Source organism: Ictidomys tridecemlineatus, chromosome 5, assembly GCF_052094955.1.
Source record: "Ictidomys tridecemlineatus isolate mIctTri1 chromosome 5, mIctTri1.hap1, whole genome shotgun sequence".
Lineage (NCBI taxonomy): Eukaryota > Metazoa > Chordata > Mammalia > Rodentia > Sciuridae > Ictidomys > Ictidomys tridecemlineatus.
Window position 1 is genome coordinate 108,847,684 of NC_135481.1, and position 144,179 is coordinate 108,991,862.

Below are 144,179 nucleotides of genomic sequence, written 5' to 3' on the forward strand. Positions count from 1 at the left end.
AACCTGTAAGCGGAGAAAGACTAAGAGACTGGGTAACTATTTTATATACTGCCTTTTATTTTATTTTTTTTTCCTATTTCAGAGTCAGTTTTTAATTTGATTCCAGTCAAATTAACTTTCTGCCAAAAAAATAATTCTTTAGAGATGCATAACAGAATAATGGTATCTACTACATATTATTTACAATATCCAGAGTAAACAATCACCATGTTTACACAGAAATAGGAAAATGTGATCCATGCTAAGAAATGAATAAATCAGTGGGAATGACTTAGATATAGAGATGTGTAGAACAGGGGTAAAGCCAAGAAACAAATGAAAAGAAACAAATAAAATCTCTAGGTAAAAGATGTGCATATATATATAACATATATGTACATATATATACACAGTACATGAAATAAGTCACTGGATGAATTTTTAAATCGTATAATATGAGCACATGTAGTTATATACTGCCTTTTAAAACCTTAATATTATTATATTATGAGCATTTTCCCCTCTCATTAAATGTTCTTTGCAAGCATGATTTTTTTAAAAGGATCAACTTTATGATATGGGTATGCATAATGTCTCTACATATCCCAATCTCATTAACATTTAATTTCCAATTTCTTACTACCACAAAAAGCCCAGTAATTAACATCCTATGCACATATATGTGTACCCTTTTATATTTTTAAACAGATAATAATAGATGATATAGGTAAACGTGGAACACATAAAAACAAAATGTATCATTTTATATATTACCTGTCACATATAAATATTTTCATGTATATGCATTTACTAATGTGATAGGCCCCCAGCTGACTTCTCATTATTTAATTTAATTAACCTATACATTTTTATGACACTTCATACGAATTAGAGCCACTCAGTTCCCAAACAGTTTTCATCAGAACAATCTGGTGGACTCAGTCATTGCTTGAGAATGGCATCAAAGATGGATTCCAGAAAACTGCTAAAAAGTCCATTTTCTGTGGACTACCCAGGCTTTCCAGGGTCCTGACAGGTGGAATCATTTTACATGCACACACCAGGTTGCCGTGCTCTTAGGGGTATCCCCCTTCCCGGAAATACTCCCTGCAATAAAAGCAGCTTCACTTAGCCATGGGCTCCCATCTTATCTGTTTCTCTGGGTTCTCAGCAGGAAAGACAGCTTGGGTTTTGATCATAGTGCAGAACTAGCCCTTCCCTGGTCCAAGTCCAGCAAAACTCCCAGAGGCATCCAGACGAGCATCCCAGAAGGTTCCACATCCCTCCACTCAGGAGAGTTCCGAGGAGCTAGATGAGACCCCAGTGAACTGTGAACTGTTGACCTGAGCCACTTCTTCCACATCCTACACATTCCCCACCTGTTTAAATTGGACATGAGTGGCTTCACAGGGCTAACAGTACTTTATAGGATTAAATGAGCCCACAGTTATAGCATGGTGGAAGCACAGGTTGCAAACACAAGTGTCTACTCCTCTTCCTCCCTTGCTGGGAGGAACTGCTGTCCGCCTTGACATGTGTTTCCCTTTCCCGGGAACTAAGCAGGGCAATGCAGAAAGAGAACCTCCAAGTCCCCTCCACCTGACCCCATAAAGCTTGAGTCAGGTTTGTGTAGCTGTCCTAGCATCCTTTCCCTCGGGACCCCCATCCCCACCCCCACTGGGGCTGGTTCTCCAAGACACAAGCTCCAGTCGTCCAACCCCAAACACCTCAGCTACAAAGCCCCCACCAGAGCTGGAAGTAAATAGAGTTCTCCAAATCTATAACCCCTTAATCCCCCTACAAAAGATATTCACCACTGCAGTGTATGTGAAAACAGAGGCTACCAAAACAACCGGAAAAAGGACTGTTAGATTATGATCCAAAAAATAAAGCACAAAAATAAACATTCTTAAAAGGTTAAAAAAAATTATGGTCCACAAACTCAGCCAAATGTTAGATGCCCACCAGAAATTACAATTATGGAGACCATGTAAAATTAATTACAGGAGCTGAGGATGTAGTTCAGTGGTCGAGCATTTACCCAACATGTGCAGGGCTCTGTGTTCAATCCACAGCATCACACACACACAAACACACACACACACACACACACACACACACAAAGTTAAAGTTAAAATATCTATAGAATAATGCTATCTAAGTACACAAATTACAGTGATATCAAAATGCACCTACATATTGATCAAGGACTAAAAGGGGAAAATAGAAGTTGTATTAGTTCATCAGAATTAGGATGGATTATTTTTTACTTCCTTTATATCATTATAATAGTTGTTATGACAAATAAAATTCAGCTTAACAGGCAGATAGAGCATAAGTTATCTATTTAAAATGTTCACCTCAAATGGTTAAAATAAATGTAACTTTTGACCCTAAAAATAAAAATGCTGAGTTAAATCCTACAAGCTTATAAATAATAGCTATCATTTACTGAGTATTTAGTACCTGCCAGAATAAAGCTAAGTACTTAGTATGCATTATCTTCTTTTACCTGAATAATAGTACTCAGAGGATTAATTAGCCTACACACTTTTACAAACACTGAAGGAACCCACAGCCCAGGGAAGTTAAGCGATTTGTCCAACATCAGAGAGTTAACAAGAGACAAAGCTGAGGGTGGTGGGGAGGTGGAGTGTCTGTTTGGCCTTCAATGCCCTTGGGAGAATTTTGACATAGACTATATAGAATTCATTCCTATCGCAGTCAAGCACATGAGTGGTACCAGTAGCATAAAAGTTTGGTACAATTTTCTATATCCTTCAGTAGGGCAAGCAGGCCCATACTTCATTTGGATGATTTTATGTTAGTGGAAAAGACTTAAAACCAAATTCTGCTTTTCACTCTGCCTGTCTCTAAAATGTATGTAATAGGCTACAGGTAAACTATGTGATACTTATTAAAATGGACTTTTACTACATCCTAAGTAGTTGTGATAGCTTTGTTGTGAATTTTAAATTTGTGCTGTATTTATTTTACTCTGGAAATCAATTTATATGATTCCTCCCTAATATATGCCTGATCCTATTAGTATTTGATGGCTCACTGGTGCTCTGTGGGAGATGCATCTTAATGATGCTATCTACCTACCACAGTGGGCCAGGGAAGGGAAGGGGTGATGTTGATTCCCCAAAGAGTACTGGGGGTATTACAAGATTGAGTCACTGCTCCAAAGCCACAGAAGACCTCAAGAAAATGACGTACAAGTTTCGCCATTTGTCTCTTCAGAACTTTGCATGAAAATACAATTTATCTGACACAACTGGTATCCTAGCAGTTCTAGGTGAACCAAGTTGCTTTTATTGAATTTTTTCAATGCCCTGAGTGAAAATCCCATTGGCAGGTGCCAACATCCCAAGCCAATGCAGAAACTTACACCCTCGCCTTTGACACCTCTTTGCCAAAATTAAGAGTGCCTTAGGGGGCGATGGAAAGTTGTCTCGCAGTGACAATTGGAGAGGAACATGAAAGTGAAGGAACAATCCAGATTATTTGCCTTGTTGAGAGAGGAGGCAGTTGTGGCTCGGTTATATTTATAGGTCTTGGGCATTTATATTTTACCAAGAGTTAATGGAACCTCCAAAATTGTTGCTCTTATCACCAAGCGGCTTACAATCTATGTAAGATTGGCTGTGATTCCCATTTCTCCCCCTACCCCAATCAGAGGTTTAACACAAAGGCACTAAACCCCTTTTATTAAAATTTTGTTCTGAGACAGGGTCTTGCTAAGTTGCTTAGGGCCTCACTAAGTTGCTGAGGCTGGTCTTGAACTTGTGATCCTCTTGCCTCAGGCTCCTGAATCGCTGTAATTACAGATGTGCACCACTGTGTCTGGCTCCTAATTCTCATCAGTCATCCACAATATGTCAGTGGGTTCACATCTTTCCAGCACCTCTGCTTCAGAATCCTGCTTCTGCTGAGTTTCCTGTTTCTGGATTACCTCATTGCAACCCTGTTTTGCACTGCAGCAACTGTCCTGAGGAACTTCAGTTCTTCCATCTACAAACCATTCTCCTTGTTTCTTTCTGTCTCATTTTCTCTGTGGGTTTCCCTTTCTCACACACATACATGCACAGATACACACACATTCACACGTCCATGCAAACATCCATGCACATATGCACTCACACACACCACTTACAGGTGTGTATTTTTGTGCAGAGAGGAAGAAGGGAATTTAACTAACGATTTAACATTTAACTAAAGACTTTTAAAAACCAGAGCTACATCAGTAAAATGCAGCCACTTCAAATTGAGCATCTGTCCTCTCTGTGCACAACATTCCTTTGCCCTACTTGCCACCAACAGAGGCACTGGCCGCCACTCTAGTTCCTTTCTTTCCTCATTCCGGAGCCTCCACATCCTATGCATAGCAATTTTGAAACTCCTTTGGTTGTCTTAACTCCTGAAAGTCCTCAGCGCTCCCTGCTCCATCCCCAAATGATCTGTTAAGATAATTTCCTAAAATAGCTGCCTTCTCGGAAGCAGATGTTAAAATAATACATTCCTCTACCACCGACTTCTTCGTGACTTTGATACCTGGTAGCCAGGACAATAAAGAAATGCCGTATCCTGAATTTGATAAGTCCCAGGAACAAAAATAATCGTTAAATGATTTTAAGACCATTCCATCTTTATGGGTAACACAGTAGTATCAAGGACTTTGCTGGCCAGAACTATGTTAAGCACAGGGGTCCTGTATATTCCTTGGCTTAAAACCCAACCCGTTGAGAGGCCCCATAGATTCTGTGGCTCTCAGCTCCATTCAGGGACAGCTGGTCGTCCACCAACCACAAGATCTGAAGCTTAGAGGACAGCTGTTCAATAACACGAGAAGAGTGCCGGCGGGAAGGTGCCAAGTGCATGATTCCATGTCACAACAGAGGCTTGCTGAAGATTCTGCTTAGCAGGAACTGAAGGAAGCCTTGCCAAGCAGGCGGGATTTCAAGATAATTCAGTAGGAGTGGGCACAGAGGGGACAGCTGGAGCATCACTTTCAAACCTCAGTCTGCCATGCCAAACACCCAAATTGAACAGAGTAGGAAAAAAATAGAACAAAGTTGTCAGCTAAGCAAGCTCAGAGTGCCAGGTGTCATTTTTACAGGGCCAAAACAGGGGAGAGGAAGAAGGGGACCGATTTCTTGGATCTGTGACCTTAAACACTGGGCTGATCCTGGGGTACAGAGAGTAAAGATGAGCCCAGGGAGGCCCCTGCCACTCCACTGCCGTTGTCTGCTTTGGTCAGCTCGCCTTGCCTCCACCCACCTCCTGCTTCCTCCACATTTGCCCGTAAGCATACGCAGCACTCCCTCACTTGTCAAGGACCAGCCCTGCTGCTTCTGCCTCCATGTGAAAGCCAGACTGCTTCCTATACTTCTCAGGGTAGCTGAGTTTTCACCCCACAAGAGGGGAAATGCTAACTTGATGAGATTTCAGAATCCCATCCATCTTGCCCCAGGGAACAGGAAAAAGGGGCAGTGGGTGAAGGGAGCCAGTGTGCAGGTCTGTGATGTGCCTGTATTTTTATTAGAAGATTTTCCTATTGGTCCCAGAAATCATTCTCTAACTCTGTTGGTGTCATCTTTACAAAGGGAGAAGGCAGCAGCTTAGCCAAGGATCATGAGCAATTTGGAAGGTATGATTTCCCTGCCAAGTCATGAAGGAAATGTAACTTATCTAGTGACAACAAGATGTGGAAGGAGTGACGGCCTGGGAGCTCTCCGAAAGCGGCAGCAGAGGACAGTAGGGGAAGATGAAATGCACATTCCCAAAGGAAACTCCGAGGGCACTCCTGCTTAGCTCTCACGTCCACAGGCTGTATGGGTGAGCTGTGCGAGTTTGAGCACATAAGGGGACTGGTCTGGCACTGCGTACTGATTGGGCTGTGCGACACAAATGTGCCTCTTGCTCTCCCATGCAGCACCTGAGATGGGTGTGGCTTGCCAGGATGTCAATCAATCTGCTGACCACAAGACCTCCCTCAGCAAGACTCCACCCTTTGAAACCCTACCCCTTGCCTTATTTGGGTGGAATATTCTATCGAATATCTTCTCCCCAATAAATAAGGGGGGTTTCAGGTGTGCTTGCACTATTGCTCTTTCCAGCGCTGCCCAGCATGGAGCTGACCCCTGAGGTCTCAGAGCCATCCCAACCCCTACATTTTGTGTTTGTTGTGGTCTTTTCGTTGCCAGCCCAATTCACACGGGATAACCCTGATTCCATTGCCCACACGGGACATGAGTGACACTCTCAGCTCTAGCTGCTCATCACGGAAAGCCCAGAGTGTAGGGAGATGGCGGTGTTCTCAGCCCTCATCCGGTCACCCCACCAGCAGCACTGGACACCACACACCCTCTTCCCTGACCCTGTTCTCTCTTGCCTCTGTCCTAACATCCTGGTCATTTGTGTCCATGGTGACTGCCTCCTCTCCATACCCTCCAAACACTGGAGCATACCAGGGCTCAGTGCATGGAGTCAGTTCTGACTCATGGGCTGATCTTGTCCATTCCTCAACAACTATCCACACATATATCAATGTCCCTCGTATTTGTGGCATAGGCTCTCACTTAATCTCAGATCAGTGTATCTGATCTCAAATTTAACAAGAGCTAAATAGAATTCTTGGTCTTCTGCCTTAAATCTGCTCCCTTCACTATTGATAGTGTCAATAGATGGAAAGGTCATTCTTCTAGCTACAGCTTAAATCTGAGTCATCCTTGAACTTTGCTCTTCCTCCTATGCCTGATAGCTGGACCATCGGCAAAGCTCATTGGTTCTACCTTCTAAATCTATCTAGGGTGCAACCACTTCTTACTACCTCATTCATCACTGCCATCCTGGCACCCGTCACCTTCCTAGGTCTCTGGACCACTACAGTCACCTCCCAACTTTTGAGTTCTCATGCCTTCTGCCCTGTGCTTCTTTGGCAGCCACATCTCCTGGGAATTGAATCAAATCATTTCTTCTCAACCGGGCCTCAACCCTGGCCTGCCTTCTAACCCGTGGAGCCCAATTTTAGCAAGAATCCTACTAAGCCAGTTTAGTAAGAATCCCCTCACCTTTGATCTCCCACCCTTGAGGTCTAAGTCTTTGATCTGCCTTTAGCAAAAATTCTGTTAGGTGAGTTTAGCAAGCATCTCCCTTTCCTCCATACCTAATTAGGTTCTGCTTAGTCATTTTTCCTTCCCTAGGCCCCTCGGACTGCTCTATTCATAGCTAAGTGGTTCTATGCTGAAGTCCCTCTCTCCTACTACAGAAACTTAAATAAAATCTGTCTTGTGGGTTTTAACAAGGGTCCAATGCAAACGTTTTCTCTTATGCCATGCAGGCACAGGTGGCCATGGCTGCTCTAGCGCTACAAGAGTTGAGTAGTTGCAGCAGAGCCGGTACAGCCTGCAAAGCCATTTACAGAAAGAGATCGCCAATCCCTTCTAGAATGCTAACGCCATGAAAACAGGAACCCTGCAGATGTTCAAGGGGGACACCTCATACCTAAACCATTACAGTGACCCAGCCTCCCAGCAGGCTCCCGTGAGAATACACCTCTAGGCTATTTACAAACGTTCCACAGAAGCTGATGCACGGTGGTCTCCCTCGTGATGTAAACGGAGAATGGTCTTATGTTCCCCAATAACTGCCCTGTGCCACATAATCTAGTATGCAAACTCCTCCCAGCTGGAGAGAGGGTATTTTTGTAATATTTTGTAAGAGCCAGTTCCATCAAGCCTTGGTCACTTTCAATAAGGAAAGTAGCATAATAGCATCATGACAGTTCTTAAAGGCCTGTCTTCATTTTAACTCACCCTGTAAGGCAGATAAACTTGGGCCCTCATACTCCTACGCAGCCTCTCTGCCTGTCTTCACATTTCCTACTACTACAGTATTGGGGCAGAAGGATGGAGAGAAGTGGTCCAAGTGCCCACCTGGAGAGTGGCTGGTGGCCAAGCTGCCTGCCATTTTCTGTTGGTTGCCTGTTTCTCTGTCTACCCTGCCGAAACATGAGTCCCTTTATGTAATAGGATTAAGAATGGACTCTTAGGAATACATTTGTGGATTCTTGTGAAGAGTGTGATCTTCAGAGACTCCTGGCTGCACAGTTCCAATCATAGAAATCCTGCTTGGTTTGACCTTTCCTACTTCCTCAAGGTTCCCTGGAGGGGACTTCAGGGATCCCTTTTCCAGTAAGCAACTCCGTATAGGGCATCGACTGGAATCACAGGATGCTGTGGCCTTACCACTCCCATGCTTCACTAGGGGGTCTTTGGGCTTCAACTTCTCTCTTTATTTCCTGTCTCCACACTTCAGAAGCATCAGATCTTGGGTAGAGGAGACAACATATGACCATCAACTAGTTCCCAAACAGGTGGAGAGAGGAATGGTTCAGACACCCTTTATGGATTTGGGAGCCTCCCCTTCCCCAAAGAGGTTGTTTCTCTCCATCAGCCCTCTTCTATCCTTGGAGAATTGATTCAGCAGAATCAGGGTGTGTCTCATAAAGCCATACAGAGAGGGGCCAGTCACCAAGTGCTAACAGTTCTCTGAAATCAGAGACGAGGTGCTAACTACTTTTTTTTTTTTTAAAGTTTTTTAAAGAGAGAGAGAGAGGAGAGAGAGAGAGAGAGAGAGAGAGAGAGAGAGAGAGAGAGAGAGAGAATTTTTAATATTTTATTTTTTAGTTCTCGGCGGACACAACATCTTTGTTTGTATGTGGTGCTGAGGATCGAACCTGGGCCGCACGCATGCCAGGCGAGCGCGCTACCGCTTGAGCCACATCCCCAGCCCAATGCTAACTACTTTTGAGTGTCAGTTATGGGACTTTGCAGGCAATTCTAGGAGCAGATGATCCCACCACATCTGTTACATCATTTTAACAGCTCCAAACTAAAATGGGTGAGATCATCAAAATTTTTAAATTTTGCATTGAAAGGGGTTGGTAAAGTCCATGGGTCACTCTGCCTGTGGCTGAAGTTCTCAAAGTTCTGTGACATCTCAGTAAAAGAGAACTACTTGGATCTATCAATAGCTGAACCACACACTCACTACTATAGAATAAATTCCCCTCATCTCCAAACTCCATTCTTTAATCCTGCCCCTGTGATAGCATTGGGAGGTACAGCCTCTGGGAGGTGCCCCATGATGGGATTAGCACTGTTATAAGAGAGAAGCCAGAGAGCTGCCTGCCTCTCTCCACCTTGTGAAGACAACAAGAAGGTGGCATTCCCTAAGCCAGGAAGAGATTTCTCTTCGGACACAAGATCTGCCTGCACCCTGAATTTGGACTTCCAGCCTCCAGAACTGTGAGAAATAAATATCTGTTGTTTAAGCTGCCTAGGCTATAGTATTTTGTGACAGCAGCTCAAATTGACTAAGACACTAACAAATCAAGAAGCTAATGTCAGAGATACCAGACACAAGGGACCTTGTCTCCCTGTCCTCTGTACCAGCCATGCCAGATATTCAATACTTATCAAGTCCCAAAGTAGAGTAGGTATTTAGGATCAGGTATGGATAGCACCCTACTCCTCCCCGCTAGGTGACTGTTAGTTTAAGGAGGAGATGGATCTGAAAACAAGCCCTCACACCATAGCAGAATGAACAGCAACAGCAAGCAAATTTCTTGAGAAAACCAGGAAACTCAAAGGCTTAATACTTGCCCTGCTTTTGAAGAGTAACTAGGGGAAGGTGAAAAGAAAGTTTTTCAAACAACATCAGTTTTTCAAACAACACTATCAAGCAAATGAGTTTATTTCTCTGGACACCCCAGCACCTAAGGACTCCTAACATACCCTATCAGAGGTCATACATAAGTGCCACTCCTGAAATGGTCCATGAAAGTGGTCTTTATCTATGTGAAGGGCTGAGAAATAGGAAAAGGGTTGGGTGTTCTCATAGTTAATTCTGATCTAGAACTAGACTTAGCTGGCTGAAGTTCATGAAAGGCAGATTTGTGCCAGGTGTGCTGGCGCATACTTGTGATCCTAGTGACTTGGGAGGCTGAGGTGGGAGGATTACAAAATTTCGAGGCCAGCCTAAGCAACCTAGAGAGAGCCCGCTTCAAATTTTAAAAAAATTAAAAATAGGGCTAAGGATACAATTCAGTGGTAGAAGACCCATAGGTTCGATTTCCAGTTTTGAAATTAATTAATTAATTAATAAAGGCAGATTTGTGGGCATTAAAAAAAAAATCACATCTAATTATGATAACTCTCCTACAATGAAGACATGTCTATGCATGAACAGGGGCACCTGTCTCTAGAAGATTCAGGTGGGAACAAAACCATCACTAGTGAGAGCTGCAGAAAAAGCAACTTCCTAATAACTCAAAGATATACTGATTCTAATCTGAAGAAGACACCACTCATTTGCATGCCTCATTTTCAAGATATTTCATAAATAATGATGTCGATAAAGTCCACAGATCATCAAAAGAAGATATGTCTGTCAAAGAAGACTGTGTCTGGAAAAAGCCAAATCAATGATTTGTTGTTTGGATCTACAGACAAAGGACTGAAGATCTTGCTTTGGAGCTCTGGAGATGGAGGAAAGAGAATTGCTTTAAAAAAAAATTAAAATTAAAAGCTTCTTATTTTTTTGTCCAGGAGGAGTATTTCTCCCTTCAGAACTCCTTATTTAATGTTCAGCTGTGGTTGCCATGGTGATTGAAGCTGGAGCCTGACTCCTGCTGGGAGCCCCGGCTCCCTGCTGGTGCACAGTGAGTGTCCAAGCTTGGCTAACAGTTTCAGCTTCCCTCAGGGACCTGGGAGCCAGTCTGCCAGTAGTGGGCTGAGGCTTACTCTATCAGAATCATAAAAGGAGGGAACTTAAATCCTGCCCCCCCCCTTTTTTAAAGTAAGTTTTCCTTAAAACATGACATGGAGCATTATAAACATGCATTTATACATACACAAATACAGTATAGTGCAAAACAAAGTAAACACTCTGGCAAATTCTGTTGTTGCCTTTACCATTGATGTGTACAAGCTAAACAAGAGGTATTGTATTGATTCGTTTAACTCTCAAAAAAAAAAAAAAACAGCCAAGTAAGTTATCTGTTATTATTCCTATTTTAGTGTTTTATCTGTATTTTACAAATACCAAAAAGGATGCATGGGAAGATTTAGTCCCAAGATTTCTCAGTAAGTGGTAGAATTGAGATTCAAATCCAGGTACTCTTGTTCGAAAGCCTGTCACTGCACTTAGTTCCACGTGGTGCCAAATGCCAGTCTTTCAAAGGCAGTATGGTGCTCTGTGGTGTCAATGTAATCCCATTCATTTATTCAGTCCCTTTTGATGGACAGTTCAATCGCTTGCAATGCTTTGCAATTACAAGCAACACTCTGACAGCCATGCTTGGAGATACTACTTGTTAATCTCAAGAGGCTATCTCCTTACTTGCAGACACTCCTTGCAATAGGATTGGTAAACAGAGGGTTTTCTCAGCCCTTTACAAAGGTTATCTGACTTCACGCTAGTGTGAAAGTGCTGCATCTCCCACATCTTTGACAATACCACACTTGTTATTAGCAATTTCAGCTTTTCCCTTTTACGGACCTTTTGATTTTCTTCTTATGCGTTGCTTCATTGTTTGCCTGTTTTTTAAACTAAGGTGCGCATCTTTGCCTGGTTCACTTTTCAGAGCTCTCCTTATGTACATGACAGTATGCATAATTATGGGCAGTAGATTGTGCTTCTTTCAGGAACTGCTCTAATCTTTTCCTGATCCAAGAAAGCCAAACACATTTTCCAGACTCTCTTGCAGCTAAGAATCCAAATGTGATACTGGACATACTGGCAGGGAGCAGTGAAAAAGGAAAGGAATGAGCCCATGAATCACAGGCACTGGGGTGGCTCTGGAGTCAGCAGGCTTAGTGAGGCTCATAATTCTAGTCACAAGTTCCTAATCCTTGCATTACAGCTGTGACCATGTGATACAGTGGCCAGCAATAAGACAGCAGCTTTCTCAGCAGCCTCCTGGGCAGAAGAGAGTTCCAGATACCTTGGCAGGCTAGCTCTGGAAGCTCTTCTCTTGACCCTTCCAGTAATTTAGAAGCACCTATACCTTACATTAAATCCCTCCCTGATTCAAGAGCCAGAGTGCATTCTATATCTGTTAACTGAGGTCTAACCAGCAAACGTTAAACCATGCCAAGCGCATCCTAGGGATATTTTCCCAAGTTTGTCATTTGTCTTTTGGTACTGTTTTTGGTGCTCCCCTGACATTTTAATAAAATTTTATTTGTGGTCATATTTGAAAACTCTTTCTTTATGGTTCCTACTTTATGGCATGCCTAGGGGAAAAAAAAAACTTGTTCTTCACAAGTTTACAAAAGCTATATCTTATCTTATGACTATTACTTATCATTTGTGACTTGTATGTGTGGCAGAATAAGACAAGTGGCATCATCAATAGACCCACTGATTTGTAAATGCCCTCCACAGCCTCTTGAATGTAGACTTCATTCTACGCTGGGGATTGGCAAACATTTGTGAAGGACCAGAATGTAAATATTTTTGGCTTTGCCAGCCAGAGGATCCCTACTGTGACTACTCAGTTCTGCTGTGGTAGCATGAAACTGGCCCTAGATGACACATAAATTTGCAGGTGGCTGTAATATTTGTCCTGCTCACCTTATTTCCTGTTCTATGCCCTCTGATATGGTTTAGATATTATGTGTCCCCAAAAGCTCATGTGTGAGACAACACGAGGTTTAGAGGTGAGGTGATTGGAATCTGAGAGGCTTAACCTAATCAGACAAAGAGGGTAGAGCATTATTCAATAACTATTTACCAATTAGGTCCAACCTACTCCCCCCAAATTAGCCACATATTGTTAACTAAATTAACAGGTCATTGTTTCTTCATTTTTTTTGTAAGCCTAATTAACTTATTTTTCATGCTAGATAGCTTGTCAACTAGTCAGGCTTTTAAAATTCCTTATACTTAATCTATGAGTAATTTTATTCATATCATATGATAATCCATGGCAAGCCCCCAACCTTCAGCTTCCCTCATAACTCAGGAAGGAGTCTCAACACTCACTATTTGTATCTTTGGGCATGTTTTCAAATCTTAGTTTCAAATATTATCTCATGGGGTTGTTACGAGGATAAAATGAGATAATTCATGACGAGTGCTTAACACTATGTCTGCCACCTCATAAACACTACATTTACTCAACCAACAGCTATTTATTATTTGCGTTATATATGAAGCATCAGGGGCTATGCTAAGCACTACAGATATAGTGGTTCATGAAGTCAAACTTCATCCCGACTTCCATGGAGCTTACAAACTAATGCTCAAGAAATGCCACTGTTATTATTTCAAGATTATAAGAAAGGGAATGATTCATTTGTTGCTAAAAATAAATAGTGTGAGTGGTACGCCAAGAATTTGCAAGGTTTCACTTGTACATGGGGATTGACAAATGGCAGGTTATTTGTACAGTTAGGTTTCAAGAAAAGAAATAATATAATGTAGCAATGAAGGGATGGATAAACTTCTTCGACTAAACTTGAAAGATTCAGGATATATACACATACACACACACACATATGTATATGTGTGCATATATACATGTGTGTGTGTGTGTGTGTGTGTGTGTGTGTGTGTAGTGAGTAGATAACAGCCTGAACTGACCATACCCCTGCTCCTAGAAAGTCCTCCCAGTGCATCAACAAAGATCAATGCCCACCCTAAATAACACTTTTTGATAATTATAAATGTGCTGTTGGTGGGTTTTGTTTAGATTTTTGCAATGTTTTTTGTTTTGTTTTGTGTAGTACTGGGGACTCAGGGTCTTGTGCAAGCTAGTCAAGCACTCTACCACAGAACTACATCCTTACCCCTATATATGTATTGTTTATTCCCTAAAAACAATGATACCTCAGCTCAGCTTTAATGAAAAAAAAATTACTATGCAAAATGCCCTTCCACCAATTGAAATTTTAAATAATATTAACAAAAATAGGTACTCTGTGGCAAAGGTTGCTAGTCACCTACTCCAATATCCATTTCGTCTTCCTACTTAGTAACTGATTCCTAGTTGTTGTTTTTTTTTTTTTTTAAGTGCTCATACATCTAGCTGAAAAGCTGTGTTTCCTAGTCTCCCCTGTGACTCCCTGACAAGAATTTTGCTATCTTTTGGTCAATGACATATAAATTGGCCATTCCAGCCCATTTCCTTCAAGGGAAAGGGTCAAGTCCTTTCTTTCCCTAATGCAAAGCAATAAACAAAAGATATTGAAAAATACCAAAGAAGAAACATACCAAAGAAGAATTTTAGAAAGCTAATATTTAAAGATATTTTTTGTTAAATATATATCACCATTACCCAGGGAGCCATAAAATTTTCAAGGGTTCTTACACTTTTTACCCCTCTAGTGAAAAAATGCCATCATAGTTAGACTACAAGGAAGCCTCACATTGAAAAAATGTTTATGATCAGTGAAGATTTCCCATGTATTCTTCTAACCTATATAAAAAATGAACAAAAATTCCTATACTCTAAAAAAATATACTTTATTAAAAAATGTAATGCAGTATTCCAAATATAAGAACTGTCTACCTGCATCTAAGGATTTAAGATGCACTTCTTGGTTAAAGGGATCTGTACTCATCAGGGTTATATCCACAGAAATAGAACCAATAGGGTCTCTGTGTGATGTGTGTACAGAAGGAGATAGAGGAGGAGGGTGAATGAGGGGAGAGAGAGAGAGAGGGAGAGGGAAGAGGCAGGAGAGGGGAAGATTGACTGATTTACTTTAAGGATTTGGCTTAGCAACTGTGGAGTTGTGGTAAGACCATACTCTGCAGGGTAGGCCAACAGCAAGGATCTCCAGTGACCATCTGTTTTCTTCAGCTTATTCATCACTATAATTAAAAGATCTAATAAGAACAATTTTAGAGGAGGAAATGTTTATTTGGCGCTCATGGTTTCAAAGGTCACAATCCATAGATGGCTCACTCCGTTGCTTTAAGTCTGAGGTCAGGCAAAACATTATGGTGGAAGGGTAGGTAGGAAGAAAACAGCTCAGGACATAGCCATCAGGAAGCCGAGAAAAATCTCTATTCACCAGGGAAAAAAATATAAACCCCAAAGGTACAACCCCAGTGACCTTGCTCCTCTAGCCACACTCTACCTGTCTATAGTTACCACTTAATCCACATCAGTGGATTAATGCACAGATTAGGTGAAGACTCTCATAACCCAATGATTTCACCTCTGAATGTTCTTGCATTGTCTCACACATTAGTTTTTGAGGACACCCCACATCCAAACACTATCCAAAGACTGAATGCATAATTCTTTCTTACCTGGAGAGGTTGCTTTTTTTCTATTAAAGTCTTCAAGGGATTAGATAGGCCAACCCTCATATGCAAAGTCTACTGATTTAAATGTTAATCTCATCTAAACAAACACCTTCAAAAAACCTCTAGAAAAACGTGTGGCCAAATAGATGTGTACCATGACCTAGCCAAGTTGACATATAAAATTAACTACCACAGCCTCTTTTATTTGAAAACTTTAATCATTTGCAAAGATAATCGCCATCTCTATAAATCTGTGCCAGAGTGAATATAAAAAGATTTCTAGAAGGTGTGCAGCCTGGGCCTATAAGGGGTTTGTGGGGATGGCTACCCCTGAGAAACTACCTTGAACTCACTCAGTCTTATAGCAAATTCTTGAATTATTCTGGAATTGTTAGCAGTTACATCTAGAGAAGAGGCCTGCACGTAGATGGAGTCTCCAGAGCAATTGGAAGGAGGCAGGATGGGACATACACCCCAAAGCTTCCCATTTGAAAGCTTCTGACCATGTTCCCACCCCATCAGATTGTAGCACAAGCAGCAAAGAACCCTTGTGAGTCTACAGATCCAGCAACTATGCACCGCTACCTGGAATAGAGCTCTGAGTGGCCCTCATTGAGGAGCTAACAATACAGAGGTGAATTATGGCAGCATTTATATACATAAAAGGGCTTCACTGTCTGCTTGTGTCTAAGAGGGTCTCCAGTTGAATGGCTGAAAGCCTGTTTACCAGAGTAGTAAATTCCCTGCAGCAAAGTAATTGATGCCAAAGTCTATGCCAATGCCCAAAGCACATGAGACCACATATAAAGTCTTCAGCATGAAGTTAACACTACCCACATTGTGTTAAATATATATCACACAATTCAAAAGCATTAATTAGTACAAACTGTTAAGCAGATGCAAAAAGGAATAAACTCTTCAGTATAAATTTCCAAATCGCTTAATTCTACAATGCCCACCCAACAGCAAATATGAAAACTATAAATATACTGTTGAAAAAAAAAAAGGTCACTTTAAATTTCTTGTTCAACAATCCTCCACAATCTGGCAAATTATTTGCATTTTCCTAGATGAATAGCAATTATCAATTCTAAGCACCATCAAGTTTGATTTTATTGAAGAAGGAAGGAGAGGACAGAGGAGGAGGAAAAGAAGGAATAGGAAAAGATGGAGGAGAAGGAAGCATTTTAGAACAATTTCAAATTACCCATGGACTTAAAATAGGCAGGGAAGCTGTTTTCAGAATAATATGATCAAATTAGAATACTTCTATCATACAAAGAAAACTGGCTGTCTTTCAAGTGAGTGAAAAATATTAACTCAAGATAAAAGAAAACTAAAGGGTTAGAAGAACCCACCTACGAAAAAATACATACATACATACATACATACATAAACTGTAATGTCTTCTTCCTCTTTTTCTCCCTAAGTTTTAGTAAATACACTTCACATAAAATCTTCCATTTTACCCATTCTTAAGTATACAGGTTCAGTAGTGTTAAGTATGCACTATCAACTCTAGAACATTTTGGTCTTAGAAAACTGAAACTATAAATTCATTAAATACTAATTGTCCAACTCCATTTGAACCCCATCCCTAACAACCTAGAAATATACCAAGTGTCCATGGACAAATAAACAAATGTTTAGCAGGATAATAGGTCTAGAAGGAAATCCCAACATGTTACTGTACGAATGAAACCTTCTACCTCTTGATTCCAGTCTACCATATCACAATGGTTGAACCCCATAATAGTTTAAAATATCACCAGTAGATCTGTGAGAGTGATAAAAGAGAGTTCTTTTTAAGCAGGTCACATATCTAGAAAAAATGGAATCTTCCATAAGGCATAACAATATTACCATAAAATAAAATCCATTTGCAAAATGATTTTATGTGATGAAGCCATTGTGCTAGGATGAAATGCTATAAGGCAATTTACGATCATCTGTGGGAAGAAGAAACAATAAGTGACAGACCTCATTGATTTAAAAAGGTGAGGGGCAAAGCTGGAGGTATAGCTTAGTGGTACGGCACTTGCCTAGCACGCACATGCAAGGCCCTGGGTTCATTCAGCACAAAAAAAAAATTAATTAATCAATCAATCAATTAATTAAACTAAATTTAAAAAATACCTCTTCAGGCAAGCAACACTGACCTAAGGATTTGGATGAAATGCAAATATAAAAGTCACTGTATTTGCATATTAGCCTTACAGAGTTAGAGGTGGAAGGTGTCTCAGTGATCATCTAGCATAATTTCTTTGTTTTCTAGAAGTAGCAGCTTCAATCTGGAGCTTCAGTGATTCAACTAAAGTCAGATAAATAAGTAGTGAAGCCAGTATTCAATCCATATCTTAGGACCCAAGTTCAAAACTCACATCACGGTGCTTGTGCAGGTGTTATTTATTATTAGATGATCTCCAAAAGAAGAGAGATGGAGGAGGTGATTCCTTTCATCCTCAGTTTCTATCTGGGGGAATTTATTAGATCCCAACACAGGAAGGTAAAATTCAGAGTTTAAGGATATTATAACACTGTGCAGATAAAAATCACCATTCAAGAAGATTTAAGGAGCTTGAAACTTGCCATGCAAAGCACCTGAGAGAGGAAGCTATGCAGAAAAAGATCCAGAAATCTCCAAGGGATGCTATTTGCCTTTGGGGTTCTAGAGTAAGCTACTTATTCATATTGTGAAACCCTGTGAACCAACAAAAGAATGACCAGGAGAAGAACAGGTAATGGGGACCTAATAGCTGAATTACTACCATAATTCTCACAGGGCTGGAAGATGTTCAAAATCTAAACAACTGGAGTAGAGAAGACTCATTGACTCCCAGGGAATCCCATGCCTTAAGAACAAGCTATAGAGCTAGACTTCCACCAAAGAGTCAACCCATCAGACTAAAAGGGAAAACAGAATACACAAGAGTTTTTGTACATTTTTATTTGTTTGGCTATGTTTCTGTTTGTAAACTGCCCAGGCCAGCCTTGATCTTGAAAGCCTCCTGTTTTGGCCTCCCGAATAGCTTGGATTACAGGTGTGTACCACAGTGCCTTGCAATTCTAATAGCTTTTTATCAGTAATTGATAGAACAAGTAGACAGAATACCAGTAAGTATAGAGAAGTCTTTACAACACTGTCAAACAATGTGACCTAATTTATATTTGTAAAACTCACAGCCAATCACTGAAGAAAGCTAACTATTTTAAAGGTATGTCAACTAAGATAAATTGGGTCATTGAAGAAATCTAACTACATATAAAATAGCTAAAATGAAACAGCATATTCTCTGATCACAACACAATTAATGACAAAAAGATATCTGAAAAATCTTCAAATATTTGGGAATTCTCACACTTCTAATTAACACAAAGGTCAAAAAATTATAAAAGAAATTAGAAAGCATTTTGAATGGAATAAACATTAAACATTAATATAAAACATATAAAGTAAAAGAGATCAGAAGAATTTTTATTAAATGCTTATATTAAAAATTTAAAAGATTCAATGATTGAAGACCTAAGCTCATACCTTAAAGAGCTAGAAGAAGAGTGAACTTTATCCAAAAGTAGAATAAGTATAAAGTTATAAGCAGCATTTGATGAAATAGCAAACAAAGAAGCAAAATAGAAAAATCTAAGAAACCAAAAGCTGGTTCCTTAGAAAATAAATAAAATTGATAAAACACAAACTAGACCAATCAAGATAAAAAGAAAGAAAGGACAAATTGGCTATATTAGGAATACATTAAATATTAAAATGACAAAAAAATAAACAACTTTAATACAATAAATTAAACAATTTAGATGAAATGGACAAATTCCTTGAAAAGACACAAACTTCCAAAACTGACTTAAAACTGCCCTGGTTTTAAGGCTGCTCAGCCTCAATCCACTGTTTTTGACCTGCTTTCTGATCCTGGAGCTGGGTCTATAAACATGGCACACTTGACCTTTGTCAATACAGGTCACTGGAGGGACACTGCAGGGGAAGGAGCTGATCTTCCTTGCCCTAGTGTGCTTTTTCCTTCTTGCTCCTGTGACAAACAGTGTGGCTGCCAGCAGATACCCAGTGAGCCAGCCCTTCCAGGGAGAGCTGGGACAACCAGAGGCACTTACCCTCCAGGGATTGTCACCAACACTCTGCATGTGTTTCCCAGAAACTTCCATCAGAACCTAAACAGTAGCTTCCTAATGAGTGTCAACAACACCACAGGAGTCAACCTCTCAGAGTCTCAAACACACCCCAGAAAGCAGTTTCCTGCTTGCCAGCCACAGCATGAAGCATCTCAGCAAACTTCTAGGCCATCCCAGGGTCACAGCTAATCGAATGAAATCAAACCTCAACCTTGACCTCTTCCAAATTTGTCCCTTTTTACTCTACCCCAACCAAGGAAGTAGCAGTTACTACAGTTGCTATTCCTGCCTTCTTTAGAGCTCTTTTTAATCCTTAGAAGTAAATCCCCAGTTATTAGTTACCATTCTTTATACTGAATCCTTCCTGGTGTGGTTTCTGTCTCCTGACTAGATCCTGACTGATAATGATGAAGTCCAAGATTTAAAAACCTCACAAACTCTTTCAAAAAATACAGCAAAAAGGAATATTTCCAAACTGTTGGAAGACCAAAGACGTTACAAGAATATAAAACTAGACCAATATTCCACATGGGTATAGACACAAACACTCTCAGCCAGATACTGGCAAATGGAATTCACCAATCTATAAACAGAAATAAACCCCACTTGGACAGGAGTGTAAAGTTTCTTTAACATTTGGAAATCAAACAATATGATATAACACATTAATAGAATAAAGGAAAAAAATCAACTTTCTCATTAAATGTAGAAAATGCTCTAACATATTCAATGCCTATTCATAATAAAAATCTTAGCAAACTGCAAAGAGAAGGAAATTTTTGCTAGGCAAAGTACAGCTCTCAAAAAACTAAAAACCTAGAACATCACATTTAGTGATGAAAGACACTCTTCCTAAGATCAGGAACAAAGCAAGGACACAGATGCCCACCCTTCTCAGCATTGTATCTAAAGTCCTAGCTAGTGCCAAGGCAAAGACATCAGAATAGAGCAGGCATACTGCAAAGTAAAAGTAAAGCCATCTGTATTCACAGAAGACATATAGCGTGGAAAATCCAAGAGTGTATGGAAAAAATAAAAGCAAAATCTAGAACTATTAGTAAACTTAGCAACGCAGCAAGAATATATGTAGGTCAATATACAAAAAATTGGCTGTATTTCTAAAGATGAGCAAATAAAGAACTGAAAAAAGGAAATATAAACACGTTTACAACAGCATCAAAAACAAAATTTTTGAAGATAAATTTAAGACCTGTACACTGGTAACTACTCAAATTGCTGAAATTACAGAAACCTAAATGCATGAAGAGATATAACTGCTCAGGATGAAAGGTTGCATATTTTTCATATAACAGTTTTCCCCAAGTTGACCTATAATTTAAGTGAACTTAATAAGTTTCATCAGGCTCTTTGCAGAAAGAAAAAATAATTTGCAATATACTGATTTAAAAAATTTGCCTCTAGAATATAGAAAAGGCTCTTAAAACTCTTCAAATGAGCAAACTATTTGGACAGATATTTCATAAAACAAAATATACAAATGGCCAATAAGCCCATGAAAAGACGCTCTATATCTTTAGTCATCAGAAAAAAAAAATGTGCAAACTACTCATCCAAAATTAAGTTCAATCAAAAAGAATGACAGATAACATGAAGCACTGATAAGAATTATGGAATAATGAGAACTCCCAAACGTTAATAGGAATGCAAAATCGCACAATCATTTTAAAAATTAGTTTGGTAGATTCTTACAAAATTAAGCATATTTAATATAAGATCCATTAGGAAAACTACCTTATTCAAAATAGCCTCAAAAAAGATAAAATACTTGGGAATCAATCTAACAAAAGAAGTGAAAGTCCTCCACAATGAAAGCTACAAAACACTAAAGAAAGAAATTGAAAAAGACCTTAGAAGATGGAAAGATCTCCCATCTTGGATAGGCAAAATTAATATTGTCAAAATGGTCATACTACCAAAACTGTTATATAGATTTAATGCAATTCCTATTAAAATCTCAATGACATTCTTCATAGACCTAGAAAAAGCAATCATGAAATTCATTCGAAAAAACAAGAGACCCAGAATAGCCAAAGCAATCCTTAGCAAGAAAAATGAAGCAGGAGGCATCACAATATCAGACCTTAAACCATACTACAGAGCAACAGTAACAAAAACGGCATGGTATTGGCACCAAAACAGACATGTAGACTAATGGTACAAAATAGAAGACACAGACACAAACCCACATAAATACAGTTATCTCATACTAGACAAAGGTACCAAAAACATATGTTGGAAAAAAGCCTCTTCAACAAATGGTGCTGGGAAAAAAAAAATTGGAAAGCCATATGCAGCAAAATGAAATTAAACCCATATCTCTCACCTCGCACAAAACTCAACTCAAAGTGGATCAAGGACCTAGGAATTAGACCAGAGTCCCTTTGCCTAATAGAAGAAAAAGTAGGCCCAAATCTTCATCATGTTGGATTAGTCCCCAACTTCCTTAACAAGATTCCTAAAGCACAAGAAAGGCCAAATGTTTTCTCTAATATGCAGATACTAATTCACAATAAGGTGGGGGGAGGGGCACTGGGGAAAAATAGCATTACTTTAGATTAGGTACCTTAGTGATGGGAGGGAAGGAGAGGGGATGTGGGGATAAGAAAGATAGTAGAGTGAAACAGACATTATCACTGTGTGTATATATGTGACTGCATGACCAATATGATTCTGCAATACATACAGTCAGAAAAATGAGAAATTATATCCCATCTATGTATGATATATCAAAGTGCATAAATGCATTCTACTGTCATGTATAACTAATTAAAACAAATTTTAAAATTTTTCAAAAAGAACCAATAAATAGGATGGATTCAAACTAAAAAGCTTCTTCTCAGCAAAAGAAACAATCAGTGATGTGAAGGAAGAGCCTACAGAGTGGGAGAATATCTTTATCACATGCACATCAGATAGAGCACTAATCTCCAGGATATATAAAGAACTCAAAAAACTTAATACCAAAGAAACAAACAACCCAATAAATAAATGGACTATGGAACTGAACAGATACTTCTCAGAAGAAGATATACAAGTGATCAACAAATATTTAAAAAAAATGTTCAACATCTCTAGTAATTAGAGAAATTTTATCTCATGCCAGTCAGAATGGCAGTCATCAAGAATACAAGGAATAATAAGTGTTGGCAAGGATGTGGGGGGAAAGGTACACTCCTACATTGCTGATGGGACTGCAAATTGGTGTAATCACTTTGGAAAGCAGTATAGAGATTCCTTAGAAAACTTAGAATGGAACTTTGACTCAGATAACCCACACCCCTCTATACCCAAAGGACTTAAAAATAAGCATATTACAGTTATGCAGCCACATCAATGTTTATAGCAGCTCAATTCACAATAGCTAAACTGTGGAAACAAACTAGATAAAGAAACTGTGGTATATATACATAATGGAATATTACTCAGAATTAAAAGAGAATAAAATTATGGCATTTGCAGGTAAATAGATGGAATTGGCAAATATCATGCTAAGCAAAGTAAGCCAATCCCAAAAAAACAGAGGCAGAATGTTTTCTCTTCTCTGATTAGTGGATGCAGATCCATAATGGGCGGGGAGGGGATGAGAAGAATGGAGAAACTTTGGATTGGGCAAAGAGGAGTGAAGGGAGGGTAGGAGCATGGGGTAGGAAAGACAGCAGAAAGAGATGGGTACATATATGACTGCAAGAATGGTGCAACTCTACTTTGTATAAAACTAGAGAATTGAAATGTTGTGTTCTATTTGTATACAATGAATTGAAATGCATTCTGCTATCATGTATAACTAAGTAGAACAAATATTTTTTAAAAGTATCATAAATAAATTTAAATGGCAGTAATTAATAAGCATCTCTTTATAATAGTACTTAATATAAATAGTCTGAAAAAATATGAGACCCATCAATTTTACTCTTCAGTATTCACACAGAAGAAATAAAAACATATGTCCACACAAAGACTTGTATGTAAATACTGATGGAATTTTATCTTTATAATGGAAACTGGGAGGAGAAAACAAATGTAGCAATCCATATGATGGAATACTCTTCAGATGGAGCCAATCACTGAAATGCCATATGGAAAAGTCTCTATATACTGACTGAAAGAAATCAATCACAAGAGTACACAGCACACGATGCCACTTTCAGGTTTTAGAGTAAAGAAATCTAATTAATAGTAACAGAAGTCACATCATGGTTGCTTGAAATTGGGAGTGAGGGGAATGGAGAACTTTCTGAGGTGATGGCAACATTCAACAGCTTGACTGGAGTACCCGTTACATGGGTAGATCCACTTATCAAAACTCATTGAACCATACACTTAGAATGGGACCATTCTATCATTCATAAAGTATACCTATATATATTAGTTTGTTAAAAAATATTTAGAAATTTGAACTAGAAGTCATTTAGACTTTGTTTTAATTTTAAATTTTTCTCTAATCTGATTTATTCTAGTAATTAGCTTCTTGTCATCAAAAGTAATACAAAATTTTATTGTGGCTTGGCCTATGTTAGACCATTAAAAATGTTTAAATAGTAGAATCAGTTCAATGAGTAATTCTTTTCTTAGAAAGAATTCCAGAACTTACTTTGCCCTCATAATAACTGATTTGCTTCTAAGAACTATACTAATGCTTAGATATACATCATACTAATGAGAAACATGCTCAGCTATACTTACATATAAATGCACTGGGACTTTTAAAAAAAAGAAAAAGTGATCTAACCATCCACATCATTAGGAGATGACCCAATTCTGTGAGATAGTAAAAGTCTCCTTTCACACAAGAGGAGATGAATCATTCAAGGCTCTTTTGGTCAGTTCCCAAAGACTCACATGAGAGCAGGTCACAAAAGGCACAATGAAATGACACATAGGAAAACAAGGACAACTCGTTCTCTAGGCCCACTTACAGCACATGCTATCTTGGGTCTTCTCTCTTTTTCCAGACACCTGGGAAAATGTACACCAAGAGGCAAGAGGGTTATAAGACTACAAGTTAAAATCGGAAGAATTAAAAAATGCAAACAAAGCAGTTAATCTGCTAATATTTATTACTGCAGAAATAGATTTAGAGGTAGTTTAATAATGAGGCATTTTTCAAATCATTCCATTCATCATATCCTGCAATTCAGAAGCATCATTTTAAAAAAGAAGATGTAAAAAAGTACTTGTTAGAGTGTAAGAATAACACGTTGAAGTGGTTTTCAAAGAGCAGCACTTCTATATTCTTGGACTTCCTATTGTGGCATCATCATCTCACCAGGAGGACATCAGCTCACTTAGACACACTATGGCACTCCTAAACACATCTCAGTGATGATCAATTCACAGCCACCTGCATCATCACTTGCAAATAAGATTCAGGTTTCAAGGCCTGAACCACCCTAACCACTCCTGATTACAGGACCAATGAACGGTTTGAATTTTAAGAGACATGCCAGCTAATATTAAAGATTCATTTATCTTTCCTTTGGGATTAGTTCTAAGAAAATCTTCCAACAGGATCAAGCAAAAATATATCTTTCTTCTAGTTACTCTTCATTATTGTTAGCCTCCAAAGGCTCATGTACTGGTCCATCAAAATAAGAATTGGCTCTGAACCAAAACTAAAATGAAAGAAAATCTAGACAGGCTTCATGATGTGCTTGAGCTTCTATGATCTTGTGGCTTCTACATGAAAGTTGTCAAATTGTGCAAATTCAAAGGAGTGTGTTCCAATCGCAGCCCAGCCATTCTTTGGATACTTCACATGGATGTTTGTCCACAGCGGCTTGCCATTCAACAAGCCAGAGGACAAAGAACCCTGGAGTGGAGAGAAATGCATCCTTTGAAAACATAGAAATCATCTCTGAAGTTTGTTTCTTAATAAAATAGAGCCCACATACTTAGTGAAGCAAATGTTTTTCTCAATATTAACCACTGCAAAACACAATTCCTAGAATTTAAACAGAAGTTTGAAGTATGAGGAAAAATTTCTGGAATAACTAATAGAAATTACCTATTTAAATAGTTACCAAGGCACATGGAATATCTCAGTATTTCCTTGAACTCCACTCAAAGGTAAAAACAGAAATGTAATCCTTTTCATAACATTCTAATAAAGCTTTAGCAAAACTTTTGTTATTTACAATAGTTTCAAATGCAAATGTCATGGCTAACAGCTGCAGTTCTTCAGGTATGACTGTGCTGCAGCCAAAACATCTGTCCCTACCTCATTATGGTCTTCATTAGGGACCTTTCACCCAACCAGAAGAGTTTTATTGCTTTGTCCCCATGTATAGCACATCACTAGAAGCCATAGGGAACTGGGTACCCTTAAGGTAGAAAAACCATGAGTTAAAGTGATGATAGGGCAGGGTGTGGGGTACAATCAGGTAAGTGCCCATGAGGTGTGATTTACTGGTCACTGACAGAGAAGGAAAAAAAAAATGTGTTTTCCTCATGATGTTGCCTTTCTACTCAGGTCAGTGCTTGGATACCATGAACAATAAATGATAGGCTTTATTGTCATGATTGTGGCACATTCTGAACCTATATCACAGCATTCCAACCTTAGCCAAACATTTAAAACCAGCTACTCTCAAAAGGTAATGAGCTGGATATCTAAAGCACTAGGCCCAAAACCAAAATATGTTTTTTGTCTTTTTTTTTTTTTCTTTTTCAGTGCTGAGAATTGAACCCAGGGCCTTGTACAGGTTTATCAGCAGAGCTGGGACTTGAATCCAAGTCATCCAACTCCAAATTCAGAGCCACACTCCTATTACTACACACCTGTGTAGTTATCTTCAGCTCTAAAAGGGCTAACTAAACATCTTATGCCACTTACATGGCAGTGAATACCGAAAAACATTTTAACAGGTAAACAATTTGACAGTATCAACTTTTAAAACTTATTCATCAAAAATATCATAAGCAAAATTCAAATACACATAACAAAAGAGAAGAATACATCTGACCAATAGATAATAGGTTACTATCAAAAATTTATAATAAATTCATACAAATCCATCAAAAAAGATAAAAATAAATGAGTAAAGGATGTGGTCAAGCAGCTTCAGAGAAAAGAAGATACAAATAGTCTATAAACATAATAAGATGTGCAATCTCCCTAATGATTGAAGAAATGCAGATTAGTTTGGAAAAAATGTTTAAAATCATATTATAGTTGCTCCAAACTTGGTATAGTATAACTAGCAATATGGCAATAGCTATGAAAACCTACAATGTAATTCTACTTCTAAATATCTGACTAAACAGTACCATATGTGTACCTCAAGAAAGCACATTTAGGATCCCCCCCATAAAGGTAAAAATCAAGCCCATAAATAAATTATACTGCATTCAAACCAGATCTTTAACACGTATTGTTAGTGCTTGAAAAACTGTCATTTTCAGTGATTGGTGGGAAGAGAGAACAAACTTATTCAAAACTTATTTGAATCTCATAATTAATTTCTATCACAGTCTAAACAAGATTATGAGAGGTCTACTGTGGGAGAGAACAGCATGTTATACAAAGGAATTTCTTTATACAGTTTCTCTTGGGAACACTGTCAATCAGCAACTCATTATCAGCCAGTGATTTTTGATGACTATTTTTAGATGTCCTTTGTAATACTCTGGAATCTTCTCTAACAAAAATCCATGGAAACCAACTTCTACAAAACTGTGCTTATAGTTGAAAAACAAATTATTCTAAACCATCAAAAATAAATTTATATGACTTTGCTTATACCTATAAGTTCCAATTAGAGTCTTGGTTCAAGTAAACTGGAAGAATAATTCAATTATTGACTTTAACAATTAGAATTTAAGAAGTAGAAAAAAATTTTTAAAAAAATTTTTAACTAGTGGTCTGATAGAGTCAGTTGCTGTAGTCATTTTGTGGTCACACTGACATCATTTTCATACCACAGATGAGTGGTTTACTGCTTCCATGACTCTTCAAAACTTAACATACTTTCTGCCACTTGTTTTACAACAGAAAATTCTAGAAAGGTATGAGGTCATTTTACTTAATTAAAATCAGCAATCCTTACCTTAATTATTAATGTGAGTGTATACCACACTTTTGCTGTAACTTCAACACTTCCTGCGGTATATGTTATCCATCCAGCTGTGATGCAAAAAGATTATCTTAATTGATACATTTTTAAAATCTAAATCACAGAATCATATAATGCAGTGGCATCTACATGGCACTAAGGCCAGCCATAATACAGAACTATGACCTTTCATTTCTAGCTCTACAACTGATTTAAAACAAAACATCTGCATTTTGCCATATGTTCCATAAGCATGTATGAGATCCTGTTATGGGCCATAAGCTATGTGTTTAAATTGCTCACAACCAAACTAGTGAGACAAACTTAGAAGCCAAAGGTTGGATAATGAATTAGCTTCTAATTCAAGTGTACATTCATAATTGATTAGACTGAATACAGAGGATAAGAGGGAGTAGTCCTAGATGACCCTAAGATTCCCACTGGTGGAAGTGCTCATCTGGTAATAGCATTCACTTAGAATTAATATGGAGAAAAGAAAGAGTTAATTTGGGGATTTATCACATTTGAATGACTAAGAAAAAGCCAGGATGAGACCTCAAACAGGCAGTTTAAAACACAGAACAGTGGGTACTGAAGATTCAAAGTTCAATTCCTAATTCCAGTTCTATCACTAACTATTTTTTGAGACTTCAGAAAAATCAATTCAACTTTCTGGCTCTCTGTTCTAGAAAATCAGTGAGATATCTTTCAGCTCAGGCGTGCTGTAATTCAACAGTCCCTACTGCACCTAGTCAGGGTTAAATGATGTGCCCTGCAGGACCAGTGCTCTGTGAAGAAGAATGAGAAAAGTCACACTGTTTTCAAGTAGTAACTAAATTAGGAAGTAGGATTTGTTAGTTTTAAGCAGATCAATTCCTTTCCTTAATTTCTACAAAGCACAATAGCAACATTTCAAAGTCTTGTTTTTGGGAACGGGATGTCCTCAGCATTCTCTCCCGCCCCTCACTACCTCACCCAAGTTTACACAAATCCTACCATCACAGCCCAGCTCACTCTATACCCTAAAAACCTTTGCATGCTTATTTTTTCATTTATTGAGCTACTCATCTACACAAATTCAATAACTACATCTCTGAACTGTTGGCTGTTGTTACATGTGTGGTCAATCTCTTCCCAATCAGAGGCACCAGCACCTTGCAGTGGAGCTCTTTATTGCTCCCACAAATAACAAGCAGATACTCAAAGTAACATCACAAAGCAAGTCACGCTATTAAAAAAAAAAAAAAAAAAAAAGTCACCTACCTAGGTCACCAGTAACTCTGAAAGATCCATTTGAAAAAATCCAGAAGAAAACTCCTCTGGCACTTCTGATCAAAATACCACCTTTATTTACTCTTCCTGCAATAAATGCACCTCCCCTATTAAGGGTTTCTAGGTAAACGTCACACTGTATCGTCAGATCGCTCCTGTAGAATGAAAATGTTGATTAGTAGGCTTAATCATGCCTTTCCTAATGCAGTACAAATATTCCATTTTACATCAAATGCTTCCAAACTTCTAAGTGAAGCAAAAAATGACTTGCTACATCTGAGTTTGTAGCTTGGATAGGCTTCAAGAATCTTCACTGATAATCGTTTTAAGTGTTACAAAACTTAAGTTATTTCATAGCTTCTATTAATGGGTTACTGGACAATAATATTTACAATTCTTGAGCTCTTTGGGATCGTATTTCTTATTATGTCATTTGCTGGTAAACAGAACTGTAGAACATTATGCTGAGCAAAATAAGTCAGATTCAGAAAGTCAAATGTTTTCTCTTAAATTTGGAAGTTAGGGAGAAATAGGAATTATAAAAAGGCGAGGTGGGGGATCTCATGAAAATGAGAGAGAAGATGGCAAAAAGGAGAAAAAGCAGAATGAAACTGACCAGACTAGGCCATGTGCATGTATGAACATATCCCAATGAATTCCACTTTTCTATACAACTATAATGTACCAATTTAAAAATAAATTTAAAAGATCACATTTTTGTCAATAATAAAACAACTTGCCATTCTTATAATAGTGAAATAAGCCGTTTTTCTATGAATACTAAGTAACAGTTTCTACAAAATCAAACAAAAGGTTTATTCAAATTTCCATCAGCAAAGAGAAGCAATGAGAGCAATGCTGGGAGCCTCTGGGAGGAACATAAGCTACTTTGTGGCCAATTTCCATATTTACACCTAAGAAGAATTAAAAGCTCCTAAAGAAAGATCTGAAATTCTTTCTCTGCAAAGATGGAATCAACTCTGTTGCCTCTGCTGCTGGGCTTCTCAAACTTGAGCGGTGTTGGAAGACCAATTACACTCAGCCCCTTGGCCCCACTGCCATAGCATCTGATTCACTAAGTGTGAGGTAGGCCCTCTGAATGTGCATGAATGTGCATGACTTCCCAGGGGAGGCTGTTGCTGGTCCGGGAATCCCACAGCAATCCCACTACCATTTTTACCCTACAGAGCATCTGCTCCTATAGAGGCAATTATACCCTGATTCCAGGCTCACTCTTTACCAAGAGTATATCAAAGAAGGGGAAAGATGCAGCCAGCCAAGGACTACCTGAGCGGTGACAATGAGCTCTCCTCCAGGTTTCTTTGTAAACACTCTCCTTTAGGAGCAATACAACCACTCCAAACCAACATAATCTCTGGAAAAAAATTATTTCCTACTCAGTATCTAATTGCAAATGGAAAGGGGAAAAAAATTGCATGCAACCAAGAAAGAAAGCTAACAATACAAAGTAAGACTAGGAACACCAGGAAATCTATTTGAGAATGAGGGGGGTGGATCTAGAATTACCTGGTTTTTATATTCCTCAGAGTTTCTTAAGAGAATTTTGCACTGTGGAGTTTTACTACATAAAGGAAAATATATTTAAAAGGAAGTGTGTACAATGGGAATACAATCAGGAAGACCCACAGTTAATTATCTGGAGTGCTTTACAGGAAGATCAGTCGCTAAGTAACTCGAGCCCCATCTCATATATGCTGATACTAGAAGAAGCTTTCCTGCCATAGATTGTCACCAGCATGAAACCTCTGAGGATGGGCACTCTCATGTACATCCCCAACTTCTTTTCTGGCTTATGAGAAGTTTGCAAGTATAACAGATACTGTCAGTTTCATAAACTTATTCTATTTAGAGATGGAATGAGAGAAAATGAAACTTTTTTCTTTTTTTCCACATCATATTCTAGGATAAGTGATTCTTTCATCAGAACTTGCCAGCTACTTTTGTATATAATGAATGAAATAGAATAAAGGTGAAGTTTACTCTTCCACAGCCACAGTCTCTAGGTTGTGCTGAAGGGGGAAAAAATACCAATATATTAAACAAGTTTGATCAAAGGAATGAATAGTTTACAAGCAAGGTAATTTTGTGATTGTCTTGAGATCCCAGTGACAGCTTACTAAAGACAGAAAAGTCTTAAGTAGCTTTAGAAGAGCCTCCCCTTTGTCAAATTGTTGTGCTGGTATTTAACAAAATCTGTAAGAGAAAGTTCTACTGAAAAACACAATTTAAGAACTGTCAGCACTGAGCACCTGAGAACTAGAACTGATTTACTAAAACAGCTCTACAAAAAACTAAACTCATCTCCCCTCCCACTCTCAGGGAGAAGACACTGATTACAGGAGGCTGTGAGGTAAAGGTAACAGAACTGAACAGAACCTCCAGGCCTGGGTCTGTCTTAGTAAATCTCATTCCAGGACCTCAGGTCCTCAATTCATAAGGCAAGAGGATGACATCCCTGCCATAGGTAGTTGTGGGAAGTTCACTAAAGTGCCTGATATTGAGCAGTTTTCATTCCCTCCTTTCTTTAGTCAGTAGACCCAGGACAGACAGGAACATAGGATCAGCGTACATCTCCAAGCCCATCTGGCTGCCTCAAACAGAAGACAGAATATTGGGGAAAACACAATAAACAGAAGAGACAAATGACAAAAGATCTTGGAATTCAGGAACAGAAGTATGGAGGTGATGTGAGAGCAGAGTTGTGAGGCAGAGTTGCTGTGCGTTCCCAAGCGGTGGAGAAACCTGTTGAAAATAGGGGTTGAGAAGGATGGAAACAGTCCTTTCCTGATACAAATAACTGCTATTCATTATTTCCTTTTCTTTCAGATTTTGTAACTCTTTCCCCATCTCCATACTCTCCTCCACCTATCTCTTCCCTACTGCCTTATCCACTATAATAGATCATAGCAGAGATTATTACCACTTGGTATTAAATCTTTAAATAGATGAGATTTTTGTTGTTGTCATCATCTTTGGATAGTAAATCTCATCATTCTACTACAAGTGGCCTCTCAATTTTTCTGGAGACTCTCCCAGAAATGATAGGTTGAGTTTAGAGAGAGGTCTCTATAAGGAACAGTAGTACAAAGAAAAGTTAAAGTTTCCTAGATAGCTTACTTCCAACCTGATGATCAAAACAATGGGTCATGCCTTTTACACTTAAACCCACTGTTATGCTCTAGATATGAGGTATCCTCAAAAAGCTCCTGTTAATACAGGAATACTCAGAGATCAGATGGTTGGATTATGAGGACTATAACCTAATCAGTCCATCCTAGTTTAGACAGACAGACTGGGTGGTAACTGAAGCCAGGTGGGGTGTGGCTGGAGGAGGTAAGTCCCCAGGGGTGTGCCTGGAAGGGTACATCTTCCCTGTGGCCCCTTCCCTTTCCACCCTCCCCAATTCCTCTGCTTTTTGCCCCTGGGCCCTTCCCCCATGAAGTATTATCTTCCATGGGCAGCTCTTGAGAATATGGAGTCAGCCACCTCTGGACTGTGACCTCTGAAACTGTGGGCCACAAATAAACTTTTCCTCCTCTTAGTTGTTCTTGTCAGGTGTTTTGATCCCAGCAACACAAAAGCTAAACCCACCCACCTGTGTCATAAGACCATAGTCACAAATGAGAAAGTAACAAACCCCAAGGACATGTTCAGAAAATCCAGTTAAAAGTTTCTACCTCAGAGACAATGTGATAAATAGTATGTTAAATAAGAGGAAAAGCCACCAAAGTTATCCTAAATTAGGGAAGAATTCTACCTACTTTCCACAGCGTTGTAAGATTCTGGGGACTAGATAACTAAAAGTTTCATAGACTTACGTCAGAGCTTGGTTCTAGAATAGGGATTTATAACTGGGAGTGACACAATACAAATGGGATAAAGACTTTTTGTAGCATTCTGTCGATAAGCAACTCAAGAAATTTTCAGAGTCTTCTTTTCCCTGACCAATTTCCAGTTTCATGGCTTGGCATTACCATTTATTATGTTTAAACCTGGAATGCATGCGTTCATGTGCATACACACATGCAGGCATATTTGTTTTTCCACAAAAGAATTTACTAGAAATAGGAAAAAAACAGAAAAGAACCACCTAAAGCAGGTAATTAGACTTTCCACAAAGGCTAAGAAAGTGTAAGTATACTATTGATCCAGCAGGTGGCAACACCAGATCAACAAATCAACTCCAGCAAAACAAAACCACAAAGTCTATATAAGTAAATATTAATTACAATTGGGTCCAAATTTTTTACTTTTTATATTAAAACCAAATTTCTCCTGAAATAATCAGTATTAAATTGGGCTAATATGAAGGAGGAACATAAAGACACCAAAACAATTTGCTGATCAGTGGGTGCCATGATATTCAAAAATTATTACACATCTGTTGTGATCTTGTGCAGGGAGGACTATTGAAAACTCTTTGACATCCTCAATGTAGATCTGGCTGAAATGACCTTGTAATGCTCGATCCATTCTGAAGCATCTCACATACCAATGGTAATCTCCTATAATGCTGATTGTGTTGGCAGCATCAGCCGTCCACGTGATAGGTCGCTGATTAAGAACTTGGCGCAGCGTGTAGCGATGTTCTCCTTTGTCTTCAATATTCGTATAGTACTCAAATACACCAGTCTGATCAGCAAAGTTTGGAGGTTCACTAAAAAATGGGTAATCTGTTCAAAACACAATAAATTCTATTTAGTATCAAAACTTTATAGAATCTGATGGTACCTTTTGAAACACTGTTGAAAATTTCTAAAAAATAATACAGATAACCAAAATTTGGCATTCAGATATAACAAAGAGATTGACTTTTACATCATTCAACTTTTACCCATTTTTATCGTATTCAAGTAGTTTAGCAGACTGCAGTACAGTCCAAAGGTCTTATTATGTCAGTTGGCTAAAGATCACACAGACAGGGTAACAAGGAGGGCTAGTGAGTGGTAGAAGTCTCCAAATGGTGGAACAAGCATTCCTGAAGCCAACAAGAATTTTAAATTCTCTTTAAAAATGCTAATACCCTCCCTCTTACTCTCACATAGGTACAAAATTTTTAGAACAGATTACAGAGCCACCTGACTTTGTCTATGAGGCCAATAATCCTGTATAACACCACTTATTAGTTAACAAAATTTTGTTGCTTACTGAGTGATCTAGGAATATAATCACAATAACCATTTCTCTTACTATTTTTTTTCAAATGGTTCTCCTAATATACCTATAATCCGAAACTTTTCTGATGGTTTTAAGACAGATCTTCCCAAACACCAGCTATAATATACAACTCCCAGACACAACTAAAGGGTTTACGATGATGTGGAATACTCATCATCAAGAACAGTTAACTGCCCCCTGCAGCACTCAGTTCACAAGCACCATGAAAAGACGGGCATTCGTATGTCCTAACTGCCACACAAGAGACTAATGGTCAAGGGAGCAGTGGCAGAGTTAAAAATCTTAAGTTCCACTAAAAACAACTTAGAATTATAACTTTCATTCTGACAGTAACCTCTCTGGCACTGAAAAAATCCAGATAAGATTTGCCTTGCAGGAACATAGAACTTAGGTCTCCTTTCACCACACAGAGCTTGATAAATATGATTGTGATAGTCATTCCATGATGCATGTAGTTTAACAGACAGAAACTGACCTAGTCCTGCTAAAGACAGAGGCCAAGGAAATTTTTAGTGAAGAATACTTACCAACATTGAAATCATCCTTATAAGAGAGTGGGAAGGACTGGGATTTGGGAGGCAGTGGGTGGCTGCCTTTTCGGCCTGTGGTGAGAGTGGTGAGTGTAAACAGCTCATCCTCTTGCAGGTCCAAGGTGAAACGGCCACCACTGTCATCGAGCTGAAAAACATGTTGCTGGGTCAATGCCAGGGGCAATGGCTCATCTCTGGGACAAAACAGCTTTTTAAAAACCAAGTTTAAGGAAGAGCCCAATTCATTTCTGCTAGAACTTCCTAAACATGTGTGAAAGACACATTAATACCAAGGTCCTTGGGATCCTTTTTTCTCAAGTATTTTAGAAGACTTTATAATATTAATTATAATTTATAGAAAGAAAAATTAAAGCATTTTACTTCGTGGAGGGAAGAAGGATTAGATGATTCCCAAATCAATTCTATAGGCCTATTATTTTTCATCACACTATAAGCTTTTTATAGTATGTGCATATTTAATACATGCAGTTAAGAGGCCTGTTTATTTCTTTTAGGATTTTACTAAGAGAGAAAAATCTATAAAATATTACTGTTGACTCAACTATTAATCCCAGAAAGTCTTTAACAATTAAAAAAGAAAATTTATGCCCAATATATTCAAGTTTAAGTTCATGTCACATTTATGATCTTGACAACTTAATCTCTATATTTTTCCCCCTCACCTTCAAAATGAAGGGGGAAAACTACATACTTCACAGAGATATTTTGAGGACTAAACCAGATGATGTTTATAAAGTACTTAGCTTAGTGTGTGACCAACAGCAAACACTCCCTATGTCATAGCTGTCCTGCGTTAAATGCAGACCTCTGAAGACATTAGAATCCCTTGCACAATTAATGTAAGCATTAAATTTATGCCCATTTTATGAGACTTTGTAGAGTTTTGGGGGTTTTTTCCTATTTGGAATTAAAGAAGTTTAAATATCTTTGCTTTAACAATAAACTGATGGTCAGATCTATAAAATATCTAATGCTATATTCTGGCTCAGAAATAATATTCTTTTTCCCCTGGGAAAAAAATCAGATTTGTTATGTTCTTTCTAGCAATTTGTTATACAGAAAGTAGAGACTGTTCCGTTTTAGATTTTTTTATGTAATGGATGTTTCATCATTAATAGTGACAAGCTAATTATCAGAACATTAAGAATGATCAGAAAGAGAAGCAAGATTTGTGTCAATTAGGTGAAGTAATGTGCTTGCTTGAGCCAATTCACTTGTTGAAAACTTTCCTGAGAAACCTCCAGGCCCCTGGGCTGAATCGAAGTAAAGCAGTCTCCCAATCCTCGGGCGTCTACTGTAATGGGGAAACTGTTAAACTGGGCAGCATACAGGCCAAATGGCTATTCACTAAGACTGGTAGAGAAAAGTTTCAGGGGAAGTAACACTTGAGCTGAGTCTTGAAAGATGACAAAGATCTGAAGAGAATCCTTCCAGAAGAAGAAAAGAACAGGTGCAAAGCACAGAGGGTAGGTAAATGGGTGTGCCATGCTCTGAAAAATGGAAGAGGCCTCATCTGTGAAGAGAGACCAGGTACGAGGGTCATGCACTATGCTAAGGGATATGAACTGACAAAAAGAAAGTGCTGGGGCATTCTAAACACAGTGCTGCCAAAAACCAGACCTGCACTGCAAACACAGCACGGGCGCAGGTGATGGCTGGTGAGAGTCATACTGGAGGATGGGAAAACAGGAGGTAGTTTATGAAATCCAGGAGAGTGATAATGAGGAACTGAAACAGGCAGCAGCAGAAGTAGAGAATAAGAAATGAGGAGCAAAAACACGTGGATAAGAGAATGGTCCACAGTTGATCACCAGTGGGATACAGAGGGTGAGTGGGAAAGACAGCCTCACGTGAGACTTGAATTTCTTACTGGGGCAGCCGGGTGGGTAATGGCACCAGCCACCAAATCAAACCAGTATCTAAGAACAAAACAGTCCCATAAATATACAAAATTTCTATAATACTTTAGAGGATTTCTATTTTAAAAATCAGGATGCAAATATATCTCCATTATGCTTCAGCTATAAAATCAATGATCAATTAAAAACTCTTTTTCATCAACTTTCTGTTCCCTTTTACTGCTTTACTGTTGCAATACCCAAAATATAGGAATTTATTTTAAAACTACCCATAGAGAATCCAGTTGTTTAAAAAGAGTTCTCTCCAATGGTTTTGCAAGTTTGGTATACCACACTTGTAGCTCTGGTATGTCACTCTGGGGAGAAAACACAAGAAAGCATGGTTCAGTGATCCATCCCACACTCTGGGAGAATTTCCAAATCAGTACCAGTAAGAACAGAGCAATGATGATGTACACTGTTTCTCTCTATCAAAAGAACTATCTCAAATTCTAAACAATAAAGTTTTGTTTTGTTTTTTGTTTTTTTTTTTTTTAAGAGAGAGAGAGAGAATTTTTTTAATATTTATTTTTTAGTTTCCGGTGGACACAGCATCTTTATTTTATTTTTATGTGGTGCTGAGGATCGAGCCCAGCGCCCCGTGCATGCCAGGCGAGCGCACTAACGCTTGAGCAACACCCCCAGCCCCAACAATAATGTTTTTAAAAACAGGAAAACATTGTTTACACAAATACTTTATTTCCTTAAATACTAAAGAATTTTGGTCAATGTTTTAAAAGATTTTAGTGCCTTTGCTTAAAAAATGCTCATTATTTTACCTGTGTAAAAATCTCAAAGAGAGTACTGCATTTTCTCAATTCAAAATAAGAGGTAGAAATAGCAAAAATCTGGTTTCTTATTTGTTTGGTTTTGCTTATTTGTATTTAATATACTCAATGCTTAAACGTTTCTCAGACCATACAATCACTCTCAGATCACCAAGAACAATTTTCTTGAAAGTGACTTCTGTTAAGTGTTCCTCAAAACCACAGAAAGCTTTACCTCCTGTTTGATTAAAAGGAGTCAGGAGAAAGAAGATACCAGAGCAGTTATATATTTATATGCAAATTGTTAGTAGTTCATAATGTAAGACTTCACTAAAGAACTGCTGGTCTGTGATAGAATATATCCATTCTCAAATCAAAATCAAAGTGAAAGTCACATTTATGTACTTACAAAAGATCCCTTAAGAGTAAAGGTAGCCAATTGATGTGACACATTATAATATGGAAGAAATGGCCGTATACATGTAGAATGTTTATGACTCTGAGGGAATAAAAAAAATGTAAGTTATCCAAATGATATACAAGCTATTTAAGGTAGAGTTATTTACTGCCCCAAGATTTTAAAAAAAATAGCATACACAATTTATTTCATACTTTAAAATATTTTTTCTATTGTAACCTTAATGAATGTGCATTATGTGTATACAATCAAAACAAATATCAATGAGATATCAACTAAATCAAACTCTAAATTCATAGCTAAATTCCAGAGACTAAAATTGGTTTTTTGTTATAAATATTTTCCAAATAAAATACACCAAATAAAAATCAAAAGTTTGGATGTTTTTACTAAAAAGACATCACATATAAATACAAAGTAAAATCAGCTAAATATATATGACACACAGTTCTCACACTGCTGTCCTCATGTACTAAAGAGTTACTACTATGAATTGGGATCAAAAATGTACAATACACAATTCCTGCTTTAGAGAATTCAACAATTATAACGCACTTACAGTACCAGAGTCTGTCCCAGCCTTTGTAGATAATTAAAAAAAAATTATAACTATAATTAGACATTGTAATACCTACGCTCAGTAATTGATATATGACCAGAGAGAAAATCAGTACAACTACTGGAGAAATGAACAACACTATCAGGTAACTTCCAGATTAACATCTATAGACCATTCCATCCAACAAAAGCAAAATGGATATTCTGTTCAAGTGCACACAGAACACTGACCAAGGTACACCATATTCCTACCTACAAAAGAAGTCTCAATATATTTAAAAAGATTTAAGTCACACAAAGTACATTTTGTGACCATAGCAGAATTAAATCACAAATAAACAAGAAAAAAAACCCTCTGGAAAATTCTAAAATATTTAAAAACTAAATAACAAATTTCTTCAAGGGCCAAATAAAAAATAAAAATACTCAAAATGAAAACTTTCTAAATCTGACTAAAAATTAGTTTACTTATCTAAGAACTTCAACAAACTCCAAGAGTAAATACAAAGAGATCCATACACAGATGCATCTTAGGAAAACTTTGACTGCTGAAAGTCAAAGAAAAAAAAAAATCTTGGAAGCAGCAAGAAAAAATGGCTCGATTTACAAGGGAAGCTCAATAAGATTAACGATTACCATTGATACAGTGAAGGACATGTTCAAAGTGCTCAAGGACAAATAAAGTGTCAACCAAGAATCCTATATCCACAAAAACTATCTCCCCAAAAAAATTATAAAGGCAAAATAATGACATTCTCAAGTAAGCAAAAATTGAAAGACTGATGCAAGCAGATGCAGCCTTTACAAAACTCGACAAGAAATGCTTCAAGCTGAAAGCAAGGGACTCCAAAACAGTATTTCAAATCCACAAACAAATGTACTAGTAATCACGATTATTTTAAAGACAGTAAAAATGCATATTACCTATCCTTTCTTCTCATAACTGATTTTAAAGTTACTTTATGAGACAATATATTTAATTTTATTAGTGGGATTGCAATAAAAAGAAATGTTTAATTGCCACTAACAACACAAAGGAGCCAGTGGACAAAAAGCTAGAATGACACCAGATGGCAACTCAAACACACAGAAACAGATGAAAAGAACCCAAATAATAAATTAAAAACTAAATATAGCAAAAGCCATAAACATATGCTTGTTCACCTTTCTCTCTTAGTTTATTAAAAATATGAAGTAAAATTTATAATGTCTTCCCAAGTTTCTAACATGTAAGTAACGATACAATAAAAATCAAGCAAAGGAGGAGGGAAGAGAACAACCTATGAATAATATTTCTTTATCTCACTGGATCAATTAATTTAAATTTGAAGTGATTCTGATAAGATGTATATAGTACACTAGAACTATCACTAAATAAATAACACAAAAATATAGTGAAAAAAATCATTAAAGGAATTTAAATGTTACATCCAAAAATATTCATTTGATACAAATATGTTTGTGTGTGTGCGTGTGTGTGTATGTGTTTAGTAAAGGAGAAATCAAGGAACCAAAAATGAGATATATAGAATCACAACATTAACATTAAATGTGAATGGCCAACACAATCCAATGGAAAGTCCAGACTAGATAGAAAAAATGAGAGATCCAAGTATGTTCTGTTGAAAGGAGACAGACTTTGGATTCAAAGAAACAAGTAGATTGAAAATAAAAAGAGAGGGAAACTATATTAACAAACTACAAGAAAGTCAAAATGATAACAGCTAGAATGATAGCAGACAAAACAGATTGTTTAAAAAAAGAAAACTGTAACTAGGGATAGAGTATGACAGAAAGGTCAATACATTGGATAAATGGAGCAATTAGAAACATACTTGCACCTAAGAAGAAAGTCTCCAAATAACATGAAACAATAACTGACAGACTAGGGGAAGGAAGACAGACAATACAACAACTACAGTTGAGGATTTTAATTAGTAACTATTAATAACAGAGCAGGTAAAATAGAAGAATTAAATAATGCCATAAACTAACCAGACCTATGAAACATCTACATAGAACTCCACACAAGACTGAACATACAATCTTCCCAAGTCTACATTCTTCAGGATACACCAAATGACAGGCAATGAAACAAGAAATAAGTATATTTGTTCTTCAATCACAATAAAGTGAAATGAAAAATCAATAATAAAAAAAACTGGCAAAACTCACAGAAATGTGAAAATGAAACAATACCTTCCTAAATACCTTCCTAAACAATGGGCTGAGGAAGAAATCACAAGGAAAATTAGAAAAATACTTTGAAATGAGTAAAATGTAAATAGACCATAAAACTTCAGAATACACTAATATAATAAGAATATACTAAAGTACTGCTTATAGAGAAAGAAATAATTACAAATGCCTATATTAAAAAAAAAACTCAAAGCATTAACCTTCCTTCCACCTCAAGAAATACAAAATTTTTTAACTCACTAGAACTCAGTTTAAATCAGAAGTCATTAAACAGTATGCCATGGTTTGGATGTGAGGTGCCCTCCAAAAGACAATGCAAGAAGGTTCAGAGAAGAGATGATTGGGTTACAGAAGCCAGAACCCGATCAGTGAGCTAATCTCCTAATGAGATTAACTGAATGGTAACTGGAGGCATGGGTGTGGCTGGAGGAGGTGGGCAGTGGGTCTGTGGCTTTGGGGTATATATTTGTATCTGGTGAATAGCGTCACTCTCTCTCTACTTTCTGATCTTCTTGTGAGCTGCTTCCCTCTGCCACACTCTTCTGCCATGTTGTTCTGCCTCACTTCCAGCCTGGAGGAATGGAGCCTGCCATCTGTGGATTGGAGACCTCTGAAACTCTGAGCCCTCAAATAAACTTTTCCTCCTCTACAGTTGTTCTGGTCGGGTCCTTTTGTCACAGAAACAAACAAACAAAAAACTAACTAAAACTCAGTGTTTAAACTGTTTCCTGTGAACAAGCCAAATCCATAGGAAACTGAAGGGAAGAAATATTAAACACTAGAGTACAAATTACTGAAATAAGGAAAACAACAGTGAAAAATCAATAAAAGCAAAGTTGTTTCTTTGAAAAGAAGAACAAAATTAAACCCTTCAGAGAAAAATCAATAAAAGCAAAAATTGTTTCTTGGAAAATAAAGAACAACAACATTAAACCTTTAGGTAGACTAAGCAAGAAGAAAGGGAGAAGACTCAGGTTAGTGAGACCAGGAATGGAAAAGGGAATTTTTATTTTTACCAACCAAACTACAATTTTAAAAAGGGAATATTATGCACAATTACTTGCAAGTAAATTAAGTAACATAGATTAAAGAGACAAATATAAAAACAAAATCTATCTAATCTACTGAAGAAATAATATAAGATCTGGATAGACCATAACAAGAAAAAGAGACTGAAATAATAAACTAAAACTTTTGTGAAAGAAAGTCCCAGGGCCAGATGCATTACAGAGGGTTCCTTTGAAACACTTAAATAATTAATAGCAATCCTTCACAAATTCTTCAAAACAGAACATTTTACACTTCATCCTATGAGGTCAGTATTATCCTGATACCAAAACCAAAGACATCGTAATAAAACTGTGAGCCAATCTCAATTAAGAATAGAGACACAAAGTCCTCAATGAAATACTAACAAACCAAATCCAGCAACAAATAAAAAAAGAGTTATACATAATGACAAAATAGAATTTGTCTGGGGAATGTATGGGTGGTGCCACATTCAAAAATCAGTCAAAATAACATAACATACTATGAGAATAAGGGCAAAAATGACATGATTGTCCCAAAAGCCACACACAGCATAACAGAGACAATTAGACAAGCAAAAGAAATAAAAGGCAAATTAGATTAGAAAGGAAGAAGTAAAACTCTCTTCATTTACAGGCAGCATACTCAGAAAATCCTCTAGTAACCTACTTAAAAATTTTTAGAACTGGAGATCCAACATGGCGGCGGGCGCAGAGAGATCAAGTCTCTGACCTCTTCAGCTGCGCGGGCATAGGGAGTCGTAAACTGTCTAAATGCTGTTTGCTCAGGATCACTAGGCAATGCTGAGCTGACGTGGATCTGGGGTGAACAGTCTGGGCCTCTCAGAACACACACCGAGCCCAGATGGGCTGTATTCAAGCTCCCGTTTGCCTACTTCTCGAAGCCAAACCGCTGTGACTCAGCACTAACTATCCCGCCGAAACAACTGGTCGGCCCTTCTGATCCTACGGAGGTAAATGCCAACCGAGCCTTCATAGGCAGTGGCCACAGGATTGAAACGGGGCTTGGGAGAGACAGTCAGGACCCACCCGTTGCATTGGTCACCCGGCAAAGGGAACGAACTGTCACCATTTGATTGGGATACGACCATGGCAGAGAACTGACATCACCAAAATGCAGCAGAGGAGATAAATTCATTGAAACCAGAGGCAACAGGTGTGTAATCCCCTAGCCAATCCCTCTCCACACAGCAGGGAAAACTTAAGGGCCCCTTGCAGCTCTCCCGTGAGCGCGACAGCCAGACCGAGGGAATCAGGAGTGGCGTGGGACTCGTGGCGCAGAACTCCCGGCTACCGCTCCAACCAGTGCTGACAACTGAGGTCCCTGGCACCAACTACCAGGGGCGTGGCTACCGGAGGGCAAGCAAATTCGCTGGGGGTTCTCAGCCCCAAGCTCTACAAATTTAGGGTCTGAGGGAATGGCAAACAGGGAGAGTGTGCCCAAGCATTCATGAAAACAGAGTTCCCAGGAGCAGCAGACCAATATAGCCAGTACTGAGGTGAGCGTCACCGGTGAGCAGGGCCTGGCTTGATAAAAAGTGGGGAAGTGACTAGACACAAGAGAAGGCCCTAGGCACTCAGGATTGGAGACCCGCCCAGTCTGGGAGGAAGAGCTGCTGCACAGTGATTGGTTCCCGCCTATTGAGAGGAGAAGCTTGGCCCAGTGGGCACAGTTCCACCTATGGAAGAGAAGTTAATCAAACTCTAAGACTGCATTTATTAATTTTTTTTGTTTTTTTTTTAATTTGGGTTTTTTTTGTTTTTTGTTTTTTTATTTTCATTTTTTGTTGTTTTTAAATTTTTTTAATTTTTGTAATTTTTTTAAATTTTTTTATTTTATTTTTAAAATTTTTAATTTTAATTTTTATTATTATTTTTTTTCCAAATTTTTTTTTCTTTTTTTATTTTCTGTTCTTTTTTCTTTTGTCTTTTCATTTCTTTTCAATTCTCTTATTCGCCCTTCCTTGAATTCTACCTGCTTACTCTCATTCTCTTTAGTAACTTCTTCCCTTCCCTTCTAATACCTTTCCTCCCAAGCATCAAATAAATTTATAGGAGTAAACAGTAACTCAGCAGTCAAACAGAATGAGAAGTAACATGAGCAGCAAGAAAAAGCAAGGAAGAAAAGGAGTACAAACAATGCAGGAAAGCCTAAATATTCAGGAGGACCTAGATTCATCAGAAAAAATGGTCATATAAGGAACTCAAGGAATACCTTAGACAGATGGAATGGAACCTTAAAGAGGATATGAGACAGCAAATTCAAACAGTGAAAGAACACATTGAAAATGAATTACATAAACAGATAAAAGAAGAAGTTAAGCACCTTTATCAGGAGATAGAGATTATAAAAAAATCAAACAATAATTCTAAAAATGAAAGAAACTATAAACCAAATTAAAAACTCAAATGAGAGTATCACTAACAGAATGGAGCAAGTAGAAGCCAGAATGTCAGATAATGAAGACAAAATATATCATCTTGAAAAGAGTCTAGCCAACTCAGAAAGGCTGGTTAAAAATCACGAGAAAAACATCCAAGAGATATGGGATAACATAAAAAACACAAATTTAAGAGTCATTGGGATAGAGAAAGGTAGAGATTCAAACCAAGGGAATGAGTAACCTGCTGAATGAAATAATTACAGAAAACTTTCCAGAAATAAAAAAGGAAACGGATATACAAATTGTAGATGCATACAGGACACCGAGCACACAAAATCACAGTAGACCAGTGCCAAGACACATTGTTATGAAGATAGCCAATATACAAAACAAAGAGAAAATATTAAAAGCTACAAGAGAAAGGAGGCAGATTACATTCAGGGAAAAACCAATAAGGTTAACAACGGATTTTTCATCACAGACGCTGAAAGCAAGAAGATCCTGGAACGTATTTCAAACACTGAAAGACAATGGATGCCAACCAAGAATTCTGTATCCAGCAAAATTAAGCTTCAGGTACGACAATGAAATAAAAATCTTTCATGATAAACAAAAGCTAAAAGAATTTGCAGCCAGAAAACCAGCACTGCAAAGCGTCTTGAGCAAAACACTACACGAGGAAGAAATGATAAACAATAACCAAAACCATCAGTGGGAAGTGCCTCAGTAATGACAGAGGGCAGGGAGAAAGCTAATCATGGAGAAACAAACTAAATTAAAAAAAAAAAAGATAAATAATCAAACATGGCAGGAAGTACAAACCATATATCAATAGTAACTTTAAACGTTAATGGCTTAAACTCTCCAATAAAGCGACATAAGCTGGTAACATGAATTAAAAAAAACAAATCCAACAATATGCTGCCTCCAGGAGACACATCTGATTGGAAAAGACATACACAGGCTGAAGGTGAAAGGTTGGGAAAAAATATACCACGCACACCATCCTCGTAAGCAAGCAGGGGTGGCCATCCTCATATTGAATAAAATCGACTTCAAGACTGAGTTAATCAAAATGAATAAAGAAGGACATTATATACTGTTAAAAGGAACCATTCACCAACAAGACATAACAATTATCAATATTTATGCACCAAACAATGGTGCTGCAATGTTCATAAAACAAATTCTCCTCAAGTTCAAGAATCATATAGACCACAACACAATAATTATGGGTGACTTCAACACACCTCTCTTACCATTGGACAGATCCTATAAACAAAAGTTGAATAAAGAAACTACAGAACTCAATATCACAATCAATAACCTAGACTTAATTGACATATATAGAATGTATCAACCATCATCAAGTGGATATACTTTTTTCTCAGCAGCACATTGTTCCTTCTCAAAAACAGACCATATATTATGCCATAGGGCAACCCTCAGTAAATATAAAGGGGTGGAGATAATACCATGCATTTTATCTGATGATAATGGAATGAAACTGGAAATCAATGATAAAAGAAGGAAGGAAAAATCCTACCTCACATGGAAAATGAACAATATGTTACTGAATGATCAATGGGTTACAGAAGACATAAAGGAGGAAATCAAAAAATTATTAGAGATAAATGAAAATACAGACACAACATATCGGAATCTATGGGACACAATGAAAGCATTTTTAAGAGGGAAATTCATCGCCTGGAGGTCATTCCTCAAAAAAAGGAAAAACCAACAAATAAATGAGCTCACACTTCATCTCAAAGCCCTAGAAAAGAAAGAGCAAAACAACAGCAAATGTAGCATAAGACAGAAATAATTAAAATCAGAGTGGAAATCAACGAAATTGAAACAAAAGAAACTATTGAAAAAATTAACAAAACTAAAAGTTGGTTCTTCGAAAAAATAAATAAGATCAACAGACCTTTGGCCATGCTAACGAAGAGAAGAAGAGAGAGAACTCAAATTACTAACATACGGGATGAAAAAGGCAATATCACAACAGATGCTACAGAAAAACAGAAGACAATTAGAAATTATTTTGAAAACCTATATTCCAATAAAATAAAGATAGTGAAGACATCGATAAATTTCTTAAGTCATATGATTTGCCCAGACTGAGTCAGGAGGATACTCACAATTTGAACAGACCAATATCAAAGGATGAAATAGAAGAAGCAATCAAAAGACTACCAACCAAGAAAAGCCCAGGACCGGATGGGTATACAGCGGAGTTTTACAAAACCTTTAAAGAAGAATTAATACCAATACTTTTCAAGTTACTTCAGGAAATAGAAAAAGAGGGAGCTCTGCCAAATTCATTTTATGAGGCCAACATCACCCTGATTCCGAAACCAGACAAAGACACTTCAAAGAAAGAAAACTACAGACCAATATCTCTGATGAACCTAGATGCAAAAATCCTTAATAAAATTCTGGCGAATCGGATACAAAGTCACATCAAAAAAATTGTGCACCATGATCAAGTGGGATTCATCCCTGGGATGCAAGGATGGTTCAATTTACGGAAATCAATAAATGTTATTCACCACATCAATAGACTTAAAGACAAGAACCATATGATCATCTTGATAGATGCAGAAAAAGCATTCGACAAAGTACAGCATCCCTTTATGTTCAAAACATTAGAAAAACTAGGGATAACAGGAACTTACCTTGACATTGTAAAAGCTATCTATGCTAAGTCTCAGGCTAGCATCATTCTGAATGGAGAAAAACTGAAGGCATTCCCTCTAAAATCTGGAACAAGACAGGGATGCCCTCTATCACCACTTCTATTCAATATAGTTCTCGAAACACTGGCCAGAGCAATTAGACAGACGAAAGAAATTAAAGGCATAAAAATAGGAAAAGAAGAACTTAAATTATCACTATTTGCAGGTCACATGATTCTATACCTAGAAGACCCAAAAGGGTCTACAAAAAACTACTAGAACTAATAAATGAATTCAGCAAAGTGGCAAGATATAAAATCAACACACATAAATCAAAGGCATTTCTGTATATCAGCGACAAAACTTCTGAAACGGAAATGAGAAAAAACACTCCATTCAAAATATCCTCAAAAAAAAAATAAAATACTTGGGACTCAACCTAACAAAAGAGGTGAAAGATCTATACAATGAAAACCACAGAACCCTAAAGAGAGAAGTAGAAGATCTTAGAAGATGGAAAAATATACCCTGTTCATGGATAGGCAGAACTAACATCATCAAAATGGCGATATTACCAAAAGTTCTCTATAGGTTTAATGGAATGCCAATCAAAATCCCAACGGCATTTCTTGTAGAAATAGATAAAGCAATCATGAAATTCATATGGAAAAATAAAAGACCAAGAATAGCAAAAGCAATTCTAAGCAGGAAGTATGAATCAGGCGGTATAGCGATACCAGATTTCAAACTATATTACAGAGCAAAAGTAACAAAAACAGCATGGTACTGGTACCAAAACAGGCGGGTGGATCAATGGTACAGACTAGAGGACACAGAGACTAATCCAAAGTTACAACTATCTTATATTTGATAAAGGGGCTAAAAGCATGAAATGGAGGAAGGATAGCATCTTCAACAAATGGTGTTAGGAAAACTGGAAATCCATATGCAACAAAATGAAACTGAATCCTCTCCTCTCGCCATGCACAAAAGTTAACTCAAAGTGGATCAAGGAGCTTGATATCAAATCAGAAACTCTGCATCTGATAGAAGAAAAAGCTGGCTCCGATCTACATATGGTGGGGTCGGGCTCCAAATTCCTTAATAGGACACCCATAGCACAAGAGTTAATAACAAGAATCAACAAATGGGACTTACTCAAACTAAAAAGTTTTTTCTCAGCAAGAGAAACAATAAGAGAGGTAAATAGGGAGCCTACATCATGGAAACAAATTTTTACTCCTCACACTTCAGATAGAGCCCTAATATCCAGAGTATACAAAGAACTCAAAAAATTAGACAATAAGATAACAAATAACCCAATCAACAAATGGGCCAAGGATCTGAACAGACACTTCTCAGAGGAGGACATACAATCAATCAACAAGTACATGAAAAAATGCTCACCATCTCTAGCAGTCAGAGAAATGCAAATCAAAACCACCCTAAAATACCATCTCACTCCAGTAAGATTGGCAGCCATTATGAAGTCAAACAACAACAAGTGCTGGCGAGGATGTGGGGAAAAGGGTACACTTGTACACTGCTGGTGGGACTGCAAATTGGTGCGGCCAATTTGGAAAGCAGTATGGAGATTCCTGGGGAAGCTGGGAATGGAACCACCATTTGACCCAGCTATTGCCCTTCTCGGTCTATTGCCTGAAGACCTTAAAAGAGCGTACTACAGGGATACTGCCACATCAATGTTCATAGCAGCACAATTCACAATAGCTAGACTGTGGAACCAACCCAGATGCCCTTCAATAGATGAATGGATAAAAAATTGTGGCATTTATATACCATGGAGTATTACGCACCAGTAAAAAATGACAAAATCATGGAATTTGCAGGGAAATGGATGGCTCTAGAGCAGATAATGCTTAGTGAAGCTAGCCAATCTCTAAAAAACAAATACCAAATGTCTTCTTTGATATAATGAGAGCAACTAAGAACAGAGCAGGGAGGAAGAGTAGGAGGAAAAGATTAACATTAAACAGAGACATGAGGTCGGAGGGAAAGGGAGAGAAAAGGGAAATTGCATGGAAATGGAGGGAGACCCTCATTGCTATACAAAATTACATATAAGAGGTTGTGAGGGGAATGGGAAAATAAACAAGGAGAGAAATGAATTACAGTAGATGGGGTAGAGAGAGAAGATGGGAGGGGAGGGGAGGGGGGATAGTAGAGGATAGGAAAGGTAGCAGAATACAACAGTTACTAATAGGGCATTATGTAAAATTGTGGATGTGTAACCTATGTGATTCTGCAATCTGTATTTGGGGTAAAAATGGGAGTTCATAACCCACTTGAATCTAATGTATGAAATATGATATGTCAAGAGCTTTGTAATGTTTTGAACAACCAATTAAAAAAAAGAAAATTTTTAGAACTAATAAATGAGTACAGCAAACCTGTGGAACACAAGACTAATATTTTTAAAAAATTCAATTATGTTTCCCTATACACTAGCAATGAAAAATATGAAAATGAAATTAAGACAATTTATTTGTAGTAGTATAAAAAATACTCAGGAATAACAACTTTAACCAAAAAAAAAAAAGCATAAGATGTATACACTGAAGCCTCAACACATCCTAGAAATTAGATAAGACATAATGAATAGAAAGATCTTCATGGACTACCATGTCACAATGGCAACACTCCCCAAGTTAATCTACAGATGAAGCAAAATCCCCAACAAAAGTCTAGGTAGCCTCAAATTGACAAGCGCTGATCCTAAAATTTACTTTGAAATGCAAGGGAGCTAGAATAGCCAGACAATCCTGAAAGAGAACAAAGTTGGGGAACTCATTCTTTCTGATTCTAAAACTTACCAAAGAACTACACTAATTAAGAAGTACGGTGCCCACCCAAGGATAGATATAGGAAAATGAAATATCATTGAGATTTCAGAAATAAACTCTCAAATTTATGGTCAACTGGTTTTCAACAAGGGTGCCAAAGACAGACAACTCAAAACATGAACAACAGTCTTTTTAACAAATGGTACTGGGACAACTGGATGTGCATAGACAAAAAAAAAAATGAAATTAGATAAATATGTAAAATGCCACATTAAGAAATAAAATGGATCAAAGACTTAAATGTAATATTTCAAAACTAGAACAATCTTATAATATAACATGGATGTAAATCTTACATATTCATAACCTTGGATTATGCACTGATTTCTTAGCTATGCCACCAAAAGCAAAAGAAACAAAAGGAAAAATTGGATTTCACTTCAATTTAAAATATTTTTTCTTCAAAAGTCAACATTTAGAAAGGGAAAGACAACTTACAGAATGGGAGAAAATATTTGCATATTATGCACCTGTTAAGGGAATTCTAGAAACAGAACTCCTACAGCTAAAGAATAAAATCACAGATACCCAAATTAAAAATGGGCAATGGGCTTTAAATAGACATTTCTCCAAAGATATACAAAAGCCAACAGGCACATCAAAATATATCCAACATCATTAGTCACAAAGAAAATACAAATCAAAAGCAATAACATGTCACTGCCTAGCCACTAGGATGGATATTACCAAAAAGATGGACAATGATGATTCATGAAGATACGGAAAAATCCTATGGCTCATATACCAGCTGGTGGCAATGTAAAATGGTGTGTTGACATTGGAAAATAATCTGGTAGTTTCTTAGAATGTTAAACAGAGTATCATTCAACCTAGCAATTCCAGTCCTTTATATACACACAAGAAAACTAAAACATGTGTCCACAGAAAAACTTCTATACAAATGTTAATTGCAGCATTCTTCGTAATAGGAATAATGGAGTTCAGTAAAAGTTATGCCAAAATACTTCTTTTATTGGTGCATTATAATTATACTCAATAGTGAGGTTCATTATGACATATTCATACATGCATAAAACATAATTTGGTCAATTTATTCCCCAATACCTCCCTTTTCCCTCTCCTCCCTCTCCCTAATCCACTTCCACTATTCTATGGTTTCCCTTCTATCTTCATCAGATTCCCCATCCCTTTTTCTCCCTTAAAATCTCTGATTTCCACATGAGAGAAAACATATGACCCGTGACTTTCTGAGTTTGACTTATTTCACTTAACAAAATGTTCTCAAATTTCATCTATTTTCTGTAAATGATAATTTTATTCTTCTTCATGGCTGAATAAAACTCCACTGTGCATATATACCAAATTTATTTTATTCATCCACCTGTTCATGGACACTTAGGGTGGTTCCATGATTTTGCTACTGTGAATCATGCTGCTATAAACTTGAGCATCAATACAGTATGCTGACTTTAATTCTTTTGGAAATTTACCAAGGAGTAGTATAGCTGGGTCATACGGTGGCTCCATTCCCAGTCTTTTGAAGAACCTCAATCTCCATAGAGGTTGGACAAATTCACAATCAAATCAACAGTGTATAAGTTGATTGATTTTTTTCCCTCAAATAATCACTATTTAAACTATTTTTTAGAGTTGTTTGTTTGTTTTGGTACTGGGGATTGAATCCAGGAGTGCTTAACCACTGAACCACATCCCCAGTCTTTTTTATTTTATATATTCAGACAGGGTCTTGCTATGTTGCTCAGGACCTTGCTAAGTTTAAGTTGAGAATGTTAGTTTTGGACTTATGATTCTTCTGCCTCAGCTTCCTGAGATGCTGGGGTTACAGGTGTGTGCATTGTACCCAGCTGTTGTTTGTTGGTTTTGGTTTTGATTTCTTTTGGGTGGTACTAGGGATTAAATTCAGGGCACTTGGCCACTGAGCCACATCCCCAGCCCTATTTTATATTTTATTTAGAGACAGGTTCTCATTGAGTCGCTTAGTGCCTAGCTTTTGCTGAAACTGACTTTGAACTCGTGATCCTCCTGCCTCAACCTCCTGAGCTGCTGGGATTACAGATGTGTACCACCCGCCCAGCTATTATTTGTATTCTTGATGATTGCTGCTCTAACTGGAGTGAGATGCAACCCTCAGTGTAGTGGTGATGTGCACTTCCCCAGTTACTAAATATGTTGACCATTTTTTCACGTATTTGTTGGCCACATGTATTTCTTCTTTTGAGAAGTGTCTGTTTAGTTCATTTGCCCATTTATTAATTGGGATATTTAGGGGTTTTTTTCCAGATATGAAACTCCTGTCAGAAAAGTAGCAAAGATTTTTCTCCCATTCTGTTGGCTATTTCTTCATGTTCTCTATCGTTTCCTTTTTTGTGCAAAGCTTTTTAATTTAACGCCATCCCATTTATTAATTATTAATATTATTTCCGGAGCTTTAGGAGTCCTATTGAGAAAGTAAGTGCCTGCCCCTATATTTTCTTCCAGCAGTGCAAAGTCTCTAGTCTAACCCCAAGGATTTTTTTTTATTCATTCTGAATAGACTTTTGTGCAGGGTGAGGGATTTGGATCTAGTTACATTCTTCTACATATGGATATTGAACTTTCCCAGGACCACTGGTTTAAAAGGCTGTCCTTCCTCCATGTGATGTTGCTGGTTCCCTTGTCAAAAATCAAATGACTGGACTATGTGGGTTTCCCTGTGTCCTCTAGTCCATTGGCCTAAAATCTGTTTTTAATGTCAATATCCTACTGGTTTAGTACTATACTTCTATAGTATAATTAGAAATTAGGCATGGTGATGTCTTGAGTATTGCTCTTACTGCTCAGAATTGTTTTACTTTTCCTGGGTTTACATTCTTTCTATGAATTTAGGGCATTTTTATATTTCTGTGAGGAATTTGCTGGGTTTTTTGATGGGGTTTGTGTTGAATTTTTAGATCACTTTTGGAAATATGACCATTTAAACAACATTAATTCTGCCCATCCATGAACATGGGAGGAATTTCCATTTTCTAGTGCCTGCTTCAATTTCAGTGTTTGGTAATTTTCATTGTAGAGGTCTTTCTCTTGGTTAGGTTTAGGTTTATTTCAAGAAATCTTTATTTTTCTTTTTTGAGAATGTAATCAATGAAATTTTTTTATTTTTTTTACAGCTGATTCATCATTCTTATATATAAAAGCTATTGAGTTTTGTATGTTTATTTTGTGTCCTGCTACTTTGCTGAAATAATTACTAGCTCGAGAAGTCTTCTCATGGATCTCTTTGGATCTTTTAAGATAGGATCATACCATATATGACTTCTTCCATTTCCATTTATATCCTTTTCATTTTCTTCTTCTGAATAAATGCTCTGACTAAAATTTCAAGAAGTACACTAAATGTAAGTGGTAAGAGTGGGATCCTTTTCTTGTTGTTGATATTAGAGAAAATACTTTCAGTTTTTTCTTGTCCACTATGATGCTGGCTTTGGGAGTGTTGTATGTAGCCTTTATGATACTGAAATAAGTTCCTTCTGTCCCTAATTCCTTCACTGTTTTCATAATGAATGGGTGCTGAATTTTGTTGAAGAAGTTTTCTTCATCTATGAATATAATTATATGCATTTTTTCCTTATGCTATTTATGTAGTGAATTATATTTGTTGGTATATCTATATTGAACCATCTTCATATCCCTGGAATGAGATCCTATTACCTATAATGTATAATCTTCCTAAAATCTTGTTAAATATGATTTGCTAATAACCTATTAAGAATTTTTACATCTAGGCTCACTTGGGATATTGGTCTCTAGTTTGGGTTTCTAATATGTCATCTGGCTTTGGTATCAGTGTGACACTGGCTTCACAACATGGTTTTGGAAGTATTTCTGGACTTTCTATTTCATGGAATAATTTGAGGAGTGTTGACTTAGTTCTTCTTTAAAGATATTGTAGAATCCAGCTAAAATCAATCTAGTCTTGGACCTCTCTTTGTTGGAAAGCTTTTAACACTATGTCAATCCCATTGATTGCTATTTACCTCTTTAGGTTTTCCACACACTCTTGATTCAATTTTAGTAGGTCATATGTGTCTAGAAATTTATTCTTTTCTTCTGATGTTCCAGTTTATTGAAATGTAAGTTTTCAAAATAGTCCATAATGATCTTCTAGATCTCAGTGATATCTGTGGTGATATCTCCTTTTTTCATCTTTAATTTATTAATTTGATCAATTTGGGTCTACTATTTCTTGGCTAAAGTGATTATAACTCTCATTATCGTTTCAAAGAACCAACTCTTCATTATACTGATCCTTCTTGGTTTTTTAACTCCCTCTTCACTAATTTTGGCTCTGATCTTAATTATTTCCTTCCTTCTACTAGTTTTGAAGTTAGTTTGGTCTTGTTTTCTCAGGACCTAGAGATGCATCATTAAATTGTTTATTTGGGATCATTATTTTATGTATGCCTTCACAGTTATAAAGTTGTTTCTTAGAACCACCTTTACACTGTCCCAGAGATTCTGGCATCTTATCTCTCTATACTCACTTGGTTCTAAGAATTTTTTAATTTCTCCCCTGATGTCTTCAATGGCCATTCAAAGAGTAGTGTTAAATCTCCACATGTTTACATAGCTGCCATAGTTTTTTCTTATTGTTGATTTTCTAATTGCATTCTATATGATTTGATAAGATGCAAGAAATTATATGAATCTTTTTGTGTTTACTAAGACTTGCTTTGTGGTCTAAAATACAGTCTATTTTGGATAAAGTTCCAGTAGCAGTTGAGAAGAAAGTTTATTTAGCTGTTTTGGGATAAAATATTCCATTTGATTTATAGTATTTATTAGGTTTGAGGTATCCTTGCTGATTTTATGTCTAGAGGACCTACTTATTGATGGGTGTGTTGAAACCACCTTGTACTATTTTATTAAGATCTACCTGAACTTTTATATTGAGGTGTGTTTATGTCATTAGGTCTGGTCTACTAATGTTTGAGGCACAAATATTTACTACTACTATACCTTTCTGTTGGATTATTCCCTTTACCAATATGAAGTGAGCTTGTCTCTTTTGATTAATTTTGGATTGAAATATCTCTTGTTGGTTATAATAGTAGCTACTCCTGCTTCTAACAGGCTCCATTTGCATAGAATATCGTTTTTAATCCTTTCACTTTTAGCCTATGGATGTCTTTGCCTAAGAAGTGTATCTCTTGCAGGCAACACATAGATGAGTCTTGTTTTGTAACCCAACCTACCAGTCTATGTCTTTTAATTGAAGAGTTGAGACCATTTACATTCAGTGTTATTGTAGCAAAATGTGTATTTTCTGATATACTGATTAATTTCTAATGTATAATTTGATCTTAATTCTCATTTGCTTAACTATTTTTGTCCTGTCCTGAACTGTGCTATTTTTCTTTCTCTTATTAAAAGATTTCTTTACATATCTTTTGCAGCACTGGCTTAGTAGTCATAAATTTGTTTAGTTTATACTTATCTTGGAAGATTTTTATCTCATTTTCAATTCTGAAGGATGGCTTTGCTGGATATAGCAGTTTCATTTGTAGCATTTGTATTTCTGGGCATGAACTCGTCATTCCCAAGACTATCTAAATTTTAGGGTCTCTTTTAGGAAATCCGATGTTATTTTGATTGGTTTACTATTAAATGTGATCTTACATTTCTCTCCTGAGGCTTTTAAAATTTCTATCCTTATAGTTGGCATTTTAATTATAATGTGTGATAGAAAGGATCTTTCTTGAACTTGTCTATTCAGGGTTCTAAATGTCTCCTTTTATCTATGTCCATCTCATTCCCAAAGTTTAGAAAAATTTATGATATTGTTTTCACTGAAAATATTATCTATGCCATTAGCCTGTATTTCTCTTCCATTCTTGATGAGCGTGATTCTTAAGTTTGATCTCTTAATATTTTCCCAGAGTTCTAGTATATTCTGACCATAATTTTCTTATTTTTTAAATTATGTCTGAATATTCAAAGCTGGCCAATTTGTTTTCAAGCTCGTAAGATTCTTTCAACTGATTAAAAAAAATTAGTTGAAAATCAGACTTTCAACTGATTTTTTAAATTTGATCCATTATGTATTTCATATCCAAGATTTTTCTTTGGTCCTTTTTCATTATCTACTGATTGAATTTTTCATTCATATCCTGTAATGATTTCCTTAAATTTATACAGTTATTTTTCTGTATTTTTTGTAACTCATTGATTTTTTAATATTCATTTTTCTGAATTCTTTAACTTTATTTATTTATTTTTTTGATTTATTCATTTATTTTTGCATTATAATTCTTACTACACCATTATATCATAATTTATCATATTTCTGATTATATATAAGGTATGTTGACACCAAATTCATATCTTCATACGTGTATTTTGTATAATGATGAGGGTCTCCTTTCACCATCCATGCTATTCCCTTTCTCCCTCCTTTTCTCTCTCACCCATATTCCCTATCAAGAGGTAATCTTCCTCCCTTGCTCTCCCTCCCAACCCCATTTTGAGTCACCCCCTTATATCAGAGAAGACATTCGGCATTTGTTTTTTTGGGGATTGACTAACTTCACTTAGCATAATCTTCTCTAATGTCATCCATTTCCCTGCAAATGCCATGATCTTATTCTTTTTTATTGCTGAGTAATATTCCATTGTGTATAAATGCCACTGTTTTTAATCCATTTGTCCACTGAAAGACATCTAGGTTGGCTCCACAGTTTAGCTATTGTGAATTGTGCTGCTATAAACATTGATGTGGGTGTGTCCCTGTAATATGCTGTTTTTAGATCCTTTGGGTATAGTCCGAGAAGAGGAATAGCTGCATGGTAGTTCCATGCACTGGAGAAAGGATAGCATCTTCACAAATGGTGCTGGGAAAACTGCAAATCCATATGCAACAAAATGAAATTAAATCCCTATCTCTCACCATGCACAAAAGTTAACTCAAAATGGATCAAGGATGTAGGGATTAAACCAGAGACTCTGCATCTAATAGAAGAAATAGTAAGCCCTAATCTCCATCACGTGAGGCTAGGCCCCAACTTCCTAATAAGATGACGATAGCACAAGAATTAAAACCAAGAATCAACAAATGGGATGGATTCAAACTAAAAAGTTTTTTCTCAGCAAAAGAAATAATATGTGAGGTGAATAGAGAGCCTACATCCTGGGAACAAATTTTTACCCCTCACACATCAGATAGAGCTCTAATTTCTAGGGTATATAAAGAGCTCAAAAAGATAAGCACCAAAAAAACCCAAATAATCCAATCAATAAATGGACCTAGGAACTGAACAGACACTCCTCAGAAGAGGATATACAATCAATCAACAAATATACAAAAAAATGCTCATCATCTCTAGCAATCAGAGAAATGCAAATTAAAACTACTCTAAGACACCACCTCACTCCAGTAAGAGTGGCAGCCATTATGAAGACAAACAACAACAAGTGCTGGCAAGGATGCAGGAAAAAAGGTACACTCACATACACTGCTAGTGGGACTGCAAATTGGTGCAGCCAATTTGGAAAGCAGTATGGAGATTCCTTGGAAAACTGAATTCTTTATCTTATATTTCATCCCTTCAATATCTTTGAAGTCAGTTTCTAGTGAATTATGAACCCTAGGAGGCATCATATTACCTTGTTTATTCATGTCTCATATATTCCCAAGTTATGATTTGTGCATGTTAGGATGAATTTCCCTTCTACTTTTATGTGGGGGTCTTTTTCAGAAACAGCCTTCTCTTGGTCAAGTATTCAGAGATGACTGCTGTGAATTACTGAATATAACTGGGCTCCTTCTAGTAAGTCAAACAACAGTGTTGTATACAGCAGGGACCATGAGGGACACCCTCTGTGACTGTGCTCCTAGACTTGTCAACTCTATATGTTTTCAGTCTATATTGAGGCCCCTTGTCAGTAGAGTGTCCTCAATCTTTGTGTTATTTCTCTCTGCTGTTACTGTCGGACCACAGTAACAGTGGAACCTAAGAGACTCCTAGTCATTCCTACCTGGGGTCTGGTCATCACTTGGATTTATCATCTCCTCTATTCTTTATGGTACAGTGTGGCTGAAGTTTGAGTGAAGTTTTATTGTATGAAGAGCAAGGTATGCTCTCTCTTAAATGGTTTGGGGTACAGCTCAGTAGCATAGAATTTACTATCACTATCTGTGATAGTGTCACACCAGATTACTAGCATTTCACAGACACGGGGGGAATAAATGATAGCAAAAACAGCAGGCAATAACATATAGTATTAAAGTAAATACCATCAACATCTACAACACATTAATAATCACAAAAATGGTGGGAGTCAAAAATTAATAACAGCAAAAAACGACAATTAGACTAGATATAGCACTGAAGCAAACATCAGCTGTCAAGAACATATGCACAATGCTAATAATCTCAACAACATGAATAGTGGGGGCAGAAATTACTAGATACTTTTAATTGATGGTAAAAATACAGTTCATTAAAAGAAAATGGGATAGAATGGCCAAAGAAAGATTAAAATATTCAAAAGGTAAAAAGAGAGAAAACAGAACAAAGTTAGTAAGTGAAAGCCAAAAAAGAAAGAAGTGGGGGAAAGAAACTAATGGAGAAAGAGCAAAAGAGATAAAGAAAAGAGAATTTATTAGAGGGAGAAAAAAGTAGAAAAACACTAACAGAAGAATAACAAATGGAAAAATTATTTAAGAAGAAAATATGAGTGTATTTATATGAGAACAAACAAAAAATTCTTAATAAAAAATGAAAAGAATTATCTCCACTGGTCAAAACAGTGGTAAAGAATGGATATTCCCTACCTTTGTTAAATTAACCTTTTTACTATTTCTTCTTGGGCTATTCACCCCCATAGAAGAAGCAGTATGGATTATTCAACCTTTCCTTTTGCATTGCCTGCCAATCTGCTGACTGAAATGATTCTCAACTTCCTTGTTCACCAGTACAAGGTCAGATGGAATGGAATGGGAAGTACTATATATTGGAGTTTTGTCCAGAGACACAATCAATGCATTCCTGGGGCAGAGCTAATGCTGAGTTCTAGATAGGAATTCTCTTGATTGGGGTCTAACTCTGATCAGAATTTTAGAACTTTGTCAGGTAGTATCTATGCCGAAGAGATTAGATCATCAGATTAGACCCCCAAGGGCCAGGGAGATGCTCATCTATGCTAGGCAACTGGACCTCAAGTACCTGTCATGAATTTTACTCATAAGGCAGAATAATCAACACAGCGGGTCTCATGCACTAAAGCACCCATGACTACAGCCTTCTAAGACATAGTCCCTAAATATAATCACATTCACCTGTTTGATTTCACAACCCTCTAGAGCTGGTTGGAGCCACCAGACCCAAAGGGAAAGTAAATTACACTTTCCCCCATACCTATGACCTGAATCCTCCTGGATACAATTCTGTGCCTTTTTCAGTCATGTTCTGCCAGGTGCACCCTAGGCCACATGGTAGGTGTTGACCTGAACAGGCTAACAATATTTGCTATGATATACCTACTTCTTACAGTAGCAAGCTCCAGTGTGACTTCACAAGATGGCTTCCCACATCAGCTCCCCCCTGACAAGGTGAGAAACCTAGAACACTTTTTAGTACTCCGGACTGCACTGCAGCCTCTGAATCAGCTAAATTCACAGTGTCCTTATATTCTAGAGGTGTTTCCAAGTTAAATTTGCCACGGTTTCTCTTTCCCCTTGTGTTACCTCTTTCCTCTACAGTGACCTGGCAACACTGTCACCACTGGCGTGGCTCCATATACTCCTTTGTTATCCTCTCTTTGAAGTACCAAACTTTCTGGGTCTCTGAAACTGATTGTCTAATATGGAATTTCAATGAATTCCCTCAGTCAGGCGCCTTGCTGAGAAGCAGTATGCCTGCCGCTTCAATTCCAGGCCATGGGGCAACAGGAGCATGCAGTCTTACCCTACCATGCTATTTTTTTCAGTCCCAAAACATTTTAGGGGAAACAATTTGAGAAAATAGCAGAAGCAAGAAGGTTACTCTCTGACTTTCCCCTGCTTTTCTCCCTTGAAGCAGGTCATAAGAGCCTCATTTGACAAGTTCCAGAGGAAAAGAACTTCCTTAGCTATGAAGACAAAATTTCTGGTGAAGAGAATGAGATGCCCACTGGTTCTAGAGCCTGCATAGGAGATCCTGGGACAACTGACCAAAAAAAAAAATCTAGCAAAAAGGTAAGAATTCTTGCCAAGGCCTGCTCTCCTGGATTTCCTTATAGCATACCAGGGTAAGAGGAAAGTTTAAAAAAAACAAAACAAAACAAAAAAAAACACTTTTTGTCCTCTCCTTTCCAAATTCAGCTTAGCAGGAGAAAAACATTTGTTTAATCTATTACTCTTGTGTAAGTTTGGTTTGGGGTCCCTTCCAGTTACAGATCCTTCTCCTCTCAGGGATAACTATACTGCTTTTTTGTTTGTCTCAACTTATGCCCCAAGATCAGATTGCAGCCTGACTTTCTGCCTGTCTGTGGCATCTTGAGTTTTCAGTTTTGTTTGTGCAGGCACCCAACTTCATGTTACGAGCCCCCAAAATATGGCTGACTCAAAATATGTGTTAGACCCCATTTGCAGTTAGCATACTGAGTGCTGCCAGCTCTGGTGGGGAGGATACCTGTGTCTTTCATTTGGCTCTCTGGGAATGGCTCCATATCTAGGGAGAGCTGCATCTTTCTGTTGGGAAGTCCTTTTTGTTCCACAGTAAATGCTGAAACGTTCATTGTTTTGATTTCAAAGCACTTGGTAGCTTTGGGATAAAAAAGATCAATAGTACCAGGAATATTTACTATTTGTCCTGGCTGAAACCTGACAATATAATACTTGAAAAAAATTTTCTAATTTTTTTAAGAGCAGGGTAGGCTGACATTCAGAAATCGATAGGAGACATATATATTTTTAAGGCCTATCTCAATAGGATCCTGGTTCTCCCATGGGTCGACTTTAAGCCTCTTCAAACCCCTGTGGACTATACACTACATCAACACTCTATCCATGTCCTTAAGCCTAAGCTCCCAAACTGGCACTAATAAGACCTCTACTTTCCATTTTCCCCTGCTCCCCCTTCCTCCTTTTGCCACTTTGTCTTCCATTCAGGTCCCTGAGTCCTTGGATTTGTCCCACTTCCAGTTCCTGCTTTCTCCATTCCTCTGTTCACCACGGCCAGACCTTTCTCCTTCCCACTACAGCCATTTGAAATCTAGGCCCCTTTCTCTCAATGGACTCAATATCCCCAAAAGCACCTTCCTGAGACTGAAAATGGAAAAAAGCCACAACCTCTGTGAGATTACATATCAGGGCAAGGGAAGGTGTTGAAGTCCTCCCCAACAAATACTGGTGGACGGTAACCCAGAACCCCACGGCCAGAAAGACAAGCTCCAACTACCAACTACACAGACCAGTGAGTTACGTTGCCTTTTCTTAACTCACTTGTGGCCAGAATTTAAAGCTCTAAGACCTCGGCATCTGTCTACATGTTTATGTATACGCATGCAGAAAACTAAAAACTAAGGGTGTATAGTTTTGCATTATCCTATTTTTCCAAAAGTAAAAAAGTGAGTTAATCCAGTATCAATAAGGAAAAATTACCATAGTTTCAACGATGATGGTGAGGTTACCCAAGCCGTCAGTCAGAGCTACATAGCTTCCTCCTTTCTCTAAATGTCCAACTGTCTTCAGGTAATACCAACCTGGCTGAGTAAACTGAGTGGTATGAGCTGCAGAAAAGCAGAAAAAAAGTAAAAATGAGATGAAAATGGTCATGATGAGGCTTCTTTTAACAAGTCTGCCTACCAATTTGAGTCTGATTGATTCTAACCAGCTACATTCTATTTTAAAGGAAACTACATTCCAAGTTTTAAATATTTCAAGTTTTAAATGAGTAATTCAGTTAAATGGTGTAGCTGCAAGAAGATTCATGGAACAACTGGTAAAAATAAAAGAACTTGTCAATTCAAGAATATTTATTAGTTTGGGTTTTTTTCCCAAAAGCAAAGTTAAGTCAATCCTCCCAAACTTTGTTCATCTCTATTTAACCCATCCTAACTACAAAAAGAAGGGGGCAGTCATTAAGAAAATTAAGGTACTTCAAAAACTGTATGGTTTCAAACAAATTTGTTTCCACAACATATGTATTTACTGGTCACTTCCAAACCTGGTTCTGAAAATGAATTAAGCAAGCAATATTCCAAGTCCACAGTTAAAAAAAAAAAAGTCTCAAATTAATAAGGGCATATCAGTCTCCTAAGTAGGTTCAAGAATTTAAACATGTAAGAAGCTTGCCAACTAAGATTTCTAAGTCTGAAAATTCAACTTAATTTTTCTGTAGTTTTCAAAGAACAAGTTAAGGAGTTTAGAATGATGTCATGATGACATGATTAATTTCCTAATTACAGATCTGCCTGAGGAAAGCACATCAACAAAACAGAAAATCACCAAAATACAAGTTTAAAATTAAAACAAGTTTACTTTGAATTCATATTTTTCCTCTGAAAGCATCTTATCTATGACTGTGGCTATGATTTTAAAACAAAATGGTTATAAGTGTTTAATATTTTTCAAAAAAGTTTGGAAAAAACAAATTTATTATGAGCCGGGTGTGGTGGCGCACACTTGTAATTCCAGTGGCTCAGGAGGTGGAGGCAAGTGGATTGCAAGTTCAAAGTCAGCCTCAGCAATTTAACAAGGCCCTGAGCAACTCAGAGAGACCTTGTCTCTAATAAAATACAAAATAAGGCTGGGGATGTGGCTGCGTGGTCGAGTGCCCCTAAGTTCAATCTCCAGTACCCCAAAAAATAAATAAACTCAATATGAATCAAATGGACTTTCTCATTTTGTTTGAACTACATTCATAATTAATAGGCTTATATCCCTTCATGAAAAAGTGAAACCATGCCATCCCTTGTCTGCATGATGTCAACTTTACTTGTGACTAATGAATGAAACTATAGAAAAAGCTTTGTTTCAGTGGGAATGGATCAATCTATAGCCCTGTCTTTGAGCTAATATAAATCGTGTCCTGTGTGGGACAGATTTAATTGATGTCCTCCTGGCTTGGAAAAACTCAACTTGTCTCCATCTACAATTCATCTCAAATTCCTTTATTCCATAAAAATTTGTAATTGTTGACTTTTCCTTTAAACTGGTTCTAACATCTATCATTAGAGTAACATAAAATCTTCAGCATGTGCTCTTTTTTTGTCTATGAGAATTATGATTGCATTTTTTCTGAAAATGAGCTTTTAATAAAACCCACCAGTAGATTTAAGGAACCATCTAAAGCCATGATATTTCATACAATGTTTATATTTACTTACTCATTTAATGACTCAATAAATACAGCCCTTGTTAACCAACTTGTTATTTAACCAACTTTTTTATTTATCACCTTCAATTTTGTTACCATACTATTCTAATCAAAATAATTTATGTAAAAAGAAAAACTGTCTCCTAGACTAATTCTAAGACTTTGAGATGCTCTGAATTGGAATGAATCTGAACAAACATATCATCTTATTAGCAATTATCATAACATGATTTTAGACTCAGGTGATTATTTGTCTTCACCACCACACTTCCTTCTTCCCTTTCCCTACCTCACACCATCTTCTCCTTCTCCTTCTTCTTCTCCTCCCCCGACCTTCCTTTCTCTTCCTTTCTTTCTCTTCTCCCACTCTTTTTTTCTAAGGGTCTGGTTTTAGAATAATTATCTATGAAATATAGGAAGTGTCTCATTACAAAAATTATTCTTATAAAACACTGGCTAATCTCACTTAAAATAGAAATACACACTTAAGACATGGACAAGCACACAGTTTATATAATCTCCTCTAGGTGTTTAGATAGTGAGAAATACCAAACCATACCTGTCACCCAGATAGGAGATTCTACCACATAGTGTCCACTCCATGGCTCCTGGGCAGTCATCAATCCACATCGCCCATACGGCAACTGTTCATAGTAACTAGCCACCAAATTCCAAGCGATTGTGCTAAAGGATTTGTTTGATAAAAAAGAAATAACAAAATAAACTGTGAGAAAATGTGTCTATGAACCTCAAGTAAAAACTTTTTATCATGATTATATATGTATGACCATAATAAAATGACCACCCCAAAACCTATAAGTTGCCTAAATGCACTAACATTTTGAAAAATCCACTGTTATATGCATGTAAACATTTCTAATGGAGAATCACACATAATAAAAAACATACAAATGTTTATGAGATATACAAGCTCTTTACTAAACAGTGGTGTAGTCATATAGCTTTTTATTGAATTTTCTTTTTCTTTTTTACACTGTGGTACTGGGGTTTGAACTCAGAGGCACTCTGCCACTAGGCTACCTTCCTAGCCCTTTTTATTTTCTATTTTGAGACAGGATCTCACTAAGTTGCTGAGGTTGGCCTTGAATTTGAGATCCTCCTGCCTCAGCTCTCCTATCCCAGGTCACTGGGATTATACATGTGTACAAATACCATTTCAGCTTGTATAAAGCTATTAATTAGAATAGAAACTTCCATTTCTGGGAAAAGGGAAATATTCAATGAGGTATATTTTCTACATTGGTGTTTCCCAATTTTGCAGAATCACCTGTGGCACTGAATAGAAGGGACAGAGTCCTAGAGCCTTCCTTTTAGCATCTGCTTTGGTTAAATATGTGCAGCTGCCTAGCCGTCAGTAAAATTCCTTTACTCCATAAAGGAGTGCTCACCAGGTGCTTATAAAGACAAGGCAAGTTTGGGAAATACTGCTTTCTGTAACAGAATATATATAGGCATGCAAAATAAAATAGAAATATACTTAAATATCAAAGGAAATTCATAGTGGCATGTTAAGTGAAAAGTATATCACCTAATAGATTACACAGTAAGGTCTCAAATTTGTATTAAAAATATATTTGTGTAAATAAAATACACAAGGACATATACCAATATTTTTAAGGACAGTTACTTCTGGATGGTTAGATCATAGGTGATTTGTATATATCTTCAGTTTCTAAATTCTCTGACAGAAACTTGTTTTATCTTAATACCAAGCAGGCCATGATAAGCATTATTTTTTTCAAAAAGATATCCAAAAAATGCAAATGTATGCCAACAAAAATATATAAGTTGGTTTGCCCTTGTTCTATTTTTCATGGTCTTAGAAGGCTAATTTGAATCTAATTATAATTAAAGTATCAAGCAATTAAGAAATGCTCCCTTTAGGAATAAGTAAAGCTATGTTCTCCCTTAAGAACCTCTTGCGAGTATTGCAAATGAACAGTTCCCAAGTTAAGATGTCCCATGAGGAATCAACCATGCAGACTGTAAGCAGTTAGTCTTATAAAAGTCTTATAAAAAAATGCCCTGTTTTTTTTTTTTTAAGATGACTATTTTAAAAAAATGGTGAAAGAGACAACTACTGTAGATTAAGAGAGACTTTAGGGTCACAGCTTCTACATGGAAAGCATGGTGCTTAATTAGATCTTCCTTTAAGAAAACAGAAAGTGATAAATGACATTTTAGATAATAGTGAAGAAAATCTGAATGTAGACTGGGTATTGGAAATATTTTCAAATGCTTATATGCATGAAAATTACATTCTAATCACGTAAAGAATATCCTTATGCTTTGGAGACAATTAAGTATTTAGGAGTATGGTGTCATGATAATGATATATAATCTATTTCATAACTGTTAATTTAAAATATATGTTGCTTATCAAAAATCACAGAACTGCATGAATCCTACTATATATGTTATACCTCAATTAACACAACTTTACTTAACATATACTATATTCAAATATGGAAAAACAGGTACAGATTAGATGTAAATCAGTTGTAGGTACAGGTATAGATGAAGCCAATAACACAAATGGTAAAATCACTGAATCTACGTTGTGAAAGCCCATCATCCTTCTTTTCTACTTACTATCTAAATTTGCTGTAACAGAAACCCTAAAAGGCTTTTAATAACTTACGAAGTCATGTAGCCGTTGATATAATTTTGATTTAATATGCGACCCCAACAGCCAGCACCCACATCACTGTTTAAAGTGCTAAAATCTTCAGAAGACCAAAGCTTCTTCTGAGTCAGCTGTGCATTTCGAACTGTATGGGTCCCAGGATAATGAGCCCTAGAAAGGAAAAGGCAAAAGTGGGTAAAGGTCAGAATCTGGCATTTAAAAATATTTCTGAGTGAATTAAACACAAGTTTTCTCCAAGGCTCCCTATTTTTAAAAATTGGGCAGCTTCTTTCAGATAGATGACAGAAGCATCTGCTTCCCACATTTCTGTCCCAAGATATTCTTACAATGATAGCAAAAAAGAAAAAGGGGTGGGGATAAACCTACAGTCACACATATGACAGAAAGAAAACGCATTAATGGGTGAGAAAATTCTGGAAACCATAAAATAGAAGGATATGTTGATAGATGGAGATGGAAGAGGACACGGCCTAGAGTGCTCCAAGAAGAGAATGAGGTAAAGATGGGATTCAAACTTTCCAGAGGAAGCTAGAGAGCTTGGGGACAGTAGGAGGGAATAGGCAAGGAGGAGGCCAATAATAAGACTAATGAGTCCATTATATAAAGTAGCACCCTCTTCCTTACTGCTGCCCCTAGCGTCTAGAAAGGAGGACAGCATGCCATTTATTCCCAAGCAAAATACAAAAACAAACAAAACCCTATAGTTAATTCTTTCTCAAATAAAAATAATAAACTATATTTTCAAAGTTAGAAGTTACTATCTCAGAGCTGTTGCAGTTCTCAGCCTGGGTAATTTTGTTCCTGAAGTGGATATTTGTCAAAATCTAAGACATTTTTTCAACTGTCCCACCTGGGCAGGGGAGATTTGCTATACAAGCACTCAATGAATTGGGCCAAAAATGCTACAGAGCATATAAAATGCATAGGACAGACCTCCACAACAAGGAATGTCGAGTGCAAATATCCATAGTGTAGAGAATGAGAAACTGCCAAGAAAATGAAACCCTCCCTCACTCCAGCATTTGAAGGGAGTCAATCTGGTGCAGTATAAATGCATACTTCTTATTGCAGGAGTAAAATACTGCCATACTGATGACTGTGGAAGCAACTGATGACATGAATAAAAATAAGTAAGAAACAGTAATGAAAACAGAAAACCGACTGCCAATCAATAAGAGTGCACGTTAGTTAAATAACTGGAAATAAGAGTGTATACTTTTCAGGTCAACAATTATTTATAAAAAAAATTAACACCATTATAAGCAGAATAAGAAAGATTAGATTATATCAGAATTCCAATCTTTATAGTATGGCATAGCAGTATTCATAACATCAAAAGAATGATCGTGAAGACATGTTTTAGAAATTATGTCCTTGCATAATTATGTTAAATTTCAGAAATCAAAATACTAATACAAACTAGAGATATTTGGCATGTACCAGCTGCTTCTGAGGTTGACTCAAACCAACTGTACGTGGTTGCATGAGGAGGTAGCCAGGTGCGGTCATTGAGCATGCCTGTAATCCTGGCAGCTCGGGAGGTTGAGGCAAGAGGATCTCAAGTTCAAAGCCAGACTCAGCGATAGCGAGCCACTAAGCAACTCAATGAGACCCTGTCTCTAAATAAAATACAAAACAGGGATGGGGATGTGGCTCAGTGTTCAAGTGGCCCTGAGTTCAATCCCTGGTACCCCCACCAAAAAAATAAAATCCCTAGGAATAAATCTAACCAAGATAGTGAAAGACAACTACAACTCAAGTTACAGTACACTGCAGAAAGACATTGAAGAAGACATTATAAGATGGAAATATCTCCCATGTTCATAGATGGGTATAAATAATATTGTCAAATGGTCTTATTTCTGAAAGTGATATTCAAATTCAATGCAACCTTTCAAAACACCAGAGGTATTCTTCATAGAACTAGAAAAATTAGTCCTAAAATTTCTATGAAAAAAAAAATAACTACAGTTGTGCTTGCCTAGCACATGCAAGGCCCTGGGTTTGATCCTAAGCACCACATAACAACAAATAAATAAAATAATGGTATTGTGTCCAACTACAACTAAAAAAATTTTTTTTAAAAGATAACCAAAGCAATGTTAAGCAAAAAGAACAATGTTGGGGGTATCACAATATCTAATTTCAAAATACACTAACCACTGTAAACAGCATGGTACAGGCTTTAAAAACAGACAAGTATATCAATGAAATAGAAGATACAGATATTTACCCACATGGCTACAGCCACCTGATTCTTAATAAAGGTGCCAAAAACATTTCTTAGAGAAAGACAATCTCGGGCTAGGGATGTGGCTCAAGCGGTAGCGCGCTCGCCTGGCATGCGTGCGGCCTGGGTTCGATCCTCAGCACCACATACCAACAAAGATGTTGTGTCCACCGAGAACTAAAAAATAAATATTAAAAAAAATTCTCTCTCTCTCTCCTCTCTCACTCTCTCTTTAAAAAAAAAAATATTTAAAAAAAAAAAGAGAAAGACAATCTCTTTAACAAACAGTGCTGGGGAAATTCAAATATTCTTATGTAAAAGAATGAAACTTAATCCCTACCACCCTGTACAAAATCCAACTCAAAATGGATCAAATACCTAGGAATAACATCTGAAACTGCTAGAAAGAAACAAGAGTTAACATTTTAAGATAAAGTCACAGGCAAACTAGAGACATCTGGCATGTACCAGCTGCTTCTGAGGTTGACTCAAACCAACAGATATGTGGTTACATAAGGAGGTAGCCAGGTGCGATTAGCTCAGAAATAGTAGCAAGAACTGACAAATATCAAATTAAAAATCATCTTCACTGTAAAGGAAACAAAGGCGTACAAACGACTTATGGAATGGGAGAAAAATATTGGCCAACTATTCTTCCAACAGAGAATAAATACCCAGAATATATAATGAACTCAAAAACTAAACACACAAACACGAATCCACGTGCGCGCACACACACATCCAGTCAATAAATGGGCAAATGAACTAAATAGACACTTTTCAAAAGAAGTACAAATATTCAATAACTAGATGAAAAAATGTTCAATATCTTTAGCCATAAGGAAAATACAGAACAAAATTACAATGAGATTCCACTTCACCCTGGTCAGAAGAGCAATCATCAAAAATGCAAATAACAATAAATGCTGGTGAGGATGCAGGGGGAAAGGAACTCTTATACAAACTGCTGGCTGGAATGTAAATTAGTGCAGCCACTATGGAAATCAGTATGGAGGTTCCTCAAAACACTAAAACTAGAACTACCATAAGATATAGGTATACTACCCCTGGATATATACCCAAAGGAATTAAAGTAAGCATGTTATAGAGATATCTGTACACCCCAGTTTATTGTGGTACAAGTCACAATAGCTAAGTCATAGAATCACCCTAGGTATCCAACAATAGATGAATAAATAGAAAATGTGGCAGATGTACACAATGGAATATTATTCAATCATAAAAAAAGAATAAAATCATGTCCTTTGCATAAAACAGGATGAAACATGTTAAATGTAATAAGCCAAACTCAAAAAGTATCATATTTTCTCTCATAATCTGGAGTGGGAGGGACAACATGAGTGTAGTGTGACGCTATTAGAGAAAAAAGGAAAAGGAGGAGGGGTGAGAGGGAAAGGATGAGTAATGGGCAGGTGCACATCATCAAAATATGTATAACATATGTACAATAAAGAGACAATGAAACCCACTATTCTGTATAATTAATATGAAATAATAAACTGCTCTTCAACTTTTTAAAAAATATAACTTAAATAAATTTTCACACTTCTGACTTATTCTTTTATCCCACAACTTCATTCTATGATCATGATATTCAGCTTTGCCTCCTCAGCCAAATATTTAGCTAGTTTTCTATTTAATATTTTTAACTATATTTAATATAATTTAGTTATATTTGAGAAAATGCATCCCTGATGAATCTGATCAAAATATACTTGCATATATTTTTTTAAATCTTAAAAGTATAAGCTATCATGTTTCCTATGACCAATAGATGTTGGGATCGTGAGTGAATTTTAATTCTATTTACAGTTTTCTACATTTTCCAATTTGCTATTTAAAAAAAAAAAAAAAACATGCATAGGAGGGGCTGGGGTTATCACTCAGAGGACGAGCGCTTGCCTAGCATGAGCAAGGCCCTGGGTTCAATCCTCAGCACCACATAAAAATGAATTAATTAATTAAAGATATTGTATCCAACTGCAACTAAAAAATAAATATTAAAAAAACATGCACAGGAATGAGTGACACATACTGCATTCATAAAATAATAAAATTGTTACTACAGTCAAAACCTGAGCAATTTATTAAATGATCTAAATAAATAAGGACAAAATTGATACTAAAATTTGATCCTTTCCCAATGTCCAGATCTATTGCTAGTTCAACAAAATTAGAAGGCTCTTTAAAAATACAGTTTTTAAATATAATACCATCAAGTAAAATTTCCCAATCATTCCACAGCATGATTTTTTCAAACTTTGAATGACAAATACAAGATCCCTCACAATGAACTGACTTTATAGTTTGCCAAGACAGAGCAATGTACCTACACTGAATTGAAAGAAAATTAGAACTTCTGGACAAGGCAGAGCTTGGTGTTAGCCCAGTTTCTGAAACTCCCTAGCACGCCTCCTGAAACCAAACAGACCAACCAGGTGTATTAATAAAGAAGATACCCAGGGCTGGGGCTGGGGCTCAGTAGTAGAGTGCTTGCCTAGCATGTGTGAGAAACTAGGTTCAATTCTCAGCGCCACATGTAAATAAACAAAAATAAAGGTCCATCAACAACTAAAAAAAAAAATTAAAAAACAAGATATTCATAAAGACAAAACATTTGTGAATATCTATACATCAAATAACAAAGCAGCAACTTTCATGAAGTTCAAACTGCATAGGATGAAAAGGAAAAACAGAATTCCTCTAACAAGAGGATTCACTCCTGGTAGCCCTGGATAGCTTAAGAGTACAATGTAATTAAGACACAGAATATCTAAACAGTATAATCAACTGGGTGGGTTATATGTTCAATGTTATATGTATCCTGATACAAACTGTATACTAAGTCGAAAAGAATCTCTTGAGAAAAAATATTTTTCAGTCAAGTAAATTATTTGATATTAAATGACCAGAATGCAATAAAGTTAGGGCTTATTGATAACAAAACAGACTAATATGATAAAGCTAAAGCTCAGAGGAAAATTTACTGCATTAAAATGCCTATATCGTGGATAGAAAAAGAACTCAAATTAGTACTATTAGCTGATATGATTCTATACCTAGAACACCCAAAAAGTTCCACCAGAAAACTTCTAGAACTAGTAAATGAATTCATCAAAGTAGCAGGATATAAAATCAACACCCATAAACTAAAGGCATTTCTGTACATCAGTGACAAATCCTGAGAGGGAAGTGAGAAAAACTACAATTTACAATAGCCTCAAAAAAAAAAAAAAAAAAAAAAACTTGGGAATCAACTTAACTAAGGAGGTGAAAAACCTATGCAATGAAAACTACAGAACCCTAAAGAGAGAAATCAGAAAAGACCTTAGAAGACGGAAAGATCTACCTTGCTCTTGGATAGGAAGAATTAACATTATCAAAATGACCACACTACCAAAACCACTATATAGATTTAATGTAATTCCAAGCAAAATCCCAATGGCATTCCTCATAGAAATAGAAAAAGCAGGGTTGGGGTTGTGGCTCAGCGGTAGAGCACTCACCTAGCATGTGCAAGGCCCTAGGTTCTATCCTCAGCATCACATAAAAATAATAAACAAAATAAAAGTATTGTGTACAACTAAAAAATAAATATTAAAAAAAAGAAAATAGAAAAAGTAATCATGAAATTCATCTGGAAAAATAAGAGACCCAGAATAGCTAAAGCAATCCTTAGCAAGAAGAGTAAAACAAGTGGCATCACTATACCAGACCTTAAACTATACTGCAGAGCAATAGTAACAAAAACAGCATGGTATTGGCACCAAAATAGACTGGTAGACCAATGGTACAGAATAGAGGATACTGAGACTAACCCACAAAATTACAATTATCTTATATTAGACAAAGGTGCCAAAAACATACATTGGAGAAAAGAGAGCCTCTTCAACAAGCTGGGAAAACTGGAAATCCATATGCAACAAAATGAAATTAAACCCCCATCTATCATCATGCACAAAACTCAACTCAAAATGGATCAAGGACCTAGGAATTAAACCAGATACCTTGTGTCTAATAGAAGAAAAAGTAGGCCCAAATCTCCATCATATTAGGTTAGTCCCTCCTTAATAAGATTTCTATAGTGCAGGAATTAAAATTAAGAATTAATAAATGGTATGAATTCAAACTAAAAAGTTTCTTTTCAGCAAAAGAAACAATCAGTGAGGTGAATAGAGAGCCTACATCTTGGCAGCAAATTTTTATCCCTCACATTTCAGATAGAGCACTAATGTCTAGGGTATATAAAAAAAGCAAAAAGCTAAACACCGAAAAACAAATAACCCAATCAATAAATGGGCCAAGGATCTGAACAGACACTTCTCAGAAGATGATATACAAACAATCAACAAATATATGAAAAAAATGTTCATCATCTCTAGCAATTAGAGAAATGCAAATCAAAACCACTCTAAGATTTCATGTCACTCCAGTCAGAATGGCAGCTATTATGCATACAAACAACAATAAGTGTTGGTGAGGATGCGGAGGGGGGGGGTACACTCATACACTGCTGGTGGGACTTCAAATTGGTGCAGCCAATATGGAAAGCAGTGTGGAGATTCCTTGGAAAACTGGGAATGGAACCACCATTTGACCCAGGTATCCCTCTCCTTGACCTATACCCAAAGGACTTAAAAAAGCATACTACAGGGACACAGCCACATCTATGTTTATAGCAGCACAATTCACAATAGCTAAATTGTAGAACCAACCTAGATGCCCTTCAGGAGATGAATGGATAAAAAAATGTGGTATATATACACAATAGAATATTACAATAAATGAGATAAAATCATGGCATTTGCAGATAAATGGATGGAGCTGGAGAATATAATGCTAAGTGAAGTTAATCAATCCCCCAAAAAACAAATGCCAAATGTTTTCTCCGATATATGAAGGCTGATTCATAGTGGGATAGGGAGGGGAGCACGGGAGGAATAGACGAACTCTGGATAGGACAACGGGTTGGGAGGGGAAGGGAGAGAGCATGGGGTTAGAAATGATGGTGGAATAAGATGGACATCATTAGCCAAAGTACATGTATGAAGACATGAATGGTGTGAATATACTCTGTATACAACCAGAGATATGAAAAATTGCGCTGTATATGTGTAATATGAATTGTAATACATTCCACTATCACATATAACAAATTAGAATAATTTTTTTAAATGCCTGTATCAATAAAATCAAAATAAATCAGACATCCAATTTCATTATACAGTGAAACCTATATTTTAAATATTTTTCCTAACCAAATATATTCCAGATCAGTATAACTTTGTTTCCCCTTAAGACTTGAGCTATTATGAAAGTAATAACAATAAAGGCACACTAAACCATTTACATTTATTCTAATTTCAGTGTATAAAATGTTTAAATACATTGCTTCTCTTGTAACCCCCCCAAAATTAATCCTAAATCTAATCTAATTATATCTCTACCAATTTCCAATAAGAAACAGGTTACAGGGCTGGGGATGTGGCTCAAGCGGTAGCGCGCTCGCCTGGCATGCGTGCGGCCCGGGTTCGATCCTCAGCACCACATACCAACAAAGATGTTGTGTCTGCTGAGAACTAAAAAAAAAAATAAATATTAAAAAGAAATTCTCTCTCTCTCTCTCTCTCTGTCCTCTCTCACTCGCTCTTAAAAAAAAAAAAAACAGGTTACATAAGCATGTTAAATTAAACTACAAGGATATAATCAATAAAATCTAGACAGTGAGAAACTTAACAATATAGTTTCTTCAACAAATAAATTAAAAGAAAAAAATCCCTAAAGATTAAAAGAGGCTTAAATATCAACAAATCGCAATGTATGAATCTTAAATTAATCCAGTTTCAACCAAACAAAACAGTAAAGAAATGATAACAGGCATCTGGTAATATCATTAAGCTTTAATTTTTATGTAATAATCATATTTTTATAAAAGAATTTATATCTTTAGAAATACATGGTAAATTTTTTATGGAAAAAATAATATAAAATGTCTGAGATTTGTTTCAAAATAATGTGAGGAGGAAGAAGAAAGGAGTAAGTATGGGTGGAGAACTAGTCAGCAGTTCTTAGTTTTTCAGGCTCAGTGACAGAAGCATAAATATTCATTATTCTGCTATCTTTGTGTACTTTCAAAATTCTCCACAGAAGAAAGGAAAAAAGCAAATGTAGAGATCAAACAGATTTCAGAATAGAACATGTTCCACACATATACATATTCAATTTTTCAAATGTTTATAAGAATCTAATGGTGAATAAAATGTAAATTCACTGGAGAATCCAGTCCTGACCTCTCAGGGCCCACAGTTGAAGCAGAGATGAATTAAGGAATAGGATCAAAGCTATGCTACTAAGGACATATGACAAAAGTTAGTTGGTGAACACACCAAACCATTTACAAGTGTTCGTGCAAAAACTCCCAGCCACAGAAACCTGACTTAGGAACTAATTTCACAACACTGTCTTTAAAATTTACAAAATTAAACACTACTCTGCCGTTATCTACATAAAGCCCTGTTTCATTACTCCAAATAACGACACATATTTAAATATTACCAAACATTTCTTTGTCATAGAAAGATCCCTGAGTACATACACTTCAAAGGGAAAGCTATGAACCATGAGTTTCCTTCTGAGAAAGAAATGAAGCAGGGACGAGAAGACAAAAACAAAGACACAGTCCATACCCAGATCAAGAAGAAAGAAAATGCCAGTTTTCGAAGTAAAGTGTGCCTTACCCTATCACATCAATCACCTTCCAGAGCGCAGAGTCCAGCAGCATGGAAGTAGAAATAGGCTCCCAGAGATTATCACTTGCTATGATTTTGACTTTCTGGAGACCCTGAGCGTTCAGCATCCGTCTCAACACCTTTTGAGAGAGAAACAGAGAGAGCACAGGAATTAATAACTGTTACAAATGAGTTTTCTGCTATTGAATTATGACCAAAATAGCTAAAATATCTTCAAAACAGCATTCTGGATGATGATTTCAATATATATTATTTCTCAAAAGAAATGTGCCTTTTGAGGCAAAATGTTTTACAGGGTTTTCCCTCTGACTTTAAAATTATGTTTAATCAGAGAACTTAGAGGGTAGAAGGTGGGGAATAAAAGCAAAAATAATCTAAAATATAATACTACCCAGAAACAGCCATTATTATTTTGGTATACTTTCTTACAGGAATTTTCCTGTGCAGACTTAGTAATAAAATTGAGATCATATTATACATATCATTTAGAAAAATGCTTTAACCTCATCTTATTTTAAGTTTTTCTCAATGTCTTTAAATATTCTGCCATTATTAGAAATATTACAGTTTCTAATATTTTGAACCATATTAGAGGAACTAAGGAATATTCCATTCCTACTATTGTCTTTCACATTTATAAACAGGACAGAAAATTTTAAAATCTACTTAAATTTAAACATATGAAATTTAAAAGAAAGTAGCTAAAGTTTAACAGGAAATAAACCCACAAAGCACAAATTGAGTGCTTTCACTGGTGCTTAGAACCATCCATGGGCCCATGAGGACTCCCAAGGCAGCACAAGATGGAGCCCCTACCTGCAGGTGCAGACACACTCAACAGGACACCAAAACGACCACAGTGAACTAGAACATCAAAAAGCAGGTACATAACAAAATATATGGATAGTCTACAGGTATGACAGGAGCAGAGATGACACCATTTTACCCAGGATCAGAAGAATCTGATTTAACAGCAGATCCTCGGGCTGGGGATGTAGCCCAGTTAGTAAAGTGCTTGCCTCGCATGTACAAGACCCTGAGTTCAATCTCCAGCATAAAAAAAAAAAAAAAAAAAAAATCTTCGTTCTTTCCAGGAGTCATCTTAATGTATACTATATGGAATTCATTAGGGTTACTAGAACATCAAAAAGCAGGTACATAACAAAATATATGGATAGTCTACAGGTATGACAGGAGCAGAGATGACACCATTTTACCCAGGATCAGAAGAATCTGATTTAACAGCAGATCCTCGGGCTGGGGATGTAGCCCAGTTAGTAAAGTGCTTGCCTCGCATGTACAAGACCCTGAGTTCAATCTCCAGCATAAAAAAAAAAAAAAAAAAAAAATCTTCGTTCTTTCCAGGAGTCATCTTAATGTATACTATATGGAATTCATTAGGGTTATCAAACCTGAGCATTACATTCATTTGTCTTTATTGAACTATAGGCAATAGTTCCAATAGAAATAGATTCCAATAGAAATCTGTAGATTCCAATAGAATCCTACTGAAAAAAAAAAACTGACAAGCACAAGCTAAAAGTTTCTATATTCTGAGACATTTTCCTTCAGATAATCTAATAAAAGAAAAAGAAATGAAGTCTAAACTGTTCATAACACTGATGATGAGTCTGAGACCAATAATTAGTCTCCCAAATCAAGTGAGTTCAATTGGAATACAGTGGTGTTAAAACAGTAAAAACTAATTATAATTATTATAGCAATAAGTAAAAAAATAATAACAACAAAATAGCTACTTCAGTCCCAAATCATTGATTTAAAAGAAAAAGGAAACCAGATTCTAATACTTCTAATATTTCTCACAAATGAAATAAAAACTAGAGAGACACATGTATAATCACAATAAAAGAAAGCAAGATTTGAAAAGTCAAATGTGGTTAGATGCAAAGCTCAGCGCTTTGCACTGTTATGATACAGTAGCAATCCTGTCCACCTGTTTGGGAGACATTATGCTACATATGGGATAATGGCTTCTGCTCTGTGCTCTTGCTTTCATCAAGCTCTGCACTCAGCAGTCAGGACATTCAACTAACAAGCCTTGTACTTCAATGGCACCTCCACTGCCCTATCTCCCACACCCAACCTACTCACTCCCACAACCCTACTGGTAATGCTGGTATCCTGGAGTTGACTGAGTTAACTGGCTCTGGCTGCAATGGCTATTATCAAACTTAGTCCTCTCTCCCACCCTATATCTATAGAATAGTTAAAATGTGCCATCAATTTAGTGAACACATGAGCGTACTGATTGGGCTCAGTGCCTTGCTTCTCCTTTCTTATTTAATTCATCTTTCAAGACTTGCTCCTTCCCCACATTCTTTTGTTTCAGACTTTGTCTCCTTGCAAATGTGTGCCCCACCTTCAACTTGAGCAGTCCCTAAAATCTTAAAAGATTCTAACTATATATCACCTCCTTATTAGACTTCCCTAATTAACTCAGGGAAGGGTGTCATCTCTGGGTGCCCCTTGAGAATCCTGTATTGCACTGTTCTGTTAAAGAAGTTAAGACTGATATTTTAGTTGTCTCTATCTGACTGTCTATCCACTGCCCAGACTTCCTTTGGGCAGAATTGATATTCCCTACCCTGTGTTCCAGGCAGGTCAGTGCCTGACAAACTGGGTATTAAATGTTTGCTAACTCAAGGATTGAATGATAAACAAAATAAACATATTGAAATTATTTGCTTAAAAATATTAAATACCCAAATTAAATAAAAAATTTAAGAATTAAAATAAAATATTACCACAAAATTGTATTTCTTAAGGAAAAGTGACATAGACAAGACAAATAAATCCGAAAAATAACCTAAGACTCGCTCAACCTGAAAAGTGAAACTACCTTTTATGCAAACGGCAGGAGTTATTATTATGACAAGAATTATTATTTTCAGTTTTTTCTTTCCTGAAAAATAAAAATGATAGTATGCCTCGCAGGGGGCTTAGAAAAATTAAATTGGAATAAATAATTTTTAAAAGTTGCTCAAAAATATAACAGTTTGCAAATTTTAGGTGCTACCTCTTTGCTAATCACAAATGGAAACATACTATATATAATACACTCTAATATAACAGGCATTTCAAAGAAAAGAAGAATGACAATATATGCTACATATTATGTAACAATAATAAAAAGAAAAAATTTCTTAAGTCCTTAAGGTCTAAAATGACATAATTATTTTAATAATGTTTGTCATAGGTCTAAAACTAATCTATTTTTTTTGTTGTGTATTGTTTTGCGTTAATCCTGAAGATTGTGCATGTAAATATGCACTCTAGTCTGAGCTATGCCCCCAACCCCACAAAACTAATAAAATTTAAAATAGGAAAATCCCACCCAACTCTTCAGATAAAGACAATTCAGAGATTACAGAGAATTACATATACTTTAATATCAAGATTGTATACTTAAGATTCTACTTTAATTTTATGTCACAATTAGCAAAATAAAAAACGTGCTGAAATAAATATGTGTTTCTACTATAAATTTCCTACTAATTTCTAGGTATATGGAACCACTGAAATTCACAAATAACTTAAAGATCAAAAGATATTAAAGTTGTACATACCTTGATATAATTGCTATCAAATGATCTTTCATTCCAAATCTATAAAACAAAAAGCCAATAAGTTTAAATTGAAAGTTTTCAAGTATCAGAAAGTAGATGCTAAGATGTTATTTCTCATACTTTCATTTTATTTGATAAGCCTTTTTTCCTACCTTATAGAATCTGCTGCCATATATTTTAGAAACATTTATAAGACAATATAACTCCTTTAAACTCACATATTATTCTTAAAAACAAAATATTTGGTGGTGATTTTTCAAAAATCCCTTTGTTCCAGATGGTACCAACAATGGAATATACATTAATTCGATATTCAATAAATAAATATTTATTTATTTTTTAAAATTTCTTACATGACAATAGTGGAATGCATTACAATCATAATTATCCATTCACAGCACAATTTTTCGTAACTCTATATATAAAAAGTATGTTCACACCAAATATTAATGGTACAAGGTATGCCAGGACTATAGCAGGCACTGGAGAACTAACAGATGTGAAGAGTATTGTAATAATTCTGACAAGATCCCTACAGGCATACCTGAAAGTCACTCATTAATTAGGACATCATAACAGGAAATGATTTTATGCACACAGAGAATCACAAGGTTGTGCTAGATCCCCAAAGAAAACCGAGGGACAAAATCGCACACAAATCACTTAGGTTAGAATCACGAAGCATGTGGGCTCAACAATGAGAGAGAACTTCTATGACTTTTATTTTGCAGTTCAGAACAATAACTGAGAAAAGCCTACAGTCCTGGTACTATAAAGAGTTCCTTATCAAAGAAATTCCTCACCATAGCATGTGATTATCAAGTTTGAGTCAACCACTATTTACCAGAAACATTTTCTAAAGATGAGTGTGACATAATTGAAAGCTATTGGTTCCAATCCTACATTCTGTCTCATTGTGGGTTAAAATGCCTTGACATTTAAGTTCTCAAATACAGACTAACTTTCAGTTGTAATTTGGAAAAGGCTAGCAAAAACAAGTACATCTGTGTTTCTGGCTTCCTACAGCCTTTGTTCATTCTCATGCAGTTGTGCGTTACAGTGTCTCCCTTGCTCACTGAAGTAAAGAATTTATTAATCTTGGTATCCCTGGAATATTTTGATTTGCAACAGCAGGAATTGGGTAAGTGCTTACTGATAATCTAAGTCATAACTGCATAAAATTTAAAACATCCTTTGGTAGATGGCATATTAATAAGCAAATGCTTATGGAAATCTACTCTGCATATGAATGAGCTATGCAGGGTACCATGCAACCTGAGACACACCTCCAGTCTGCCAACAGATTAGCTCTAGAGACACACAAAATCGTGGGTTTTTTTTTTTTTTTACAACATCATGTTTTATAGTTTTTAAATCATTAAAAGATGTTAAGTAAAGTTTAGGACAGGAAGAGGCAGATTTCAGCCTGCCTGCCAAATCTAGCTACCACCTGTATTTGTAGAGCCTGAGAGCTAAAAATGGTTTCTACTTTTAAGTGGTTACATTTTAAATAGATACATAATTACCATAAAAATATCTTTAATACTGCATTTTGACCTACAAATCATGAAACACTTGTGTGCTGGCCCTTTAAGAAAGTTTGTCAATCCCTGGTTAAGGACAATAACAAAAGATTTATGCAATAAAATAAGAATAATTATGGGATAAAATAAAGGTCCAATGACAAATAAAAATTTTTTTAAAAAAAAGAATGATTATGAAGCTATACAGGAAACACAGTATTGGTAAGAACTAGAAAAATTACGAAAGGCTTGGAAGATGGAGAAGCTGAGTTAGTGCCTTTGTAAACAGTTAAGAGAAGGTATACATTCAGTACAGGTTTTAAAAGTAGGAAGAATTTGAATGGGGGGAAAATAAAAGATTCATGTAGTTAATGTGTTATTATCAACCACCAAAAGAACAAATTAGTCTCATGACACAAAATGGTTGGTCAACAAAGTGCTACAGAATCAAATTACTTTTAAAAATTACAAATGTTCAAAAATGAATATTTTAAATATACTACTAACTCCAATATAATCAATGTCCAAATCATGATAACGCTTGGCACCCAAAATCCAGCTCACGATGTAGTAGGCAGTCAGCTCCAGATTTACATAAGGCCAGTTGAAACCTTTTCCCAGCCATCCAGGGAAGGACCATGGCAACCCTGTGGGGAGAAGAAGAGAGGTTAAAGGCGAGGGTGAACAGCGCTGGCACTGGAACAGAGACTTACAGGCTTCTCTTGCTAAAAGCACCGATGCTTCACTTGAGTCTGCAAATGTCCTGTGGTAACTAAAGCCGACAAAACTTGGCATGTCTGCCTTCATTTGGTATCTGTCCCCTTTCTGCCTTACACTCTGGGTCAGACTCCCACTCAGCTCTGCACATAGACAAGTTAATCATTTAAAGAATGTTCATTTAAAGCTAGTGATCCTCCCCCGTCAAGGCTGAAGGTACCAAGACAAGAGTACTAAGCGTCCTCATAATCAAGAGATTGTCAACTGTCCTGATCTAAACCCCAAGAATGACACCTATAAGTCTCCAGTCACTGCCTTAAACCTGCAGGAACTAACTCCATCTTGCCTTTTTGACTTGTCCTTTTGTCCCCATTTTCTCCTGCATCTATCTTAGAACAGCCTCGCAGGTAGACCATCCCATAATGAGACTGCCCCCCAAGCAGGACCAATTACCCCATGATGAGGGTTACCCCCTGGAGCAGGTACAATCATCCCATCATGGAACCAAATTACCTCCTCAAGCCCAGAGCCAGCAGGACCTTGCAGACATGAGATCATGACCAACCAGACCCTGGCTAACCAAGACTGACTGCTTTGCCAGCTAAGCAAACACCTTACTTTGCCCTCATTCCCCTTTCTCTAAAGCCTCAAAGCTCTTGTCATCTCCTTTAGATGGATATTAGGTCACTTGACCTCTCTGTTCTTCCTCTCTGTGTGGCCACACTGAATGAAGCCCCTTTCCTGCCTTCCCATTGCTCATGTCTTCAATTGGCTTTAGGGATGAGTGGCCACAACAGGAAGAACAGAGAGGTCAAGTGGCAGCACTGTTGAAAACAATCAAAAACACCCAGCTAAGCCACAGTGAGGCTGGGATTTAGGATAAGGAGAGAGAAATATGGAATGTTAAGGGAAACACCCTCAGGACATTGAGATACAAAGATCACAGTTGTAAACTTTGGCCCATGCCCTTGGTCTATGACCTTGGCCATGTCCTTAAGAAATGAGGGAAATATACAAGGATAAGAAAACTAGCATGAAATTATACAGCTCCACCATGGATCCACCTACAGTGTGGCCCCCCGATACAGCCCTTCTATTAATATTGGATCCTCCCAAGACATTCTCCTCTCCTAAATAAACCTCTGTCTATGCCTTTGAGTGGCTCGTGCTGAAATTCTTTCTGTCACATATATCAAGAGCCTCTCTGGTCCTGAGCTCCCCCCCTCCATTAGGAACTCCCTGCACTCTTCTCCAGAGATAACTCTTCTCCCATGATATCTCTTGGTACCCAAATGTAGGGCTTCAGAAGCACTGACATTGCTAAGTATTATCAAATATTTTCTGTCGTGACTGACTTATTCCATTAGTTCCTATAGCTATAAACACCTCTCCCCACCCTTCTCTCTTTCTCTCTTTCTCTACTTCTTCCACTTTCAAAGACCAGAGAGCCTAATCTTGATCCACCTCATTTGCCAAGGGTCCCCTTCCTGGGTGGCTGGGAAATCCCTAGGCCATGTGGGAATAAGGTAGCAATAAGGTGGCAGCTGACGCCATCCTAGGGATCTGAAAAGAGTCTTTGAACTCTAAAACCACGAAGGAGCTCAGTGGTCCTTTTTAAAGCTCTTTCTTTCTCTTATGCCGTATAGTGGGGGAAAAAATAAGTCCCACAGACATTGAGGAACCTAAACAGGTAATGTTCTTATTCTTTCTTTTCCTCCTTTCCTAAGCCAAAAGCCCTTTTCTCCCTTAAGATAAATGCTTGTCTATAAAAGCACAGAAGACAGGAGAGTCCCTTAGGCCAAAATACTCCATTCCTGGGTCAGAGGGAACATAAAGTGCTCATCTTCAAGGCACATACGAAGGATTGGTGTCCCAGCATTTTGAGCACCCCCTCATTTTGCCAAATGCAAGGTTCACCCAAGACACAATGTTGGAAGGACCTGGCCTTCACAGGACAGTCAAGGTAGCTGCATCTATTAATCACCATTTTCAGACCCAATACACACAGTGGCCAATCTAACTCTAAGCTTCTGCTATAATCTCCCAACCCTAAATTTCAGCTAAAACTTGTAAATCCTAAGACACACCTCGTGGTCAGTCCTCCCTCAACCCCTTTCCAAACCATCTCTTCACAGTCTCCCTAAACGTCCCTATCCTAGAGGCTACAGTTCTTACCGTCAGGGAAACTGGGGGCTTGTAAAAAGGAGATGCAAGGCTGTATCCTGTCAAGAGTCACACACAGTTTGCCAGGCAAACACCTGTAATCCCAGAGGCTAAGGAGGCTGAGGAAGGAGGATTGAGAGTTCAAAGCTGGCCTCAACAAAGGAGAGACACTAAGAAACTCAGTGAGACCCTGTCTCTAAATTAAATACAAACCGGCCTGGGGATGTGGCTCAGTGGTCAAGTGCCCCCGAGTTCAATCCTTGGTACCCAAAAAAGAAAAGAGTCATAGTTTGTGTGTGGCCATGAGAGACCACAGTTTCTTAGGCCTTCAGGAACCAGCCCTAAAGTCTAAATTTCTTCATTCCTTGATTTGTATGGTCATTGAACTACAAGGATAACTCAGCCTAGGATGGGAAAGTTAATCACACTTCCTCCTTAATTAGGGAGGGGGAGAAAAAGAAAAACAAAATGTTTTAAAATAAGCGGCATTTGGCAGGACAGTAAGGATTAGGTTTAAAACATAAAGTGGGTCCCAATTAAGGAACAAATTTCTAATTAAAACTTACCTGACTTTGTCCTATCCCAAAGTGCCTCTAAGCTCTCTACCAGGTTTTTGTGTCTTCAGTATTTAAAATAAGAAGAAATCTTAAATTCTTGAGTGTACCTAGATTACTCGAGATCTTACAGATTTTTTTTTTTTTTTTTTTTTTTTTTTAGGATTTTTCTTATTTCTTTTCTTGAGGCTGGGTAAGGGCTATCAATCACCCTGAACACTGCCTAATGGAATAAGCATGCTCGTACCACTGATCATTTGGGACAGACTTAAAGGTCCAATCCTGGTTGGGGACTTAAAGAGTATCCCAGAGGCTACACTGTTGGACAAACTGGAAGGTCTGATCCTAATGGGGACACATAGAGTATATCCCAAAGATACTACAAAAATGTCTGATTCTGGCTAGAGACTTTTCCAAGAATACCCCAAGGCTGTTTTCTTTTCAGAAAGCCACATTGGAGATTGTGGGTAATTTGGCATACAACCCTGAGAACTCACCCCTTGGGTGCATATTAAATAATTAAAGTTAGTTTAAGACAGAGGACTTAAATCAATTTCCTTTTTTTCTGTAATATAATTGGGTCCCAATATAAATTAGAGAATAGAGGCTTGTTCTGTAATGGGAAAAATGGACTGAGATTTGATTACCTAGGTCTCCTACTTCCCTCAAACTGTCTAAAAAACTGGCTAATTATTCAAAGTTTTTCATCTTAAGCAACTATTCAAGGGCTAACTCTCCAACTCACTGAGTCTAAAGGAAAGAGAAAGAGATCTTCCTCTTTAACAGGTTCTTTAAAAAGGAGAATCAACAGTAGTGATGGCTAACAGGGATTCACCTCATGGATGAACAAGTGGCCATTTGAACCACTGATTCAGTGTCCAGACATGAAGGACAGACCTTGCCCCAGCCATTCCTATACAGATCTCCCCCTTCACCCAGATGTGAGCATGGGGGTCCTGACTTGCTTCAGTTTCCTGAGGGAGAAAGTTGGTGCATGGGACAGAGGAAGGCTTGAGACAATTAAAGGCAGTTCACAGGGCCACACTCAGGTGCACGAAGGTCTCATGTCCCAAGGCTGACACCAATAGCTCTCAAGGGTACCGAATATTAACTACTGTCTGTCTTTTGTTTCTGACTGACTTGGCCCGATGGTGGAGGGTACCCTCACTCAGTGAATCTTGAGTCCTGAGATGAAGTGTTAGTCTAATCTGAGGTCTTTGGGAAAGAGGTGACCCATCAATCCCCAGAGCATGAGCTGAGCAGTTCCTCCCTCTTCAGAAATGCTTCTACCCCAAGTCTGTCTGTCCCTGGTGTCTACCTCTTAGATAGGGATCCATTGTGAGAGATTACCAAGATACAGCCCTTCTAACTTTGAAATTAGGCTGCCTTCTAGACTCTCACAAGACACCTCTTCTTTTAAATTCCCCTCAACTGGCAGGAAAAAAAGACCAGAAGTTCTGCCTCACTCAATTAGAGTCAATTATTCTCTTTTCTCTCCTACTTCAGGAGCCAAACTATTTACTTCCTCTATTAGGGACATCACCCAGAGGACTGACAGCCTTGCCCCCCACTTCAAGTTGAGAAGTAGCCCTGTGAGTATGAGGACCCAAAAGGACAAAGGGAACATGTAAGATAAATTGTAAAGGCACAGTTAGCTGAAAACGTCCTCCCTTAAATTAAGAAGTTAGCAAACCCCATTCTGAATGAGGCCCAATTATTCCCATCACCACCACTAAAGAGTATCAACTAATGATAGGCTTAGGACACACAGACCAGGATTTATTACAAGAAAGGCATCTAAGGGTTTCATGGTCTCCCAAGGTTACAAGTCACAGGGTAAGGGTGGATAGTCCAAGGCTTGCACCTTTTTCTTGGCCAGGCCTGAAGAAGGACAGAAGTTATGACCATACTGATAAGGCAGCAGTTAAGTCTAGAGGTCATGAAAAGAGGGAGAGAACTGTGACCACGAGATGCTCCAGGATCGGGGAGACTGACCACGAGATGCTCCAGGATCAGGGAGACATCTCCTAGCTAAAGAGACAGTTTCCTAGGCATAGGTGCCTATGTTCTATTCACTTTCAATCGTGATTTGTTTTGGTTTGTTCAGACGGGAGCCTCAGCCTCAAAAGTAACACCAGGGGATGACCTATTTACAGTTGAGAAAAAAGAAATGCCTGATAATTTTCTACAACAAACCTGGTGAGATTTCCATCTGGGGGAATAAAAAAAAATGGTCTCCAAAGGGAAACATAAATGAACATCACTCCTTAAGAGACTGGTTTTACAAAGGGAGAGGGGGGAAATGGTCAAAAGTACCCTGTGAATGAGATTTTTTTTTTTTGCCTCCCATGCTCAAAACAAGGGCTTTCCCTCCTCTTTCGCTGCCTACCTGATACCCATCTAATAAGTAAGCCACATAAGCAGATGCCCAAATCTGCTTATGTGGCTTATGTGGCTTACTTACTTGGAGACCAGAGAAGGAAAGTTTCACTTTTAAATCTAAGCTCCTGTGGATTCAAATCATAATAGACTGTTTTCTCTTTTCTTGTACTCTGGTATTCTGCTCTCCCAGTAAATTCCTTCCTAAATACTAGAGGACAGGAGAGTCAGATGGAGGGGATCTGGAAAGGCCAGCAGGTCCTGGACCTTTTGGGGGCACTTCAGAGTTCTGCATTGTGTTGGGGGAATAATGGAGCAGATATTATCCAAAATCAGAGTCTCAGCTTCAGGAACCTCACAGGAAAGACTCAAGAATGTCAGGGGATTCCCTATTTCCCATGGGGTTTCCTCTTCTCTCCAGGGAAGAAAAATTAAAAGATCCCATCTGTACCAGTCTTCTTTGCCTTAAGAACCTTTTTCCTGAGGAACACATGGCCTCCTACATTCTTCAAATATCCGGACCAACTCTAATCTGATCCAAAACTGCACTCTGTTCTGATAGAAATGTTCTGTGTGCTTTTTTACTAGAGTGATCACCGATGCATTGTTTACTTCAGAACTTTTTTTTTTTTGAGCTCATAAGTTTTGTGGTAAATTCACACTTGATCCTGCATGCCTAAATTAATATATATTGTTCTGTTTAGTCTTGTTTTGTTTTAACTATAGAGGGGTTTTGTCGTTTTGTTTGTTGCCTTCTGTATGTTCTTCCTGCTGTCTTTATTCAAAAGTCAATTATTCAAAATTCAAAAATCTTTGTTCCTGTTTTCACGTATATTTATGCACACCTGTGTATTGTATCTGTGTCTATACATGTGTCTTTGTCTATGTGTCATTTACTTGGTACCAGAATTGGCATTATTGCTCATAAATTAAATTTTATTTTAAAGTAATGGATCCAAATACCTTTTAGTCCACATGACTTAGACCTTTAAGAAAAAGTTCCATTCAAATTGGTTAAACAGATAAAAGTAAAGATGTCTTTATACATTTTTCTAAGTGGTCAGATAATCAATAGAATTTTGATTTCTATAAAATGTTTGAAGTGTAATGTCCATTGCTTCTAGATTTTTCTTCAGCAGGGAAAAGATGGCTTATACTGTTAACTACACTTGACTGATATCCTGGTTTTCATGGGTAGCTTAAAGTTACAGTTAAAAAAAAAAAGAGTAAATCAGATCTAACATCAATGGGATTAATCTTCATAAATGTATCAGTTAAGAGGAGACACCTGATTAATATGCAAAATTAAAATACTGAGACATCAACCATTAAATAAAAATTCAAGTACTCTTGATTTCTTGAATTCTAAAAGGTAATATACATTTGACTATATTAAATGTGTTTATAAATTGGTAAATGAAAAGACTTAAAGATTATTTAGTTTCTGGGTCTTCATTGAAAGCAAGGATACTAAGAGTTAAAATTCTAACAGGAATAATTCTATATGCAAAGAGTACAAAAAGTTCCAGCTGTTTCAATTAAAGTGCTGTAAATAATAAGAGGAGTAATTGGAGGAAAAAATCAAATTTTCATCTTATTAAAAGGGGTAATTGGGGGAAAAATCAAATTTTCAAATTTCATAAAGATTGTTTCAGAATGTAAATTTAAGAAAGGGTCAGCATCTAGGAAAGAAATATAAGAAAGTTCTAGGTATTGAACTAAATATGTTTGTCCAAGCTTTATCTAAGTGCTATGTAAACATTTGTATTATAGAAATGAAGCGCATTTATACATCAGATAATAAGTCTATTTCTGATCATCAACACTGTTTCCTAAACACATGAGAGCTTTGAAGTTGTACTTTGATTTCTGTCTGTGTTGCTAGTCTATGCAGACCTATGATTATAGTTACTCTACATTATAAGTTCTAAATTTTTCTTTAAAAGGACATCTGTGTAACTGACACTGGCTTCTTTGCGTACTAAATATATTCATGTCCTCCAAGTATACAAGCCCTTTAAAATGTAAAGCTTAGGCAAGCACTTTATCAAGCTGGTCTACTCCAATCTAAAGTTTTGTCTGTAGCAATAGTTTCTTTCATACTTATATAAAAAATAATAAATTTGGTTGGGAATTTATTTATGTCATTTTATGTTTTATAACTAGATAAAAACAACCTGTTATCAATAAGTGACATATAAAATTTTGTGTTACTTTTACATTGGGATAGGAACTTAAATGTGTTTTTGGAAGGTAATAAGTAAATCTTGGTTTGTTTAAAGGCTGACAATGTGGAACATGAAAATAGTTTGCCACTTTTCCACAAAAAGGATTCAGGAGCTCTCTTAGTTTATTTGATTCATGTTTCAGATATAATGTTGAATTGTGTCAGCTGATATTCCATACAGACTAAGGAAACAATGAAAACTCTGTAAAAGTATATTTAAGAAAGAGGCAAAGATCAGCTTCAAAAATAAAACACTTCACCTAAGATCTGTCAACAGTCCAGCCTCACCTGAGTTAAGACTCTACCTCTCACCTTACTCTACATTAGGATGGTTCCAAAGTAGGCTAAACTTAAGCTTATTTAAAGTTGTGTTCAAAAGATAGATTTTTGTTGCAAAGATTACTGTGATCTCAAATAACAAAGGGATATAATACAAAACTAAGTAAGATTTGGGTAAGTTATAAAAGATATGTAAGATTATAAGAGAGTTTTAAAGAAAAGTAAAAATAAAGGATTTCCTGTGATTGTGTTGATAAATTTATGTGTCTCTGTGGAGGCAAAATAGATATCAAAGGCATCAAAAAGTCTGGGTCTTTTTAAACTAATAAAGCTTGTATCTTCCAGATTACAATTCCATGTTAATAGGATGGAACACAAGAATATCAATCCATCCCTGCAATTAAAGCCAGCAATATATCTCCTTTACAATAGTCAGAGTGAGATTTTTGACCCCTGACTAGGCAGGGTCATCACCCCTTGCCAGTCTGAAGCAGCCATAAGAGGCAGATTTTCATTCCTCACCAACCCTTAAGATTAGGGATCAAAGTCTCAGCAGGAGAATGAGATAGGGATTTAGGATAAGGAGAGAGAAATATGGACTCTTAATGGAAACACCCTCAAGCTACTGAGATGCAGAAAACACATTTGTAAACTTGGCCCATGCCCTTGAAAAATGAAGGAAATTCGAAAGTGTAGGAAAACTGGTACAAAATTGTGCAGCTCCCCTGACTCACCTCCAGACTGGTCTCTGATACAGACATTCTATAAATACTGGATCCCTACCCCAGGTCTGGGCTGCTTCTCACTCTCAAGACAGTCCACATTCTCTCTTGAATATGTATCTACCTTCCTAAATAATCCTCTGTCTATGCCTATGTCTGGCTCGTGCTGAAATTCTTTTCCATCACATACGGCAAGAACCCTGCTGCTCCTGGATCGAGTCCCCCCAATTCTCTTGGAACTCCTTGGACCCTCCTTCAGAGACATCTCTTCCTCCATGACTAAAGGATATTACAGAGCTGACCAAAAGGAACATTATATACCACAAATTCTTGAAATTCCTTCCAATCTATGGACACTGTAATTTCTTATTGACCTCTAGAGTCAGATCCCATAATTCCAAATATTCTTTCCAAGAAATGAAATGAAAACAAACAACAAATGTACCTCTCTCAAAGACACTCACTAAGAGACATGTACAACATTTTAACCTAATATCTCCATTCTCCATTGGGATTTCAATGTTAAATTTCTGTTCTCTGAGGTTAAATCCATGGGTTCTAAAAAGTTATACTCAACTACCCCATCAGATAAACAAAATACAAATTTCCCATTCACAAGTACATCTTTTTACAATTTAAGGCTATTTAAAACATTAACCCGTCAGGTAACCAAATTTAGCAAACTAGTTTGTCCTGATATCAATATAGATGCCAATGACTCAATAGGAAAATACATCTTTGTTAAATGATGTGTATCAATAAGTCCATATTCTTCCAGTAACCCTGATTATTAAGTTAAAAACTGAGAATGGTAGAAAGTCACTGATTACAAGTGTACATCCTAATTTGGTTACTAATATTTTAAAATAAGCTTAACAGTTAAAATCCTTAGCTATGAAATATATTACCAATCTAGTTCAGGTTAGGCCCTTAGGCCAAAGTAACATTTTGAAAATCAGCATCCACCATCTTAAGAAGCCCACACAGGCTTCTTAATGACCTTCTCATTAAGTCTGCCTCAAAGAGTTCCTAACTACCCAACCATAACAAAGACGCCACGTAATATTCACAGGACCAGATGGGTTATTTTTTAACTACTTCATTGTACATTACTATATAGTTAATAAGTTTTTTCAGCAGGCGGCAGTGCCTTGCAGAAGGGCAGCCTGGCAGAGAGCCTCTGTAAATAAACCTTTGCTTGACACTGAGATGTGTCTCCTGGGGATATCTGCACCAGCTACCCTAACAGTTCACCACTGGAGTTTGGGGAGATGGGGGGACAAAATCAAAATAAAAAAATGCTACTTTTCTAAAGTAAGTACATTACATAAAAATATGACACTAAAATATTGGAACATTTTAAAACAGTGAAATGCTAAATATAAACTGAAGTCCCACCATGAGTGAGTTTTTGTTGGGACATTGTTGGCATGCCAGATTTTCTACATTCAAATGAGGTTTGACCTTGGAAACAACTCAGTGGGGAGATATGTGCTCAATTCAATGTTGCTTTTATTGCTCAAAACATCTCTGGGATCTCTCACAAAAGTCCATTTGAAAGAACACATTCATTCCTCGCTCATTTTATTTAGAAAATAAGGCTCTTTTCCTTTAATTTGATTGTGGAGAAAATTATTTTTTAAAATAATTTGAAATTTAATCATTAAAACAGATCTTTTCATTTAACTTGATTTGAATGTAAACCTGTTTCAAAATACCAAATTCATTTCAAATAATGAAAATATTCCACCACTCTAGAAGCCTGAAATACTTCAGAAGTTCTGCATGCATTGCAACAGAACTATGAAGTAAATTTGGGCAATTACCCAATGATCTTGACAATAATAACCTGTGTCCAGAATGGGTAGTAATTGAGGTTTGGATTGCTCAGTATCCTTGGTCCCTTAAAGAATGATCTGCATATCTCTGAAGTTTAAAAACAAATTAAAATGCTCTTATATATACCCCTTCTAAAAAATGGAATCTAGTATTATGCTTAATTTATAATCTTGTAAATAATATTTGCCCTTTTACAAATTTTAATGAGAAATTTGGTCAAGTAAGTTTATAATCACAGGAAAAAAAATGGAATTAAGTTCTAAACCTGATTTTGCCGTTTACTATCTGCAACCATGAGTCAGTGGCCCAACCTCTTTAAACCCCCACTGCTTCTTCTATAAAATGAGAAAAGTAACACCTTATTCCAGAGACATTATAAAGATCTGACATAATGCACAAGGGCAGAGGAAGATCATTCCTGGCACATTTTGCTGGTAGTAGCATACTGGTAATATTTTTTTTTTTTTTTAAAGAGAGAGTGAGAGAGAGAGGGGGACAGAGAGAGAGAATTTTAACATTTATTTATTTTTTCTTAGTTCTCAGAGGACACAACATCTTCGTTTGTATGTGGTGCTGAGGATCGAACCCGGGCCGCACGCATGCTAGGCGAGCGCAATACCGCTTGAGCCACATCCCTAGCCCACATACTGGTAATATTAACATTATTAGTGTTTCAGTATTAGCAGACTGTACCACCATGATCTATAGTTAAAGGAGAAGAAACAGCAGAAGCACTGCAAACTTCATTTCTTACCTATAAGTGTAATATCAGGGTTCCTCTTCTTAGCCTCCTTCATTAACCACCACTCATATCCTCGGAAATAATTCTCATCTAGTGTATAATGCATGTGGGAGGGTTCAGTACCATCTGAATAGGAGAGTAAAAGAAAGGGGAAATGCATTATAAATGGTGCTTTCTGGGTCATTTACACATACATACTTCACAAAAGTAGTACTCCAGTTCCAATCCTGAAGTTGGGCAAATAAGAATAATTTTATATAATAACTTGAAGATGGATGGCTATTAAGGTTTGGATCTGCAATGTTCCCCAAAGCCTCCTATGTTGAAGGGCTTGGTCCCCAATGCAGCAATGTTCAGAGGTAGGCTTTGGGGAAGAACTGGAACATGAAAACTCTGACCTTGTCAATGAATTAATCTGCTGATGGGTTCATCATTTAATGAACTATTGAGAGGTTATGTAAACAAACTATAGAAAGCAGATCCTTGTTGAACAAAGCAGGTCACTGGAGGCACGCCCTTTATGGGTATGTCTTGTTCCTTGCCTCTTTTTCTACTTCCTAACTGTTGTGAGCTGGGCAGCTTTCCCAGCTTTCCTATGCCAAGCCCTTCAACCTTGATGATCTATCTCACACCAGGCCCAAAATAATGTCAGTCAACCAAGGACTGATCTCTGAAACCATGGGCCAAAATTAATCTTTCCTCTTTTAAGTTTTTTTCCTCAGATTTTTTTTTGTCACAGCAATGGAAAGCCCATTAACACAATGACCAAAGCATATTATTTCATCCTGTTTCATTAGCCTAAATACTATAGTTATTATTATAAAACCACAACTTTCTATTAAGAGCAGCCATAAGACAAATATTATTACTTCACATAACTAAAAAGTCCTAGGATTATATTCTGGTAAGTTTTTGATCTAAGATTTTCAAATCCCCATGTCCAACTTCAAATTTGCATAACCTCAACTTCCAGACTCTCAAATTTGGACATAAATATCTATGCTCCTGAACCCCAGTTCTTATACCCCATATCATTAATAATAATTTCAAGAAAAAAATAATGAGTCCACATTAGTTGAGGTAACATCAAGCACAGAGGTAGGTAACTTACATCAAAGTCCTCATATGTCCCATGCTTCAGATGTACCTTGTTAGGTAGGGCCCTATAAGAAGGACACTGGCCCATTAAAGGCAAACATCATAATTTACAAGAACTGCTTGCTTATACATCTTAACCTCTAATTTAGCTTCAGCAAATAAAGTTGGCCAGTCACTATCAGTTCTGCCTAAAAGGTTTTGACAATAAAATAGAGGTCCTCTTACAATTCCTTGGGAAAAGTTTCCATTATGAGGGTTTTCTTTTAGTTTCACCTTAAAGTTTTTTCTTTCAACATAACCACTAACACCACCACACAGAGACATCTGATTTAAAAATGACTTTCAAATCATTAGCAAGAAAAGTTAAATATAATGGAATCAGACCCCTAAATAATAAGCTATATCTAACCATTGAGAGAATAATTTTTCCTCCTTCCTGAAAACCAGAGGCCTATAAACTATTGACTGACAATAGGTACTATATAAAACGAATCAAAATGGTGACCATGAAGATCGAAGATCTAGTGGTTTAAAATAGTTTTGCTTTTAAAAGGAAAAAAAAAGCTGTATCTCTAAAATACAGATTGCATATTTTACCATATATTTTTAAAGTTAATAACATCTTGCATCTTACATATCCTATACAAAATCTAAAATCTTTGTTTTTGAACTTCTCCATAAAATTGTAAATTGTTCCTATGCTCCCTCTAGTGTATATAGCTTTTAGAAAATTATGGATTTGTTTACTACTGATTATTTTAACTAACTAAGCGATTTAAACTCTAAGTACTATTTTGAAAAATTCACATTTCTATACTTTTTAATAATTGCAGGTAAAAAGGAAAAATAAGAAACAATCTACTAAGCAACAATACCTCAAAAATGTTGGCATTATTTATATTCTGAAATTCAATCCATAAGGTTAAAGAAAATTAAAATGTCGGGGAGGGTGGGGGATCCTATTTCCCAAATACTCCTACCTGTTGTTTGCCCATCACCACCTATTTCAACTTTTAGAATATGCAAAGAGGCACCAAAATTTGGCTGTGGAAAGAAATAACAGTATTAACACTGCTTCATCATATGAAACCTCAAAACAATTACTAGTAACACCTTTTGGTTTACAGATGAGAAAAGCACAACTTCAAATAGCAGCTTATCCCAAAAGTAATTTGCCATTTTTTTCAAAACCTAGAATTGTGAAACTAATAAATTTTATGGCTGAAATTCAACATAATGCTTTTTAAAACATCACAAGTCCATTAAATAATTTTTTTTCATTACCTTAAATAGATAATCCAATATTTCAGAACGATAGGGCTCTGAGTAATTTATTAGAAGTCGGGAGGTTGCCTGAAAAAAAAATGTAGCCAAAAATGTAAATAAAATAAACTGAACCATGCACTTGTCTATAATGCTCATGTAAGCCTCCTGGCATGCTCCTGCTTAGCTAGCTCGTGGGCAAGATGGAACTATGAAAAGTCATTCCCAGGTCACTTGCTTGATCTGCCTTTGCCAGTCATGGGACAAGCAGGGCTGTCATTTTCCCAACAGCTAAAAGGTTCTCTTCTGCTGAGACACAAGGGTTGGCTAGAGGTAAGCTTATTAAGGCTACTGGTAAAATCATGACCATAAACATCTTGAAACAGACTTTCTCTCTTAAAACCGTCTGTCAACAATATCTCGGGGCTAAGATGAGTAGGATGAACCTCAGATAGCTGTGCCTCTCAACATTTTGCAGCAAACTATTTTAAGCAGAATGCTGAAAGGAAGCACTACTTTACTCATCCATCGGAAGTTCATCTGTCTCTATTACAAATGACCACACAACAATTCCCCATGACATACAGATTAAAGAAACCTCACACAAGTTTGCCATAAGAAAGAATGGAAAGACACATAAGAAAGTGCAGGGCTTTTATATATATATCTCCATACCCAGACCATGACAGAAGACCACTTGAGAAAAGAAAGCACAAAACCAGTATCTGACCCAAACTCTATCCTTTAGGAGGCAATATAAGCAAAGGAAATAGAAGAGGTGGACTTTCTGCATGATCCAGGAGCATGTACCTGGCTTAGAAGCTGGACAGATCTAGGTTCAAAATGCTGACACCTTCCAGGTATATAACAGGGGCAAGACAACTAACTTTTATGGGGTTCAAACTTACATTCTATCTTTTCATATATGCTACCACTGACATATGTGCTACCACTGACATTCAGTAGTGCCCATATCTATTCTCTTCATACCCAGAACCTCCCCAGTCCCTGCCACTGAACTGAAGATCCATCTCATTAGCTCAACACATCCAGACCAAACAGAGCACTGGTTCTAAATCTGACCCTTCTCCTACATTTCCTTTCTTACCACAGAACATCTTACTATAACAAAAACCTGGGATCGGCATTTCATCAAACTTCCCATCCATCTGCAGACACCTAAATCATCTCCTACTCTACCTGCCACCCCCCCCATGACCACTTAACCTAGCCCTCCTCACTTAGTAGAATAGTATAAATGGTCTCAAGCATCCCATCTGCAACTCTGTATTCTACCATTCACACAATTATCAGATTCATCCTCCCTCAATCATGAAACTACTCTATTTAAACTTGCTAAGACCTCTCCCTTCCCACCAGCTTTCAGGATCAAGTTCAGAACTATTCAGTTTTACACTCAAATCTCTTCATTATTTGGACCCTAATTCTAACATTCTGCCCCAATCACAATCTTACATCTTCTATCCAGACACATCAAACTATCTTTTCCTATCTTACTGCCCAGAATGCACCATATACCCTCATTGGGGAAACTCCAATTCATCCTTTGCTTTCACCTAACCTTCTGTCTCTCCCCCACGGATTTGGTGTAAGTACCTCTCCTCAAGGCACCCTTGGCACAAGGTCCATATCTCTACCATAATTCTTCTAACTCTGCATCTAATCATTGCTTTACTTTGCTGTCTCTAAACTCCTTGAGGACACTGACTATCTTACCCAAGTTGGTATCCTCATCCTATGCTATTCAATTAACATTTACTTAATAGCTTTGGTGTTGTTACTGCACTGGTACAGTCAACCGAACGTAGGAGGCTCTGAGTCATACAGAGCTTGCACCCTTGTCCTATCATTTTCAAGCCATATGATTGTAAGTAAATTATTGTAATTATTCATCAACTGTTGTAAGACTAAAATAAATTGTCCATTTAAAAAATTAGCAAAGTTACCAGCACACAGAAGCTCTCAATGAATGGCAGTCATTGTATACACAAATTTATTTTCAAATATATTGTTTTCAAAGAGCTCACAACACAGCAAAGGCTCAAATGCCAAAGTTGGTTCTCAAATGATTGAACACCGGAAGTGCACACCAACATATCCCTGACTCTAGTCAGCCATTTTTCATGCCTTGCATTATTCCAATAGAACTGTGTATTTTGCTGTTTGAGATTATTTTGATCCCTATGCACTCTTTCCCTTAAACAGAAAGTATCAGCCTTAAACAAACACACCATATTATTATGCTATTGCAATGCAAAAGCATTAGTCAAAGGTAAGATAACCGAATGATGAAATGTACCACTCAAGCAATAACATATTTCCAAAAGGCTGATCACACTGCCTGAATAAGGCTTGAAGCTGTTCACAAGACCAGGAAGAAGCCTTGAGATGAACATCCCTTGGTTCAAAGGCTTAAAATAACTTCCTCCACCCTAATCCCTAAAAGTTGATATTAACCAAAATTAGCCATGTGCCAGACTGTTATCCTAGGCACTTTTTATCTATCCTCACAATGCTCATATCAGGCAGGTATCACTGGAACCCAGGAAAAGAAAGTGAAGCAAAGAGAGGTGAAGTAACCTGCCAAGGCCACAGAATGAGTGGCAGATTCCAGCATGGACCCAAAAACCTTCTTGAGCCCACATTCTTAACTACTACACCCAAATGCCAGCCCTATGATCTGAAGATTGAATGAGAGCATTCTAAACATGACCACAAACCATGCCAGGTACCAAGGATCCCACAGGAAAAAAATACTTAAACTGGTAGGCACATTACAGTGGTGAGACCATTTACATTCATTATTTATTGATCTTCTAAGATGAGTAATGTACTGTATACTTAGGGACACTAATAACTTGAACATTTCATCAGATTACCGGAGTTTCTTACTCTGGGTTATGAAATGATTCCAATTTTAATAATTCTAAACTGAGCTAAATAAACATAATATAACGAAACACTTCCATTTTTCGTCAAGATTATACACTAAATTTAACATCATAAGTGAAGGTATCAGAAGGAGAAATCAGGGCCTCATTATGAAATATTGGCTATTTCAGGTTAAGATGAGAAAAATAAAAAAGGAGAATGATAACAGTGAAGAACAATTAGTTCATCAGCCGACAGGTTCTCTCTGAAATATGTATCAGAACTCGTTGAAAAGTGCAAAAACCAAGAAGTAGTAGAATTTCAAGAAAATGATTTGTCCCCAGCTGAAGGTCAGATCTGTGATCATTCTACAGGCTGGGACACCCACACAGCAAGCAAGCATCCAAGCTTGTTCTGAGTTGAATTTAAAGATGGTGATTCCCATCTGACTCAACCTAACAAAACCAGAAGTTTAAGAGTTCGGCCTCAATGTTTTCAAACAAAATGAGCCATAGATGTGATCTAGGGTATAAAGCCACAAAAACAAATACATAAATAATCCAAAGGTTTGGCAGCATTGGAAAGTCTTGAATGCCTGGGTCCCAAGAGTCCACAAGTTACAAATAAAAGAGGCAAAGATTACAAAGAGCTTGTGATGGGGTAAGTAAATATTATTAGGCACCAAGAACAAATCATCTCACTGAAGAAAGCTCCAGGCTTAGAAGTCACCTTACTGGCATGTCCAGAAAACTAAAAAATGACCAGCTGTGCCCATCCACAATTATGCCCAAACCTACAATGCTTCCCTGATTCCTTTTAAATAAATCCCATGGAATGCCCTCATAAAAACAACTCATCCCACTGCTGCAGCCAAGAGAAGACTAAGAAAACAAGCCAACTAAAAGGGTATTAGGTGAAGAGGAAGGAAATCTATTAGAAGTATGGGCTTTAAAAATGTTTGAATATTGTTCGTGACAAAGGTAACCATTCTAATATGGGATAATAATAACAGGGGAAACTGACTACTGGTATATGAGAACAGGATGTTGTCTTTGTAAAACTACTGTGAAATTTAAAATTATTCTTTATTGGTGTATTTAAATTACACAGAATGATGGGTTTCACTGTGGCATATTCACACATAAAATAACATATTTTGATTATAAACCACCCACCAGTACCCTCACTTACTCTTCAAATCTCTTTCCTCTTCTCTAATAGTCTCCCTACAACTTTCATGTCATGTGTCGTTTTGTTGTTGTTGTGTAGGGGGGGTTGTTTGTTTTTCCTCCTAGATTTCACAAGAGGTTGGAAACATGAGAGGCTTGTCTTTCTGGGTCGGGCTTATTTTGCTAATCATTATGATCTTCAGTTCCATCCATTTCCTACAAATAACATGATTTTTGTTCTTCTTTATGACTAAATAATATTCCATTGTGTATATACACCACATCCCCTTTATCCATTCTGTTGACAGGCACTGAGGCTGATTCCATGATTGGTTATTGTGAATTGTGCAGGTACCTGGCTTCAACCCTCTGGGTCTATACGCAGGAGCAGTATGGATGGATCATATGGTAGTTCTATTTTTATTTTTTTGAGGAAGAACCTCCACATTGATGTCCATAGTGGCTTACTAATTTACATCCCTACCAACAGTGTATAAGGATTCCTTTTACCCCCCCCATCCTCACCAGCATTTAAAATTTTAATTTCTTAAAATCTCCTCCTGAGGTTTCTGAATTAGGAATACTGTCTCTCAAACACCTCTACTGAAAATTAACTGGTGGACTGGTTAAAATCCGGATTCTCCCGTGGTTCCAGAACAACAAAGTTGGAACGTGGAAGGCAGAATTTGCATTGTAACCGCACACCCCAGTGATTCTTAAGCACCCTGAACGCGAGGCGCCAACATTTCCCCGTGGCTCACACACGGAAATGCCCCTCAGCGAGGCGGGAGCGCCCGGCCTTGCGGGCGAGGGCACTGGGCCGCGACCCTCCGCGGGGCTGGCGGGGCCGACCGCAAACCCCAGACCTCGGTGGACCGCGCAGCCTCCCGGCAAAGCAAACGAAAAAGGTCCCAGCCACTCGGAGGCCGCGCACCTTTCTCGCGAGGCTTTGGGGTAAACAGTCCAAATAAAAACCCTCAGAAAGGGGTCGCCATAACCTGCACTAATGGCGCGTGGCTTCCGCCTCCCCCGTCCACCGACTCCCAAAACGAAGAGCCGGCGCCCGCGCCTCCCGCGGGGGCACTCCCGGTGGCGCCAAGTGGCCCTTCCCGGGGCGACCCTCCCGGTCGCTCTGGCGGCGAGGACAGCCCTGGCCCGCGCGGAGGCTGAGGGTTCGAGCCTAGACCTGTCACACCTGCTGGACCCCGGGGACTCGCTTCCTGAAACCTAAATGGCCCTGAGTTCATCTTCAACGAGCACCGGCTCGCCCCCGGCCGCAGCCAAACGGCGGGGAGCGGGGCCCGCGGAGGGGCTTCCCATGGAGGGGCGGCGCCGCCAGGCTCGTGGGCTGGGGCAAGTCCCGGCGGTCGCCGGCGTTCCCCGCGCACCCCGATACCTGCCGCTCACCCCGCCGCCGCTGACGGCGCCGATGCCATCGAACTCCCGGCCCAGCCCGGCGGAGTCGTCGAGCACGTACGCGGCACTGGGCGCCAGCAGCGCGCACAGCAGCAGGGGCACCACGGCATGGCCCGCCGAACCCGCGGCGGCCGTCATGACTTTGGCTTGGCGTTGCCGGGAAGCCTGGTGCGGGGTCTCAGCCATTGTGTGGGTCACATGACACGGGTGCCCAGGGAGGCGGGTCCGACCGCCGCCATGATGGAAAAGGGCAAAAGGCTGTTGAAGCGGTTCCGGACATCTTGAGTAAGGGCGCGCCCGCGCAGCCGCAATAGTGTTGAGGGAAGGCGGGGCAAGTCTTTTAAACTTTACCCGCCTTCAAGTGCTATCACTTCGCGGCTACTCTTTGGGCCTCACCTGATGGAGCATGTTAGCGAAAGAAAGATGGATAGTATCCAAAACCTGCCAAAGGCAGAGGGCAAGGAGTAGGCTTACCACGGATACACCAACATCTTGGGGTGCACCTACCATGTACCAGTCTGTAGCAGAACAAGAGGGCCAGGTTTGCAAGGGGTTTGTACTCCTAACTAAGCCACAGTTCAGCTGTCATCATGGTCCAGTCACTTAGCTTTCGGAGCGTGAGTTGTTCTGTATGTTGGATGAGATGAGAAGAGCAATGGCATGGGGTGTGATCAAATGAGATCAGTTAATAGACACTCGGTAAACCTTCCTAGTATGCACCACACTTTCGCAAACTTTAGCTGACAAGGTTCTCCATTCTGATAACTACCCTGGAGTAACCTGGGCTTGAAGAATATGTCATCCCAAAATATGCTGCTCTGGCATATTCACTATTTGCAATTAAAAGCAATTGAAAGAGGATTGCACCTCCTGGGTCCCCTTCTTCCTCAGGGAGAAGTCTTTTCTGCTGTCCTTTAATAAAATTTCTAATTTCTACTCTGAAAAAAAAAAAGCAATTGAAAGAAAACAGGAGGTGCAAGATCACTCTGACCTTCGTTTGTTTCAAACAGGAGATGAAATTCGTGTAAGATGTCATCTTTATAAAAATAACAAGGACAGGAAGTTGAAGCCCAACAGCAATCTTTGCAAACAACGTTTATCTTCCTAATCAGTTCTCTATTGAATTAAACACCATTGCCCATGCCCCTTTGCCTTATCACATTTCACAACTTAACTGGTTTGGGGTCCAATTCAGGATATAAGTGATTGACTAACCTGCTTCTTTGAGTCTGCATTTCCTTTTGAAGTCTTCTGTGCCATGTAAACTTAAACCGTATTCTTCTCCCCTGCAAATCTGTCTTTTGTCCATTTTATTCTTGGGCCCACCCGGGACCCAATGTCTCACTTAAAGTATCGTGAACCATCTTCCACTGTTAGTTGAAATGACTCCAAGCCAATTGTTCGCAAAGTTGCCCTGGTATCTCTGATACCCTGCAACTGGATCAAATTAAATACACTCTGAAACAGACTGCAGAGGAAGTGTTTTCTCGTCCCTGACTCTCGCTTGGCAGAAGCATGAAATTGGTTATCAGTGCCCAAACAAGCCCCTAAGATACCAAATTAAAGAAGACACAAGATTTAAGGACACTTTGTTTGCACAGTCCTGTTTGAAATCTAATTATTTTGCCACTTACAAACTAGATTTAAATTTCAGGACCACAATTAATTATATGAGGAAGTCAAATCTCTATCTGGGTAATCCCATGAACAACCTCATCAGACCCTCTGATATCCCTAGGTTCTTACTGAACAATAGCTATCTTCATTTTTTTCTATTTAAATTATTCTAGATCTGATTTACCAAAGACAGTTTCAGTTTCTCTCTGTAGTCTCAGCATAACTACCAGCAATACCCTTTCACCCTCAAAAGTGTCCTGGTTTGGATAAGTTATATGGTCCCCCATGTATGAACTGAAAGCAGAAATAACCAAAATGGATCAGCAAGCTTTCTTTGTTAAGCAGTGGAATGGCACATTTTCAGGGGAAAAAATGGCAACTGCTTACAATAGGAGTCTGATTTTCATAGGGTTTAGTGAGAGTTAATCATAGCAGAAAGTTTAATATGACTTGATCATCAGAGGCTTAATTATAACAGCATGTGTCAGTTGGGCAGTCAGGAAAATGTTGCAGAACAAATTGCGAAAGTTCAGAGCCCATTGTTTTCCTTCTCTTTCTGGGACCCATTTTCTCCCTGGGGTTATTTCTCTTTTTTTTGGGGGGGGGGTGAGTTGTTTCCCATGTCCTTCATGAGCCGCTCATGTTCTCCAGTTTTTCCTCTTCCCACATAACACATATCTGAACACTCTGCCTCACCACCACCACCACCACCACCCCTCTCTGATAAAAGTCAGTAACTCTCCACTTTTATAGATTTAGCTTTGCAGAACTCACTCCGACCCATGTGTTTTACCTCCAAATTTTAAGTATGAGTTGGAGCAACCTGAAAGCTCATGAAAGAGAATACAAAAAGAATAAGAAAATGGAGAGAGACCTCATGGATCAGTGATGCTTTATTCAGCACTGAAGGGACACATCTTGGGGGTGAGGGGTGGCAGCAGGCCACCACAAGGGTCTGGGTTTTATAGGGCCTACGCAGAGCCAGCTCATGGAAGGAATTAGCTACTTTTGGTTGGCCCTTTTGGAAGGCAGGTCCAGGTCATAGGAGGAGTTTTGGTGGTGAGCCCATTTAGGGAGGGGTGGGGCAAGAAGGGGAATACAGTAGGGGAAGTTCCTTGGGGCCTATTTTCCATATCCTTCACAACCTTGGTTGCAAGTCATGGATGATAAATCAAGTAAATGATACACTTCCTACTAACCAGAAGTTTCATATCTGTGATATGCATATAGCATACAAGCACCACATGATAAAGTGAGTAAGTTGTAAATACGAAGGTGAAAACAGGAAAATACCATGTACATGAGATGAGAAAGTTGAAACCAGTACCCAGCAAATGTCATCCTGTAGCACATCACTGCACCTTGTACTTAGAGGACAAGCCACAAATATTTGTGCAATATTTAAAATCTGCAGAAGAGGATGCAACATCTAACAGAAAAAGTACCCCTACCCCCCACAGGAAGTACCACTGGTTCCTAGTAATTCCTATGCTGAAGTAATTGCTTACCAGAGAGAATACTGTTTGTTTCTAATTTCTAATCTATATCCAGGAGACCATTTATGAGGAAAACCCTGACTAAACTTTCTGGCTTTACTTGATTTTAGTTGACTTAAAAATTACTAATTTTGGAGGTTACACAGCTATTCATTATTTGCAATTCATTATTTGTGTCTCACTAGCTTTGTTGTCTGCCGTGTGGTTTAACAGTTGCTCTTCAAGACTTGAAGGCCACTTTTGCTAAAAACACTCACTCTTCACTTGGGTCTGCAGGATGTCTGATAAGGGATCTGGAACAAGATAAAAAGGCTTGATATCTCTGTCTTCATATTGTTTCTGTCTCCTTTGTTGCCTTAACTTTTGGACGAAAGACACTACCATCCACCAAGATCCCAAACACTAGACCATAAAAGGAGCAAAAAGAGGTGGCCCCTGAGTTCCTGGAAGATCTCCCCCTGTTCTCAGAAAAGACATGAATATTCCTTTCCTTTACTGACCTATCTCCCTCCTTCATTATTCCTATTCTCAATCTGCAAACTCTCAGGTCCCTAGAGTTGAAAATCTATTTTTTATTTAGTTTTTTTTTTTATTTTTTTTTATTGGTTGTTCACAACATTACAAAGCTCTTGACATATCATATTTCATACATTAGATTGAAGTGGGTTATGAACTCCCAATTTTTACCCCAAGGGGATAGGAAAGGTAGCAGAATACAACAGTTACTAATAGGGCATTATGAAAATCTGGTTTTTAAAAGCTCTTTCTTCTGTCACTCCATGTCTTAAGTCATCAGCCTTATCAGGAGGCTGCAGAATGCAACTTTTTCTGTTGCAAGACCGTTAAGCAAAGAAACAATAAAAACAATAAATTGTCTTTGTTGGTGTTAAGCTCCCATCTTCTTTGGGAAAAAGCTGAAAAATAAATACAAGCTGATTTTTTTTTCACTTAAGATGTTCAATAAAGAGAATAGCATGTGGTTGGTTCCCATAGCATCTCTGGGTTCAGGATCAGTGAGTTAAACTTAAGGAAGGAGAATCCAATTTCTTCCATCTCAAATGAGTTTAAAAATAATGATGTAATCGAAATAAATCCTAAGTAAACACTAGCTTCACTTGATTTAGTAGACTTTAAAAATCACTCTTTTTGGAAGTCCCACAGCTGAGCCATTTATTATTAGTTTCCTACTAGTTTGGCTGTAGCTGATACTTCTGAGTGTCTCCTACCAGAGAAAACAACTGTCTTTCACTGTCTTCCCCCATTCTCCAATAAAAGATGCCTTTTGTATCTCAGTGATCAATTTCAAGTTTAGCGATCTCTGGGAAACCGGACTGAAGAAACCCAAGTTGTAAAAGTTATCTATCAGTATCTATATTTATAGAACCCAAGGCATCTAATCATCTTCAGAAAGTCTTCAGATAACCTCAAAGCATGGGAAGAGGGTTTCTTATCTTGTTCTTTAATTTAAAAAGAAATAATGTGGCCAGTTACAATAGCTGACACTTGTAATCACAGGAAGAGGCAGAGACAAGAGAATCGGAAGTTCAAGGCCAGCCTCAGCAGCTTAACAAGACCCTCCACAACTCAGTGAGACTCTGTTTCAAAGCAAAAAATTAAAAGGATTGGGGATGTGGCTCCTTGGTAAAGCAACTCTGGATTCAATTCCGAGTCAAAAGAAAAAGAATGATCAATTTGCAGGGAAATAATATGTTTATCTAAAGAATTATAGGGAACAGCCTAGGAGATGAAAGTCAATTGTTATCTCAAGGATATTCTGGAAGAAGAAAAAGAAAACATGGGCTACAGATGATGAATACCCCAGTGAGCAGGATGTTCATCCTCACTCTTCCTTTTCCTCCTCATGAAATTCTTTACACCCAAATTCCTTAAAATTGTCTTTGTTGGAGTTAAGCGCCCATCTTCCTTGGTTTATTGGCTTTCAAGGACACCTTTTTCTTTGCACCAGCAACTAGTTCTTGAGGAAGCTTGAATGGCAAGCAAAACAGACATGGGCCTGGTGACAATGACATCCTCTCTTTTAAACCAGAAGTTCTTCTGAGTACACAAGGGTACACCAGTCACTGAAAAAAAATCTAGTTTTTCTAAAGGAAAAATATGAAAAAAAAAATCCGATGATCTCTTAGGAGGAGAGATCTTGCCTTTTAACAAAAACTCATTGACCTAAAGAAAGGGCTTTACTTCTAGAAACCTCAAGTAGGCTGTCAGAAATTCAAGGACAGAGGTCAAGGCTTTTTTCTCTTTGTACTTCCTGAGTACAAAATGTATGATAACAACGTGCTACCTGTAGCATACTCAGTAAAGTCATTGGAAACAATTCTTAAAGTAGTCTCTGGCCATAAAATGATATGAATTATTTTCTTTTCATGAACTATCCTTGGCATCTCCTGTGGATCTGGTTTTTCAACTCTGAACAAAAGTCTCTTGATCTCAACTGTTAATGTGGTTACCCTGCTCAGCAGCTTCTCTCTAAAATATGTGAAGGGGTTCTGTAACTCAGGACTTTATATAATGGCAATAAAAGTGTTTTAGAGAACAGAATCCTCCTAATGAAATAAATTAGACGTTGCTTACTGAATGTTTTCTTAAGAGTGCGCAGAAATTTAAAAAAAAAAAAACATTTTGACAAAGTGTAGTGCTTAGAACATTGGTCCTGAATTTCTAGACTGCTTGACTTCAAATCACTCTCCTACTAGCTAGTGCTTATAGGTAAGATGTTTTCCTCTTTAAGTTCTCATTTACCCATCTATAAAGCAGAGATGATGATTGCAATGCACTGATATGAAGTTCAGCCAATTTTACGGTGATATAGCACTTAGAAGAGTGACCAACACATATTACCTGCTATTGAAATGACATACTAATTTAACAACAGTATAACTTATGTTTACTTCTCTTTCCACACTAAGACAATCCCAGAAAAATGAATCATTTTTATCTTTGCATTGGGTCTGGATATTTTATTTATGGGGGAGAGTCTGGGTGCATTTGTTTTGTTATTTTTATGTGTTATTTTGTTCTGTTCTATTGGCCCATGATTACCCAAACCCACATTCAATGTGACTGATTCCCCATGATGAGGGTCTTGGCAGGAGGTAGAATTCTGCCTCTTTGAGGAGCAAAGTCTCCAGACCCTTCCTCTTGCTGCTCTCAGCAACACAGGTTCTGACAGTGACCAAACTCCCTCAGTGAGTTCCTTGAACCCTTAACTTTGACCTTGGAAGGGTGACCAGATATGCACACATTGTCATCCTTAAAAAAAGGGAGGACAGTAAAACCCCATGTTCCTGAAACTCCCCTGTCTGGTTCCAAGAGCCTAGCCAAGTTAAGAGAACCGGCTAGGAACAGAATGTGCAGATAAACTCCATTTTCTGACTCTCTTTATTGCATATTCTGCAAATAGGGTAAACCAGTGTCCTCTGTAGGAACTGCTTTCTTGTACCCTCCCTAGGAGAGCTGCTCCTTGGATTGCTGCTCATACAAAGAACAAAGCAAACTAAGTAAACTCATGAGGTCACTATTTCTATAGCCTAACATAAAGCCCCTCTCCCTGTGGTAAATGACATGGAATTGAGAGCACTAGGGATGAAGTACCTGTTTTGCAGTCAACCTCCACTAGACAAGGTGTCATCAGAAATGGAAGCAATATTTGTCCCATAAGGTACAGAAGCACTATCTGTCAGGCTGTCACCACTGGACTTTTGGGAATAGCACTATAAGGGATAGAGCTGCTATTTGGTGAAGCACCATGAGGGACAGAGGTGCTCTCTGTCCAGCCTGTCACCACTGTTCCTTCCCTATAAACATTCTTCAATAAACCTTGTGTCTCATGTGCCTCCTCTGGGTATTTCTTGGGTATCTCAGCAACCTGTCCCACTGCTCTAGCACAACTGGACTGTGGTCCTGACAACACAGTTGAAAATCACCCTGGAGTCATGTCAGAGTCTGGAGGAAGCAGTGACATAAAGGCTCCATCAGAGGTGGCTGCAAGAGCCCAGCACAGAGGAGTCAGTAGTGCCATCTTAGCCTGAGTGATTAGGCAGGAACCTAGCTGTCTTTTGGCCTTTGAGTCTCACCCTATTTATAAGCCTGTTTCTGAAGCCTTTGCTTCATTTGTTTTCTGCAATGAAAAACCAGAACCCTGACCAACAGACCGGGTGACAGACGAGGTCTAACATGATCGTAGATAAGAATTTTCAGTCTCTGTGTATGCATTTTTTTTTTCTACTTTAAAAACTGCTGGCCTGGGGATGTGGCTCAAGCAGCAGCGTGCTCACCTGGCATGCGCGGGGCACTGGGTTCAATCCTCAGCACTACATAAAAATAAAATAAAGATGTTGTGTCTACCAAAAACTAAAAAAATATATATAAAAAAATTCTCTCTCTCTCTCTCTCTCTCTCTCTCTCTCTCAAAAAAAAAAAAAAGAGAGAGAGAGAAAAAAAGAAAAACAAAACTGCCTTCATCACCTGTAGTTCTTCTGTTGGTGGTTGTTACTGCATAGATTTTCTCAGATAAAGAACTCTAGGAAGTTTTGCTGTCTCCCATGCTGAACCCGTAATGTGTTTTGTCTCCTCTGGACTGTCAATACCCATTTATTTTTGTACTTCTGCCAGAGGAAGAATTTTAGAGTCCACTTAGCTCAAGATCCAAAGAATGAAGAAAATGACAGTCAGAACAATACTGTCCAACAGAAATGTAATGCAAAGCGCACATAAAATTTAAAATTTCCTAGTAATCACATAAAAGTAAAAAATGGGGGTACAATTAACTTTTGTGATATGTTTTATTTGACCCTAAATATCCAAATTATTATCATCACCATATGGAATAACATAAATGTTTATTTGATGTTCTTCTTTGCATGTTAAATTTTCAAAGACCTAGGGTGCATTTTATGCATATACACATCTGAATTTGGATTAGTGACATTTCGAGTACATAAAAATCAATCCCCTCTTGTAGACTGAACAGTTCTATTGTCATATCTGCAGGGTTGGTCCCTCCTTGGCTTGTAGATAGTCACTTTCTCACTGTCTCCTGGCATGATACAGGCAACCCTGGTGCCTTTTCATAAGTTTGAATTTCTTCTTTTATAAAATTAATGTATTTTCAGCAGACAAAAGTTACACATATATTTATCATGTACAACATACTATATACTGACTAAATGGGGTCATTTAATGTATGCATTCCCTCATATACCGTTTTTGTTTTGTGGGGAGAAGACATGAAATCTACTCCCTTAGCTATTTTCAAGAATACAATCCACTGTATTTCTGATATATAATCTGTAGTCACCCTGCTGTACGATAATTCTCTTGAACTCAATCATCTGATATAACTGAAATTTTGAATCACTTGATCAACTTCTCCTTAAACTACCCCAGCTCCCAGGTCCTGATAACAACCATTCTACTCTCCAATTTTATGAGTTTAAAAAAATTTTTTAGGTTCTTCACATAAATGAGATCATGAAGTACTTGTCTTTCTGGGCCTGGCTTATTTCACTTAACATAATGTCTGCCAGGTTCTTCCATGTTGTCATAAAGGACAGGATTTTCTTCTTTTTTAGGGCTTCCCAGTGTCCCGTTTTCTTTATCCATTCATCCACTGATGGACGCTTAGACTGAATCCATGTCTTGGCTATTATGAACACTGCAGCAATGAAGACAGGAGTGCAAATATCTCTTCACCATATTGATTCCATTTTCTTTGGATATATTCCCAGTATTGAGATTATTGAGTCATATGGTCATTCTATTTTTAAGTTCTTTGAGAAACCTCTATGGAGTTTTGCATAATGGTCATAAGAATTTACATTCCCACGAACACTGTGCATGTGTCCTCTACATCTTTGCCACCATTTGTTTTCTTTCCTCTTTTTGACAAATGCCACTCAGACAGGTTCGAGGAGTTATTTCATTGTGGTTTGAACTTTCATTTTCCTGGAATTAGTGATGTTGATTTTGGTTTTTTAAATTATTGGGGTTTTGTTTGTTTTTCATATACCTGTTGGCCATTTTATGTCTTCCTTTAAGAAATATATATATATATATATATATATATATATATATATATATATATATATAAAAATTCAGGTCTATAGTCCATTTTTTATTGGATTATTTATTGTCTTGCAGTTGAATTTAACTCTTTACATATTTTAGATATTAACTCCTTAGATATATGGTTTGCAAATATTTTCTCATTCTATAGGTGTTATCCTCACTCTATTGAATATTACCTTGAGTGTGCTGATGCTTTTCAGTTTAAGCAATCCTATTTGCCTGTTTTCTCTGTTGTTGCTTGTGGTTTGGGGGTCATACCTCCCAAATTATCACCAATTCCAATGTCATGGGAGCCTTTCCGATGTGTTTTCTTCTAGTAGTTTTATGGTTTTAGATCTGTCAGGATCTGTCATTTAAACCTTATTACATTTTAGAGGGAAAAAAGTACATATATATATATATATAATATATATATATATTATATATATACATACAGACATATATATGGTGTAAGGAAAGGATCTAATTACATTCTTCTGCATGTAAAGATTTAGTTGTCCTATTTAAAGAAGAAATTGCCATTCCCCATTGTGTTTCCTTTGCATCTTTGTCAGAAATAAAGAGAGTGTAATGCACAGATTTATTTCTGGGATCTCTGGTCTGCTCCACTGGTCTAGGTGTCTGCATTTACACCAGTTTCATGCTGTCTTGATTACTATAGATTTGTACTAGATTTTGAAGTCAGGTAGTGTAATACCTCCAGCTTTGCTTTGTCTATTCAGGGATTTGATACAAATTTTTGGATTTTTTTATGCCTGTGAAAAATATCATTGGAATTTCAATAGAAATTGCATTGTATCTGTAGATTGCTTTGGGTAGTTTGGACATTTTAACAATATTCTTTTAATTCATAAATATAGGATATTTTTCCATTTATCTATGTCTTCCTTAATTTCTTTCATTAACAATTTACAATTTCCCATGTGCAAGTATTTTATCTCTTTGATTAAATTTATTCTTACATTTATTTATTTATTGTTATTATAAATGGGAATGTTCTTAATTTTTTCAGATAATTCTTTGTTAGTGTATTGAAATACTGTTGATTTTTGGATATTGATTTTGTTTCCTTCATCTTTACTGAATGCACTTATCAGTTCTAAGAGCTTTTTGGTAGAATCTTTGGGATTCCTACATATAGGATCATGTTAACTGCAAATAGGGACAATTTAACTTCTTCCCTTCCCTGGGATGTTTGTTCTTGCTCTTTCCTGGTTCTGGCTAAAACTTCAGAACTAGACTGCATAGAGGTGGCAAGAGTTAGCATCCTTTTCTTGTTTCTGATTTTGGAGAGAAAGCTTTCAAAATTTTACCAGTTAACATGAGGCCTTCTGGGGTTTATCACATATGGTGTTGAGGTGCACTTGTTCTACACCTAATTTGTTCAAAGTTTTTTTTTTTTAAATCATAAAAGGATGTTGAATTTTGACCACTGTTTTTCTGCATCCGTTGAGGTAATTATATGGTTTTTATCTTTCATTCCATTAACATGGAACATCTCATTTATAGGTTTGCATCTGCTGAATCGTCTTTGCATCCTTGATTAAATCCCACTTGATCATGGTGAAATTCTGATCCTTTTAACGTGTTGTTGGATTTGATTGCTAATTTGTTTTTTTGTTTGTTTGTTTAGAATTTTTATATCTATTTTCAGCAGGGACTTTGGCTTATAATTTTCTCTTTTTAGTGTCCTGTCTGGCTTCATCATCAAAGTAATCCTAGCTTCATAAATGAATTTGGAAGTCCCCCTTTTTAACTTTGTGGAAGACTTTGAAAAGGATTAGTATTATTTCTTCTTAGATGTTTTATAGAATTCAGTAGCAAGATCATTGGATCCTGAGCTTATCTTTGATAGGAGACTTTTTTTTTTTAAATTCAACTTCCTTAGGTTATCAAGCAAGGACTTGCTGCCCTACGGACACAATAATCTGTGTGGCAACAGATTATTGCAAAAAAGAAAAAGTTCTTTTGTGTGGTGACTGGAAAGGAACTAAAAATTCAAATCCACCTTCCTTTGGTGAGGTTATAGGAAGGGAGAAGGGAAAATCTGCTCATTGATTGAATGACAAGAAGGGCCAAAATTTTCTTTTAGGGGGTGTGTGGGGGTCACTTATGTTCTGCATAGATGATTTTGAGCTTGTGACATCATTGACAGAGGACCTGACTGCTGCTCCTGCCCAGTCTGAAAAAGCTGGTTCCAAACCATGAAATCATTTCTGAGAGGCCTGGAGGACATAAGTTGTGAAATTTACATCCGGGTGTTTCCGGGTGTGAATCCATTTTACTTACTGTCCAGGTTTCCTGTTTCTTCATGATTCCACCTTGGTCAATCGCATGTGTCTAGGAAATATCCATCTCTGATAGGTTATCAAATTTCCTCTTCTTGTAAGGATACCAGTCAGGTTGGATGAGGACCTATCTTTAGGGCATTATTTTAGTTTAATCACCTCTTTAAAGGTCCTATCTCCAAATATATTCTGAGATACTAGGTGTTAGGGCCTCGACGTATGAATTTTAGGAGGGAAATAATCCACTCCATAACATCATTTAGGATCCAGGGGTAGCGGGTGCATGTTGCCAAGGCTTGAGGGCAGCTTGAACCCCCGATTTTTAGGGCTTTTCTCTACCAATGCTGGCATCTCCCAAAACAGCCTTGTTCCCTGTTTTCTTCTGTAGCTATCTCATGTAGGACTCACCTGAGTTGTCCCTCAGCAGTGACTGCCATCTGCTCCTGTGTCACCACACTGCGCTACCAGAAGTACCAGGAGGTAGCTGAGGCCTTCTGGAAACTATTCTACTCTACCTTTGCTGTGGTGACAGGGCTGCCTCAGGCACCTCACGTACCTACCCCTGAGTCACACCACCTAACTGGACTTCATCCTGGAAGGGAGGCACAAGTCCACTCTCCTCCCCAGATTACAAACTTCATCTCACACCCCTCACCACCACCCACTGGAGGTTGCTGGGGGGAGAGTAGCAGTCAGGATGCAGGGGCCCTGTTTCAGGTTCTCACCACATCTAAGCTCTCCTTACTGCCTCTCTCACAACCCCAAGGAAAATCTCTTTGTGCTCTTGGGGCCATACTGTCTCTGCCTCAGTCCTTTCCATTCCCCGAACTGCTTCCATCTTTTGAAAGCTTAAACTCATATGATCCCCACTTTCTTCCTTTTCCTACTTCCTGACGAGAATCTCTTCTCTTGAGACAATAAACCCAAAATGGCTCATTGAGTGTGTAAGAGGAGACCCAAGGTACAAAGAAATGAGACTGAGAAAACAGAACAGTATTTCAAAATCTTAGCCCTCCATATTTAGCCGTGGTCTCCATTGCACAGGACAAAGGAGTGGCCTCACAGAAGAACCCTCATCAGCAGAATCAAATCCTGTGCTGTCTGCCTCATGGAGAAGTTGGAACCAGACAAATCCACATTCGATTCCTTTTTCCCCCATTGGGTAGTCCAAGTGCCCTGACTGGCCAGTGCTGAGTGCCCAGCTTGTGACCTCAGAAGGCTAGACACCTGGATACAAACTACAACCTCCATAAAGACAGTAATGCTGATTGGCTTTGTCTGACCTTTATGTTGTTAAAATGTCACAGTGACTCAGTGCTCTAATCAGCATTTCCAACTACTCATTAGAGACCCATGTGGTTGAAAATATGGCAATGCTCTATTTTTTGGCCTAAATAAGAAGGAAATATTATAAATGTTGGTAAACTTACTGTGTGAATTGGACAAAGGTTTTAGCACAGGTCGGCCACAATTTTTCTCCTATTAAATCAGGAGAAGTGAAAGTTTAATTGTATTTCTCATGTTCTTTAGTATATCTTTTTTTTTATTATTTTTGTTTTTGAAGAGTAAACTACATAGAATTTGATGTGGACATGAAATTCTCTTTCCCTAAAAGCAGAAGTACAGTCTATTTAGGTAGTGTAAGAGATTCTCAGAGTCACGAAATACCCATGTTTAGAAACCACAGAGAAGCAGACGTGCCAAACCATGCAAAAAAAGGAGAATTTGGGATCGTAGTCACAAGTACACTGAAATCATCACTTTTGTTTTTGTAATGGCTTTTTAAAAAAAATAACTTTCCACATTGTGCTTTAATCCTTTATCATTTCAATAGCAACATATTCTGAATTTTGAAGTTCAAGTATGCCCACTTATTTGTAAATTCTTGTATACTTTTATGAATGTATTACCTTTGTTGTTCTTAATGAAAGACCTACAAAGAAAGTATCAAAGACTTGTACATTCCTGATATACTCGATTAAGTCCAAGATGAATAATTGTGGCTGCATCACAAGATCACCTTTTCCTACTCTGGGTAGAAAAGATCCTCCCAACAGCCTTCAGTATCTTCTTACACACAGAGACTCAGGGTGTGCTGATTCATAAAGCCAAAAATTCCCATCCCAGATTACGTCTGTCTGTATGATGTGATAGTTTCCAAAATGATGTCTAATGATATATATATATGGAAGTTCTAGGAGATAAGTAAACCATTTGTAAATTTGGCGGTAACTTTTAACTCATTACAGTACTACATGAGTTTCTATCGTAACTATCTATATTAGTCTTAAACTATCTATGATCTTTCAAGGTTCATAAAATTATTTATTTACCCAAGACAGGAAGTTTAATTGGTTTTGAAAATCTCTGTTTTCTATTCTCAGAGGAGAGTTAAAAGACAATGAAATATTACACATATAAAACCATTAGCCCTAAAAAGAAAAAAAAAAAAAAACTTTACAGAGTAGTCTGCCTTAGCCTCCCCAGGCAGCACCCCATCAGCTATTGAACCACGCTCTCCACCATCAAACACCCAACCCCCAGTCTCCTTCTTCTGTCTTGTTCCCCAGAACTTGATCGCCCGCATCCACCTGCAGCATCATCTCTTATCTCACACTTTCCTGTTTATCATACCGTATCTGTACTTCTCCTTTACTAGGTGATAAGCTCCTAGTCATAGAGGGTCATAGACAGGTCTTATACGTCTCCCAGCACAGTGCCCTGAGAATAGCATAGAAATATGTACTGATGGAATGAATGAACAAGTGAAATATCTAGTGCATCTTCTATTAAGTAAAGCACCTGTAACATCAGTACATATTTGTAATTAGAATGCAAAGAGAAAAGTGAGTCATAAAAATTACACACAGTAAATGATAAAAACATGTTTTAGCATACTTAAGAGATTGACTTTTTTTTTAGTTGTTCAAACTTGGACAATATAAACCTTCCCATTAAGATGCTGCTTCCTCATTGGTTTATGATGAAATGTGAGCTATGAGTGCAATTTCCTGTCCTCACTTCAAGAGTGGTGGTTTCTCTTCTCAATGCCAGATTTATCAGGCTCCTCAGTCGACAAAAGCATCACTCCAAGAAACAGGGGTAAGTGTAAGATTACAAACAGAATAAGATTTTAAGCGAGATAACATACTTTGGCAGGATGGTCAGCAATGGTTGCAGCGTTTTATCTGGTTTAGGATGTATAAATGTAACAAGGCAGAGTATTGTAGAGAGACACAAAGAGGAAGACGCATGGTTTCCTCTGCTTTGACTATGGGTAAGGAGATGTCGAAATTTAAATTCATGAAGAGTTAAGTAGAACTATGCGTATACAAACAGGGAATGTAAGTGCTCCATTTCCTTTTCGGAAAGTGGTATATTAGAAAACTGCATTGTTTAGGAGGAAACCTATCAGCTCCTAGCTGTAGGACTACCTCACACCTTTCTTTAGCAAACAATGATCTAATGATATGTTTTATATTCATCAGAAATAATGTGAAGGGGCTGGAGTTGTGGCTCAGTGGATGCTTGCCTGGCATGTGTGAGGCACTGAGTTGGATTCTCAGCACCACATATAAATAGATAGATAAAGTTAAAGTCCATAAACAACTAAAAAATATATACATGCATATATATATGCATATGTATATATATGTGTGTGTGTATATATATATGTATAAAATAATGTGAAGTTAGGAAATAATGTTTCTAAAATTAATAAGCATCAATTAATAACTATTTGTTAGTAAGTGACTATCACAGTGCCTGGAACACAGTAGTCTTAATAAGCAGCTATTAAACTGATAACTGATCGTGAGCCTTCTTATAACACTATAGGAAAACAGTTTCCTTTTGGTAATTCTCATCAGTGATTCTTCTATTTTTAGAGCTGTTTAGAAATAGGTATACTTTAAGATTCTATAGATTGATTTTTGGCATTCAGTAAAGAGTAAAATAAAAATTCAAAACTCATCTAGATTTCTTAGTGGTTCTAAAAGCAATTTTCTCCAAATCTGATTAAAGTAGACAAAATAACATTTGCAAAACGTATGAATAAGAGGATGTTTGTTTTCCACTAAAATTGTAGACCTGCATGCATTAAGTTAACAAGTTTATCTGCAAACCTTGGTATCGTATGTGAAGCATTACCGTTCAAACCAGGCTGAGTTCCTCTGGTTCCTCTGGCCAGGTGGTCAAAGTGAACTCCTTGTAAGAAATGTGAGGGACAGCACAGATGGGGGACAGCACAGATGATAGCAGCATATTACCAATGTTGCCATTGAAACAACAGTGACAGTTAGCATAGAGTGAAGGCTTGCCATGTGCCAGGTTCTCTGCCTGGTGTCCATCCGGTTCAACCCTCACCACTACCCTGTGACTAACAGAACGCATGTGGAAATTGGAACTTAGGTCACAGATCCCCCAAAGACCATGGAGAGGCTTTTCAACTGTCTCCAGAGCCCACGCTCATAACCACAAGGTTATAGGGCCTCTGTTGCCCAACAGAGAGGAGACCCAGTATCTGCTTCATCAAACCATCCTCTCTTGTGGTTATTTTCAGCAAGGAAGGAAACTCTTCTACAGCTCAAGAAATTCATTCTATTGAGAACTTGATAAACTCTTCCAAAATCAGTTTGTCCACTTTATACTTTTTTTTTTTAGAGAAAAAAAAATGTATACTTATTGAGTAACATTGAGAAGGGGTGCACACGGCCATCCTCCCACAGTTGTAGTCCTGGTCCCATGGGAGAATGTTTTCAGGGTCCAGGTGTGTCAGCCTCGTGGGGAACACCGTGTGGTGTCTTCTTCAGGTTGCATCTTTAATAGCTTCATCAATTCTTGGTGCTTCTCAGACTCCTCTCTGGTCCTTTAATTATATCCTATAGAAGCTGCTGAAGTGAGAAATTCAATGGGAGTAAATTTTCTCAGTGATAGTTGGTCTTAAAATGTTCTTATTTTTTCTCCGGTTCTAGCAATTTAGTTCTGTTGTGTACACAGTTACAGGTGACATATATTTTCTTAGCTGTTTAGGACTATTGATCCTCTGTCTACTATTATTGTTTTTATTAAATCCTTTGTCAGTCTAAATTTTATCCTCTGTCGGTAATCCATCTTTTCTCTCTGGCTATTTTTTATCAGTCTTTGGTGATCTGCAGTTTGATATAGATTTCCATTTCTGTTTGTTTTAAAATCCTATTTGGAATTTGTAAGTCTTCATAAATCTGAAGACTTCATCCTTCATCAGTTCTAGAAAGTGCTGAAATATTATCTATGAAAATATTGCCTCTTCCCTATTCTCTCTTCTCTACTTTTGTGCCACTCGAGTTACACACATGCTGACCATTATTCTCCATGTCCCTTTGGTGTTTTCTCATCTCTTTAACATTGATCATTTCATCTTCTTTCTTTATTTCTGTCTTGCAAAATACTGATTCTCTCTTTAGCTATATCAAATCAATTGGTTGATTTTCAAATTTAAAGTATTATATTTTTATCTAGACACTTTATTTCAATCTTTTAAAAATACATCTGGTCATTTTTATCTTCTCTTGCTCCTCACTTATGTGTTCCAATTCCTTCTTTCATTTCTTTAAACATATTAAACACACTTGTTTTTTGTTATATACTAATGTACCTCTAAATCTTTGGTGGATCTAGTTCTTTTCTTGTTTCTGCTCAGTCTCACACGTAGTGGTTTATTTCTGTGTGGGTGTGTACGCACATGTGTGTTTTAGTGAGGTCATAATTGTTAGAACCCTATCTATGGGAATTATTTTTTCTTTTTTGGTACCAGGGTTTGAACGCAAGGGCATTAAACCACTGAACCACATCCCCACCTTTTTTTTTGTATTTTATTTAGAGACAGGGTATTGCTGGGTTGCTTAGGGCCTCACTAAATTGCTGAGGCTGGCTTTGAACTTTCGGTCCTCCTACCTCAGTTTCCTGAGCCACTGACTCTCTGGGCTTCTTTGAAGGGGATGTTAAAGAAGTTTTTCTCAAGGGAGGTTTTGTATTTACTTCTTCCAAATGCCTAGAATTTATTTATTTGTCATATAATAAACCTTTATTTTTAATGAATTTATTTCCACAACTATTTAAATTATTTTTTGTTCTTTTTAAATTAATTTTTATGTTTTAAAAGAAGTAGAATCATATTTCCTAGGAAGGCATACATACTCCATCTGCATGTGCAACAGATGTTGTTTGTCAAGGTGCCTCACACACAGCTTTCCAAAACCACTTTTTCAGGCAGAAAAAAAAAAAAAAAAAAAAAAAAGCACATTTCCCAAGCAAGCAGCCTGATAAATTTTTACACACTGGGCATGCTCATGGAAGCAGCACTATACCAAGAAACAGAACATCACCAAAATCTCAGAAGTTCCCATCATACCCTCTTTGCATGGTATCTGGTTTCCTTCCCAAATTCTAAATTCTAGCAGCATATATTAACTTTGCTTGGCTTTTATTAGCACATACTTTGCTGTCTTTGTCTTTCCTTTCATTCTGCATTCTGTTTGTGAGTTTCACCCATGTCATTAAGTGTAGCAATCATTTCTTCATTTTCATCAATATGTAGATTTCAATTGTATTAATATGCCACAATTTACTTATCTAATCTACTGCCAATAGGCATTTAATTTGAAGGGCTTTACACATAGTGCTACTGTGAATATTTTAATCTTGTGCACTGCTGTGGTAAACACATATGTACTCATATATACCTAGAATTGCATGAACACTCAGGGAAGCATTCTTTTTTTATAGCTCCCCACAGAGACTAAGCTGAGATATGGAACTTGCCAACTTTTCTCTGCTGTCTGCAAAATGTCTGTGGAGTTTACTATTTTACTTTGTTTCCTGGCTCACCCTTCTGAGGGTGGAGGCTCCTGTTTACCAATGTGTGTGGGATGGTCGAGGACCTCCCTCCCTGCGTGGGTCCAAACTTAGCGTTTATCTGCTCCAGAGGCTTTAGCTATTTCTTCCAAAGCCACAGATGCCTTTAGATTCTCCAGAGCTTACCCTGCTCACTGACCTCCCTCATCTCAGCACCAACTTGTATTTTATCCATCAGAATTATTTTTCTCTCTGGAAGAGACTGTTTTGATTTGAAAGGCTGTTTTTCACATTTCATTCATATTTGAGGTGTGATGAGACCGGAAGATCTCAGGAGTTTTTCTCCAATTTGTTTTGAGTGAGATATGTCATGTACTCTGGATATGGCCTGCTCTACAAGCAGGATCCTCATGCCTTATGAGGGCAGGTCCTTAGTGTGCTCAGGATCCATCGGCACTTGGAAGGCAAGAGATCTGATGCCCTGTCTGGTGTCCTCGCAAAGCTTTCTTTGAAGGCCCCCATCAGGTAAATCATCCAAACCACCAAGAGGCACCACTAACAGAGGAATACCAGAAGTATTTCTCCACCCCAGGATGGGGAGAAGGATGAATCCTTTACTCCTGTGTGGATCCATGACATCATAGCTTCACAAAGAAACCACCCTAATAAATAACCTGGGATATCAGCAGAAATTGTTGATCACAAGATTTTACTTAAAATGCAGAACATTCTATCCTCTTGTTCATGGAAGTATAAAAGCCTTATGAAAGTTTCTCTTGATGGTGAAAGACAAAATGTAATAACTCACAAAGGAAGAAAAAGCTCAAAAATGTGGGCTCATCTATGTATTAAGGCTCAACAAGCTGTTGTTGTATTTTAAAATTAAACTTTATTGTATTTCTTCTGAAAATATTCGCTTGGCTAAAACGATTGGTTTGAAAGTGCTTTACACCTAAATTGTATATGAAATTAAAAATGTGAAAGTGTATAACCACAAAGTGTATCACACACTTGGAGGCATGTACTGATCACAACCAAATAACTACATTTTCTATTTTTAGCCACTTAAAATTGCCTGTTGGCTTTAGTTTGGGTTGTTATCTCATGCCTGGTGAGAAACATGACTCCCTTGGGTAATTCTTATTTGCAGTAAGTAAAATATCTCAGCTTGATTTTATTTACTAAAGTCTACTAAGTAATTTTCCCATTTAGGCACCTTCATTGTGATTTAAAACATTTGCAAGATCTTCAATAATGAAATACAAGAATTCTTTAAAATCATGATTGTAAGGAGGTCATATATCTTGTAGACATCTAACCTATTCTAGTTCATCTTTCATTACAGACACAAAGGCATTTAAAAAGAGATGTCAATCTCTGCGAAAATGAATTCTTTCTGCACCAATCTCTGTGAGATTCATGAAGAAAATTAAATTGGAAGTTTAAGGATATCCCAGTTGATCCTGGAGGGCTCTTTGCCAGCATTCTGTCCTATGGACACATGGGCTTGTCTTCTTCATTGAATTTAGCTAACTTCCAGGAGTTTGGATTCTGACTTCCAACAATGCATCACCTGTGAAAACTGATCTGCACCCACCCTTCAAAACAGTGATGGATTAATTAGAACTTTAGAAACCAAAGGAAAATTGAGGGGGGCGGTGCGCACAGTAAAAGAGAATTCGATGTTGAAAACAAACTACAAAAGACTAATTTCCCTGTTCTTACATCCCAAGAATTACTGTTATTGCCACCTGAAGAAGAAACAATGAACAGCACATGTATTGAAGAACAGCACGACCTGGAACACTATCTGTTTCCAACTGTTTACATCTTTGTGATTTTTGTCAGCATCCCAGCCAATATCGGGTCTCTCTGTGTGTCCTTCCTGCAAGCCAAGAAGGAGAACGAGCTGGGAATTTACCTCTTCAGCTTATCGCTGTCGGATTTGCTGTACGCCTTAACTCTCCCTCTGTGGATTGATTACACTTGGAATAAAGACAACTGGACTTTCTCGCCTGCCTTGTGCAAAGGGAGTGCCTTCTGCATGTACATGAACTTCTACAGCAGCACGGGCTTCCTCACCTGCATTGCCGTTGATCGGTACTTAGCTGTGGTCTACCCTTTGAGATTCTCTTTTCTCAGGACCAGAAGATTCGCCTTCATGGTCAGCCTCTGTATCTGGGTGTTGGAATCTATCTTTAATGCTGTCATTTTGTGGGAGGATGAAACAACCATTGAATACTGTGATGCCAGACGGTCTAATTTCACCTTATGCTATGACAAATACCCTCTGGAGAAGTGGCAGATCAACCTCAACCTGTTCAGGACCTGCACGGGCTACGCGGTACCCTTGGTCATCATCGCGATTTGCAACCAGAAAGTCTATCAAGCTGTCAGGCACAATCAAGCCACAGAAAGCCGTGAAAAGATAAGGATCATTAAACTGCTGGTTAGCATCACCCTGACCTTCGTCCTCTGTTTCACTCCCTTTCATGTGATGCTGCTGGTCCGCTGCATCTTAGAGCGCAACATAAATTTGGAGGACAAGTCCGGGAGGCAGACGTACACCATGTACAGAATCTCCGTGGCCCTGACAAGTCTCAACTGTGTGGCGGACCCCATTCTGTACTGCTTTGTAACCGAAACAGGGAGGTCCGACATGTGGAGCATACTGAAATTCTGTACTGGGATCTGCAACAAATCCCAAAGGCAAAGGAACTGCACCCTTTCCATGTCTACAAAAGACACTGTGGAGCTAGAGGTCCTGGAATAGAATGAAGGATGGGGGCAGGGAGGGGAGGTCTGTGGCATCATTGCATCCAGATCACATTTTGTAAAAGGAATCAATCGCAGCCTGGGAGGCGACAGGTGTTCTCAGTGAAGATTTTAATCCGGTCCAATGGAAATGTTTGAAAGCACATTGTACCTCTTCCTGCTTGCCTTTTATTAAATGAGATGGATTAATAAAATCTAATATTTTCCCAATGAATTGGGATCATTATTGTTGATGATAATTTTTTTTGGGGGGTGGAGGGGTTGTTACCTGGGTTGTAATCCCTCAGAAGCTAGTAAAATAGGTGCATAGGACTGTTAGTCCTTTAAATTAGTGCCCTTTGTGTCTGTTTTTTGTTGTTGGTTTGTTTGTTTGGCTTGGTGCTAGAGATTGAACCCAAGGCTGCTTTACCACTGAGCTGCATCCCGAGCCCCTTTTTTTATATTTTTATTTTGAAACAGGACTTCACTAAATTGCCCATGCTGGCCTCCAACTTGGGATCCTCCTCTCTCAGGCTCCCAGGTCCTAGGGATCACATTTGTACACCACCACCAAACCAACCCATGTCTGGATTTTATGGGTTTTCTTGCTCTTTCTTTGGATTTGGGGTCATCAACCATCAGATCTCTCAATTCTGTGACTGTCTCCCACAATCCCAACTACTAACAACTGCTTCTTTTCTTCTCATTTATTCACAAATATTTATTGAACCTACTCTACCCCACTAGGTTTAAGTACTGGAGTCACAACAGAAACGATCTCATGAAGCCTTCTGAGGTTTAGGTCAGTATGGAAACCTAGTCACTGGGCTTGTAAGGTTTTACAGGAAGCAGAAACAAGTGGACTCCCAGTTTTGATTTGATTCTTTTTCAGTCTACAGCTGAGTACGTGGTAGTTGAAATTACCAGAAGTTTATCTTTAGACAAGTAGACAGTTATGTCAAATCTTCTACCCACAGTCTTCTTTGAGGACTTGGAATATTTGGAGTCTTGATAGATCATTTTGAATCTTCATTGAGGAAATTGTTCTGCTCTAGAATTAGGTAGGCACTGGGTAAACATTTGTCCTAACCAAAGTGATTTTTAAGACTCTTTATCCTACTCTTTCCTTTCCTCCTTTCCTTCCTTCTCTTCTTTACTTGCTCTTTCTACTCCTCCAAAAATGATCAGAGAGCTACTGTCATGATACCGTGTTGTGCCCTCACATTCCAAAACAATATCCTGATAAGGAGATCAGTATTTTCTCAATAATGAAAATTTTCAACACAAACTGACGGTGATACATGAGCACAGTAGAAAACTGCCTGGTTTTGAGGCCATATGCGTCTTCTCTGTTCTTTGCATTTTTCTGGTTATAATGATGTGAGAGAATGAAGAGATTCTGGGCAGGCACTCTGAGTGAGACGCACTCACAAATACATAAGAGATAAAGATTCAGCATTAAAATAAAGAATACAATAGTGTGAACTGCTTAATTATGAATACGTTATTGGCAACCTTTGAGTCAAACACATTTAAAGGTAAAAGATCCGGAAAGGACCACACAGTTGACTGATAGTGTTACTGCTGTTCACCAGTGAGTCCTTGCTTCTGGGAAGGCTGGAGTCTCACACCAGAGAAGCACGGCAAGGGTGGAGTGGAAAGTGGAAGCTTTATTAAAGGACAGTGAAAGACCCCCGTCCAATGAAAGGCCCCCGTATCCCTGTCCAAGGAGAATCACACGAAACACTGGCTGCAAAAGCAAGAGGTTTGTTTATTGGGACACAGGCGCCTGCGGGTGCCCAGCAGAACCTCAGCCGGAGCTTTGGTGAACTGGCACACCGGGCTTGGGGATACAGAGATTTTTATAGGGTTTGGGACAGGTTTCGCGCGCGCGAGGGAAGCAACAGGTTTCTTATTGGTTTGTTTAAATCTAGCATATAGGCCACCAAGGGGTTCAGGTCTGCATTTCCAAAAACCACAGGTCTGCATTCTATTCTTTCTGTTCCTGCTTATCTGTTCCGGTTTATTCACTCATGCCTCAGGATGCGGGTGCTCTGTTCTTCAACCGGTTGTCCGGAGAGCATGCCTGGTGCCTGGTATCTTGGTTTCATATCTTGGCCTTAGGTAACTGGGCTAACTGGGCTAGGGTCTTTCAACAGCAGAAAAGACTTCTCCCCGGGAGGAAGAAAGGGACCCAAAAGGCAGAATCCATGGAAGGGAAAGTTCTTCCCTTTTTATTTATTTTTATTTTTTTATAAGCAATTTTATTTTATTTTTTTTATTGATTGTTCAAAACATTACAGAGCTCATGATATATCATCTTTCATACATTTGACTCCATTGGGGTTTGAACTCCCATTTCTACCCCAAATACAGATTGCAGAATCACATCTGTTACATACTCACATTTTCACATAATGGCATATTAGTGACTGTTGTATTCTGCTACCTTTCCTATCCCCTACTATCCCCCTCCCCTCCACTCCCCTCCCATCTTCCCTCTCTGCCTCCTCTGCTGTTGTTCAATTCTCTCCCCTTTTTTTCCCCCTCCCCCTTGCCCCTCATAACCTCTTATAATTTTGTGTATCACTGAAGGTCTCCTACCATTTCCATATGCTTTCCCTTCTCTCTCCCTTTCTCTCCCCCCCCCATTCGTCTTTGTTTACTGTTAGTCTTTTCCTCATGCTCTTCCTTCCTGTTCTGTTCTTAGTGGCTCTCTTTATATCAAAGAAGACATTTGACATTTGTTTTTTAGGGCTTGGCTAGCTTCACTTAGCATAATCTGCTCTAATGCCATCCATTTCCCTGCAAATTCTATGATTTTGTCATTTCTTAGTGCTGCATAATACTCCATTGTGTATAGATGCCACATTTTTGTCCCTCCACATTCCTGTCCTTTGTTTCCCTCCATCCTGAAGTAATCCACTGCAGGTGGGAAGGCCAGAAGGTCAGGGTCAGGGCTGGGCAGGAAGAGCCTGGGGTGGTTTGATTAACACCTCCCAGGTTGCTGTGAGCTACTTCATTAACAGTTCTTTAGGATGGATTTGGGGCCTTGGGGACATTAACATTTCAGTTTCCCCAGGTGCTGTTCTGGCTTCCTCGACTCCATTCCCGATAATGATCTCCACTTTCATTTTAGTACTCTACATTAGACCTGATTTACCTAACTACATTAACTCCCTATCTTTAAACCTGGCTTCAAAAGCAGTGTCAGACCTTGAAGCCAAGGACCCTGAATTGCCTCCAGAGTAGATTTTCCCCCTTGAAATTTTTTTTTTTAAATACTTCTACCGTTTCTTTCTCTAGGTGTTATGCAGACATATGCATAAAGAGTTGATCTGTGTCGTTGTTGGGTTGAGGTCAGGATAAGGGGAAAAGGGAGAGTTAATCTTATTAATTATTACCTCTGAGAATATCATAAGTCTTATAGATAGTAATTAAAATGATCTGTTACAGAGACCTGATTGGGATTTTTCTTTAGTTGGTTATGTGAGGAGACTGGCAAATACAAATTTGTGCCACCCTTAATGAGAATGTCCTATTGAACAACTGATAGCAAAACACTGTTAAGATGTGGGATTCGTTCCCAAATGAGTCAAGCTGCCAAAATCTTCTCAGAGGAGGGCCAGCCAAGGAGAGGCTAAACTGGGAAGATGCTCAGGTGATTTAGGACAGAGGACCCTAGACACAATCTAAAATTTTCAACGGTGGAGAGTAAACACTTTCGTTTCTGAAGACTTTTAGGTTCCAAAGTTCTCCATTAAGATGAAAATAATTCTGGAAGGGATAAGACCTTCCAGCTATTATTGCCTGCATCTTCTTCATCAGGAGACCCAGATTGGAATACCAGATCATCTACCGACTAGCTCTTTGAAAAACTTTCTTGAAATTGTTTTTTTTTTTTTTGTCCCAAACTGTAGGGACAATTGTAACACTTGCTTTTTAACAAGTAGATTTTAAAACGCTTTATCCACAGTGTTGAGATAATTGTTCATTATTATGAGTTATTCCCATTTTATCAGGATATGGCCAACTACCTGAGAGAAAATTCTCTGGAAGGACACTGGGCATAAGGACATAGTGACGTGGACTGGTAGGAGCTGGTCCCAGGACACTATTGTCATGGTCACTTTCTCTGGAGGGTTAAATACCTCTATTAAGGTAGTTCAAGAACCTTCATGGTTTATGGTTCTATAGGATATCCTCAGTGGCGGCTGCTCCTTGCCCACAATTCTGTGGAGAAACACACTCTGCATTGTCAACATACAGGTTGACATGTATTTTGAATTTATTTACATTTTGAGTTTTTATTTTCTTATTCAAAGTGTTATTTTTTAATTTAAGTAACTCAAAATAGACATCTTGGATAGGCTGGAAATGAGACCAAGTTCAGGTATGGGGAATCTTTATGGATGAAGAACTTAAACGACATAAAAAAATAATCACCTCATTTCATCCAAATTACACAGCATTATCTCCCCGGGAGCATCCAGAGCAAATCTGCTTACCCACAATGATTATGCCTTTTCCTCTTCTCAAGCTGAGCTGACAGATCTCTCCAGGATATTAGATATCTATTCTTTAGAGTAATGATCAAATAAACAATTATTTATCATTCACCTCCATTGACTTCATTAACTTGTTTTTAGTTTGAGGCATTGATTTTAAAATAGCATTTGCAACACAGAGTGAGCAGGCATTTCTTTTTATAGTATGTTTTCCATTTCGCCCTGCCATCATCTTGTTATCTATGCAGGGCCTCTGTTCTTTTCCGGTTAAACCGGTCCATGGGTTGCCATGGAAACACAACTGCTATAAAACCCCAACCCAATAAAGCTTTTGAGATAATAGACTTCTTTGTCGATGTCCGTCCAGTGACCCTGCCAGGAACCAGAATTTCTCCAGCAGACACAAAAAGACTCAGACACACACAAACCACTTACTCCATCTCACAAAAACTAAGGAAAAAAAAACCTCCCAAACCACTTGGTCCTTTGGCATGTACCATTTTGTAGGGTGTCTAATGCCAACCAGGGGAAACTTCACCTGTTGCCTCCTGAACTTTTGAAAACCACCTGGGTTTTTTATTTTCGTGTTTACTATATCAGCAGCCAGGGGAGAGATTTTATTTACATTCTCCTTCCCTGTCCCTCATTCTTTTTTTTCTCCCAGGAAGTGGCTGCCAAGGGAAATGAGGCAGGAAAACTTACATCTGTCCTTTTCATTGCCATACTGGTCTGAAAAAAAATCTGGTTCTGACTGTGATGTTTATTTACCTCTACTAAGTGGACACATGGGGAGGGCAATGAAAAATTAAACTTAAGGGGGCTGGGGATGTGGCTCAAGCGGTAGCGCGCTCGCCTGGCATGCGTGCGGCCCAGGTTCGATCCTCAGCACCACATACCAACAAAGATGTTGTGTCCACCGAGAACTAAAAAATAAATATTAAAAATCCTCTCTCTCTCTCTCTCTCTCCTCTCTCACTCTCTCTTTAAAAAAAAAAAAAAAAAAAAAAAAAAAAAAAAAAAAATTAAACTTAAATTACAGCAATATATGTTTCCAAATTTTCTTTATTCCTTAGTGTAAACCCCCTGACTCCATTCAAATAAAAAGGATATTTGAGCATTGTATCTCTTTTATTCTTTGAGGTTTATATCAGCTTTAAGATGGAGCACACTGAGATTAGATTAGTGTAATTAGTTACATTTCGTTAATGCACCTGGTTTGAATTAATTAGCTGAACATAACAAAAGCAGGTCAAAGTGGAGGTGATGTGGGGTTTAAGATTCTCTTTTCCAGAGGTCCTATTCTCGCCACCTCATTTGTTGTTCATCCTACTCATGGCCACTAGGTGGCGATGATGCTCTATCATGGAACCTTGTAGTTCGCTGCTCTCTTCGTTGCTCTTGAAGAGCCAAGAGTAGCCCAGGCTGGCGTTTTCCTATTCCAAGAGACTGCTTGCTCCCTAGGAGCTGGAAATGAAGGGAGGGAGATGCTGCAATCCTCTGCACCATTTATTCCTCTGCACTCTGAAAAGCTCAGGAATCATCAGATGCTTTCTCTTGGTTTAAACTCTAAATGTCTTTTCAGTATTTTTTTTTTTCCTAAGCTGGTTACATACAATTGGTCGGTCAAGGTGTAAGAAAACTTAGGCTAAATTGTGTAATTTCTGCAAGATTGTGGCTATAGCCTTGACAATTTGTCTTTGTTTAGTTTTCCTACCTATGTAAGAAAATACTAGCTACCTTTCAAATACAAAGCAAAATTAAGCTTTAATCAGTTTGTCTTTTTGTCTAAAAAATATCTATGAAAGTCAAGAGGTAATTCAATATGTGTGGTTTTTGATTCTAATTTGATATTGTTAGATCTCTGCACCAAAAAAAACCCCCCACAAAACCTTAACATCTGTTGTTTTGAATTGCTTAAAACCATTTTTCCCCAAAGAACAGTGATACAATCATGTTCTAATTTAATAGCATTTGCATATCATTAAACATATAATGTCCTGTAACCTATTTTTCTTCTGCTTATAATTTTCTGAAGCCCTTTATGCAGCACTAGTGGAATTTTACACGCTAAAAAAATAGGTTGCGATTCCTCAAATGATGTTGCAATTAGGTGTTTAAAAAGGCAGCCGTATACTCATCCAATAAAGGGAATGAACTTGAGACTTCTCCATGTTGTTCAGAGTCAGTTATGGAATAGAAATCCAAATTTAATTATCCAGGAAATGTGTGCTCGGTTTCAAATCCAAACTGTGATCAAGAAACCCTAATCCACATTGACTCGCCTAGCCCATGCTATGAAAATAGTAACTTAGTTCTCTGCATTTCATTCAAAGTTCTTGGATAGTTGAAGGGACTTGGAAATCTTTTCAGAAGTGTCCTAAAAGTTCTGGCCCTGCCTCCAAGACTATTGACACTATTGAAACTCCAATTGAAAATTGGGTAACAACTATCATTCTGAGCTGCAAAGTGTTGTGCATGTGTGTGTGTGTGTGTGTGTGTGTGTGTGTTGCTGGGGATTGAACCAGGGGTTGATCTATCACTGAGCTATATCCTCCAAGACCGTTTTATTTTGAGACAGGGTCTCACTAAGTTGCCCAGGCCTCCAATTTGCAATCTGCCTGCCTCCCGAGTCACTGAGATTACAAGTGTGGGCCACCACACTTGTTCCAGAAAGACTCAATTCTTATGGGTATTCTACCTAGTAATTATGATTGTTTGTTGAATGAATAAACAATATGTTGATTAACGGAATGAACTAAGAAGTGACTTTCAATGTCAGAGTTTGATTCTTGAAACCCTTGGAACTATTTTGTATTGGGGCTTGAAAAATTTTAGGATTATATGGGAAAATATGATGAGCAGAAGAGAGAAAGAGTAAAACAATAGAAAGAGACACTATCGATGACCTTGTATTCACTATCACTTAGCAGTTATAGGAGTTGTCATGTGGTTTCCTGATACCACCCCTTATGAGAAACATTTTTAGGATGTTTCATCCCTAAATTTTTGGTAACATGTTCATAAATCGACTTAATTTTGTTGCAGACTACTCAGTGGCGTCAGTCTCTGCTGACAGTCAGTGCTACCAAAAGTACTGCTGCATTTTTCTTTGTCAACTTCATCTTAACTGCCAGCCCTCATGCCGACCAGCCACAGAGAATCCATCGCAGTCGTGGCTGAACTTTCTTCCTCTTCTGGGTTCACCCCAGAATCAGGGAAGTTTACTTAATGCTATGAAAATCATGGAGAAATAGGAATTCAAATTTAAAAAAAATTTTTTTTAAATAATTTAAAATTTTTAAAAAAGGTGGAAAGTATCTCATAAAAATAGAAAGGAGACCCAAAGAGTAGAGGAAGGAGATCCTGCGGGAGGAAGGGAGGGCAGGGGGAAGTTTCCAACTAAAACATAATGAATCCCACTGTTAAGTGTAATTATAACGCACCAACAAAATAAATTATGAAAATGAAAATAAAATGGAAGCGTGGAGGGACTTTTGATTGACAGTCTCTGACAGTCACCCACACCATCGGGTTGCCTAAGGTTTCAGTGGTCTTTGAATCATCACTGTGGTTCTATTCTCTTTGAATATTAGGGCACAGGGTTCATTGGGGGAGACTGGGTAGGGACCCAGTCATTGACAGATTCCTGTACACTGGGTAGACATCACATCCTCCAGAGATGCCTCTTTGGAGAGATGCCTAACTTCCAGACTTGTGAGTTTTTTGGCTTTAGGAATGGAACATGTTCCTCATTAGCTAACTGAAACCATCAAAATGGTCTACTCCCCTGACCACGGTGTAGGTTCAGTGGTGGGCATGGGACAACCTGCTTAGGTGCAGGTACAAAGGCTCTTTCTTGGCTCATGATGATGTGGTATGCAGATGAAGTGCCTGACTGCTTTGTGGGCCATTTTGTCATCATGAAATAGCTGACACATGGAAGCAAGGAATCGCAGAACTCTGGGGCTGTATCCTAGTGACATGGTGAGTCTCTGGATGTTGCAGTTACATGAACCAAATAAACCTTCTTATGTTTTACTTTAACCTGAACCAGATTTTTTTTTTTTGTCTCCTAAACACCAAAGGTCCTAATTTGGACCTTTGGAGATGGGATGAAGCTACGGTGTTGAGGAGGCAGAGATAGATCTAACAGAAAGGGCAAGGAGGGCATCTCTAGCCGGTGAAAGGAGCAGCTCTCATTAAACAATAGCAAAATGGTTCATTAAACCCCTTGGACTAAGACAATGTCTACCAAGACTCCATCAGAGAAATATTGGGGGAAAAAGTCAAGACATTAGAGTCTTTTGGTTTCTTCTTAGAGCTTTCTCTGTTTTCAAATCCAGAAAATACTGCTTCCCTGAGGGGCCTGGCCACCGGAGTAAGTGTCTTTTCATGCTTTAGGAAGAGGGTGAATTTTTGCTAGAAAATAGGAAGTCAACATTGTGAGTCACTAGCAAGTGAAGTCTCAAAAACCAGTCATTGTGGAGAAAGAAAAGAATTTTGAATATCCGCCAGGCTCTGGTTTCATATGAAGAAGCAGGACTGGGCTTAAACTTGGAGGTTTCTGTCCATCAAAGGGAAATGAGGACCAACTATGATGTCCAAACTTGGATCATGCAGGAATCTGCCTGTGCTCCTGATCCCGTGCACTGTGGGGAAGACACAAGGAGTAGCCGAAAAGAAGAGGTCAGAGAGAAATGTTCACCTCATGGTCTTCAGAGTGGTAGAAATTTCTAGAGGGGGTGAGATAGTTAATGCTTTTGCAAGACTTTGGGAGAAACCTCATGTTCCATCTGATGCACATCATTATGGTAAAAAATAGGGAGATGGATGAAGAGTTGTGCAGAATGAGCACAGCATAAAAAGAAAGAAAAAGAAAGCTACGTCTATGGAAACATGATTCAGTTCAGACATTGTAAATTTTCACATTTACTGTGGCAGTTTTAAAGTATATGACAGTGATGTGTTTATTCTAAGAAAGTAAACATGACAATTTTCCAACAACTGAATAGAGAGTGTTTTAAGGAACATACACCTTTTCCTCTTTTGCACAGAATGCCATGTGAACGGCATAACTCCACCTGCCCCTGGCATCACAAGGTCATGTAAGACTCTCCTACCCAGAGCCATCATGGGAGGAGCTGGCATAGTTGGAGTTTATCTGAAAGGCTCAAAATTTCCCCCAAAGTCGTTGAGTTACCCTATAGAGATAGTTAAGGCAGGAAGAGGTGACAATGTCTTTAATTTACAAGTGAAATAATTTTTGACACCCTCCTACCCAGCAGGTTGGTAAGATAGGAGGAAGAAGAATAACAATAGAAATAAAGCCACTTTTTTGGTTTGTGCACAAGCAAGTTATAGTCTAACCACTGTCTCCCAGATGTCCAACCTTGGACTGGAGGTGGCCTGCTGGACAGAGAGAGAAGAAAAGTTCCCTTCAACACTATCCACCTCTAACCTACAATCCAGGTTGCGTACAGGTCCAATCATCAAGTAGTGGGTCTCCAACTGACTGTTTATAAGAATCATTGCAGAATCTCATTTCAAAGTTCTTAGCAATAATCTCAAGTGGAGCCCGACATTCTGCATTTCTAAATAATTTTCAGGCAAGGGCAGTGCTGCTGAGCCCAGGGTTCAAGCACTGAGTTGCATGGTTGAGAGTCTGAAGAGTGGGGTCTCAGATTTTTGTGGTGGTCAGAATCCCCTGGGGGGCTTGTTAAAACTGAGTGCTGGATCTTGTCCCTAGAGAATCTGATTTAATAGACCTGAATTTAGACCTGAAAATTTTTATTTTTAAATCTTTTTTTAAAAGTTGTAGATGGACACAATATCTTTATTTATTTATTTGTTTGTTTATTTGTTTATTTATTTATATGTGGTGCTGAGCATGGAACCCAGTGCCTTATATATGCCAGGCAAGCGCTCTGCCACTAAGCCATAACCTCAGCCCCCGAATTTGTATTTTTGATGAGTCCTTTAACAATACTGATATGAATGGACTGTCTGATTCTAGGAGGAAGTTCCTAAGGTCCTAAGGTTCCTAAGGTCGGATCAAGAGAGGTCAGCAAAGAAATCTAGAAGCAGAGAAGATCCATGCCCCATTTTGACTAAAGCTCAGGAAGAACATCACCTTTCAGTGACCCCCCTGCACCAGAGTAGGAGAACTGAAACATAACTGAGAAGTAGACATGGGGTACACTGTGCTTAAGCAAAAGCAGATAGTTGAGAGAAGGTCAGCTCGTGTGGGGCATTATCACATGCTTCCAGAGGGTAAGAAATAGATGAGGGCCGGTGGGCTATCATGGATCATTGTGGAGAAACTTGGTTTAAATATCAAGGTAAAGGAGTATAACAAGAGGAGGGCACACCAGACCCCCACCAGGCCACCAGATCATGAGTTACATTATTGTGGGCATCAAGAGGTTCAAAGGTCATAGAAGACCTCCAGGATCAGCAGGTAGACATCACTCTTTTCCTCATCATAAAATGTTAAGATACCCTTTTCTCACCACCCAGGCGAAATCTAATGGAAGACTCCTTGTGGAAATTGTCTCTTGGGGAAGGCGCCATCTTGTGGATGTGTAAGATGAGAAATATCACTCGAGGGACTTGAACTTTAAAATTGCTTGATTATTTACCCAGAAGATAGTAAACAAGTCTTTAAAAGACTGCTTTAGCCAACAGAGAATGAAATGTCTTCCATGAGCTACTTTAGATACTTTCCCACCCTCATCAGGAATGGGGTTTTTAGGGCAAGGTGACAAATAGTGTCTTTCCCACATCTAAATGTGGTATGCAAATATGTGACCTCTCAACTCAACAAATGTTAGATAAGTCATGCAAGACAATGCTGTTGCCCTCATCTTCCATAAGCCTAGTTTATTTTAGCTAAATTTTCATTCACTGGAAAGCAGTAGCAATCAATCAATCAACCAATCAATAGAATTAAAGTAAAGAGCCCCAAAACAATGCCCTAGCCATTGGGGAGTGGAAGAATGAACGGATGAACAATGAAGAGGATTAAGTACTGTTCAAAAATTTCCTTCATCTTTTTACTTCAAAACTCATTTGTTTCCCTGGCATTCATTTGATGAAAATGAATTCTATCCCTTCCAAGGAGGATACACAAAAAGACAGGCTAATAAAATAATCACAGTACCTAGCACCTCATTTTACTTGGGTTATGCATTGAATATTTATTTGGTCATTTGACATGCTGAGTAGATTTGAGGAGAGAATTCATGAAAATTCATAGTGTACTTGGTTGGTTGAACTGACGTGGAGATGATGAGATGAGATCTCCTGGGAAGATCAATGGGACTAACAAGAGCAGGGTGTGGGCAGTGCTCACAGCAGCCTGTGTTGGATGGACAGCAGTGACTGACTGTCTGCTATGGTGAGTATCTGGGAATAGAGAAGGATCTCACTTGGAAGCACGGCTTTTGCCTTAGTTCCAGCTGAGCTGGATGACTGGCCCCTGTTTTCCTTCTTCCTATTCAGCCCTAGAAAGACATTTGAAGAATCTTCCATACAAAATTCTCATTTTGTACACGAAGTAGGTGTGCCCCGAGAGGCAAAATAATTTGCCAAAAGTCACACGACTTCTAAGTAACAGGCTGGGATAAACTTCACATCTGTCTAACCAGGAGTTTTTCCTTTATTGCAGATTCTTCTAGATGAAGATGACAGATCATAGCGTCTATGAAAAAAAAATGGGGGTCCAGGGAAGAAAATTCCAGGTATGGCTGAATACTAATGTTCAACCTATGTTGCCAGGAAGAGATTTTTGAAACCTTCTGTTCTTTGGCTTTAATGTGATGTGAAGGAGGATTACCAGCATTTCCCAGTTTAGGTTCCACAGCTTAGAAAACTAGGGGGAAGAGAGAGGATCTTTTCTGGTGAAAGTCATGATTCTGGTTCACCTGCCCTATAGTTCACCTCAGCAACCGATTAATCCATTGGTAGCTGGACAGACTGTCAGGAGGTGGTGGTGGAGGCAAAGAGGTCAACCTAGTTGGAGGAAGTAGGTCACTAGGGAATGACTTGGAAGAGTATTGCTTATCTCTGGCTTCTTTCTTGCACTAATACAGGTTCCCCTCACACACTCCTTCTCAATCTCTCTCTCTCTCTCTCTCTCTCTCTCTCTCTCTCTCTCTCTCTCTCTCTCTCTCTCTCTCTCTCTCCATGAACTGAGCAGCTTTCCTCCACCATGCCCTTCCATCATGATGTTCTTCTGCCTTACTTCAGGCCCAAAAGCAATGAAGCTGGGTAACTATGAACTGAAACATTTGAAATCATGAGCCAAAGTAAAACGTTTCTCCTCACGTCATTTCTCTCAGGTATTTGTCAGGGTGAGAAAAAAGCTAACACCTGACTACAGCATTAGTGAGGTCCATTGGGGCTTCTTGATTTGGAGTTGTGAGGACATTGGTCCTCAAGACTAGTCACTAGTGTTCTTTCATTTCCAAGCCATGGGACCTTGAACAAATAAGATAACCATTTAGAAACTGTTTTCTCATCTTTAATATGAGGATGATACAATTCCTTCATGCACCTAATGATATCTGTTATTCAGGGCAAATGAGATATGGAATATAAGTATTTCTAGTGATAAGGTATTAATTTTATATTGACAATTTCAACTTCAATATGTGAGCATAAGAAATAGAATAACATGGTGTGTTTTTTTCGTTTTTGTTTTTTTGCAATTTTTTTTTGTCAGGAGAAGTTCTACAGACCATTTGGCTCCTTCCACATGTGAAAGCTGAAATGATGTAATGACAAATCGACCTCCAGTTAACTCCAAGCTTACATTAAGGATATGATTTACTACGATTCTGCTTATTGTGGAAAAACATTAATCAAGTTTTCTGTCTGACAGGTGAGTCACTGTGTTTATGTCTGTTTATGACTAGGCAAAAGCACAGAATGCCCCATGCATCTCAGTGAATTATGAAAGTCCTCTAGAAGACGTGCTTTGGCCATGGATCTTCCTGCTTATCTCTCTCCTGCAGTAGGCTGAGAATGTTTTTCCTACTAGAACTAGACTCATCACAGTTCATTTCTGCTTTGCTGGCTCCTAGGATGATCCCCATGAATTTTGAACCCCAGATTGGAAGCTGTAGTTTAATAAAAAAATACATTGGAGAAAATGGCCATACCTACTCCTTCCCATCTCACCTCTCCCAGTTCCTTGACGCTGCCACCCACCACCTTGCCTCCTTAAATATTCTGGTTCCTAAGGCTCTTTTAGTCTGATGTTCTCTTTGTGCCATGTTTTTAGGAATCCATCAGTGATCACTGCCATTTCTATACTGGAGTACACACATGGGCCAAGACCACCACATTTGATATTGAATTTCCCCCAAAATCTTATAAAGCAGATATTATTTTTCCCACTGTACATGAAGAGTCTGAAGGTTAGAGAGACTAAAAACAGCATAAGAATTTGAGCTCAAATGTTTGAGTTGAGACCCTGTGAACTGAATACCAGGCAGGTAGCCTACCTGTTTCCATGCTCTCTTACAGCACAGTGTGGCTAATCACTTTTGAGCAATAGATCTTAACTGGGTTGAAGTGAAGAGGGAGTTTTGCTCCTATAATTTCAGGAGATCCTTGGATACACATACTTGCAAATAGATGGCATTTTATTAGGAAAGGGGTTATCAGGACTCCTAGAGACCTCCCTTTAACAGCCAAGAAGGGGAACAGTCTTATTTGACTGCCATTTTGTATCAGTCACTATGAAGTCTAAATTCTAATCATGAAACCATACAAGGTTCAATGCCACCAGTGAGACAGATGTTTAAGAGCTCCGTGAGGCACTATTTGAGATTTTTAAAATACAAAACTATGGAAAGGGTAATAAATGGTTGTGAATCTATGTTTGAAACTTAACCTATTTTTCTGAAATTGCTGACTGCTGAGGTTTGAAAATGGTTTGTTTTCCCCAAAGGCTTATGAGCTGGAGGTTTGGTTCCCAATGTAACAGTGTTGAGGGGGTAGAACTTTTAAGAGGTGGAGCCCTGTGGGAGGTAATTAGGTCTTGGTAGCTCCACCTTCTTGAATGGATTAATGCTTTTTCTCTTGGAAGTGGACTAGATCCCACAGGGATGGATTAGTTTCCATGAGAGTGGGTTTTCATAAAAAGAACGAGCCTTGTCCAACACCCCCCCCCCCCCGCCCCTGTCTTGCTTCTTCATTCACACATGTATCCCTCTGCCCAAGGCCGGCTCCCTTTCTTCCCTATCATGTCCAGGGGACCTTGCCAGGATTCTAGCACCATGTTGTCTGGGCCCTGCAGGCACTAGAATCATGAGTCAATAAATCTTTTTACTTTTTTAAAGTTTCTAGACTTCGGTATTTGTTATCGCAACACAAAACAGGTAAAGATACTGATTGTAAGAGGTTAAGTCAAGTGATTTAAAATACCTCTGATAAAGTTTCCAGTCAATTTCATGTTGTTCATATACCATTTCATTTGCTTCTTAAGTATATAGGAGACATATGTGAGGGAAAAAAGTGTACTTATCTCTTTTAATGATACTATAAAAGATGGTGAAATATTTAATAGAAAGAAAAACACATGATTCATCTAATAACTATTTCAACAAACTTTTGTCAAGTGCTTGATTTTTAAAACATACCAGTAGGATTGGAAAGCCTTCAGTCTGATAGGGGATCCAAAGATAAATGATACAAGAGAGTGAATATACCAGTTGATAGAAGGATGAATGGAGATGGCCAGTGCTTGCTCAGTCTTGAAGAGTCAGGAAATGTCCCAGGACCCTAAAAGCAGCATAGGCCTTAAGAGGGGAGAGCGTTTCCTGCCAAGGACTTGAATGGGCGGAGCCCTGGCTCCACTTTAAGGAAATGAAAGTAGTTCACTGCTATTGGAACTGACTATGAGGGAGGAAGTAGCAAACGACAAAGGCTGGAAATAAACAGAAGTTAACTTTTAGCAGAGATTCATCATTTGGACTTTTATGTTAAGGTCACCAAGTTGCCATGAAAAAGTGCTAAGCAGCGAATGACAACAGATTTGTCCATTATGAAGATGACTCTGGCTCAGTGTCCAGGCATGAAGGAAGGAGATGAGCTCTGGACACCAAGAGCTATCGATGTTGGGAAGGAGAGCCATGGAAACAGTGAGGCAAGACTTGGTGCAGGCCTGAGTGAGGCAGTGGCATCTGCGATAGCAAGAAATAGACAGATGCAAGAGGTCTTAGGAGGACCAGAGGGTATTTTGGCTCAGCGGCATACGCATCAAAAGTGTAAGAAAGAAAAAAAAATGATGTGGAAATAGTATCAGACATCCAGCAGCCTTCATTTGACCACTCTGCAATTATCCTTAGAAAACATCCACATTTCACTTAAGGTGCGATTAGAGGGACTGTTTGTTGTGACAGTCAAATCCCCAGAAGGCACAGTGGATCAGGTTGGGAGATTAGAGACTATTCTAGCCTGAACGAGGTTGTGCAATTCCAGGTAGTGAGAGTGAAGAGTGAGGGAATGGAGGAGAGGAAGAGAGAGAGCAATAATGACACTAGATCAAAGAGCTGAGGCTGTTTAGTGTAACAGAACACTCCATCCCACTGATGACAGGTGGGTCTGCTGAGAAGGTGTATAATTTCAACATAAAGGAATAAAAAGGAAAAATTCAACCACTGCCTCCTGTCTCCTGCTGGCCAAAGCTTTTTCTGATAGGGCATGAACCTCCCTGTGTTTCCATGATGGACGTACGTGAGTACGATAGTTGTCGTGTGGAAGGTGGCTCCAGGCAGGAGGTGAAAAGCTGAGGTGCTGTCCAGTTACACCTTCATGCAAGTAGTCAGAACATACCTCAGGAGTGGGACATCGCAGTGGTAGCTTTGAAGGAAACAGGTGGAACAAAGAACAAATACAGTTGTGCCCCTTGTGCTGTCCAGGTCCCCTTTGCCCCACTGTTATATCCAGCTCTCCAGGAGGATAGAAAGCATGAGTCCAATCTGGCACAGGGTCCCCTTCAAGGTTAAGGTCAGTCAGTCTGGTTGAAGATAAGTAAAGCAAACTTCAGTCTACACAATTCTAGCTGGATCTGCAGTCATCATTAAGATTTATCTCCAATCTCTTCCAATAGCCTCTACATCCCTCACCATCATCCAGCACATTAGCTGTTTGGGCTAATGTCCTGATAGGGCTGTAGAGACCTTCAGTTTTAGGGGCTGGTGCCTTATTTTCTTTGTTTTTAGTGGGCGTTGTTGCAACACAACTATATGTCAACTTGACAATATGCAACTATTGTCTCACTGGACATTGAATCGCCAAGATGCACACATATTATGAAACCCTTGGGTTCCACACATGGTTCTCCTCATCTCCATAAGGTGCAGCAGACCTAGTTCTTGAGGATAATCAGGGTCTATTACTTTCATAAGCAGAATATTTTTTTTTTTAGCTGCTGCCTACAGGCATGCTGAATCCAACTGGCATCTCAGCTTCAAGTTCAGTAGATTTATACCTTTCTCCTGGTAGAATTGTTCTCTTCCCCATCCACCACTATTAAGACTTCTTATCCAATAGAGGCTAAGGTTGCAGGATAAGAAACACAAAACCCCTAACCATTCAATTCTTGGTCCTGTGAAACTGTGCTACTGAGAACTTGGAGCTTAATATTTATCTCCATATGTGTCCATAGCATATCCTGGAAATCTGCATTCCATCCCTCCTAGGTGTTGTCCTTAAGTGAGTTTTTAACAGGATTTTCTACCACTCTATTAAAATGTCCACTTCTGAATGACAGGGTACAAGGAATAATTAGTGGATTCTGTGTGCAAATACCCACGGCTCTGTCTTTCCTACTAAAGAATAACCTTCGGTGTGAGCAATGTTGTGTGAGACCTCATGTTGATAAATCAAGCATTGTCTAGAGCTTTGGATGTAACTTCAGACAGCAATGCAAACCCCTATTTTCAATTAAGAATTAAGTCCTATAAAGATAAATTTTTATATACCCAATCCAGGATAAAAGATGTCTAATTGTAATCAATCTGATACCAAGAGACTGATCTCTTCGGTCTGTGCTACTGACTGTTTGGGCATGCAAAAGTAACACAAGCTAGAGGAGAGGGATCCCTTACAAGCCTCTATCCCTGCCAATGACCACCTTGTTTGGGGGGCCTGCTGTCAGCACAGGGGCAATCAATGACAGAGACGGACTGAAATGTAAGAGGCATGTCCTTCCTAACCAGTTGTTGATTGACCCTTCCTTCAGCAGTGCATATTCTCTGATAAGCAGTAATATCTATATATTTGGCCCATAGGCTATAGTTTGCCTGCCCCTAAAATAGAAGAATGAATTATCCAGATCAGTAGCTGCATATGAAGAGCTAGAGACTATGTTGATCTGCTCCATTAATGGTTCCATATTTTGCATGTAAGCCAAAATGAGAATTATTATTCAATTAAATTTATATTAGTTTACCATTGTTTGCCATAAGCCATCTTTTTTTTTTCCAAGACCCAGGCAAATTAATTGAATGGGGATATGGTGTAAACACTCATATCCACCTCTGCATACCTACAGTCTCTGATGACAGTGGAAATGTCTGCAATCCTCCTGGATACAGACTGCTTCTCATTTACCATGCAGGCCAGGAATGTGTATGTAGGGTGTGTGTGTGTGTGTGTGTGTGTGTGTGTGTGTGTGTGTGTGAAGTTTTAGGGGTTTCTAATTGGCCCTTCTTTCCATGATGACCCTCACTCAGGGAAACAATGTGTGTGAAGGTTCTGCCAGATGCCCAACATAACTGTATACTTGGTAACTAGGAAAAACACTGAGATAAACTCAGGCTAAAATTTCATTTAGCACCTAGACTCCATATACCACTACTCTAATCAAATTCCATACTTAACATTGCTCAAAAAAAATCTATGTATTTTCCCTTCCCCAGAGTACAGTACTCTATCAACTGGCCTTGGGTCTCTCTGGTGGAAATATATATGCTCACACAGTGTGCCAAGGTTATTCTTCAAGGGTACTCAGCTTTTCTTTCAATAAGTGGATTCTAGGTCTTGAAACTGAAATAAGGGCCATAAATTTCCATTGCGGTGACTGATGTCGCACTTCTGCTCCGTGGTTCTCAATATTTATAAATATAACCACACAAGTCAGCAACCCTAGTCAGCAGTCTAGCCGTCTCAAGTCTAGGAGCATCATGGTTTATTAGCCAACAACAAAGATCCCTGTTAAAGCATTTTGATTGACAGTCTGACTTTGCTGCCCATTATAGGCACAATGTCTATAATGGATGGACAATCAAGAGGCCCTCAGAGGCCCAGACTCTGCTCTTCTGGAATCCTTCATCCTCAATGATAATGTGGAGACCAGTTTTATGGCAATACCTCCAACCACCCGTCCTGTTTATGAAGACAGAGTCTTACAAATTTCTAGACTGTCAGTATCCCTCTCATCTTTGTATTCCTTATTGATTTGATTAAGGGAATGTTTTCCAGGTCCCCTCAGTGACCACAGCCAGGCGATAGATTTCTAGATCTTCCACAAATAAACTAATTCTAGTCTCATCTCCAAAAAAACCAAAAAAGTTCTAGCATCCCTTCCTCATCAACTGGAAGGGATTGGCTGGCTATGCGATGAGGGCCTGCCCATTGACACATACAAGCTTTAAGGACTCAGTTTAAGATTTTTAGAATTCTCTTGAGATATTTGTTGCCCAGCGTTGAAATCCAAGTCATGAATGAACTCTCCTTTGTCAATAAATGTTCCCTATCCAGTCTTACCCCCTGCTTTCCTGTTCCAGGTTAGCACTCCTGAGATCGACCTCCCTGGGTCCTGCAAATGCTTGGGAATGCAGATCAACCCTCCTGAAGCACAGGTTGTGTTGATATCAGTACCACCTGATCAGATGGTCCTGATCAGACTGGGAGGCAGGCCTGGGGGTGCTGAGGAGGGGGGGTAGCGGAGAACCAGTAACTTAGTGTGTAACGCAGTCTGGCTGGGCACAATTCAGGAGCCACTTGTCAAAAGAAACAAACTTTATTTTTAGAACCACACAGGCCAAACAAAACAGCTCCTCATGAAAAAACCCTCAGAGCCCAACTGCCACCACCAGCTTCCCACAGCCTCTCCAAAAACCACAAGCCTCTCCACCTCCCACAATCCTCCTGCTCTTGAGGCTGATTGGCTGGGTCGTGTGGGTGGAGCCAAAGAAGTCCCCCAGTGAGCAGCACCGCAAAGGAGCCAATCAGCTAGATGTTGCTGGGGCTGCTGTGAGCCAATCATCAGCTGGCAGTCTGAAAGGGCGGGAAACAGCCCAATGAGCATCACCGCAGAGGAGCCATTCAGCTAGATGTTGCTGGGGCTGCTGTGAGCCAATCATCAGCCGGCAGCTGGAAGTTTGCTGGCAGCTGGAAGTTTGCTGGGGCCCCTTCAGCTGTGGCTCTCAACAAGTGTGGGGTACCTCAGGTGGTACCATTTCACTGACTCGAGGAAAGGGGAGGCTGCTGCCTTTTAGCAGGATGGAGGTATGCTTCAGCCAGCCTGGAGAGCTGAGGGGAATCTGGGGCTCACAATTCCCAGGAATCCACCCAAATAGCCCTAACATGAATCACATCAGGGCATTGACACTGACAGATAAGACTTGTTGGAGCTCTGAGCTGAATCATCTGAGCAGCTCTGTTACCTTTAAAATTAGAGACTTTTCAGCACCGTCTTCAGGAAATGAGAGTCTCCTTTGAAGTTACCACAGAACACACCGGCTTTTTAGAGAATGTTTTTTTACTCAGCATTTGGTTGTCATAACATCTCATTTTCTGGTGCAAATCTTCAGTGCAGTTAAGAGAGTTATCCCAGTCAAAATAAATCTTGTAATTATCTCAGCCCTCAGAATTGGGTCAAGTACCTCATCTTCTGCCTGCACCTCGCCTCAGTCAATCTCAGGTGAATGCCTTGGTAATTGTATGTCCCTGCAGGTCACAACAGGCCAGGGATTATCACCACCCCACTCATCTCCGGCAGTGGAGTACTTAGTTACTGCCACCAGATCACTGAGTAATCTAGCTTGAAAGTTCCATCTCGGTGGTTTGATTGATAGGGCCACTCTTGATACTAGTTGTTCAAGCCTGGGCTCCCTATTGTGGCACAGCTTAAAGAGGTGGCTTGAGTACCATCCCAGAGGTCAAAAGTGAAGGACAAGAAGAAAGAAGGGAGCAGAGGAGAGCCAGTGGGAGTATTTGTTAGCAAGCAGGTTGCCTCTAGCGTGACTGATTGCTCAGTGAGTTGTGTCCATTCCTGAGAAGCTGTTAAAAAGAAAAAAACCCTACATATCAGCATTGTCTATTGATGGGGAGAGAAAAAGGGAAAGAGTTTATTTACTCATCTGTCTCCCACCTCCCATTGGTTAAAGCTTCACATTGGGGACTCCCCTGCACTTCCAGCTCTGCCTATCCGCGTGCCCAGCAGAGGCCCCAGCAATGTCAACAGGGAAGCCCCAGTCAGGAGATGAAAGGCCTGAGGCTGGCTATGCGATGAGGGTCTGCCAGGCTGGCCTGCATGAAATCAGCCAGAATCTATGCCCAGTTGGTTGTCACAGGGGTGAAACTAGTGAGGCTTGGAGAACCTCACCTTAGATAAGGTAGGAAAGTCAGAGAGAAGTGTGGGTGCGAATGCAGGAGGAGCCAAATGGCTGCATCAATTGGACATCTATGTCTTTGGAATACATTTGACAATAGGTGCATTTTGTCTGGAACACCCTGAAAAAAAAATTTGAACCTGAACATCTTCAGGTAGAGCATACTTTTTTCCCACTTACCAGGCTCCCTACTCAGCTCTGTGTGTGTTACACACTTCACACATTCCTGTTCCCTGCCTAACTCCTGAAGGCATTTGGGCTTAAGTCCCCTGAGGGTTGGGATCCTAGCCTGCTAACAAGGCATGGCAGATTTAGCTGCTGCACATCTCCAGCTGGCTTGTTCTCAGAAGCCTGTGGATGGGAATGACTCAGGCCTGCAGGGGAAAAATAAGCCCAAGGCCTGATGCAAGGTTTGTAGCCCAGGTGAGCCGGAAAGTGAGGGGATTAGTTGGTTCCCAGAACACCGGCCACGTGCTGGAAAGAGCAGAGCCGCAGTCTCCTTTTAAGAAAACACTTGAACACTTTCCAGAGGATCAGAAGAAGACATTAGAGAGTTTTTTGATGTTTTTTACAGTGTGGGGATCAAGCCAAGGGCCTCCACCTACTAGCGACACTAGGCAAGGGCTCTACCACTGAGCCACATCCTAGCCCTGCACTAGAGTATCATCAAGCAGGCTTCTTTAGTAAAGAGGTTTCAATCCCGTTTTCATTAAACAATGATGTTGGGCCTGGCTCTCTTCCCTTCTATTTTTCATGCTCAGCAGTGACCTTCATTTCAGTAATCATTTTCCCTCTATTTCAAAAACAAGTTAAGTTATAGATGCTGTATCATCAAAGCAGACCTTGAAGTCTGATAATAAGATAACTCCATTCTGTTAAGTGAGCCGTCTGGATTTGTAAGGGATATTGGATTTCTTAAGTACATTATGAGGTGGAGAGTAGATACTATAGACATTTTATTAGGAAATTTATGTCATAGAGATATTAGAGGCATTGTATCAAGCCCTGTTGATACAAAATGAAGTAAAATATGAGAAGCGGCCCTTGGGGAACTGGGAAACTAGTAAGAAAACACATGACATCCTGTGAGGTCTGGGCAGGGTGTTGTGGAGAACCTAGGAAGGAGAGAAGGCTTTGCTGAGGATGTGACATTTATTCCAAGTCTTGAAGGGTTACTTGCTCCTGAGGCTGCAGTGGGAAGATGGAATGACCATTCAGAAGGGTGAGGCAAGGATAAGATGTGGGACTTCTTGCCCTCCCATCTAACCGGGCTGCCTTGACCACTATGGCCACTGCTCATCACCCCAGGTAGGGTGCTGCTATAGTCACCTTCATTAATAATCTCGGCCAAACTCTGCCTTCCCACACTTCAGAGGCAAGAAAATTGTACCTGCTGCCTGCAAGTAGCAGGTTGGTCACCAATGCCTGGACTGGGTGCATAGGTACTGGCTGAATATCCATCCCTGGCTGGAAGTGTCCAAGTGTAAGATCACACCAATGACAGCTATCAGTAAAGTCATAAATGTTCTAGATTTATTCTCCCATTTTCACAAGTATGGAGTTCAATGGGAAGAAATGAATTACTATGTTGTCACACTTTTCTGAGCATTCAGAAGGAAAGCTGTATCTGAAGAGCTGTGGGTGACCAGGTAAATAACTGAGTAGGTGCTGTGGGTCATCAGGTATACGGATTCTTGATGGAGTATTTGTTTCTTCTTTTTGACGATTTGATAACAGATGGCTATTTTCCAACTTCTGGATTCTGTTCTTGGTGCTTAAAATGTTGTTGTGTGGACTCCATCATTTAAATCAGTATGTCTATGAGCCCGGCTCTGATATTCATATTTTAAGAGCTCCTTTGTAAAGCTCACATGGTTGTAATGTGCACATTACACAATTACCACACTTCTAAATCCAGAGAAAGAGGAAGGGGTAGGGGAACTTACATTCAATGAGCAAGAACTATTATCTTCCCTATATAGTTTCAATGACATGGGGACCTGTAATCAGGAGCATTCTATTAGTTTGATACAAGTATTTTGATAAGCTATTTGGAGTAAAAGGTGAGTCCTCCCAAGAATATGTTTAAGAAGCAAAGCAGTTACCCAAATCACATGTATGTGACAATCCAGGAAATAGATGGCCTTTAAGCAGGGAAGAAAATGAGGAAAAAAAATGGATAAGAAAAGAAGAGGGGGGAAATGACCTACTGTGGGCCTCTAGACCTCCCATGGCTGAACTCCTGGTGCTTGGGGTAAGGATTTCTTGTGGATACAGTTTGAGTGGAAGGTTTCTGCATGATTGATGGGGGAGGTCATGGAGGCAGGAACTGGGTCAGGAGTCTGTATGGAAGTCTGAGTCTCATTGTATCATAGCTGATGTTCACATCATACATTCAGGAAGGAGCAAAGGTGCAAGATATTGTCACATTGTGACAGAATAGAATTTGCTGATGTCAAGAAGTCACCTTGGTGAGCCATGTTTATGAGTTTCCACAGAGAGCCACTGTGACCAAAATTCCCCTGGTAAGCATTAAGTGTCTAAGAGGAGTCCTAAGACAGGACTCCCAAAGAGCATTCTGTGGTTCTCAAATTCTAAAGTTACATGAAAGAAAGAAAGAAAGAAAGAAAGAAAGAAAGAAAGAAAGAAAGAAAGAAAGAAAGAAAGAAAGAAAGAAAGAAGGGAGGGAGGGAGGGAGGGAGGGAGGGAGGGAGGGAGGGAGGGAGGGAAGGAAGGAAGGAAGGAAGAAAGAAAAAAAGAAAGAAAAGAAAGGGTTCCACAATCAAAGAAATTAAAGGACTTCCAAAGCATTTCATATGCTAATGTGCATAGTGACTTTCTAAGAGGTGAGGTATAGACACCAGGTCTCTCTTTTTGTTCTCTTTTACTATCTCAAAGAACCAGAATTTCTTGAATCACTTTGGAAAACACTATTGCAGTTCTATATCTCGGTAACTACTGCTGCATAGAATTTTTTCTTTTTCCAGAAATGACCAGGAGACACACATATATAAAGACACACACTAATACATTTTAAATGGGCCTATTTTCT

The 144,179-nt window shown here is 38.3% G+C and overlaps 2 protein-coding genes across 7 annotated transcripts; one reads left to right on the top strand and one right to left on the bottom strand.

Moving 5' to 3' along the window:
• Positions 1–24,509: 24,509 nt before the first annotated feature.
• On the bottom strand, positions 24,510–99,170 carry Galc (galactosylceramidase). 5 transcript variants are annotated; one of them, XM_078050660.1, is made up of 17 exons: positions 98,907–99,170; positions 93,460–93,528; positions 93,156–93,219; positions 91,090–91,203; positions 79,963–80,102; positions 77,933–77,971; positions 74,334–74,464; positions 65,340–65,495; positions 63,237–63,361; positions 60,961–61,088; positions 37,618–37,707; positions 36,672–36,758; positions 34,520–34,670; positions 33,307–33,487; positions 28,785–28,948; positions 27,516–27,592; positions 24,510–25,279 (listed from the first exon to the last, which is right to left on the bottom strand). In XM_078050660.1, exons 1-17 carry the CDS (start codon positions 99,099–99,101, stop codon positions 25,130–25,132), a joined length of 2,061 nt encoding a protein of 686 aa, XP_077906786.1. In that variant the 5' UTR covers positions 99,102–99,170; the 3' UTR covers positions 24,510–25,129. The 5 variants fall into 5 exon arrangements, with proteins under 5 accessions (XP_077906786.1, XP_077906790.1, XP_077906788.1 ...); XM_078050664.1 differs by having other exon boundaries at positions 98,896–99,093; XM_078050662.1 differs by lacking the exon at positions 93,156–93,219 and having other exon boundaries at positions 98,977–99,119.
• Positions 99,171–113,423: 14,253 nt separating this feature from the next.
• On the top strand, positions 113,424–133,327 carry Gpr65 (G protein-coupled receptor 65). 2 transcript variants are annotated; one of them, XR_013439195.1, is made up of 3 exons: positions 113,424–113,505; positions 132,166–132,238; positions 133,222–133,327. XR_013439195.1 is itself a non-coding variant. In XM_005321297.4 (2 exons), the coding sequence occupies exon 2, from the start codon at positions 119,003–119,005 to the stop codon at positions 120,008–120,010; it is 1,008 nt and encodes a 335-aa protein (XP_005321354.1). In that variant the 5' UTR covers positions 113,424–113,505; positions 118,583–119,002; the 3' UTR covers positions 120,011–120,226. The 2 variants fall into 2 exon arrangements, 1 of the variants encoding a protein (XP_005321354.1); XM_005321297.4 differs by lacking the exons at positions 132,166–132,238; positions 133,222–133,327 and adding an exon at positions 118,583–120,226.
• Positions 133,328–144,179: the final 10,852 nt, after the last annotated feature.

What these genes read in the sequence shown, in the direction of transcription:
- Galc (XM_078050660.1), bottom strand. Translation starts at nt 99,101, where the DNA reads ATGGCTGAGACCCCGCACCAGGCTTCCCGGCAACGCCAAGCCAAAGTC. An exon ending in TGGACATTGATTATATTGGA is followed by an intron (nt 77,972 to 79,962) that starts GTTAGTAGTATA and finishes TTTGTTTTATAG; the next exon opens with ATTTGGAATGAAAGATCATT. An exon ending in AACAACTGGATTCTCTATGG is followed by an intron (nt 34,671 to 36,671) that starts GTAGTTTTAAAA and finishes CATGTTTTTCAG; the next exon opens with CTCGATGACAGTGGTGGCCG.
- Gpr65 (XM_005321297.4), top strand. Translation starts at nt 119,003, where the DNA reads ATGAACAGCACATGTATTGAAGAACAGCACGACCTGGAACACTATCTG.